The sequence below is a fragment of the Scatophagus argus genome, chromosome 13 (assembly GCF_020382885.2).
Source record: "Scatophagus argus isolate fScaArg1 chromosome 13, fScaArg1.pri, whole genome shotgun sequence".
NCBI lineage: Eukaryota > Metazoa > Chordata > Actinopteri > Scatophagidae > Scatophagus > Scatophagus argus.
The window spans coordinates 11,690,813-11,808,898 of NC_058505.1; the positions used below are offsets into that span (position 1 = coordinate 11,690,813).

At 39.4% G+C, this 118,086-nt stretch overlaps 4 protein-coding genes across 7 annotated transcripts; 3 read left to right on the forward strand and 1 right to left on the reverse strand.

The window, feature by feature from the left end:
• Positions 1-845: 845 nt before the first annotated feature.
• Positions 846-48,803, reverse strand: tnn (tenascin N). 4 transcript variants are annotated; one of them, XM_046407523.1, is made up of 23 exons: positions 48,674-48,803; positions 44,230-44,313; positions 29,590-29,784; positions 29,115-29,306; positions 28,651-29,025; positions 24,314-24,447; positions 24,066-24,195; positions 21,937-22,119; positions 21,611-21,700; positions 15,390-15,653; positions 13,507-13,770; positions 12,871-13,134; positions 12,234-12,497; positions 11,595-11,858; positions 10,953-11,216; positions 9,279-9,542; positions 6,959-7,089; positions 6,022-6,160; positions 5,734-5,885; positions 4,601-4,697; positions 4,328-4,492; positions 3,378-3,541; positions 847-2,199 (listed from the first exon to the last, which is right to left on the reverse strand). In XM_046407523.1, the coding sequence occupies exons 2-23, from the start codon at positions 44,246-44,248 to the stop codon at positions 2,050-2,052; spliced, it is 4,164 nt and encodes a 1,387-aa protein (XP_046263479.1). In that variant the 5' UTR covers positions 44,249-44,313; positions 48,674-48,803; the 3' UTR covers positions 847-2,049. The 4 variants fall into 4 exon arrangements, with proteins under 4 accessions (XP_046263483.1, XP_046263479.1, XP_046263482.1 ...); XM_046407526.1 differs by lacking the exons at positions 44,230-44,313; positions 48,674-48,803 and adding exons at positions 38,908-39,000; positions 40,815-40,850; XM_046407524.1 differs by lacking the exons at positions 44,230-44,313; positions 48,674-48,803 and adding an exon at positions 36,348-36,573.
• mrps14 (mitochondrial ribosomal protein S14) lies at positions 48,050-49,772 on the forward strand. The gene is made up of 3 exons (XM_046407529.1): positions 48,050-48,201; positions 48,704-48,868; positions 49,232-49,772. Exons 1-3 carry the CDS (start codon positions 48,133-48,135, stop codon positions 49,412-49,414), a joined length of 417 nt encoding a protein of 138 aa, XP_046263485.1. The 5' UTR covers positions 48,050-48,132; the 3' UTR covers positions 49,415-49,772.
• Positions 49,773-51,051: 1,279 nt separating this feature from the next.
• LOC124068934 (calcyclin binding protein) lies at positions 51,052-55,226 on the forward strand. The gene is made up of 6 exons (XM_046407528.1): positions 51,052-51,205; positions 52,234-52,441; positions 52,542-52,638; positions 52,725-52,824; positions 53,609-53,703; positions 54,220-55,226. The coding sequence occupies exons 1-6, from the start codon at positions 51,188-51,190 to the stop codon at positions 54,380-54,382; spliced, it is 681 nt and encodes a 226-aa protein (XP_046263484.1). The 5' UTR covers positions 51,052-51,187; the 3' UTR covers positions 54,383-55,226.
• Positions 55,227-56,480: 1,254 nt separating this feature from the next.
• On the forward strand, positions 56,481-65,452 carry plk3 (polo-like kinase 3 (Drosophila)). The gene is made up of 15 exons (XM_046407881.1): positions 56,481-56,835; positions 57,821-57,928; positions 58,065-58,181; positions 58,479-58,608; positions 58,737-58,824; positions 59,348-59,443; positions 59,672-59,870; positions 60,109-60,235; positions 60,510-60,625; positions 61,923-62,043; positions 62,137-62,220; positions 62,414-62,576; positions 62,844-62,973; positions 63,141-63,251; positions 63,417-65,452. Exons 1-15 carry the CDS (start codon positions 56,620-56,622, stop codon positions 63,609-63,611), a joined length of 2,001 nt encoding a protein of 666 aa, XP_046263837.1. The 5' UTR covers positions 56,481-56,619; the 3' UTR covers positions 63,612-65,452.
• Positions 65,453-118,086: the final 52,634 nt, after the last annotated feature.

The following is a 118,086-nucleotide window of genomic DNA, read 5'->3' on the forward strand; positions in this document are numbered from 1 at the left end:
ACAACTTTTAATCGCACCAAGTCAAAATGTGAGGCTAACACACAAAGATGGTGAAGATGGTGAACATCACCTGCAAAAAACCTCAGCATGATGAGGTTATCACTGACAGACATGAAGGCATTACTGTAAAGGACAGGCTTCAAAACGTGAAGCTATGTTTAAATATCACTGACAGGACTATATGTACATTGAAGGAGCTGTCGCTTGCTGTAATTGTTGTTCCTGTTTATACTGACTGTGAAGACATTCCCTCTTAAAACAATTTTAATGTAAGGTGAAAGGGGACAAATTTATTGTGTATAAACATGCACTCTGGGCTTCAGCTGAAGCTCCAGTGAGGCCCAGCTGTCTGTATTTACACTGAAAGTGTAATAGGAAGGAAGTTGTTCTTTAAGAGAGCTCTCTAATGCACGTTGTTGTTAGCACAATGTTAGCTGAACGCTCCATAGCATGGCTGTAGTCCAGTTAATTGTAGACATATCAACACAGTGATGCAGTAAATTAGCACCACAGTAGTAGTTAAAACATATAAAACCTCTTCTGACACTGCCATCCCCACAGAGACATGAAACTACTCAATCACAGTGGCGGACTCAGTATGTAATGTATAGCACTACATCACATTTTGTCCACTGGAAGGGAACCCCAGAGGACACTGTATCATGTCTCCTCTATCACAGAAGTGTCTCAGAGGGCGCTTTTGGAGAGTTTTGTCAAACATATGTGCACCCGGGGAAGGCGGAATCAATTTTATATTTCAACTCTAATTCCTTTAAGTCTGAGCTATACTTGGATGAGAAAAATGACAATATCTTCTTGGGACAAAACCTCTATTCATCTATCTATCGATTTATTGTGTGAATGAACATAAAACCTTGTGGGCCGTAAAGGCATTAAAAGACATTTTACTGAATGCAAAATTTATGAAGAGCAGCGACTACAAATCAATTCTGGCAGACTAACAGAAAAGTTGATTGATGTGCTGTCACATAAACCAACACAGTTTGTAATAAAATTGTAAAAAATAAATGTCATTATGTAATAAAGTCAAAGTCAAAGCAGTATTAATAATCTTTGTCAGCTTTTGAGATTGAAAACAAGAGTCTGGTCATTAAAGTTCCTGAAGATGCAGCAAACAAACCTCATTTCTATTGGACTTTGATATGAGCACATCACTGATTGATATGCACTGTCTCTGTTGTATAAATGTAAAGCAGGAGCAATATGGTCATTCAAGACAGCCGTCCATTCTTATTCTCTGGCTTGTCCTACACAGACTAATGTGATGTGACAGTGTTTGGGACACAGAGACAGCTTAATGTGACACCAAGCCAGCTGGATTCATAATCAGTAAACTCAGGGAACTAACTAATCACACAACAAAACACACAAGCCACAGTTCTTTTTTTTTTTTTTTTTTTTTTTTTTACATTCATCTAATAATGACAATGCTACACAAAAAGGTTGCTACTCAAATTCTTCAAGGGACATAAAATAAACAAATATAATACAAATAACCTCAACTGCTGCCCTAAGGTTAAAAAAAAAAAAGTTAAAATGAATGCAGTAATAGGAGAAAAATTGGATTTCAAAATTGGATTTGTTCTCAATTTAACTTAAATCTGCTGTTTCCTGATTTACAATTGAGGTTACTACGACAATCAGCGAAACAGGAGTTGTTAAAATTACAATTGCATCATAACTTGACAATGTTCAACAACTTCAGTTCAAAACAAACTCCAAAACAACTCCAAGGCAATTTTCTCTCCGACTCTTGACAATGACACTAAACCTAGGAATTTCTAATGAATGTCACTGTATACAAGCACATAATAAGTTACTGTTGCATAGCATTTCCCTCTTTGCTCCAAAAGTGTACATACTGTCCAATAGTTGGGGCACATACAGGTATATAAACCAGTGGGAACCCTTTGTGGTCAAAGCACCAAGACATATGTATGTACATATGTACAGAAACACCCAAATCTAGCATGATGATAGTTTAATGGAACAGATGACAATGTTGTGGTTTTAGTGGGAGGGGCTTTGTTACTTCTTCTGGAGATTTTTGGTTCTGTTCTTCTCTCTGGCCATCAACGATCGCCTCTTCCTGCTGGACAAGGCACCCACGGGTCGGATCTTCATCTCGGTGAAGTCCAGGGACGTCAGGTGGCCCTTCCACGGCTTCCAGTTCACTCCCTGACAGCAAGACAGCAGGTTGAGCGAGACAGATAGAGAGGCAAGAGAAACAGGGGCAGAAGCGAAGCACGGTTAGAGGGACAAGTTGGGATTGACGAAAGAGAAGGACGAAGGGGAAATCAGAGAGAGATGGAGACACAGAATGATTTTCTGGCATGACACCCAAGCAGAATGACAAACACTAATAAATACCAGCCTCTGGCTTCATTTCATGTGAGTACAAACTTGTTTTGACTGTTATTGCATTTCAAGACATCTGCAGCTGCAATATTATGGATGAAATCTCGACAAGAGCAGAAATCTCCCCTGGCATTTCCTTCAGTATCAGTCTCTCTTAGACATAATAACTGTTGTTGTTACCCTCTCAGCCTCGTAAAAAACACTTATGGTTTATAGCTGGTGTGAGAAATGTGTTTTCTTATCACTGCTGATGGATTCAGGCCATTTCTGCTTCACCTGAACAATCCAAAACAAAACAACTAGAAGTGGCCTCAAGTGAAGCTGATTGCTGACCAGGGAACAGCCTATGCGTGTGTGTGTAGAATGAAAACCAAACAATGTGTTACGATGAGTTATTCAACCATTATTTGTTGTATTCAAATCGTGACAGAAGAGTCAGTTTGTTGTCAGTAGTCATTACTGTATTTGTTATAAAGAGAAAACTCAGCAAATTTCTTCATGACTTTGTAACTAAACATGAGTGTTGAAACTTCCAATAACTGCTGAATTAATCACGAACAGCACTGACATTTTGAAGCAAGGGGGGATTCAGACTGGCAAACACAGAGACTAAAACAGCTTTGGAACCACTTGTTTTGATGGGTATGAAAGATCACAAGTCTACAGCATATCTTAATTTAGCAGATTTAAGTGCTAAAACTTCACAAAGCTAAGGTGAATTAAATCATTTACTGTGAAAAATGACAGCCTCATTTCAAGAATCCAAAGCGTATTCACTGGTAATTTAGGTTAGTGTAAATCTGCAGTCACATTATACTGTTAGTGCCACCTGTTGGTGTGAAGACACACTACACCAAAAGAGTTAACTTGACTGCTTTGTCTTTGACTAATTTCTTTGTCCTTGATTACATTGACCTTTATCAAGATATAACAGATCCTCTATAAAGACATACAATACATACACCACACAATGCAGGCCTTCCTCCCTGCTCACTCACCATACTGTGCCTGCTGTCTCCCCAGTTTCCATTGAGGTTGGCCAAGTGACAGTTTTTGTACCACCAGGCACCACGGTGGGTCAGGGCACAGTTACTGAGAGCGATGTCATTGTCTGAGTCAATAGTAGTCCAAGGCCGGCCTTGATGGTAGGTCATAGCATCACCTAAGGATCATCAACAATAATTAACAGTAAGACATTTATGTGTATTTTGGACACCAATATGTATATATATATATATATATATATGGCAGATACTGTGCGTCTGTCTGTCCTCATAGAGGGGACCCTCTACAAATCAAGGGTCTGGTGACAGAGGATGTCTCATGCTGTAGAGATTATCCAGTCCCTTCAGGGAAATTATTATTTGGGATTATATAAATAGAATTGACTTATTAATTAATAAGTTTAAATGTGACAAACTGTAAAGAATGGGCTGTGTGCAGTTCAGCCTGTATTCATACACAATCCATTCACACAGACTTTTGCTGCTCACTCCTTTTTCTTCCATGTGATCCCTGATGGAAGAAATTTAATAAAATGCCAAATATAGAGTGATACAGCATATGATGTTTCTGTACTCTGTGGTAGCACTCACTGTGCGTCTGTATCTGTTTGGGTTCAAAGGTCTCTAAAACCCAGCCTCCTTCAGATATAGCCTTCCCTACATAGCTACTGTCTATAACTCACTGAATATAAGTTTCTGTAACAAATATCCCACCTGCTGTTGGTGCGTATTTGTTTTCTCAGCATCCCACACAGTAATAGGTGGGGTGCCAACTGCTTGAAACCCCCACATTCCCACCCCTGTCTCATTGCCATCCTTGCCCTCTCCTCTTCTCTAGAACTCCTTCTATTTGAGCAAAATGTCAGAGAGAAAATGTAGGCTGCTCATGATGTCTTCTCAGTGTCAGATTTTTTGTATTGCTGGTTTGGAAGCAAAAAGCCCACCTGCTGTTCCCCTGTATGTGCCAATGGTGAGTTTGAACTTCTGCTTGACCGGTGCAATCTTAAAGTTGTCATATACGGCATAGACTCTCTCTGAGCCCAGGCCCAAGTCAAACCTCAGCTCATACTGAGTAGGTGTGTTGGTGAGCTCGTATATCTTATCCAGACCTGAGGGAACATCAGACAGAAAATGTGAAAGCAACAAGAAATACACTTTTTTCTATTCATATGTATATGCTGCAATGTCTGCAGAAAACAGGACATCGAAGCGCTCACCAATCCAGAACTCCTCTGTCATGTTGCCAAAACCTGCTATGTACTGTCTCCAGCGTTTCAGAAAGTCCTGCTTGCCAATGTTACGTCGCTGGAGGACCTGAAAGCAGCGAGTGAGCAAATGTTTCACGGACAGCTGTTATGCAAATGTTTCAAACAATTTGCTTTGGGTTGTTGGTAACCTTTCCTACTAATAAATTCCAGTAGCAATAATTGGAAACTTGCATCATTAAAGGAAAATAATACAGCATTTCCATAAAGCTGGGGGAGACCACAGCTTCTGCAGAGCAGAGTCAGGTATTTTGAGAAGGAGGAAGAAGAAGAAGAGAAGGAGGACAAATGAGAAATACGGGAGAGTTCATCAGCAGAACAGACCAAGGTTTTCATTAATTAATGCAACACTGTGATCATGTTGAGCCACGCAGAGAAGCACTTAAAACTGACAGTAATTATGATGTAGCTTTACACATGGTTATGACAAATACATGAGGGTCTGACAGCAGAATATCTTAGACTATAATTATTTAAAACTCATCAATTTAAAAATTTCTTTGAAATCATGTCTCTAATCTACTTTCTCAGTACTGGGGCATTCTGTTGTGCATATTTTAGGTGTTTCCCTGCTCCAACACACCTGATTCAAGTGAACTGGTTGTTATCAGGCTTAAGCAAAGCTTGATAACGTGTTGAATCCAGTGAGAAACCATTGATGGCTTCACACTATGACACACTATTTTAAACCCTGGCGTCAATCGCCTAAAGGCAGATTTGAAACTAGTGTGAAGAATTCAGACGTTAAGAAAAAAAAATGAACTATGCACTTGAGAACTGCTTCAGTCCCTAAAAATCAGCAAAACATTGGTCAAAATTGAAGCACTGGAGACTGAGATATGTTCACTTTTAGTTCTTAGCCCCCCAGAAAAGGCAACCAATCAGCATGTGGACATCATCAGGATAATTATTTTTTCCTAAAGCCACAAAACATTAGAGAACTGAGTTAATGAGTCACATCAGTGGAGCTCTTTAATATTTACTGGTATATATTCTGTAAACTTTTCTTTCTTGGCTAAAAATAAGTATTATTAATATCCTGGAACCAGATTCAAAATGATGTACAGTTTTTCAATAATTCATACCAGCCAGCCGCCTCCATCAGTGTCCATGTCGCAGTAAACCTCCACTGGTTTGGAGCGGTCATTGCTAATATAGATGGTGTAGATACCGCTTTTCATATTGCCATTCTTCATGATCTGAAGACAGTCCATGGGGAAGGGGTACAGGAGACCAACTGGGGAAGAAGATGTGACGATATTATTGATGTTTTTTTAGACTAATGATGTGACATGTTGCAAAAGAAAGGAAAGGAAAGAGTCTATTGAACCTGCAGAAGGCAAAAGTGACTCTGTAGACAGTAGAGTACAAACCTGTTTTGAAGATTGTCTGTACTGCCTTGCTCCTCTTATTGCCCCTGTAGGCAATGATGGTGACAATATATCTCTTCCCCATCTCCAAAGTGGACACAGAAAAACTGCTCTCCCCAGCTCTGAGCTGCTTTTCGACAGTCTGACCACAATAAAAAACAACAGTGGTAAATTTTGTTGAACAGAAGTTGTTATGTAATGTAGCTGTCTAATTTATTGTGCAGTATAACACGCTGTGTTTGACCAAGTTCACTGTATGAGGGAGGATACTATCTTGAACTTAAAGACAGGCATTAAATGGGCTCATAAATCCTTATAATCTGAAGTTAAATTTAACTTTAAAGTACCACTGAAAATATCAATCAACGCATTCATGTGATTAAAATCGCTTTGAGAAGATACATTTTATTTTTGACCACAAGAGGTCAGCGTTCTACACGCTTCATCTTCAAGTGAACATCCGTTTTTTGTTTGTTGTTGTCAAGCAGTGTAAAAACTGTTTTCCAAATAACATTCGCATTCTTCTAATAACAAAAACAGTCCAACATTGAGTATGTTGGTTTTTGACCAGTTTTTGGATGGTAACTGCATCTCTGCTTTTAGCCATTACAGAACAATATATATTTTTTTGCATCCTCATACACAAACAAACTCAGTTTTTTATATGACAATGTACCATATAGAAACTTATCTCTGTGTCTAGAAATAGCGAGACAAAGAGTTTAGTATCTCAGTTGTGACATTATTAAACTGCCTGGACAAAGTCTTGTTTTTTGGGGGGCATCACTTTCTCAGTGCACATACACCACTCGAGTATGCACACCTTTTCTTAGTACATCAGAATGTATAGAACTGCTAGTAAAATACATTGGAGTTAAGCTTACGGTGTCTGTCTGTTTGGGTGAGGAAAATGTGTGCGTCAGACCTCATGGCTAAGTACCTCCATGTTGCCATCCTCATCTCTGTAGGTGAGGATGTAGCCCTCGATGTCGGCGAGAGGAGGAACCCAGGTCAAAACAGCCGAGTCCAGCGTCACATCTGTCGCTTTAAGGTCCGCAGGGGCATCAATGTCTGTGGGTGGGAGCATAAACCAGAGTGGACTACAGCACAAGAATATGTTATCTATTGTGTGTCCATTAATACCTATTATAAACTCAGGTCTGGACTGGGTAAACAGAGGTTTCAGGTGAAGTTTCTCTTGAGTATGTTCACTGAACCTGGGAAAACTGATCACTTGAATAATAAATATAAATAAAATTATGTGTTTGTCAAACACAAACACATCATTTTATTGTACAGTATGTATCTTTTATTCCCTTTCCCCCAGTGATAAGTGCAGGATTAATGTATCCAACACTGGAGCCTCTCTCCACCTTAAAGCACAACACCAGAAATGAGTTCTGCCTGCCCGCAGAGTCACAATTTTCCTCTGCTGATAAACTGACACTTATCCTCTGCCTTATTTAAATGCTTTAGCGGTTTGACCTGAAACGGGTGCTGAAATGATTTATTTGACATGAAGATACCTGCTGTAACAGTAGGAGCCTGAGCCTCCCATGGCTCAAGAAATTGGAGGAAGCATATATCACCATGAAGTACAAAATCAGCCCAAATAATCTCCTATGTTTTTCTAGCCAAGATCCATATTTTTAGTCCTCTTCTAGTTAAAAAACCCTTCTGTGTATATAAAGGAATCATCTAGGTTTCAGTTTTGCTGCAGTTTTACTATCACTGAAAACATTAAGAGGATTTTCTGGTAATTGAATTGTAACAGGAGAAGATACAACCTAAATTTTTTTCTGTGAAATGTAGTGATGCTGACAGTTTTAACTGACATATTAATGGTGCTTATTACAAGATTCCATAAAGTCACAAATGTAATAACACAGGCTTTTATGTATCCCAGATGACATCTTTTGACACAATGGCTTTCCTATCTGAAGTGAGCACAATACTGGTCTGTAGCCACTGATGGTTTCTAATAAGTTACGACCAGACAAGTTTATATTCCAAAACTTGGCCATTTGCTGCCTAATTGAAAAAGATCCAGCTTTCACTTAGAGGTCCTCTGTGATTTTACAGATCATCTGGCTCACACAAAGACACCCCTGTTGTAATGCATTCACCATGTGCTGCCACTGCTATTTTTACCCCATGCTAAGTAACGAGACATACCCAGTGACCTGGCTCAGCCTGTGGGAGGCTTTTCCGGCAAGAGAAGGAGTTTTGGTGCTTCCTGGTAGTTTTGAAATATAGAATAAACAAATTTAAACTTTAAAAGAAATTTAGATTTTAATAAATCAAAGGCCACTTTGTGCATAAATTGATGGATTGCTGTTTTGTGTGTGCATAAATCAAAATGATCATTATTATTAGTAAATGAATAAATAAAGCAATTTCAAAGTTTCAGGTTGGCTTGTAGGGATTTACCAAATATGATTATTATATTGTTATATTATTGTTTATATATTATTATTATTATAGTTCAATTGAATTAAAGTTTTTGAAACTATCAGCAATTTTTAAGGTTATACTGATATATTAAAATCTCACACGTGATGCAACGTCAAAAATTCTCAACTTAACAACCCAAATGTATCCAATACTGTCACATAAAACATTATTTAAGAAGAAAAATACACACACATTTGCAAGGATCCAAAACCCCTCAATGCTGTTGTTCAGCATGAATTAAAATCATAAGATTTCTTGTCAACTTTATGAAGTTACTGTAGTTTTTGTTGTCCTCATCTGAAATATACTACTTCAAGTTACTGCTAAAACCAATTATCCCCCAAACTGGGGCCACATGTAGCAGACTCTGACTGACTGCAAATTCAGCAATCTGGGCCTGAGGTCTTTGTTTTGTAACAGCAATAGAGGAGTAACCTGTTTAAACCTTTTGTTTGTTGCCCGATTGTTTCTAACTCAGTTTACAGCTCTGTTATAGACAGTATCTTAAAAGTCACACAAATTTCATCCAGCTTTGTTTTAGTGTGTTTCTGCCTATTTTAAAATTAAATTGGTTGATTTTAGCATTACCTGGGTGGAAATTCTCACAGTTGTCTCACAAAGATATCAGCATACGGCCTCTGATTAGAGAAAATTTGTTTCAGATAACATCAATGAACAAATGTTTCCATATGTTGCTGCTCTTTCCAACTCTTACTTTGATTGTGGGTGAATTTGAAAAGAGAAGTCTAGACTGACAAAATTACCCATAACAAAGAGATAACCCTGCCTATTTGTAGCATATTAACCTGTCTCAGCTTTTGTTGAAATCTTCCTGGTGACTTTGCTCCCCTTGATGGCCCAGATGTAGACAGTGTAGAGGACCCCAGGCCTCAGCCCAGTCAGCCTGTAAGAGGTGGTGTCAGACCCGACTGGGATTTCCTCACTTGAGCCCTCAGAAGAGCTGTAAGTTAGGATGTAGCCATCAATGTCTGCCAGGACTGGATCCCATGACACGCTGAAGCTGGACTCTGTTTCATCTCGGGCTAAGAGGTTAGCAGGAGCATCCATTTCTAGAGAAAGATGTTAGTGGAAGTGGTTAATATACTACTGATGCAAACTACAAGATGTATTGTTTCATTTCTCACTTGAAGGTGAACAACTCCTTTGGCATGCATTTGCTAAAAATATTAATGATATAATGGCATATATTGTATATGGTTTTGTCTGTCGTGTGATGAGATTGAGAGAAACTCGCAAAGTAAAGTGCTTCCTCGGGTTTTGATTGTTCTGACTTTAATCTCAGAGACATAATAAAGTTCTTCTCACAAGTAAGGAATATCTCAAGGACCATAACAACAGCCTGCAGACTCCCCAGATCCCAACCTGATCAACAATCCATGGGATCCAATGTTTGCAATGGTTTCAATGTTATGATGATAGGTGTATACATCCCATTCCATTCTCTTTCCCCTGGGAGCCTGGCACACCTGCATGTTGCAGGAAGGACATATTTCAGAACATTTGCCCTTCTGGGTTTGCTGTCATGTCCTCAACTTTCATCTCAGCTGGAATTTTTCTGTATCCATTCATATATTCTGCATAGAATGGACTTTATCAAGGAAGTAACTGCATGAAGCTTTGTTCAGAAGGTGAAGAGTGCTTGTCATGGTGACACCTGAAGAACCTGGTGATGGAGAGCAGGAGTGAAGAAAGCTCTCAGACTGAGGTTCACTTCAAGGCCCTCAAGTATCCTCTTCTGGTCTTCTCTGATTCAGATATAAGTATGAAGCTGTACCAAGGATCCAGTTCAGTTGGGATTTTACACGCAAGTTAGAACGTTTTATCAGTTTGCGCTAGTGTACAGACAGCCGATACAAAGCAATGAAGTTCCCAAGCCAGTCTTCAATCCACCCTTCATCTGTGATCACAAACACAACATGTAACTGAAATGGTGAAAGGAACTACGAATAGAGCTGCAGGCACAGATGTTCTGGTCACTTGGAAAAATGGGCCTGAATTCTTCCGTAAACCCCATGCATGACTGACTGAGAGGAGACAGCAGGGTAGTTCCAGGACATTCTGGATGGAGTGTACCTCTGAGCTGGCATGGGACTGCTCAGGAAGAGCTGGAGTAAGTTATTGGGGGAAAGGATGTCTGGGCTGCTATGCTAGCCATGACCCGCATAAGAAGTTGGCAAGTAGATGGATGAACTGATGGATGAATACATTGGAAAACTCTTTTAAGCAAACAGGCCGATTCTGATTAGTTTAACATGTGAGACAAACATTTTTCTCTGAGGGTTTAGAGGGGAGTTGTCCTGTCAGTATGGGGTGCTTGACGATATGGTGCATAAAACATAAACATGGCCCCGCAAATGTCAACTTGAGCTGAGTATTTCGACAGAGGCATCGACGTTAATTGCTTGGGTAATTGGATTTAACACAAAATAGAATAATAAAACAGATTCGAGATTTGAGACCTGTCTCAGCTTGTGTTGAGATCTTCCTGCTGGCTTTGCTCCCCTTGATGGCCCAGACGTAGACAGTGTAGAGGACCCCAGGCCTCAGACCAGTCAGTGTGTAAGAGGTGGTGTCAGACCGGATTGGGATCTCCCCACTAGAGCCCTCAGAGGAGCTGTAGGTTAGGACATAACCATCTATTTCGGCCTGGACTGGATCCCATGATATGCTGAAGCTGGACTCTGTCACATCTCGAGCTGAGAGGTTAGCAGGAGCATCCAGCTCTACAGGGAGATGTTAGTAGAAGATATCAATAAACTACTGAGGCAAACTATAAACTACAGACGAGCTGTGGCTCATCCTAAAGCATTTCTATCAACCTAATGCTAGACCAGGCCTCATGATAAATTGAGAATAGAATAAGCAGCATCCAGTTCTACATGTCAAGTCGGGGTTTCTAACTGAGTTAATAACCAGATGCTAGTCAGGTTACCATCTAGGGGAAAAAAAAACCCAACTTATTTTTCTTTAAATTGTCAAAATGTTTCAAAGTGCCTTAATAAACTAGTGCATGTAGATATGCATTCAATCCCCAATTTGGCCTTAGTTGATAAGCTCATTTAAGAGCTTTGAATTTGAACACGAAATTGTAGATTTAGGACCTGTCTCAGCTTGCGTTGAGATCTTCCTGCTGGCTCTGCTTCCCTTGATGGCCCAGACGTAGACAGTGTAAAGGACTCCAGGCCTCAGACCAGTCAGTGTGTAAGAGGTGGTGTCAGACCGGATTGGGATCTCCCCACTAGAGTCCTCAGAAGAGCTGTAGGTTAGGACATAACCATCTATTTCGGCCTGGACTGGATCCCATGATATGCTGAAGCTGGACTCTGTCACATCTCGAGCTGAGAGGTTAGCAGGAGCATCCAGCTCTACAGGGAGATGTTAGTAGAAGATATCAATGAACTACTGAGGCAAACTACAAACTACAGACGAGCTGTGGCTCATCCTAAATTATATCTATCAACCTAATGTTAGACCTGGCCTCATTATAAACTGAGAATGAGCAGCATCCAGTTCTACATATCAAGTCGGGGTTTCTGATTGAGTTAATAACTAGATACTAGTCAGGTTACCATCTAGGAAAAACAAAAACAATTTATTTTTCTTTAAACTGTCAAAATGTTTTAAAATGCCTTAATATACTAGTGCATGTAGATGTGCATTCAACCACCAATTTGGCCTTAGTTGATAAGCTCAGATGTTTAAGAGCTTCGAATTTGAACATGAAATTGTAGATTTAGGACCTGTCTCAGCTTGTGTTGAGATCTTCCTGCTGGCTCTGCTTCCCTTGATGGCCCAGATGTAGACAGTGTAGAGGATCCCAGGCCTCAGACCAGTCAATGTGTAAGAGGTGGTGTCAGATTTGATTGGGATCTCCCCACTAGAGCCCTCAGAGGAGCTGTAGGTTAGGACATAACCATCTATTTCGGCCTGGACTGGATCCCATGATATGCTGAAGCTGGACTCTGTCACATCTCGAGCTGAGAGGTTAGCAGGCGCATCCAACTCTACAGGGAGATGTTAGTAGAAGATATCAATGAACTACTGAGGCAAACTACAAACTACAGATGAGCTGTGGCTCATTCTAAATTATATCTATCAACCTAATGTTAGACCAGGCCTCATTATAAACTGAGAATGAGCAGCATCCAGTTCTACACATCAAGTCGGGGTTTCTGACTGAGCTAATAACCAGATGCTAGTCAGGTTACCATCTAGGGGAAAACTAAACTTATTTTTCTTTAAAATTGTCAAAATGTTTTAAGGTGCCTTAATATACTAGTGCATGTAGATATGCATTCGATCCCCAATTTGGCCTTAGTTGATAAGCTCAGATAATTAAGAGCTTCAAATTTGAACATGAAATTGTAGATTTAGGACCTGTCTCAGCTTGCGTTGAGATCTTCCTGGTGGCTCTGCTCCCCTTGATGGCCCAGACGTAGACAGTGTAAAGGACCCCAGGCCTCAGACCAGTCAGTGTGTAAGAGGTGGTGTCAGACCGGATTGGGATCTCCCCACTAGAGCCCTCAGAGGAGCTGTAGGTTAGGACATAACCATCTATTTCGGCCTGGACTGGATCCCATGATATGCTGAAGCTGGACTCTGTCACATCTTGAGCTGAGAGGTTAGCAGGCGCATCCAACTCTACAGGGAGATGTTAGTAGAAGATATCAATGAACTACTGAAGCAAACTACAAACTACAGATGAGCTGTGGCTCATTCTAAATTATATCTATCAACCTAATGTAATACCAGGCCTCATTATAAACTGAGAATGAGCAGCATCCAGTTCTACACATCAAGTCGGGGTTTCTGATTGAGTTAATAACCAGATGCTAGTCAGGTTACCATCTAGGGGAAAACTAAACTTATTTTTCTTTAAATTGTCAAAATGTTTTAAGGTGCCTTAATATACTAGTGCATGTAGATATGCATTCAACCCCCAATTTGGCCTTAGTTGATAAGCTCAGATAATTAAGAGCTTCAAATTTGAACATGAAATGGTAGATTTAGGACCTGTCTCAGCTTGTGTTGAGATCTTCCTGCTGGCTCTGCTTCCCTTGATGGCCCAGACGTAGACAGTGTAAAGGACCCCAGGCCTCAGACCAGTCAGTGTGTATGACGAACTGTCAGGTCCAATTGGGATTTCCTCACTAGAGCCCTCAGAAGAGGTGTACATTAGGACGTAGCCATCTATTTCTGCCCGGGTGTGATCCCAGGACACCTTGAAGCTGGACTCTGTTTCATCCTGGGCCAAGACGTTAGTAGGAGCATCCAGCTCTGCATGGGGAGTTATGGTTAGTAGAGACTACTCAAAGACATTGTTACAAACATAACAACAACTATGCACAACTGATCCACATCAGTATAGTATAGTTACCTCTTACAAATTACCTTCGGTTATTGTGTAAGAGATAAGACACGTCAAACTTGGATGTCTTTGTAGGAGTGATGACTGATGTTTTTTTTTTATTTTTTTTGTTCTTTTAAACTTTTTTTTAAGGAGCAAGAAATAACTGCTGTGTTACAAATGTTTAAATTTAGTTATTGTTCAAAAAATGTGACATTGTACTCTGCTGAGGTCTTGAATCCAAGTTTGATGTCATATCAGATTGTTATGTAAGCAGATGTGCTATAAGTACACTATGAGCTATGTTAATTGAAGAACATGCAAACTACTATTGCAAATAACTGAGCGTGGGTGAAAACTATTATGGTTAAGAAAATTCTAAACCAGTGATACTGTTCATACAATATCACTGGTTTGGCTTCCAGATGAATTACATATATTGTCTTGTTTCTTTGCTGCTTTATATCCCTCTCAGTGATTGAATTCTCCAAAACAACAACAACAAAAAAAAACTGGTGATTTTAAAACTGAAGATGAAACTCCACAAGTTCTTAATGATAAATTATTAATTAGAGTAAGTACAGGCTATTTGTGAACTTATCAAACATTTACACTGTCGGTATTTAGGAGTTTCATCATTATAAAGGTGGGAGCTCTTTGTTCCTTCACTACTGAGTAAAGCCCTCGCACTTTTTTGGTCCCCATGTTCCACTGAATTTTTAAAGCATTTTGGATATACGCCAGTCAGCAGTCAAAACCATTCTTCTGCCGCCTTTCTTCTGTGACATAAAAGCAAGCAGACAGCAACAGCTGCTCAGCTTCACAGCAGCCAAGATTAAGAGAGAGGAGAACATAGCAGAAACAAAATAGCTGGCTTTATTGACTAAGCAAAATTGGCTCTCCTCAAACTTCTTACAGACATTCAGCCCCAGGCTACACTAAACCACCTTTCAGTGAGGTGTCCGGCCTAATTATGTTAAATAGCCTTTTTTCAGTGAGAGTTCAAGTTTCCATCTTGGCACTTAGGCAAAGAGGGGTTAGTGTGGTAAGTGCAAAATGTCAACTTCGATGCTTTTTACTTTATGCCAACAATAAAGGAAATTGTCCAGAAAGCCAGCACACAGAAGACCAGAAGGAAACGATTGAGGCATTGCACACAAAGGCTATTTGAGGTAAGAGCATCTTACAGAAAGTAGTTTAAGAAATAGAAACACTTAAAACATCTTTCCTTCTGTTCACAGGCTGTAACAAAGGAAGAAAACACAAACACTACCTGAGAGATCTGAGTTTGGCAAGTCATTGTGTGGACCCTCAGCCATTAAAAAATGTAAAGAGAATTAAACCTTTTGTTTCTATATCGGAGGTACTGTGTTACAACAGAAATGCTCTAACGTTATGTCTAGCCTTCTTGTTGACTTCATATCACTTACCACACCCTTTCAACTTATTTCTCCCACATTTAAGTAAAGGCCATCTTTGAAGCTCTTTTGCTGTTGTGGCACAAAAGATTGATTATTTCTGGTGAACCGGGGTCCCATTCAAAGTTTACCTGTTTCAGCTTCTGTTGAACTCTTCCTGCTAACTTTGTCTCCTTTGAAGGCCCAGATGTAGATGGTATGGAGAACTCCAGGCCTCAAGCCAATGAGCCGGTATGAGGTACTGTCACGTCCTACAGGGATCTCACCACTTGAGCCCTCAGCAGAAGTGTAGCTCAACATATAGCCCTCTATTTCTGCCTGGACTTGATCCCATGAAACTATGGCAGTGTCCTCTGTTACTTCAGTGGTGACAAAGTTGATAGGGGCATCAATGTCTGAAGAGGAAGAGATAAAAAAAAAAAAATAAGAAACAAGCACACAAATAAAAAATGAAGAGTTCACCTTCCAGTTCCTCCACATTGGAGGAAGTACAAATATCTGCAACAGTCAGATGACAGCACACGGGTTCAAAAATTGTGGTTGTGGAAAGAAAGCAGGAACAAACAAACATTAAACACTGTCACAAACCCTACAACTGACGACCTGTACTAACAGGTACAATAGGAGTAAGCAGCACAAGCTGTTAAAAACTAGTGGAAAGAATGACGAGTTGACAAAGAGAAGACAGATCCTCGGACCAAAATGACAAAGCTTGTTCTGTAGTGCCTTCTATAGTGATCAGTGATCAGTATAACGGTTACAAAAATGACTCGCGCAAGTGTAGGAAAAGACCATTGTGATGGTTAAATAAGACAATGTTGATTGTTGTTGTGAATGGCTGTCCCAGGTGACCCAACCTATCCCCTAAGAAGTCTTTCTATAGGCTACTTATACATTACTTCTTTGTCACCCGCTGAAAGGGCTGGTGTTTTTTTCTTGGAAAGAAACAGGCATGAGTTTTTCTTATCAAAGTAGAAGCGGTGGGTTTGGACTTTCACCAAAACAGCATTAAATTTGCAGGTGTGGGAGAAGTAAGTGAGGAGTCGAAAGCAGAACAGCAGCATGTGGCTGGTAAGATTTTGGGGAGTTAAGAGTCTGGCAAGAAGGAACTGTGGATCACTTATAAGAAATGTCACCGATTGTCTTTCCTTTTCAGTCAGCTCACAGAGTGTATGTGACATGTAAAGCTTTTCTAAACACCATATTTTGGTTTGCATGGACACTGATGATGTACCAAAGGAGAATTTGTATTCTGGTTCAAAGGAAGGGCTCTGTGAAGTTCTAGCACATAACCACTGTCTGTCTTCACTGAACTACACAGGATGAGCTGCAGTTGGAAGTGGACATGGCAGAACACAACGCCTCTGTTTGTAAAGTCAGCGGACTTGAGGAATCACAGGAGACATGTGGACGATTCAGACAGAACAGTTGGTGTGTGGTTGGGTGTTCAGTCTCTGTCGAGGGAATCTTGATGAAAGCCAAAAGAGAGGGAGCGACCAAGAGAAAGGGAGACATAAGATAAAAGTCACAGAGGCGTAGTAAGAGAGATACAGAGGAAGTGAAGGGAAATGTAAAAGCAATCATCATTTAGGATTATTCCTCTGTGGCAGCAACTCAGTCGAGGTCAGTCTCATGTCAGTGCACAGTTTGCATCATGAAAACTGATTGATGATGCATCCAAGAGAAGAAAGGCACTATGGCAACTGTCTGACAATATATAACCTCTTTTCTCTTCTCCTCTCCTGTTGTCACTTCTCTGAGCTTGTGGCTGCGCTGCTTTGACAGTTTGTCAAGAGCTAAACCACAGCAGGAATTTATAATAGCTCCACTTTATTAGGATTGAGTGTTTCCCTCAAGGCCAAAAAATGAGGGGTCATTCAGTAGTCTAAGTGCCTCAAGTGATCTAGGATCTAAGGGAGCCAAGAAAGCGTCTATCCACTCCTTTGGTTGGAAAACACATTTATGTACACATATTTTCATGAGTTTGTATATCCACATTGACATAGAATGTTGGCAACCATCTCTCAATATTTTGATATCACACATGTATTAAAATATAAATCTAACATCATTGTGTGTGTTAACGGATTGATTGGTCTGTTCTTAACACATGACATGTTTTGTAAGTTAACCTTTACTTTAAAATATATGTGGCATGGTGAATATTTTATATAGACAGTGTACTTGTTACTATTACACCTAATAATTTCCCATCTGGACCAGGCTGCATGGGCCCCTCGGCACACTATATTTCTATCTTGAATTATGGCATCACCTTGGAAGTGGTTGTCTTACATACTAGAAGTAATTTCATTTTAGTGACACTAGCAGTGGCTTTTATTTTATATAATGTATTTAAAAATTGTAGATGTAATAATCAAAAAGCTATTTGCCAACATAGCCAAAGCAAAACCTCTGGCTGTGCAGTCAGTTTGACAAAGATGAACCTTTTCTTAAAATTAATTATTACACACTTAAGGTTTGTGATGCATAAACTAAAGTAACGGTGGCGACAGATGCCTTCTAAATTCAACAAAGTTAAATTAAACAAATGGGTTTCAGATTGGTTAAAAAGTTAAAACTAAAAGTTAAAAAGTTATCTTAAAGTGTTATTTGGTTTGTAACCATTTGAATGAAGGTTGTAATCAAGGAGGCCTTGTTCTCCTTCAAAACAAAGGTTTCTTTCTACCTCTTTTGGTACAGCCCCTTTTGCTCTTATAGGGAGTATCGTTGCTGTTATGGCTACCTGATGTATTCTAGACGTTATAAGATCTTTTTCCAAGCACAACTTTCCAAGGGGGCCTTGCATTTGCTCTGAGGTTTCAGTCTATAATGGATTGAGTTTCTCCAGACGTTCTACCCCACTAGCTGTGTAGCTAGTGGCTACCGGGCTACAGAACACGAGCTGTGGTTTCGCGCCGCTTGGAAAACAGCTTATCCATTATGGCTGGCATGTACACCATAGGCTGCGACCACAAGGCGCACAGCAACAGGCTGTCTTTCATCATTTACAGCAACACAGCTTCACAGCCTGACTGCAGTGGAAGCCATACAGTACGTCTGCGGATGGAGCAGAGGGAAAATATGCGTAAATAGGTGCCACTGTTTTACAGACTACAGTACGTCAGGTGTGACATATGTTTTGTTGCAGAGTCCCTTGGCTACCATAGTTTTTTCTTCGTGTTTGTTCAACAATCTCTTTGTACCATGAGCAGCTCATAATTCTTTACGGTAGAACTTACTTACTGTTCTGACACTTCTCAAAGTATATGTGTGATGTGGATCACATGAAAGGCGCCTTTTGACATCATAAATCATCAAATCATTATCAGTATGCCAGTTCACCAGCTGGAATAAAAATTTCAATTTTAGAAACATCCTTGGCCCTTTAAACCTTGACTTGTACTATCAAATCAACACAAATAATCAATATATTATTACTCATCAAGCAGGAAACCTTTATACCTCTTGTTTTCTTTCTTTTTTTCCCTCTTCTTTAAATGTTCTTGTTTTCATGTGGTAGTAATGTTATGATGTGTGTGTGTGTGTGTATAATTTGATATTTTGTACTTAAAATAAAAAAGAAAAGCCCTACCTCAGTACAGATCTACACGTTATGATATGCAGCCACAACTACGGGCATTAATGGAAGATCCCCCTCCATGCAGTATCTTTTTTTATATCCTTTTGCCACAGAGACTTGCCTGTACATACTGCATGTATTCATGCACATGCTCAGCATGTTCTCTTACTACACCAATATACTGGAATTACAAGACAAATGTCACATTTTCACTTGTTTTTTTTCTGTCATCGACTGTACAGAGTTGGTTTAGAAAACAGTGATGGACAAGTCTGAGCAGGCAGGGTACTCCCACTGGGGACACACAAGGTGCTATAGTGTGTCCAGATAACATGAAGACTAAACATTCAAGTCCTCCATCAAGAGGCCAAGACCATCTGCTTTTGGTTATACAGGCCTCGGTGGTGACTTTATTGAATCTAAATCAGCAGCAGCAGCCGTGGTATGTTGTGTTTATATGCCTTATAATCTTTTGGCAGGTTAGTGACTGTGAAATGTCTGTTCCAAGCAGAAATCCTTTTGGTTCTGGTGTTTTCTGAAATGTTAGCTGTCATTAAATTATTTCAGTCTGGAACTGATTGGCAGTTAAAGGATGTCATACAGCCATCCAGAGAATCTCACACGTACACACACGTGCACACACACACAATTTTACATTTACTGCAAGACAGCATAATTTCAGCGTATCGCAGGCTGAGAGAGGATGATCAACAGAGCCACACAAAGCCACACTGGATGCACATGTGACACCCTAGTCATGAATATTAAATTAAAAAGTGTAATTCAATAACTAGATACATTATACTGTCCACTCCTGTCTTCACATTTAACAAAGTACAAAGCCATAGCAGATACTAACGCCATGTTCAGCACAGTTCACAGCAATGTGAAAAAAAAACAGCTTAGTTGATGAAGAAACAACTTAAACTGAACTAATCCGAGTTTCGATTTTTAATGGGAGCAAGTCAAGAGGGACTGTAAAAGTGTGAACAAAATATTATAAGAAAAATTTAAAGAGAATTGAGGCAGAGAAAAGTGAGAAAGAGAAAAGAAGATGGATGATAAAAATGTGGAGGAAGTGTAATAGCTTCTATGATGTAGGGAGTCATACAGTCGCTATACAGTAACGCATTGCATACTGCTACACAATGTCGCTGAAATTGTCTCTTTGTGGCCCATTATTTTAATATCCCACCTTATTCTCGCTCTTGATATTCCTATAAATGTCTTCATTTCTCAGTGTATCTTTATTGTTCCTGTGTTCTCCTATTATACCTCACTTTTACTTATTTCTTGCTTTAAGCGTAGCATTTACTGTCCTTTTCTTCTTTATTGTTATTGCAATGTCTACATTCAGTCCTCATATTCTTTTTATCTCATGCTGCATATAACCGAACATGCTGTTTGCATTGGAACCAGCATGTTCGGTGAGATAATAGGTAAATGTGCTCTATGTTGCCCCATGCCAGTCATCATGAAACCGCTGCATTCTTGCTGGCAAACGGAGCTGGGGACTATCCTCCTCAGTCACCTCTAAGCCTTTTTTTTTTGAAACACCTAAAATGAAGGATTGTAGCTACTGGAGTGGAGACAAGCCACTGTCTGTCTGGTGTAGATTAGTACACATACTCATACAGACACACACACACACACACACATGCAATTACTACATGAGTAGGTGACGCACTCACACACAGAAAAAAGGATTAGCAGTGACAGGGGCCCTTGAGCACCTGAGTGCTGAAAGTACCTAGCTACCACTGATGACTAAAAACCATTAAATTGGCTGCCTGAGGGTCTAAGAAACAAAGCGCCATCAACCTTGAGACTGCTTTTGAACCGAGTGAGCTCTGGGGGTGGAGTAGAGCAAAGGTGAAGGAGGAAATAAAGGAAGGGAAATTAAAAAAGACAGAAAAGTAGAAAAATAACAAAGCACAAACGAGCAGAATAATGGCAGCAACTGAAGATCTGCCAAGCCATTGTGGACCATTTGTCAGTCACTTCAATAATAACTTCAAAGCCACTGAATGCCAGGGCTAAAGTGAAACTGTAAAATGAATTCCTCCTCACGTCCTTAAAGTCCAGTCCAGAACATAGTCAGACCAAATGCATGCAACTCAATGCCACAACATTCAAATCCAACATATGGACTCTGAATTATGGCCCATCTCACCTCAACAATCAGGGAGCTTTTACACCACTCATATCGTGTTTCTTTTTGTTGACCAGGCTCACCACAGCCATTAGGACCTGTCCAGGTTATTAGCCTGTAAATTCCAGTCGTCCATCATTAACCCATAATCGTGCCCATTGACTGTATTCATCATGCGATTACCTCTGGCTGTGTATGGACATTGCATCGCATAGCAAGTCAGTGTTGTGTATGGCGCATAATACAAAAAAAAATTTTCTATTAGGTCCTGACCGCTGGTGAATTATAGGTGGATTGACAAAAGCTAAGAGTTGTCTTTGATTCAAAACTAAGTGGAATATGGATTTTCGTCACTGTTTATTTAATGTGTTTCACTTCCACATGTGGCTGATCTATCATCTTGAGTGTCATCCAACTGAGACAGTCAATGGCAGCACAAACGCATATTCTTTGCAATTTCCATCCAGCAGTTGTCCATTTGAGGGAAATTGGGCCCATTTTGTGCATGCCAATAATTTGCTAAAGCACTGTTCCCTGAGTAACACATTAAATGATTTGCACAATTAACACAGTTAAAATGTTAAGTGGATGGTGAAGACTTATGTGTTAACACTGACCTGTGGCACCAGAGACAGAGGAAGATTTTCCCTCAGTCGTTCCTTTGATGGCCTGCACTGAGATCTGGTACTCTGTTCCTGGGAACAGACCTGCACAAACACCACATTTTCTAAACTTTTAAATGGGAACATTTTAATGGAATGCAGTTTGTACTGCTATGATATTCAATGCTACTGTTACAACACATGGCAAGGAGAATAAATAATAAAGATTAAGATTTAAAAGATTTAATATTGAGAGGTAAATTATGACAACATTTAGGGAATACTGTAATGTATTTGTAATACATATTACAGGCACATCTTCTGGCTGTTCCAACACTTACCCACAATGGTGTGTTTGGTGCGTGCCTCCTGGCTCCTCTGTACGTTCAGCTCCTCCTCCTGTCCTGCGGGGTCAGTGTGTGTGAGCCTGAAGTGATCCACCTCAGCTTGTGGGTTCTTCCAGTCCACATGGATAGTAACTTCTGTCTGGCCAAGAACTCGGATCTCATCAATAGCTGAGACATCTGGGAAGGATCCAAGTGTTGAAAGACAAGATGGAACTCGGTATACAGAGGTGACCCTGCATTAAAGCCCCTTTAATCACAAGCATCTGCCCCGCTCTGCTCCCATGCCCTTGAGCTAGACAATGGATTATACCTCCCTGAAATGTAACCCTCTTGGTGAGGGAGGCCACACAGGAATTTACCTGTTGGCCATTAAGAAATATAATCAAAATATCAACAAGTTAGTCCTTTTCCTACCACATACTGTAGATAGTATCTTCACTGAAATGTCAAACAAAAAGTTAAATTCATAAGCAATAAAACACAACCTTGCTAAAGTCAGTAGATTTTAGAGATTGAAACAACCTTAGTCTGGTATGAGCAACTTATAATGACCAATGTAGGCTAATGTTAGCAATCATTATAACGCTGTGTTGCACTAGTGAGTCATTTTGCTGACTTGACTTTACTCTGAACTACCTGATGATAGAGAGTTGTGGCCACAGTTGTCTATTGTTCAGTCAAAGTTACATAGTATGGCTTTAATTGTGAAAACACATACCACCACACTCAACTAAATTAATAAACTACTAAATTAATATTTCGTTAAGGTATGCAGAAATTGTGAATTATATAAAATAGCAATGTAACTATTGAATGATTGCTTATTGCTTAATACTCCATCTCATTTAATGCATTTCATTAATAAAGTACTGGCTGAACCTACCTCTGTGATCCTGTGAGTCAGAGGTATTAAAGGTGGGTAATTGCCAAGGACTAGAGGGATTACGTCTTTTTCCACACATATGTCACTACATAAATATATGAAATACATGTAACATGCATGCATGTGCAGATATAGGTACCATTTAGAATATTAGCCTAACCATGAGGGTTTTCTGAATTTGCAGCATATGGTGGAAAGAAACAGATCTAAACCATCAAACAAAACAAATGGTACTAAATAAAAAGGGTTGGCATTTTTTTTATGCTGACTTGTGTGTTTTTGCATGGGAAAAAAAAAACCATTCTCTTAAGGCCTTTTGAAGTAGGCTGTTGTTTGAAGTTGAAAACTATGTAACCAGTGAAATGTCTGCCTCATGCTGCATACACACTACCATAAGCCAGATGATGGCGTGTTTTCTCATGTCCATGTGGGAATGCCATGCTCTGTGAGGTTTTCCATGACTAACCAGGCTAACCACACATTAGAGTCTTACTCAATCTCTGTCCGTCTTACTTGCGCCCACCAGCCTGGTCTAGTAATCTCCTTCTCTTCACATCTGTCTCTACCACACATCTGCAAGCAAGTCCTCTTTCCCTTAAACACATCCGTGGAGTCATTTCCTTGTAATTATCTTTAGATTTGATGGGTAACAAACCAGTGCTTAATGAAACACTTAGTAATGACAGGCCTCAGTTTGTTCGTTGCTTTCTTAGCATAGCATTTGTGTAAAAACACACACAGTAGATTTAAACAGAGGAAAAAGTTCTCCTTATCTTACACAATTCACTGAAAGTAATTTAAGTGATATCAAATAGTGTTGTTGTTCACAGTCTGCAACACTTGAAATATATCCTTCTGCCATGTACTTGCCTCTTTCCTAAGTTTCTTAAACACCTCCTTCCTCTAATCATTTACGGGTCTAACATATTGTTTTCATGCCTAATCAGACTTGTGCCTATGTTTGACCTCAAATGTGACCATTTAATCCACAGAAAATTTAAGTAAATCCCCCAGACCTGCAGGCCATACCTGGTCTCCCTGCCACATGAGTCTTTAATAGGTCACATGTGCCTTTGCCCCGAACCACCAACACATTTAAGAGCAACATGCTGCATTCAGCTCCATTCCACTTCACCAGAAATAGATCTTATTCTGCTTTGTGCTCATTTAGTCAGAAGAAGCACTCATTTCGAGTCCCCACTCATATTTTTCAATACTGATCACAGTGGTCTGTACTTACCTGTGGTAGCTTCAATCTTGTCTGCTTCACTTTGTATTTCTTTGATGACAGCATATACTTGGACGATGTAGGTGACCCCAGGGGACAGTCCTGTGATGAGGTAGGAGTTCTCTGTGTTGGGAACCTTAACCTAGGATACAGCATGTTGCAACAAAGGTGCTTTAGACATGTAGGTCTCTTTTATTCGGTGTAATTACTAATTTTCCCCAAAAAAGTAAAAAAAAAAACAAACAAAAAAAAAAACCTACTTGCTGCAAGGCGCTTTCATCGTCTTTGGGATGATATGTTAAAATGTAATACTCTGCTCCACGAACTGACTCCCACTCAACCAGGAGAGAGACGTCAGTCAACTGGACCAACCGCAGACCCTGAGGGCCAAGGACTGAGAGAGAGGGAGACAGGGGGACAAAGTTTAATAGAGGTTATTGTACATTTTAATACAATGTTCTATTACTTTAATTGCTTTCTTGACTGAGACCCTTTGTCATTTTCTTTCTGTTTTCATTATGCCTTTCACCCTGGTGGACATTTCATCACAATTCAATAAAAAATCACCTTGCACAGACTTGAAATGTGCTTGAAATACTGTGAGCAAAACATCTTAATAAAAAGACTTTCAGAGTTTCTGGTCACAGTTGAATTAATTCTGTTGTTTGGCAGTGCAGACTTATTAAACTAAATAAATATTCACAAAATGATAATTAAATTTGTAAGGTAAGTTTATGCTGATCTATTAAAATAACAAATAAAAATCTGACTGCAACCCTCTTCTCTTGTTTGTCATTTCCTTGGCCAAAACACGCCACATTTCCATACTAACATTGTTACATAGAACACATGAACTGCTCATTATTGTTCAATGCAGATTTTCAAAACTTTCTTTTTCTAAATAAATCAAACCCCAATGTTAAAAACAGACACACAATGGCTTCCTGTAAGGTGAAAAGACGTCTAACACTGTCACGTCATAATGTTTTCATAATTTCTTTCTTTAATGGTGCCAATCTGTCCCTCTAATGCTGTGTAAGAGGATCCTGAACCAGTCAAGAGTAATGCACTATTCTGAACTCTGAGGTTTGTGCCCAAACCTGAGATGGAAATTGGAGAAAAAAAAAAATTCAGTGGTTGTACAAAGGCTTCAATGGAGATGATGGAAAAATATGGCAGGGAGTGAATAAGAAGGTATATAACTACGGGGAAGTACAATAACAAAACAGTAGCCAAAAGACAGGAGACGGCAAGTCAGCAGTGTGGGGGAACAAGGCTTTCCAGAGAAATAAATGGTAGGAGGTGGTACGTTTGGAGAAGCACAGCAGTATACACAAACGTAAGCATATTTCAAGGGGAAAAAGTGAAGGAGTAAGAGTGGTGAAAGAGCCTGCCATAACTATGTCAGTGCAGGAATTCATATCAGGTTCAGATGCTGTTCCACAAGGTAAAGTCAGGAAGCTTAAATGTGTTTTTTTCCTAGGTTGTAGCAATCCTTTTCCATCCAGCAGCAGTTAATGTCCCCCTGTTGCTATTCTAAGCACGACTGTCAACAATCTTTACCCTCAAACGATATTTCAGAACAGCTGGGTGAATAAATTAACATAGTAAGATGTGAGAATGTGAAAACTAAGAGTGATTTGTTTCTTCTCCGATTCACAAAATGAAATGGGAACTCAATAAACTTCTTTTTTGTTCTTCTTCTGAGTCCTATCATCTTTTATAAGTTGCCCATCTGCTTATAGAAATTTCAAGTGAGAATTAGGAATCTGGAAGTCTCTGAGCTCATTCACCTACACATTTGAGGACAAAAAAATTCAAAGTTACATTACATTGAACATTATCTCTTTAAATACATGCATAAAAGAAAAGGAATATTTCTGAGACAAGAAGCCATGATAAGAATAGTAAATCCAAAACATCTACATTGTGTTGATATAACTAAGTTACTATGCTCACTTTTAATAATCTCACCCATATTATACCAAGATTACCTTCTTAGATGTGACTGTTAAACTTTTTTTTTTCCTGTAATCTAATGGATTGACAAGAGTTCAGGATACAAAAATATTTTCACATTTAAAGCACCATTGCTTCTCTAGACCACATGGCAACATCAATGGGAAGGAATGAAAGTGCACTATAGTGGATGTTCAGCAAACCTAAACCCGTACTTTGAGAGTCATGTTGCCGCCCTCACCCACAGAGCAGATTGACATCCATCAGCCAGGTGCTGAAATGGCAAGTAGCCAGATAAAACAAAGACTGTCTCAATGGTTTTGCTTTTTTGCTCTTTTTCTCCTAGCGCTTATTATCACTATTATTACTAACACCTAAAATCAACACAATGTGTTTTTTTTTCTTACCTCCCACTTTCCCTTCCTCACTGACTTTTCCTCTGACACGGTGCCACTATTGATGTTGGGCTCCATTCAACAGCACCTACACACAAAGCTGCAGATCTGTCTCAAGCTATTCTCTGCCTCTACAGAGCGAAACACAGCTTGAAGAAACGAAATCACCATCAAGGCTTTGACACAGCTGACCTGCTACTGTGAAGAATGAACCGTTTACACTCTTAGTCTAGTTTCTACTGTGATTCAGGACCTGAAACCGGTTGTAGAGCTTCTTTTGGTGGAGTCACTCAATCCATGCTGCCATAGAATAAACTTCTTTTGCGGTCCAAAAGACAAGCGTTGAAAATGCAGAGTTTTGTATCTTTCACCTGCAGCGCAATTTTCAAAATCTCTTCAGAAATGAGTGTCACAGTATGAACTTTGTGAATTATGACTTGCTGTTGCTGCTCTCCTTTCTGCTTGCCCGGCCTTAAATTGCCATAAAATGCAATTTTGTACTCTGCACCTGAGGCAGTACAGTAATAGTGGTTTGGTGAGCAGTACATTTAGCAAAGAAGGTGATGGTTCTTCTGTTTGGTAAAAACTACATGGAGCCCCAAAGACTGATGGTTGTTCTTGTGTATATTCCTGTGGAATCACATTATGTGACCCGATGTCATCCGCAGGCCATAGCTGTCAGCACTTACAGGGTCAGCAGACTGAAAGGGCACCATCAGCTGCTATATCTGAAATAACTGTTGGAGACATGCTTTAAATACCACTGAAGTAGGTCACTATGGCCATCATGATAACCGCCATAACTTTAGGTCACTCAGAGACTCTGCAGTCAGGACATTGACCATTTATTGCAAATAGTTAGGAATTAAATTTGACAGAAAAGACGACAAGCTTTTTGAGGGAGCAGTCATAATCTCCTAATTATAGTCATTATATGTTAGAAAAGATTAAAAGATTTTTTTTTTTTTTTTTTTTGCCACCCTTGATTACAATCACACTTCACCAGAGGCAGATTATATTAGCTGTTGCTAATTACCTTTAAGTCCTTATTTAAATATTTCACTGTGGATAGCACTCTACACACTGGTGTCTGTAACATCAGCCTACGACTATGATGTGTATATGTTTTTGTAGTTCAACAACAGAAACAGATCAGTGACACTTCTCAAGAGAAATTATTTAGCTGATTGACTCTCCCAGTTTAGTTTATCATCTCATTTAATTTTAATTGAATCTGTATTGAATGTGCAGCTCTTAGTGTTGTAGTTATTAATTACTTTATTTTATTTGCTTGCAAATGTTAAAAGGTAAACCTAATTGAATTTAATAAGGGATTTGAAAGTATTCAAATACTGGATTCAAGAATGCATAATAACACATAAATTTAGTTAAAGTCCTGCATGAATATTCTGGGTGTTACCTGTAAGGTGACCTGTTTCACTGACATGCCACAATAGAAAAAGCTGAGGTGTAAATAATACGATTAATGATGGCTGAATTCCATTTAGCTGCTTCAGTTAGGATCCTGGTTTTGTGGATACTAGCTCTCTGTCATGCTGTCATTGTCCCCTGGGACACACAGAGCAGAGACATGGTTGATGTTATTGGTAACATTTGTGCTTTTCCTGAAAGACTGAAATATCTGCTCTTAAAAAAGGCCCATTGCCATTAAGTTGATAATACAAGGATGACGTATCATTAATCAAACAGATGTCAGCTCATAAGCTGGTACAAGCACAACTACACTGCTACAAGTACTAAGAATTCATCCAGTTAGATCCAAAAAATGTTTACTAAATGATACAGAAAGGAAATTTATATGATGGTGACCTGAGCGTTGGGGGCAAGTGTTATATTTTAATGGTCCCAGAGCTCCTTTGTAGCATCTGTGTTTTCCATGAGACAGTAGTTAATATTCACAGCTTAAATGTCAGAAGAGTCATAGAGGTGACTAATAAAAATGTGAAATGTGAATGCTAATTCTCATGAGAAACACAGATCAAACTAAATGCAAGCTTGGGTCATAAAATCTTATTATGCTGCACCCCAGATATATCACTTATCCATAAAAAATACCATAATGGAATATGCTTACTCAGACACCATTAATCTCTGCGGGACATGTCGAAAATGTTGCTGGTATCTTGTTTAAGAACTGCCCACAGCAAGAAAAACCTGCATAAATGCTCTGTATGTATGCAGGAATCAAACATATAAAATTAAGTAAGCACTGTACAGCTTACCTAATGAACAGTCTTCCCCATAGAAGCCTTCATCACAGATGCACTTGCCATCCACACACCGGCCGTTACCGATGCAGTCGTTGGGACACTTCTGGACACTGCAGTCCTCACCAGTGAAGTGAGGGAAACACACACATTTTCCATCCACGCAGTGTCCCTTGTCATTGCAGTTGTCTGGACACATGAGCTGGCTGCAGTCTTCTCCCATGTAGCCCTGATGGCACACACACTTCCCATCCACACATCGGCCGTTGTCATTGCACTCGTCGGGGCAGGAGGACACGGAGCAATCTGGGCCTTCCCATCCCGGGTTACAGAGACAGCTGCAGGTGTCGTGTTGGTAGGTACCATGGCCACTACAGCCTGTGTCCACCCCTGAGAAGGAAGGTTGAAAAGCTGTTATTGTATGGCTGGATGGATATAGTGGGTGTGGTATAGTTATATCAAGTTGTGACACAGCTTACCTCCTCTTCCACAACATCCCTGAGTGCACTGGGTCTTCAGGTAGTTGACTTCTTCCTCCAGCCCGTTGACTCTGTATAAGAGCGACTTGAAACTTTCTGACTCCTCACAGTCACACTTTGGCGTCTGCAGCCTGATGTTGTGTCTGAAGATGATATCGTTGTCACCAGTCGTAGTGGTTTCCGTCTGCAATCCTACAATATGTGACAGTAATTCAGCTTGTGAATTTCTTAGCGTACTGTGATGGGTCACCAAGCTCACGCAAAATGACACAGTACATTTAGTATCATACATATCATATAAATCATATAAATCATACAGTGACATGCAAGATATTTAATTGTATATCTGTTACAATGGTTTTCATCTGTTTCTGAGCTTTCTGAATAAACATACTCCTACCCCACTCACTTATCTTTTCTGTAATTATTCTCAGTTGCTTTCTCTCTCACTCAGATTTTCATATTTGTTTGTAACCTGTTTCGTCCTGGGTTGGCAGGCGCTCGAGTTTACAGCTGGAACTCCCTGGGATGTCAATTTTATAAACGTGGCTGAAAGTGACTCCCTGCTCTGGGGCTGAGGGGTCCAGGTTGTTGGCAAAGCTGAAGGGTGACATGGTGCAGAGTAGGGCCAGCAGGCACAGGGCCCTCCACAGGAGTCTGTTGGTCATGGCTAAGAGACAGGAGAAGAGCAAAATACTGTTAGTGTTACTGTTTGACTGTCAGAAAGCCTGAGGCTGGTTTTTTTGTTTTTAAATTTTAATATCATCTGTGTACATGCAGAAAAGTGAACGAAAGGTACCAGTAATTCAGTTTAAACTTCTGTTTAACTTCAGTTTAAACTGAATTACTGGTACCTTTCTGAACTCAAACTACTAACCCCTTTCAACCCCAAAGCCTATCCTGAATGTATTATTTCCATTGAATAGTGAAAAAGGAAAGAAAGGTAGTTTGAGGTATGCATAGAAATTATTGTTCCAGGAAAGAAAGCAAAAACACCAAAGTAGTCACTAATTTTATACTCATAAAAATTACCAGCACACTATGGTACATCATTGAAGGAATAGTTTAAGAAACACACTTCTTCATTTATGCTTTGAACATTACAGTTGTGGAAGGTTGACGCATCTGCCTTATCTGAGTAGAATCAAGCTAAGGCAAGGAGACAATTAGCTTAGCTTATCATAAATTCAGGAAGTAGCAGTGTTTCCTGTCACCATTGTGATGGCAAGAATCCAGGAAGTCCCTGTGCCTAGTCAAAATTGTTAGAGCATATAACATCTCATGAAACCATCATCATCATCATTTTGATATTTCTGTGTGACTGAAGAGTTAAAAAGTAAGATATAGCATATTAATAATTCAGTCATTAACTTGGTACTGATTGTGTACTTTTTAAATTGTGACAGAGCCAGGTGAACTGTGTCCTGCTGTCTCCAGTCTTTATGCTAAGACAGATTAACAGCCTCCTGTGTCCAGCTCTGTACCTAATGCATAGACCAGAGAGTGGTACAAATCTTCATGTCCAACCGTCCAGAAGATTGGCTCCCTGATTAATTTATCTTCAGAAAAAAACAATATGAGGCTGGAAGGTAAATTACACTTGGCAAAAAAAAAAAAAAAAAAAAAAGCATACCCCATGAAAACATTTCTCAAAAGGTATGAATTTTCAATTAAACAAAATAAACAAACTAAACTCCTCACTGCTGACTGTCAGACACATTAAATTAATTTTCAAGATCACAGTGGCTTGAACCAATGCTTCATATGGAGATTAAATATATAATCCATCTGTTACTTTAGTATGATTTTATACATTTTATAGAGACTGTATCTTTGGCATGAACTAACAGACTATTGAAACTGTAGATGTTTGTCGTCATGGCTGACTGGTCCTGCGTCTCCGGTTTGAAAGAGGGTCACGTTTGTTCTTTCTAGTTAGGGTTTTATGGCTAGAAAAAATATCTGGATAAAGCATAAGTTACATTATATCCAATGGAGCCTGCTGCTGTACATTTAAGGTCAGGAAACCTGGACTATTATGTCACTTTGTTGTGTGTGTGTGTGTGTGTGTGTGTTGGGCTCACATTCCACAGTATGGTAGCAGAAAGTGAGCACTCATCACTTTGCCAGAGATCCTTTTGCTTTAAACCATAAATTGTGCTCAGTCAGGCGTTTCAAAGCTTCAGCGAGTGCAGAAACTTGTCCTCAATGATGATGTCATTGTGTATAATAACAGTGATGTCATGTGAACTTAAAACCTTGCAGTGGCTTCCCCGGGAAGCCAAATTACATGCTTTCAAAATAGTGTGCTTGGTTTAACCTTCAGAAAGTCTTTTTTCAGACTTTGGTCTGAATTTAACATTCTGGTGTGGAAGTTTGAATTGCAACAGAAGGATCCTCTGATCTAACTGAGCTGAGCTTAGGCCATAGACCACCTATGGAAACATAAAATCACTTAAAGCTCTAGGTGGTGTTAGGGGTACTGTAACGCTTGACAACAGCAAAACTTCATCACATCATATAGTAGCATTTGTATTTTTTGGATTTGTATGAAATAATACAGGGTTGTTCAATAGAATATGTATGCACTGCAATTAAAGGAGGGCATTAGGAAAGAGACAGAAAAGTGTTATCTCAGAATTTATGAGCACAACAATGTAATGGAAGACAAAATTCTTTCCTTGTCTTTCTTATTCTGAGCCAAGAATGTTTCAGTGAGACCTATAAAAGTTAAATAAATATTTGTGTTTTTGTTATTTTATGAATTTATTCTGATGATATTCTGATATGTTTAACCAAAACATTTGCTCGTTGAGCATCAAATGCTAAAACAGATGGAAAAGAAGCATAAAGAGAAACAGAATCTAAAAATCCCTCTAGACTGTTGGCCAGAACGTTAAAATGTCAACAAATTGGATCTAAAAACTGCCAATCCTCCAGCTACCATAATGGCACCATTATCAGGTCACCAGAGACTCTGAGCAGGCAGAATACTGGACTCTTTGAATGATATGTGAAGGTTTGATATTTTTTTCAGTCGCTGAGGTGGAAAGCTACTTCTCTTGTTTTTTTCTTTGTTAAATAAATTTCACTTTATAAATCTTATAAATCTTCCCTGTAATGATTTACTAAGGATGTAACTCAAGTAGCTGTGTGACTCAATTCTCCAGCCCTTTTTTAGGAAGACAAATAGACGTGTAATTACTATGACCTGTTCTTGTAGTCCAAACTCAATGAGGCTGACCTTGTTTGGTTATTTTAGCTGTCGATTTGACTGCTGCTGGTCAAAAGCTTGAGGTCTATGACATCAATGGGAAATTGCTTTTTTGACCCTATGTGGTGGCCAAAACCTTGACGGGTGTTTTATCACTGGCCAGGACCAGAGATGAGGTAAAAGAAACATCAAGAGAAGGAGATGGAGAGAGACTGGAAAGTAAGGGAAAATGGAGCTGAGAAAGCTGAAGACTGAGAGATGATTAAGTGAGTGAGAGAGAATGAATAGGTGACAGAGGGTAAAATGAAGAGACCCTACAGGAGTCAGTGACAGCCTAGCAGTTAGCCACATTATAGACAGTGTCCTATAGCTGTGTGGGATAGCACTGAGATACTTAACAAGTATGTTTATAGCTTCCTGTCAAGGTTTTATTTGACGCTCTCAGTTTTCAGGCCTTTTTCTTATTTCTCTTGGAGGAGAGAGAACTGTGACCCTCCAAGCATAGCAAAGGGCTGCTACTGATTGCTAAAAATGTTCCAATGTGGAAATTAAAAAGACAGATGGAGGGGTTAATGGAGAGAGGAAATGGGGAGTAGAGAGGCAAGTGGGGAGAAACATTTTGGAATTACCGGATGGGTGGATGGATGGATGGATGGATGGATGGGTAGAGGAATGGTTAGATGGATAAATGGTTGCATGAATAAATAGAGAAATGGAAGGATTTTGATCGCAAATGGATGGATTGACAGATGAATGACATGTAGATAAATGATTGAAAGGAGGGCTAAAAAATTAATGAATTAGTGGAGGGATGAATGGGAAAATGAATCAATTAAATGAATTTCTAAATGAGTCAATGAAATTACTACATTAATGGATCAGTGCATGAATAAATCAGTTGATGAATGAATATATGGACAGATACATGGGTTGATGGGTGGATGGAGGACTGAATAGAAATATGATGGATGGATGAATTGATGGATGGGTTAAGGATTAATGGATAGATGGATGGATGGATGGATATCTTCTAGCATATCTTCTTTAGCTTCCTGTTTAGTCTATTAAAAAATGAATGGAGCAGATGGTGCTTGGACAGTGAAATGACAGGGAAGATTATACCTTTGAATGAAATACTAGATGCGTGCAGTGTCTGTCATGAGGAAAAACAGGAAAGATTGTGAGTTTTGAGAAAGCAGAATGGATTTAGTAGCTGTTCCCCCAGGGTAATATGAATATGTTTAACATCATGCTTGGCATCAGTATCCAGCACATTCATAATCTAAAGACAGCTGACTGTCATAAGTTAATACTGCAGGATAAAGCACGAAAACAGAATGGCTTCAGACCAGTGGACCCTGTCATTTTAGCATTTTGTAGAGATTGTATAGCATACCCCATCCAGATAGCATTTCAACCTGGCTTTCAAACCTCTTCAAGTAAAATTCAACATGTCCATAAACACAGTTAAAAATTCCTTCCTGACAATAACTTCTCTGTGTCAGAGCAGAGCTATGTCAATGGGCCTGTAAAATGTTTGTTGACTATCTGGTGATGTGTGTTCACTCTTTTATACTGGAGAAAGAAGCACATGGGACTCTGCCCATGTGTGTACAGTATGTGTGTGAAACTCATTTATAGTTCACGGCGACCAGGGGGAATTCCCTTCAAAGGTAACAACAGCAATTTAATTACCGAGAGACAATACTGTCTGGATCCACAGACACCTTTCACCGAAGGCTTCTTTATAAGCTGCACGGCTGCTAGTGTGTGTGTTCCTAAAAATCTCTATATGCCGTCAGAGCTTTGGAAACAGTGGATGCACTAAACATTGAGATGAGCAGAGAAAGGGAGGGAAAACCACCAGTGAAACAAAGTCGGACAGCTGTAGAGCAAACTTGAATACAGATCCACACAGAGGGATAGGATTTAGAAAGAGACTTGGTCCGTCTGTGCACATTTGCTCTGTCCTCTCTAGAGAGCCGTAAAGCCTCAGACAAAAAGGCCAACTGTTTCACCAGGTTTCAACTCAAGACAAATCCCACTGAATCAAACCTACAAGCCTGTGGATGGCAAGAAGAGAGGTTTTAAAAGGAAGATTGGCCCTTTATATGCGGTAGCAAACTTGTGGACCTTCCTTTCCCTTCCTCTTTCACTTCCTTCGCAGCAGCTTGCAGACAGAGCTGGAAAACTAAAATGAATAAAACAAAGCTGAAAGCAATTATCGTGTGAGAGCAGAGCTCATATCTTCATGATTCTGTCTGCCTCCTGCTGCTGTACAGACCACAAGTAGACCTCGATAAGGGCCTCGCTTCATCAGAATAGAGAGGCTCCATTCCCCTTAGTGGGGCTGTCAGATGAAGACCTAACCGACTGAAAAGATAGAAAAAAGAACACAACCCAAGCATTATTAAAACAGCCCAAGTTCTAGACAGAGATACGTTTTTGAAATAATAAAAATGTGTTTTGAGTAGCTTTCATGTGCCCAGAGGTCATTTTCAATCAGTGAAAGTAAATGAAAAAACTCAACTGGAGTCATGAGGTTTCCATGAAAGGACTCATGCAATCTGAACACTTTTTATAAGCCACCCACTCAGGGTTCTCTCTCTTCCTCTCTCTCGTTCTCTCTTTCTCTCCCTCTCCTCCTCTCTCTGTCTGCCTCTCTCTATCATTTTACATGGCTGATGGCCCACATCTGTAGCTCATTTTGTGAGGGCTTCTGTGTATTCCCTGAGCCAGCACAGTAGCATTAAAGGTAAATCTACTGGATCGACAGCCCTGTGAGAATAGCTATCGCCCTTGCACATAGTTAGTATAAATATTTATGTTGTTATCATGAAGAAAAATTAGTTCTGACAGCTTTGTCGACAGATATTATAGGATTATCTGGAAGACGATGTGGATATTAACTGAATATGCAAATCATAAATTATAGCTTAAATAGACATTGTGACAGCCAAAAGACTGTCACAATGTCACAACTGTTCCAAAAGGAAAATAACTATAGATGGTTTATGCAATCTTGTCCATTTAGCTTTAACCTGATCCACATGTTTTTATAGAATATTTAACTGAAACAATAACTATTGAAACCATTTTTTATTGCACAACATGATGCGTTCAGCCAATCACCAAAAAGAGGAAGTATTCAGATAATTTAAGTTAAAGTAGCAATAACACACTAAAAAATGACCAAATTGCAAGTGACAGTTGTGCATTCACAATGTTAGTGAAATAAAAGTACTAACTGTGGAGAAGTGCCCCGTTCAATGTAATGTTATTATTTTATTGGATCATTTATTGAATTCTGAAAAATGGGACACAAGCAGAAAGGAGCATAAAATACTAAAATAAGAAGTACTTAGTTACTTTCCACCACTGAACAACATAAATCACTTTCAGTGGTTTTAATGAATCCAAAAAAAGATGCCAAACTTTGCTCTGCAGTGAGCATCAACAGTCTACAAACGCTCACATAATTTCATTCTGTCCATATTATATTCTGTAACCCGTCCAGTATCTCTTTATCACTGAACAAGATCTTCACAACCTTTTTTTTTTCAGTTACACAAAGTACACAAATTCCAGGTGTCAAGTTAAACCGAGAGAAGTTTGGATGGATGGAAAGAAAGAAAGGGAGATGGGACAGAAAGACAGACAGAGAAAGCTGAGACAGAAATTGTATTGGGAAAAGATTGATAGAGGGGAAAAGTGCCAAAATGGAAGAAAACACATAATTGGTCCCCTTGAGATTTTATAGAAATAAACAAAAGTACAGCACAATTATCATCTTTAAAGTAACAACCATCATCAAAGTTTTTTTTTCTCTTGATGATTACTTACACTGAACTTTGCAAAACCTACAAATAATCTTCTGAAATTGTCTCACATCTACCAGTTAATTGGAATAGTAATGGCCAGTAAACTAAACCCTTCAATAAGAAACACATATTAAGGACAGCGCAAAGTTCCAGTTTAAATCACTGAGGAAAAATTGCAAGATTTAAGCTTTGCCTTACCCTTGAGGGTTTTCATTAACTTTCGTCTCTTCTTCTCTCCGTCCTTCTCTCTTTTCGTCACCAAGCCTCTCCCTGTGCCACCTGTTGACAGGCCTGGGCCAGTGTGTCAAAGACTTCTACTCTGCCCCTGACTTTTGCTCTCTCCCTCCCTCTTCAATTGTTAAAATCTCTCCCCAAAATGCCTGTAGGCCAATGGGCAGTTAGTTTGGGAGTGTCTCCTCTCCTTCTCTGCTCAAGTGATTGAATGAAAAGGGAGTGGGAGAAGAGGAGGAGAGAGATAATGAGCAGCATTTACTACTCTTTTCCCCCCAGCAAATCACTCTCTACATAAACATTCCTCTTACCTTTCTTTTTCATTGTCTCAACACTTTCTCTCTTTTTTTAAGCAGTTTTCCCCTTCTCTCTATGTGTTTGGTTACAGTAGCAGAGGAGGTTTAGATTAATCTCTTTAGCAGAGGGAGTAGGGCCCTAAACACCACAGTAAATGGATAAAGGTTGGTTTCAATGGGGGTACGATCGCAGCCAAGAAAAACGTAGAGTCGGCTTACGACTTAAGGAACCACTGGGGAAGGGTTATATTTGACAAAATATGTTTTTAAAAGTCAAACGTGTACACAAGAATACACAAGAAGACTTAAAAGAAAGGATGACTTTGGACTGAAATGACATGGATACAACAGTGGCATACAAATCATATGAAAGACACAGATGAAAACAGAGCTCTGTGAGCACTTATTGAATTAAAACCTTATGTGGGGAGTATATATTCTCGAAAATGGTGATTGTTGGTCGAATGACTGGCAGTGACACCAAAGAAATCTTGATTCAATTGGACATTTACATAAAATTCCCTCTGACATGTTTCTTGGGTTATTTGTGTTAAACCCGGATGCTGCTAAGCATGCTGTGAAGACACAAAGCAGACTAACTGCCTCAATCTGCCAGAAAAACCGAGTGCATCAAAAATGTAGGTCCTCAGACTGCATTATAACCACTTTAAAGCATGCAAAGCACAAAGAATTAATATCCTGTTTCACTCTGTCTATGCTTAGAGACAGGGACAAAAAGCACATCAGCATCTACCACCATGACCATTACCAAAGACCCCAGGTGTCAAGGTTGGCAATACTTTACGCTGACAGCAGCCATTTGTCTCTAAATATATAAGTAAGGTTTCAAATTTCTGTGGGAACACCAAGGATGGTGGGATTGTTCATGTGAAACTGGAGCTGAAGCTGGTGGGCAGGTGTGGTTGTTTGTACAGAACAAATGCTGCTTGAACATTTTTGGACAACTATAGGATTTTGCTCCATCTGTCTACCAGGAAGACAGAGATGTAGCATTGAGCCTGTACAGTATAGCTGAAAGGCTGTGATATAGTAGATTATAACAGATAATAAAGACAGAAAACAGTAGACACATAATAAAGATAAGAACCTATGGGTCATAAATACAAATGAATGCAAACTAGTTTAATTACAAGAACACTTCAAACACTGCCTGTGTTGAAAGACTGATCATTTCTAATGGCAGTACTTAGTTATAATAATTTAAACCTGCATTTGTTGGGGTTTGGCCACATGGGGGCAGCATATCAAACTGTAATATTATTGACATATTTTCGCCTCACATGAATAAGTTCACATGGATAACACAGAGCGATGTTACCATTCATCTGAGTGTTTGTTTCTGTCCATCTAGTGAATATTCACTCACTTTTTGCTCTGTTTTGCTCTCCACTGACTCCTGAGAGATATATTTTTCTTGTAGCAGCTAAATGCTCCACTATGTTGTCTGGTTAGCTGTTAAGTTACTTTCATGCTAGATAGGTAGTGTACAGTGGGTTTATCATTGCTTTGATGAACATTTTCAGAGCTTTTGTAACAATGGAATGACACCTACCACATCACACATGGCTATTTAATCAATTGTTAATATGGAAATATTTATGCAAGCTGTAGCATACCAATATTATATGCCAATATTTAGAAGAGAGCACAAAAAACAAGGGTTATCCTGTTGTCCCTGAGAGCCTCTTGAAAGATAACATCAGTCATTCTGCAGCTGTGTCTGCAGTGCTTTTAGAAGCAAGCTGCTCCTTGGACCAGGCCCAGAGATGAATGAATCACCAGATTCTCCATAATGACACTGTCATTACAGACACTTCCTCATGGATGTTAGCGTGTAACCTTGGAACATGAGCTTGTGTAATGTTCAGCCTCAGATTTGCTCCTACAACTGAGCTACCCCACCCATCCTAGTCATTTCATTATCGGAGAGCTATGAAACTTGGACACCTTCAGTTACACTAAGCTGAGAGAACAAAGACTACAAAGATTAGTTAAGTTGCCTTTAATTTCATTTTATCGTGTTGAAAGAGACCTTTTTAGCAAGTACAAAGCTCTCCAGTCTTTGTTATCGAAAGGAGGAATTTGGAGATTTAAATCTGCAGTTGTATTAATTAACTTTGACAGAGTGGAGGGTAAAAACACCTAGAATCAAATTTTAATGGAAAAGAAAGAAAAGAGGAAAGGGAGAGTAGTAACAAAACATATTTTACCTTATCATATTGGTTATACTTCTTTACTAACTGACTGGAGTTTACTCTCATATGGCACTGCTTTTCTCTGGTCCATGGACCTCCTACAGAGTCCTGGAATGAGAGCAAAATACACAACTGTAGTATGCAGTATTTCTCATGAAATCTGCCAATATTACTACAGCTACTATATAAATACTTCTACAAGTAATAGGATGAGGTGTGCTGGCAGGCAGCAAAAGTGTGCATGCGCAGTATGTGTGTCCTGGTATGTACACAGGCAGCATTCATACTAAATTACACCATCTCACTATCCCTACGGCATCTATCAATCAGTTCATCTTTCCTTCCTGTTTTGAAGTCAACAAAATGTGTTGGTGATTCCTAACAAAGTAAGAGGAATCTGCAGCTTCAATGAATATGGTGGATACACAGAATGTTAGTTCAGCACATTGAACTTCATTCATGCACTCGTCTGCTGCTTGGACGTGCTGTGTGGGAGATGATGACATTTACAGAACTTCATGGGACAATGAGAGAACATTTCATGCATGTCACTACATTTTTAGGAAAATGTGACTGTTTCTCATTGTAACTACTTATTGGTTTCAGCCAAACTCTAGGAAACATACAACACACCAGCAGCAGATGTAACACAACCTCTTCACAGCAGGGTGAGTTTTGTACCGTGTTGTCTTTAATGTGATGCATGTCTATATTTTATTTCCATCCTCTGGGACAAAGTCTCTTATGAGAGGTGCCAACACACACACACACACACACACACCTCTGAATTTCACTTCAGCTGATCACATCTTTTTCTACAGGACCAGAAGTTGCTGAATGAAAGTGTGTTTGACATCAAAATGCAAACGGTCACAAGTTAAAAGGTCAGGGACAGTTGCTGTATATCTGGCCTAATCCCACCAATCTGGCCTGTAATTAAAAAGCAGATTCCAGTCAGTTTATTTTACTGTCATTTGTTGCCTCCAGGTCAGCATATGGGACAGAGGTGGATCCCATTCCTGTGAGGGAGTCTTCCTTTCCCCTGTGATGCTTTTTTCTAAATTTAAACACATTAGCCTTTGACTGTGTATCAACAGCCTCTATTTTATTATTATTATTCTTACTAGACACTTGTTGTGTTGGATGGAGAAATGTCCAAAAACTTAAAAACCAATAAAACTGGTAATAGATACTATCAGATTTACAATGGACTTTTTTTTAATGTCTGAAAATTCCTGGCAGGCTGCACAGTAACAACAACATTTTATTTTCTTTTTTCATGTTTTTTTTTTTGCTGACAGTGGAAAATATTGACCTAAACACCACTTCGGTATGTTGTGTTGGTTAGTAAGCTTGGCATGTGGCTTGGTTTACTTTTTTCTTCTGCTCTTTTTTGTCGCTTGTTTCACATTAAGCCATAACACAAGCACAAGGGCAGCAATGTTTGTTGTCAGTGTAGGGATGTCCTGTTTTTATACTGTGACCAGTGACATCAGTAAATATAAAACTAACCTGGATGTACACCAAAACCTTCCAGTACCCTGAAAAAAAATGCATTTAAGATTTCTGCTATTATATTACATAATATGCCAACTTTTTAATTTGTTTAGATTAGATTAGAATCAGACTCCAGATCAGCTAAGTCATTTTTGTCCATTGTTGCTAGTTGGTTGCCGTGTTGCGTTTTCAAAAAGCTGAACTGAGTTGAGACATGGTGGTCAGGCAACAACAGTCTCACATCTGTTCATTTAAGCTGAAAAAAAAATGGTTAAAATCCTCAGGATGTCACATCCTTTTTATCAGAGGTTCATCATAATGAGCCCTAATGAGACCGAGTCTTAGGTTACATCTGTTAATATTCTTGAATCCTGCAGTGTTTCTCATTCTTTTTGGTTATTTCATGGTAAGCATTGCTGACATACCTTGATCTTGCTCTATCCCCTCCTGACATGTTCTCCTCACAACTTTTGGATTTGAATGCTTGCTAAATAGAGGAAGCAATTTATTATCTGCTCCTCATCTTGTTCTTCCTTCCAGTCGAGATAGATAGCAGCCCTCCTGATGCTCATATGTTGCATGTATAGTTACAACAACAATGTGAGACTTTGCTAGCATTGTTTATTCACAGAATTACCAAATGTCTTGCCATAATCTGAACACTGGGAACAACCCCCAGTATCAGATGGACAGTCCACTTAGAAATGTCTGACCACATTATAGTGTAATATGTGATAGTAATGTACATACTGTACATCGTGGTGGCATTATGCTATTTATAATACTGCATGTCAGATATCAGTGCTTAAGCAATCACTTTCAGCAGACCTGAGCCCTCACTGGATCCTTTCAAGTAAATGCACAAAAAGCACATTAAAGCTTGTCTTTGAACCTTATGGAAGGCAATATATAAAATCACACACAGGGTAACTGTGGCAAGGGGCACTGAAACACCACTGATTGCATGTCTCCTCGCAGGCCTGGAAACTGTTGATTGAGAGGGCTGATTTGATCTGAAGGAGAGCTGCACCATGAGGGTCTATGTGCGAAATGAGAAGTGACAGACGGGTCCAAATAGCAGCCACAGATATCTAACACATGAAATATGTCTGAAGACTGACTAAATGTCTGGGGGTTATTAGGGTAGATTAATGTAGCATGCTCAAAACTGACAATTTCGCGCGATTATGGTAAAAAGTTTTCAAAAATAGGGACAAAATGTTTTCTCTTTGTTTACATGGAGATGACAAGATCAGATTAGAGGAAGTTTGGGCCGAAGCTGGTATCAATACCACATTCTGCATGTTTACTCTGAAATGACTCAGGGGCTGTTTTTATTTTTTGTGAACTGAATGTGTGTGACTCTGGTGGAAAGCAGATCAGATTAGACAATGCAGTGCAGCTAAATCTGAAATCATTTAAGGAAAAGCAAACTAGTGCCATATGGAGGTTTGCTGAATGCGTTCCTTTCATAGCCCTTGTTGTGTGTTCAGCTGTCTTTGATGCCCACCACATTGCTCGCATAGAAACAAACTTGTGGGCATAAACAATGTTCATATGTTCATAAACTATAAGCTGTTTCTCTGACTCCACAGTTAGGTTTACCACACATTATAATAAAGAAAACATAAGAGCAGAAATAGCTCATCTCCGGCCAACTCACTCGGCTTTCAGATTGTTTTCAAACATTATTTTTAAAGTGGTTTCTGTTTTGTTAGATGGCATATGGTACAGACCAACAAAAATTAGGTGACATGATATGTAAAAATGGCCGTGGTCTGAATTCAGCCTTGTGACATTATAAAGTACTCATGTGCTTCAGATCACAACTTAAACTGGGAGTTGTTTGCAATGACACGTCTGTTGCCTCAGTTAAAACAAAAAAAAAAGTATAGTAGAAAATAACTGACTTAAATTGGCACTTACTTTATGTACAGCACAATCACAAAATAAGATGAACCTGCCACCAGAATGATAATTAGTGAGTCCTTAATCATGTGCATGGAGTAAGTGAAGCCCATTTTTGAGTGACTTAATTGGAACTGACAGGGCAAGTCAAGCAGCAGTCTGACTGATGAGCTGGTGTCAACAGCTGTTACAGAGCTTCCTGCATGGGTTGATGTGGATACCAGTCCTCAGGGTCTGGTCATCCTGTCATGAGACCCCGTGTGGGGAACGTGACCCTCAGGTCCACTGGCTGACAAAAGCCCTGCTCGTACTTTTTGATCTCAGGGACTCACTGATGGTTTCTTTTTGCCTCAGAGAGGAGAAACAAGGTGAGAATTAAAAGTGAGACAAGCTTGAGCAAGTAAAGTTGTGTCACTTCCCACCAGCATCTGTGGCTGAAGCTCGTTTCACAGTGTTAGTGGAATGTTAGTTGATTGTGCAGCGAAGATGTGGGGAGTTTCATGAAAGTGATAGCCATGGACTTTGGGAGGATTTGTACAAGAATAAAAATAAATAAGAAACAAAATCCTAATAACTCACAAAGCTTATGTGACAAATCTGTATACAGAAATGTATTTTTTTTTTTTTACCAACTTTACCAACAGATTTCAGCTGACAGACAGCATGACAGTGACAAATAACACATTGTTCTTAAGATCTTGTTCTTTCATATATAGTTGTAAACAACCCACTTCCTATCAGACAAGCGTGGAAAAAGTGGCCATATGAATAACTCTGACAACAAGGAAATTACTTCAGCTTTGTAAAACGGCACCAGGAGTTACCCTTCACCTGAGTCTCTTGGGTCAAGAAAGATTTGTTTTCAAAGCTTGCGGACTACACTTCCTTGAGCATTGGTGGTCCCTTAAGTAAGTATAATCACAGATGTGTGTGTATCCCCCTCTCTCCTTGTTTTTTTTCTTTTTGTCTCTACCCTCCAAAGTAACTGGATTCTGACATAACACTTCCTGTTTTCTTTTTTTATTGACGTTATGCATCAAAAATGTGTTCACACAAAATGTGGAACATCTTTTGATTCTGAAAGGAAGAATCGGTCTCATAAAATCCTCCCCTCAGCAGAACACAAGTAAATGCAATATAACTGCAGATGGGACTCATCATTTTTACTTGACCCCAAAAACTCAGTTCCAAATCTTACAATATTGTGATTGATAATATTAAGTGGGTAATCTATCTGCTGGGACAAAAAAATGATAAAACAGATGCTATGAGACAATCACGCATACAATTGCCCACCGATGTCTCGCTCTAAAAACTGAACGTGTTTGATGGGCACAATTTTCCAGATATTTAAAAAGAGAGACTTTGTAATTGTGAGTTTTTGAAATATATATATATATATATGTCATTACAAAGGAAAGGCAAACAAATTTAGCATATAGTTTCTTTATCTCAGTCTGGGAAAAGAGGACATGTAAAGAGCAGAGAGTTACAGATGTATGCAAATACTGTGATAATGTGTTCTTTGGTTCATACAACCCCAGCGAGTTTTGCTGTGATCAAGCCATTAAAATCACAGTAGAAACTTGTGATTGTGACATTTACGTTAGATTTCAGACATTATTAATAAAAACATATTAGTTATGATTAAGAACAAAGTGTCAGCAGACATGGTGATAATATTTAATAATATTTTCCCAACAGTGTTCATTACTTCAATTAGTACCTAAAGTCCAAATAGCACTCAGATTAACAATGATATTTCCAGGAAAGAGCCTCTCTTTTCCATTCCTAGATAAACACGCCTTTGGTTAAATTTACTGAAGTATGGAGGGTTTTATTTGAAACTTGTGGTAGCTCTGGGTTTGTGTGTGATAAACTGCCTTCAGATGTGTGTATGAACTTATTCATTAAGGATGTGAGTGTGCTTACCTGCTTGCATGCATGCCATAAATCCGACTGCGCTCTCTCATTCTCTTTCTGCATCTCTCTCTCCAGGGGGAATGCTAGACATTCCTGGGGTTTGGAAAGCAGAGACCTCTGAGTCAGTCGGGTCATGGCCTCTCACTAAATGAGCTGTATCTGCTTCAAATGGACAGTGATTACTAAGAGGAGAAGGAGTTCTCATGCTTACGTGTCAGTGAAGGTATCATGACGGCTAAAGACTGCTGATTCTCTGCTGTTCAGATACCTCACGTCCATGTGTTCACACCAGACTGCTGGAGGTAAAGCCAAATGAAGTTATAGTATTATGTAGTTCTAAAAGTCTAACTAGAAACATGAATTAATAACAAAGCTTTAAATGTAAAATAAAAACAAACCCTGCAGAGCTACATTGTTACTGCATTTGTTTCAGTGGTACATTTAGTTGTAAAGTGCTAGAAGGACTAAAAGCTCATTTTCTCCCAATTTTGCTGCTTCATTTTCTCCTAAGGTGCACTTATAGTATTTAAACATACTTGTATGCATACTGCATGTGTTTTCCATGATCAAAAATCTAGTCTGAATGGTTTGCTGTGTCACTGATTTATTAAAGCACCTTTAAATACTGTAACATGTGCCCATTTGGCAAAAAGGTTCGCCAGGGACGCCCTGGATAAAATAATGGTCCAGTTGAAGACTTAAAAACTGTGGCTCCACTTGTGAAGTTTACAACATCTCAAGGAGCGAGAGTTTTTTTTTTTTTTTTTTACCCAGAAAGCGAAATACAGGAAATGTCTCACAGTTACATTTTTCCTCTTTGCACCAGGTACCGTATGCATTTGATTATGGTCTCATAGAAGCAGCGGAATATTTAAAATGAACTATAATCACTTCACCACATTTGTACAGACTAGTCTTTCAAGACATAACACATTCTTGACATGTGACAAGGTGTAGATAAAAATGGACACACGCCAAACTTAAGGAAAGAAATATATACCTCTAAATATATACAAGAATAACACTTTTTGTAGACTGATGCAACATGAAAAGAATCTCTTCGTCCACTTTAAATTGGCTTATTCACAGTATTTAATAGTTCATCTGTCGGTGAGGCGCCCCAGTTCTTTTTTTTTTTTTTTAATTATTTCTTAGAAAGAACACTTTAAACAATAGCCAGTTGAATTTGTTCCAAACAGCAGATAAAAAATGTTTCAAAAAAAAAAAAAAGTAGCTTACATGGATAATATCTGGATAGTCATTAATTTACATTCGATCACATCATAGGACCATATAATATTATGTTATGATACAGAAATATAAGGAACATTTTCTTTTGACAGCTGGTTGTGACTGTACTCACAGCTTGTTTGAAATATCTTACCTACCAGAGGACTGATTTACGTTCACAGCTGTAGAAGGAACGTGGGGAAGCCCACCCACTTGGAGACACAACAGCTTGTTTATTGTTTACAAGCTGAATTGCATCTATAAAGATGTCAACCTGGTCAGTGGTGACAGACAAGACCATTTTGACCTTGGAGTTTAGACTTGCTTCTCTTTACACCTCTGTGTGTAAAAATAAATAAATAAATAAATAAATATAAATGCTGCTGCTGTATATCAGTCTAATGTTTTATCAGCCAGAAGATCCTTGTTCACCATAACTGCCTTGTTTAGGATGGTGTGAAAAAGGTCCAAACTACTTCAGAAGAAGACTTAATGAACACCAGAAAGTTCAGCATGGCAATGGTTGTCTGTCTGGTACCCTTTAGAGGAAACAGGGGGCTTCCCTTCAGTGTCAGTGTGCCACATGCAGGGTGCCTAATGAGCTTTGTAAGGACTCTACATGTTTCTTTTATGTGGTCTCAAGTTCTGCATGGTGCTTCAATACTAAACTGGAACCAATGCATCTAACAGTTTCAGCCCTAAGTTACATTATGTTGACCCTGTTCATAGCACTGGTGTTGCTTTTTATGGATGAAGACTCTTGGATGGATACTGTGTGGCTTTGTTCCTAAATCTCTCAAGTCTTTGATATGATCCAGCCTGAGGTCTTGATCCCCCTGTAAGGTGCACCAATGGCCCTGCCGTTAGGACACCTGTCTATATGACACCTTTGTATTCAAGGGGTCCTCTGATGTCAGCTAACAAAGATAGTGCATTGTTATTCAACTGTCACTTTCCTTACTAACTGTTTAAAAGTCCAGGAATTAGAGACCCATTCTCACCGTTGGCCCCTTAACAGAAAACACAGACACAGCAGCTCACATTTTTCTGACTGTCATGGTTTCTGAATTTGGTATGAGCCACAATAAGTCTCATAAATCCATTCTATTGGAAGTTCTGCACATGTCTTCAGATTTTACAGAAGCCTGCTGTTGTTGAATGTTTGTTATTGTTTCGGACTCCAAAAAGCAATACAGTTTACAATATTTTTCAGCATTTTTGGGAGACGGGACATTACTGGTAGAGTTTGGCTGTATTTTTACAACAACTTACTGCTGCATGAGCCTCAGCCTTACATCATTTAATGAGAAAAAGCCTCTTTGTTTACTCCTATCAGCTTAATCAAGCTCTGATGAAAGTATGTATAAACCCCTCCAGCACAAATTTTTGGGGGGTTGTTTTTTCTTTTTAAACCAACTAACCAAAAAAAAAAAACCTATATTCCTATAGGGAAAATCTGGAAGCCTGGTTTTAATCATAAATTTGTGGAATTTGTGAAAAAACAGAATGCCATCTTTTATATCTTTTTAAACCATGACATGTCTGTGTCTGTCTCCCTTGTGAACCGGGTCCTGCTCAAGGTTTCTTCCTGTTAAAAGGGAGTTTTTCCTTGCCACTGTCTCCTTGCTCTGGGGTTCAGGCTCTGGGTTTCTGTAAAGTATTGTATTGGTACTATATAAGGTACTATATAAATAAATTGAATTCAAAAATAGATACGTCAATATTCCATTATAGTTTCTGTTGAGCTGCTCAAATGACTTCCTATACATTCAGCACTGGGTTTAAAAATACCACATAAGCTAGACTGATACACTTCATCTTTTGTCATGTTTCATTTCATTCAATTCTCAGAGGCCTGTACAAATTTACAAACCTGCTTCATGATGTCCCTCTTTATAGAGGAAGCACTGTCTGAAGTTTGTCATGTGTTAATATTTATCCAAGAACGCACCCCCTCAAGGCTCCAAACCGGTGGGCATTGCCTAAGAAATCTGTGATGGAATCTGTGGCTATTGTTAATTTTGTTCTATAAAAAGTCTTTAAGACTGTGCCCCACTGAGCCAAAGAAGACCATACAGCATGTGTACTTCCTTACAACACAAGAGTTTCATTGTTAGTGGTGTCAAGGGATTTCAGAAGATTTAATAATAGGATTTCAGTCAGACGTAAGAAAGAAAGGGGACCACACTCCTACAGTGAGTGGTAAAGAGGAAAGTAGCTTATACTCATAGAGCAACACTGCCACCTATTGGTATTTAAGTAGTACTGCAAAAGTCCAAATAATCAAGTCTCGACCTTGGATTGAAAAAAGGATGTAAACTGGTGTTGAACTTCCACACAAGTATGCCATCACTGCTGTTGCAACTAAATGAGCAAACATGTCAGACAGTAAGTTTGTCATTCAGTAAGTATTAGGAATCTCTGCAATGAGGATATCTGTCCTCTTGGTTGTTCATTGTCTGAAATTAAACTTTTGCAAAGCAAAATAATCACACCCTTTGCACTGTTTTTAGCTAAAGAGAACTTAGTTTCAGAGACAAACTTTTATTGGCGAAGATGGCTAGGATAGGCAAATTTGATTTTAGCAGCTTTACTTACCATTTCACACTCCTGGTCGGTAGGTGGTGATATTTTCAGTGTTATTATTCTCCCTCGGTGCTTTTGCACAACATATTATTCAATATGGCGGCCCCCAGGATAGCATGTTTGGGGTTAAATGTCCTCTATTCTACTCTGTACGCTCCAAAGCAGGTAACTTGATTATCATGATGTTGTGCTTTGTTGTTTAAGCCTTATCATTAAAAGTACACTGCATATCTATGACCGAACGACAGAGAAAGCTACGCTTTCGGTCCTACTAGCTTTCGGCGGTTAGCTTCGTAGCTAATGTTAGTTAGCTTGCAAGGTGACAAATTCCCTTTACATTGTAGCCAATGAATTGCCTGTCTGGTAGATAACAGGGAATTGCCTTAGTGGCTCGGGTTAAAATTGAAATGTTTCTTCTGAATTTGTAGGTGGCAGCTGTTTCAAGGTTTTAAATTATTTTTGAAGCTAACGGTCTGAAAAGCTAACGGTGTTACACCTGGACTTCTGCGCTGTATAAATCCATGTCTGTGTGTGACCAGTGTTTCACTGGCTCCAAAATCAGTTGTCCAGTTTGGCTCAGAATTTGGAAGAAAGTCCTTTTATTCTTTGTGTGGAAGACGAGCACAATATTACTTACGATTGGTAACAGCTTGAACGCTGTACGCAGGCGCTGAGGAGCTGCTGGGTGGCGGTGGAGCAGGTGAGGGGCTACTACGTTGACTGGAGGATGCTGAGGGACGTCAAGAGACGACAGATGGCCTTTGATTATGCTGATGACAGGCTTCGGATCAATGCACTGAGGAAGAACACCATCCTGCCCAAAGAACTTAAGGTATAATGCAGTGTCTCTGCTTGTTAGGGTGTTGTTGAACACACATATTTAGAGGTATATATTTCTTTCTCTCTAAATTTATTTTGACTTAATTAATGAACAAAATTGGATTTCAAGGTTACATGTGTGAAGAGCTTGGTCACAGTAACGTACACCAGTGGAGCTCAGTTCATTGTTTTGAACACGATTTTGTTTACTCTGTGATGTCATTTTTGAGATTCTTTTCATGTTGTGAATGCAGCCAACTCCAGACATTCACAGTATACATCGTGATGGGAAATGATTCATAACATCCAAAGTGATTCCAAATTATTTCAAATACAAATAAATGCTGAATGTCTAAACAGTTTCATATTTTTGCAGGATGAGGCAGATAAAGAAATTGCAACATTACCCAGGGACAGCTGCCCTGTGAGAATACGCAACAGGTGTGTGATGACTTCTAGACCTCGGGGAGTGAAGCGGAGGTGGAGACTGAGCCGGATAATGCTCCGTCATTTAGCTGACCACAACCAGATGTCTGGGATTCTGAGGGCAAGGTGGTGACCATCGGTCCATTGGACATTGCAGTTGGATTGAACCATGAAAAGATCAGAAGAGCAGGACATTTACATTTGTTACAGATCTGTTTTGGCTATTTGGTGTCCAGTAGTTTTGACTGTAATGAAAGAGTTAAACAACTACTCAAGCTTGGAAAATATTAACGTTTAACATCCTGAAAATATAAATATGTCTTCTGTCAATTATGTTTATCTGCATCAGTTAGTTGCTTTTCTTTTCCTATGAAAAACAACAAAATGCGCAATGTTTCAAGAGAAAATGGTAATGTGACTCTTCATTTGAGAAAATGTCCATGTAAATTGCTGTGCTCAGAAATGGATGAATAAATATTGTACATTATGAATCTTTTTTCAGAAGTAATGTAATAGTTCATACAGAGAGTGGTAATATTTTACTATAAATATGGTCAAGAAGAACCAGATTATCCTGTGCTACCAAGTGTTGCTTGGCCAAGGAGCTACCTATATGAAACCCTGTTGGCCAGTGGTATGGAAAAAGAGTCTATCATTTTATTTAAATGACTTCTCTTTCAGATGTATTGTGTGGTTGTACAGTATGGTTGTATCAAAAGTATGTTTATGCCCCCCTGCTGCCGTTAGCTGTGGCTGGAGGTCTTGAGGGAATTTCTTCAAACTGGACACATACATCCACTTTGATTTGAGAATTTGGTGGTCAAGGTCATTGTAACCTCACTCTCTTTTGGCCATAATTCAAGAATTCATATGCTAATTATGACAAATTTATAACCAGAGTCAAAGGACAGCTTCACTATAATTTGTTATGTTCTACAAAACACTTTGGGTGCCCGCTTTGAAACTGTGCTGACTATCCAGATCTTTTGTGCTGCTGGATTGAAGATGTGTGTGAAGCGTCCAGGTTTTAGAGTTTGTAGCTTCTTTGTGTTTCTGTAAGAATCAGCTTTATTGATCCAAGCATGTCAAAATATACAAGGAATTTGACTTTGGATTTAATTTCTCTCCGTGAACACTAATTGACATACAGCAATGGTCTACTACAAGTTCATTTGTTTTACTGAAATGTGAGATTCAGGTGTTAAAAAATGTGACAGATTTTTATCTCTGTCTGTACACCCCTGTAAAAAAATAGTATCTAAAAATAACTTGTTTCTCACTGGAAATTTTCACTGGAATATATATAACAATATAATGGCCATGAACTATACTTGCACTACGTTTTAGCAAATTCCTTCAAAGTTTTCCCTGAATACCTTATGTGAGTCTTGACATACATGGATGTAAACTGCAGTGTAATGACTGGTGCTACTAGTAGTATTAATTCTACTTAGTAGTCCCTAATACTACTTAGTACTAATTCAAAATGTGGCAGAGCCCAGTGACTTAAAGAATTGCATGTATTAATCGAGTAGACATGTTGCCTACATTCTAGGATACAGGAAGGGGCTTTAATGTTAAATTCAACCTCTAATCTTACTATTATTTTATCAATTTATACATTCAGTATATTTGATCATACTCCATACACAATATGTAAATAAAATCCAAAATTATTGCACACACACATATGTATATATACACATATATATGGATGCTAACACTTCTGTCCAATAGGTGGCAGTAGGCTGCCTTGACCATCTTTAACTAATCAAAACGAAGAAGAAAGCGCTATTCTATTGCTGGGTGAAAATACTGCACAATCAGAGCCAGAGTTTCTTCAGAGGAGTGAAGAGTACCTCAGCATATTTCTGAACTTAGCTTGCCTAAGTAACTCAAAGCCTGAATGGATTTAACCGAGCAGGTAACCACCACGCTTCTATTCAGCTAAACGTACGTTGGTGATGCAAAACTCGTTTATATGCCATTAGGTGCCTGAGGTGGGCGAGTTTAACTATACATGATACCTCCGAAAACAGTGCTACGTTAGCTGACGTTAGTTAACTTAGCAAGTTGGCAAGCCACCGTGAACAGGAGTTCACAGTAGTGTCTGCTATTTCATCTGTAGTTTCAAGAAGTAACTTGCTACATTTTTAACCTAACATAAAGAGGCATATTTACAGCAGTGCCTAGTACTGGCCCCATGTGTCAGTGATGTTAGCTAGCCAGCTAGCTAGAACGCACCAGAACATTCTAGCATCGTGTAATATTAACTTAACTCACGTTAGCTAACGTTAATAGCGAGATTCATTATATGTCATCATGGCATCTAGATGAAAGTGGAGAGGACTAAATTAATGTATGATTTTCTAAATTCAAGGCAGCCGGGTAAGCATTGGACACAATGTCCGATCCACCTTTAAGTTAGCTGTCAGTTTGTGACTTGAAGTGACCTTCGCGTCCCTCTTGTTTAGTGGTGGAGTAATTCATCTATATTACGCGAAGGAATCAGTAAACTGACTTCTCAAGGCAAAACTAAAAATATTTTCACAAAGAGCTATGTTTTTTTTTGTTACTTTGATAGATGTAGCGCCAGACACACAGACTACACAGTGTATGATCTTACATTTACAATTACAAAAGTGTTAGTGGAACTAAGAGTTGTTTACGGAGATTATGTAATTAATGCCCCCCCCAAACTGATAGGGACAGCTGACTGAAAATGCCTGAAGTAGTCTAGATTCAGCAAAGTCAAATTCAAGCAACACAGTGTGAAAGAAATTACTGATTATATTTTAACTTGTGACATGCCAGTAATGAAAATTGGTTTTCTGTCGTCCAGCTAATGGAGAAATAATTTCATCTCTTGTAGACTGAGGTAAAATGAGCTGTTTGGGTTTAGCCATATTATTCAGTAATGATGTTTAAATTTAAATTCTTTCCCCTACACAGATCAACCAGCTGGAGGCGGATTTGCTGGAGCTGGGCTCACTCTTGGAGAAGGCAGAAAGGAAACGAGTGCAGGAGCTGCTGAAGCAGGAGCAGAAAAAGGTGGAGAAGGAGCTTGCAGTCAAACAACAACAGAAGGCACAACAGGCCAGGAGAGAGGCAGATCCAACTGCCCCTAAAACAACATACACAGTGAAGATCACCAACTATGGTATTGTGCCATTGTTTAATAAGACTACCAGTGATTTGTGAGAGAGTGCACAAGGTAACGTGTGGAAAAGGTTTCTTACACTTTTGCATTTTCTATGCAGCGTGGGACCAGTCGGAGAAATTTGTCAAAATTTACCTTACGTTGAAGGATGTGCACAAAATACCATCCGAAAACGTGGAGGTCAACTTTACAGAAGGGTAAGGTGATACTAGGAACACACACAGTCAATTATTAATTCCATGAATAACCATAATATTGTGTTTGCCTACTCTCTCTTTTACAGGTCATTTTCTGTGATGGTAAAAGATCTAAATGGGAAAAACCATCAGATGACAGTCCTGAACCTGTTGCATCCAATTGATGTAAATGACAGCTATAAAAAGGTGAATAAAATCTCTTCGTTGGTTAAGATTTCAACTTTGTTTTTGATAAAAGTATTCTTGGGTAATATACTGGTATGGCATAGATAAAGTGAGTGAGTTGAACTTATTGAAGTTGGAAATGGGGCTAATTACTTCAGATATTTAAAGGTGGGGTTAAGTGTAAACAGGCAACTGTCTGACTATAAGCAAATAGCCATGCAAACGTACCACACAAACCTGCTGCTGCTACCTGGCTTGGTGGTTGCTACTCATTGCTCTGATTTATGTGCTTAGTGATAACTGGGTTGACTGCTGCAGCACTCGTTCTTTGGCTCAGGGGGTTACGGCTCACTTCTGTGGACGTGTGCTTTAATCGACTCTAAGCTGCTGAACGAGTCTGTTGTTACTGCTGCAGTAACACTCATTCTACTTCAGCACCGAGTGGTCGAACACTGCAGTGAAGTACATTTTAGGTTGGATTTCCGACCAACGTTTGCGCCAGAGTGAAGCTAAGAAAACACCCAATGCGTAATGTTTTCAGTTATATATGGTTGAATTACACAAAGCAGTATAACAATTTTTGATTTACTAGATTTATTTATAAAGCGCTCATAGCTAAGGTTCTGTTTAGCAATTTCTTGAAGATCCAGCAGCAACAGAGAAACAAGGACACCTACCAGTAGCGGTCCTTTGCTGAGTTTAGGCGCAGTGTTACTTTTAGATCAATCTGCAAACCTCTGTGGGGAAAAACGAGCAGCAGATTCTTGTTGCTTTTTTTTGTAACCATCTCCACTCCCTTCAACAGGTAAAGACAGACATGGTCCTGGTCATGTGCAAGAAGCAGACAACAAAGAAGTGGGATTGCTTAACAAAGGTGGAGAAGCAGTCTAAAGAGAAAGAGTAAGTCCCAAGAAATATTGATTCATTTAATTTGCAAAGCATGGATTTTAAGGGATGGAAAGCCAGTGCATCAAATTAGTCCTTCCTACAGGCTGTTGTGCTATGTAGATGTTGATGCATATGGTTGGTACCACTACTTTAATGTAGTTTAATGTATATGTTTTAAGCGTGTTGATGTGTGTGGACTGTGATGTGTAATGTATGCTTTTATATGTAGACCCCAGGATGACTAGCTGTGCTTTAGAGTGTACAGCCAGTGGGGATCCAAATAAACAAATACTGATGCAGACAGGCTGTCAGTAGCTTATGACACAATGGCTTAATTTTTTAACAATTTAACTTTTTTTTTTTTTAACTATGTGCGCCCTGAGCAGCCTGCACTTTGAAGTACAGTCCTAAATCTGTCTGTCAGCCGTCATATACAGTGCAGCCTGTGTGCATGCATACAGGATGGGAAGGAGAATCCCATTATCCTGATAAACTCATACAGACTGTTATCCTACTATCCCTCAACAGAAAACCCAACATGGATGACAGCACAGACCCCAGTGATGGTCTGATGAACATGCTGAAGAAGATTTACTCAGAGGGAGATGACGAGATGAAGAGAACCATCAACAAAGCCTGGACAGAGTCCCAAGAGAAGAAAATGCGAGGAGAAGACATGATGGACTTCTGAACCACACTTGCTGCTTTACCACAGCAGGACAAAGTGAGAGCAGCCAGGGATACAGCTGACATGACTTGAATATTAAATGCTAGGGGTTGAAACTAAAGTTGAATAAATATAAATATTTTTTTTCCACAAAACCTAGACATTCAATATACAGTGCATAAAAAAGTTGTAATGATTAATGTCTAAGGTCTGGATGGCCTTGTTTTGTTCTGTGGTGCAATGTAGAAACCCCTCAATAAATTACACAGAAAATACTTGTTCAAATATAAGTGCACTGACCAGCAGATGGCAACCATAACGTAGCAAGAAAATGCAACACTTTTTTTTTTTTTTTTTAATTAAGTAAATTGGACCAAGCTAAATGAAATATGTAAGACATGTTCTGTTAAGTCACATTTTAATATTGTTCCTGTGCACTTTAACTGTGCAGCTGATATTTAACGTTTTCAAAGTACATTTGCCATCGTCATGCTCAGTAACTTAGTGGAGATGAACACAGGGCTCCTCTGACTTCTTTTACAGTCTTCATATCAGCCTTTTATTTTTTTAAAATAATTATATATAAAGCTGCAAAGACAGTACTGCTTATGCATCAGTCAAGTGTGATTATTTGCAATTCTGTTTGGGCGTGTGTTTCATCATTCCTGTTACCTGTTGTAATGCTCTAAAAGACGTTCTTTGTAATTCGTTACTGTGACAGTTTCCCACTATAATCTGTTGACAGATTCACTATTAAGAGGATGTGCTCGTGATGTGTTATCATTTTACTGTGGCTTTTGTCAACATGCATTATTTCCAAATGTCAGGTTGTTCATGAAGTTTTCACAAATACAGATCTTGGACTGACTCTTCTTTGCCTTTCTTTTGTCTTCTGTTTTTGTAAGATCAGATAGCTTTTATTCAGCATGTTAAACAACGATTGATTCTGCTCAGGTGACAGCACAATGCATGCAGCTCTTATGTCTTGAAAACTTTGCATTTTGTGATGTCATGGCTTCACGTGGACAATTCAGTGTTTTATTTCAAGACAGAAACTACTTAAACAATCTGAACTAAGGATTGTATAATAAAAAGAACAACTTACATCTGCTCTTACAAATTATACAAACTTTTCTGTTTGACTGGAGCGTGTGCTTGTCACCGAGAGTGTTGTCTGTAATGCATCAAAACTTTTAATAATTCGTGCTCTGCCTTGCTGATAGCGGCACGTCAAACGTGAATTAAGGGGGTTTTAGATCATTTAAGTCCTGTCGCTTCCGAGCTGCACGTTTTGTCCACCAGGTGGCAGCTGCGATCAGCAGTTGACACGAGTTTCTCTTAGGGCTCTCTCTCTCTCTCTCTCTCTCTCTCTCTCTCTCTCTCTCTCTCTCTCTCTCTCACACACACACACACGCACGGGGAAATCTAAACCTATAAACACATTTCTACCCCTACAGTTTTGCTAAATTAATTATAAGACTCATTGCTCATATTTTATGATTTGTTGGCTCAGGATAATTTATGACTCGTACTTTTGGACAAAAAATGGAAGGGGTCATTATTATACTTCCATTTATTTACTTCCATGGAAATATGCCGGCATGGCATGAAATGCAATTTCCATGTTACATCTGTTCGATTACTATGTTAATTCATTTGCAACATGTGTTTACACTGAGCCAGTGTGGTAAACTGTAAATCATCTTTGGTCATATGCCACTTTATAGAGCAGCTGAATCACTAAGATATTAATTAATGAAGATTTTTCTCATTACTCTCTAAAGGTTGGACCACATAAGAACACAAAAGATCCCAGATTATGTTAAGCAGTCAGACAGACAGGCAGGCTCACACCGAGTCTGTAGATTAGACATGATAAACAATGGAAACCCCCGTGTCTTTCTGTGCAGCACTGATTACACGAGCTACACAACGTGAGTTGCACCAGTCTTTTTTTTTCATGAACACTTTCATTCATGTTTTTTTTTTTTGTTCTCATAATCCACATCATTTTTTGACTGAGACTGCGTCTGCCCAAATCGTCTGGACTTTCTCCACCAGTGCGCCACCTCCCCCGCCCACTGCTCCGTGACGTCGGCGCCCGCCTATAAAGCCTCAGAGAGCTGTGCCCAGACACGCCAGATGGAGACAGTTGGAAGAGGTGGACGCATCGACACTCCTCTGATTGACTATTGAGAGTATAAGCGAAGGGATTACATTTATTTATTCACACGAACTGGTCGTTGACACCACTTTGTTAAATGGATTCCGGTTGTTTCACCGCGGCGCAGCGTATTTCTTGCCACACCATGAATGCGGATTTATTTAAGCCTGTTTCGGAGCGTGGACCTCAACAGTCCTCTGCCCCGGTGAAAACCAGCAGGAATAAACCCGAACAAACCAAACCAGAACTGGCCCAGGTGGTGACAGACTCCAAGACGGGCAGATCCTACAGTAAAGGAAAGCTTCTGGGGAAGGTAAGACGATTTTAATTTGACATGTGCTTGTCTGGCCTCATCACAAGCAATTTTTGTCTGAGGCGCAAGTAATGGACATTGATTTATGATTTTGTATGATAAGGACTCGCTATTTTAGGTTGATCCGGAAGCTGTCAATGATTAAAATTCACCACTAGCTGTTTTCCAGGTGTGTTGGTAATGTGAGAGTAGGGAATGACCTCGTGGTGGCCAATCTCTCCCTGCTGTGCGCGTCATTGCTGAATGAATCAGGCGCAAGGTGTGCCCAGCTCCTGTGCGCACACATGATTGGCAACACCTTTCATAAAAGCCGAAGAATTAGTATTTACAAGAATCATCGCGTTTTGATGGCATCTCTGACGCCATCTGAACCAAAGAAATACTGCCGCGATTCTCGCCCATTACCATGTCTCCGCTGTAATGATTTTCACACAGTATGTGCTACGTATGAATGGAGCGACTGTGTCAACATGTTGCTCGTCATGGATACGCTGCGTCGGGCATCCAGCCAAGTCTTTTTTTTTTCCCCTCTCTGCTGCCTGCCGCAGAGCTGGAAACGTCTCCGTCAGTTTTACGGTTAATGAATGCAGCAGCTCGGTCTGCCTCATCCCTCATGCTCACAAGCCTGTTTAGTGTCGACTGCATAAAGACATATGTATGAATAAGCAGCAGTGCATATGAGGGGGGTCATAGAGACATATGGGAATATCCAAGGCAGCAAAAGATGCTGATCAATTCGTTATCTTGATTTATAAAATCTGGATTGATTCATGTGAGGTTGTGTCCTCTTAAAATGATTGCCTTTGCCTTTGCTTCTATGCCAATTTTTTACAATTGGCTAAATCATCCTGAATCATATTGATTGCTGTGCAGCTATTGATCCTCAGACCAGAGACTTAGTCATTCAGGGCAGAATGTTTATGGCCATTGCAGGTTTTCAACCTGCTGCTTCTGTTAACTGATCGCCCTCTTTGTCTCCCCCAAGGGTGGCTTTGCTCGATGCTATGAGATGACGGACCTCTCCAACAACAAAATGTATGCGGTGAAGGTGATTCCACAGAGCAGGGTGTCCAAACCACACCAGAGGGACAAGGTAATGCGGCCATGCTTGTTTATATCTCAGTATATCTTGCAGAGAGGCCCAAGCGTAACCTGAATTCATTATCTGGATTGTGTTTTTAGGAATCAAAATATGTACAGAAACTGATGGTTACATTTTTTTTTAACAGATTACCAATGAGATCGAGCTTCACAAAACCCTGTCACACAAGCATATAGTGAAATTCTCTCATCATTTTGAAGACCAAGAAAACATCTACATATTCCTCGAGCTCTGCAGTCGGAAGGTGAGAAATCTCCAGAAGAGTCTGCACCGTATGCATTTGTTTTGCTTGCTTTGCTTCCCAGCTGCATGTTAAGACTTTACACGATTTAAGTATGCATACCCAACAGCCTATTTAGTCACTGATGTAGAGTTCTAGACACTCAGCTGAATCACAGCAGCATCCGACTTTAAATGCCACTGCGTGTTTGTGTGTGTGTGTGTGTGTGCAGCAGTGTTGTATAGTCCACCACTGACTGATGCTGGGTTAACACTTCACTCATTGCTCTCCCTCTCTCTCTCTCTCTCTCTCTCTCTGCAGTCCCTGGCACACATTTGGAAGGCGAGACACACGCTCACGGAGCCAGAAGTGCGGTATTACCTCAAGCAGATCATATCTGGTCTCAAGTATCTCCACAGCCGAGGGATTCTGCACAGGGATCTCAAACTAGGTGTGTGAGTGTATGACTCTAACATGGTGTTCACGTACACAAGCATCCCAGGAATCTGCTGTGACTTTAGGCAGGCACATACTATCTGTGGAATGCTGAATGGACAAATGTTTTTTTGTCTCTTTCAGGCAACTTCTTTGTCAATGAGAACATGGATCTGCGGCTGGGAGACTTTGGCCTCGCTGCCAAGCTGGAGACAGCCGAGCAGAGGAAAAAGTAACTACTTTTGTCAGCAGTTTTCTAATAGAGGTAGCCACAGAGGCTCACATTGAAGCGAGGAGCAGTATTTGGATATTTTAGAGTGAGCCTTACTTATGTAACCTTATCTAACTTCTAAAGTTGCTGAATGCTGAAGCTATTGATTTATCAATATATTCAAACAACAATCGTCCATAAACATAACAGCCAAGAATCTGAACATTTCAGTATTTGCCATGTTCTATGCTTGAATATTTTACATTAACCTAAAACCATTACGTCACAGAGCACATACTTCCTCCCACTACTTTCCTTCACTAAGTACCTCATTAAACCGGTTTCCAAGTGACAGTTGAATGTAAAGCTCAGAGCAGAGTTTCACTACCTGTTTGGCATCTTCCTGTGGAATACCAGAAGAACGTGTGTAACAGAAATGAAGTGCTTCAGCCTCTGCGTTCTTGTTTACGTGATGCATCTCCAGATCAAGTATTTAGAAGTATTACATCTGTTCTGAACTTTTCTTTTTCTTTTTTTTCCTCAGAACAATCTGTGGGACTCCCAATTACCTGGCCCCTGAGGTGCTAAACAGACAGGGCCACAGCACAGAGTCTGACGTGTGGTCCCTCGGCTGTGTCATGTGAGTTGTTTGTTTTGTTTTTTAAGTTACTTGCTTTGCCCAATCTTGGGTAAAATAACATTTGTGGAATGTGTAGGTGTGAGTGTTGGCTTTTTCTTGGCTTCATTTTATCTTGTATCTACTCAGTGTGTTAAATGAGGACGTTGTACTTAACCATAATATTTTCAGGATGAATCATTATTTTGTATATGGAGTTGATGAAGTTTGCCTCTGGTTTATCCCATTCAGGTACACACTGATGTGCGGCAACCCTCCTTTCGAGACGCTTGACCTGAAGGAGACCTACAAGTGTATAAAAGAAGTTCGATACCACTTGCCGTCCACGCTTTCCCCTTCTGCACAGAAACTCATCTCAGGCATCCTGCAGAAAAACCCCAATGACAGACTCTCACTGGATCAAATTCTCAACCACGAATTCTTCACCAAAGTATGCAAAAGTCACACTCATTTTGTCAGATTAAAGAGACAATGATGGGCACTTTGCCTTTAGCTAAAATGGCTTTTTGGGTGTGAAAATGCTTGAAACCAGAGCAGGATATTGTCATGTCAACTCTCGACACATCATCCTTTTTTTTTTTTTCTCTCTCGAAATGAGCGGTGTGTGTCTCCTTCCTGCTTGCCTCTTCCTCACCCCCTGTCTTTTTTTCTTTCTTCTTCTCCTCTAGGGTTTCACCCCTGATAAGCTTCCCCCCAGCAGCTGTGTGATGGTGCCAGAGCTCCATCCCCCCAGCCCTGCCAAGAAATTCCTCACTAAAATGGCCAAGAGCCTCTTTGGCAAAAAGAAGCCTAAAGGTAAGAAGCAGCAGCACAACAGTCAAGTGACTGAAACTGTAGAATAGTAGGTTATGCGTTTCATTGGTTACATATTTGCCTTTTCTCTGATGTCATCTTCTTGTTCATCTGGTTTTGTCTCATGAGAGCTGATGTTTAAAAATATTTGAACTGAACGCCTGAACTGCATTTCCTTCTAGTTTCATTTCAAGAATTTAACCAAGCGCTACTGTGTGTACATAATGCTCCTAAACATTTTTGATGTGACTACAATGTAAGACTCTTGTATTTGCAGTGGAGAAGATTCCATGCGAGGAAAAAGATGACAAAGACATTTCCAAGTTGGTATCGGGCATTGTTAAATGTTCCATCAACCGGCAGATCAGCTACAAGACTGTGGGACCAAATGAGGTGTGTGTGCGTGCATGCGTGTCCTACTTCAACAGTGGAAAGAAATGTTGGCCTTGTGTACTTCAAAGTAGGGTAATTCCAACCACTAATACATTAACAAAGTCCCAAAAGTAGTACAGGAGTCCATATTTTCATGGCTTGAGACCTCTGTTATGACTGATAATGGCTTTGTGTCCAGTGTTGGTCCTGGATGCAAAATGGTTCTACATTTGCAACCCATTTTAAATAAACAGTAAAACAGTCTTTTAAATATAATTATGAAGCAGAGTTTTTTTCCCCTCTCAGAATAGCATTGCAAAAGCCAGCTTGGAAGACCCTCTTAGACTGACTGAATATGGAGTAGTCATACAACGATGGATCATGTTCTTTATTATGCAAAGGAATCGTTCTTCATAAAGGGATTTAGAAATATGTTGGCTAATTTACCTTTATTTCACTGAGACTGCAGTATAAAATGCTATATTGTCCCAGATGTCCTTCGGCTTGTCAAGACAAGTGAAATTCAGAGGGGAAAATGTTGTGCAGACTATGTTGGTATTTAGAGAGAAACTGAAGTACATCAGACTTATTTAGGCCAGTTTTCTCAGAGGAAACTGCTACTGCATACCTGGCATAATCCATCCTTTCTGGTTTCTCAACTACATAATTTTAATCCAGACTCATTAAAAAAAAAACTAAGGGAGATTATAACCAGAGCTGTGAATAAATACAACAACAACAACAACAGGAAGCTCAGCTGGCCAATTTCTAACCAGACTGGTCTAGTTGCTATTTATAGAGCCGAACAGGAACTACCGTACATTGTTCGTTCTTTGGTGTGAATATTTCTTTGTCAGCTTCATAATGAGCTTGTGCTGAGAAACCAGGTTGCAGTCAGGAAGCATAAACTAGATTTTTTTTTTTCCTTACTGCAGAAGTAGTCACCAAAAGTACCAAAGGTTTTTTTTTTTTTTTTTTTGGCTTGTTTGGTTTTTTTCATGTTTGCAAAAAAACACGGCAAACAGGTCACCACCAGATCTTTGCCTGAGTTCAGTGGCATTAAGATGCATGATTAAAACATCCGAAACTAGTTAAGCAACAACGGTTGAAGCTGCAGCAAAATAAACATTGCTGGCTTTTTTTTTTCCCAACCACAGTATCTCAGCAAGTGTGCAAACAATAATAGAACAGTTTCACAGAACGTCCTACAGTTCTCTATAATTCTGTGGTTACTTTCTTTTGTTTTTTTTGATATGGGGCTGGTGTTCTTGCTGTCACTTTCATTTCAACCTTATTTGTCTTGTCTGCTGCTGCTCAGGTGCCCTCTCCCACCAGTCAGCTGGTCAACTCTGTGCCTCTGGAACAGACTCCAGCTGAGGAGGAATCCAGGAAGTCCATTTCCCGCTCCTTCAAGGGCACCATGGCCAGCAGCTCTGAACGTAGGATCCCCACACTTTTCTCTCAGTACATATATTTAATTCCTTTTTGTGATCAACCTTTTAATTCTTTTTGGGTTTTTTTTTTTCCTCCAGCATGTGAGGACGCCCTGACCCCTGCAGCTGTTGCTGAAGCGGCTGTGAAAGTGCTCAACAGCTGCCTGGCATCCATGCCTACAGGTAGGAGAACACAAATTAGACGTAACTATAAATACTGCAAGAGCACTTTTGGCCCGTGACAAAATAATGTCTGATGGACAAACATTATTGGGGTGGGGGGGTGCTGACTCATAAAAATTAGTCTACCAAAGTTGACGTTGTGTTCCTTGAAATTGTTCTCTAATCCTTAATGGGTTTTTTTCCCCCCCTTCAGTCACTAGAAACCCGCCCTGTTTGTCGAGGCCACAGTCCTTCCCGTGGGTGACTAAATGGGTCGACTACTCAAACAAATATGGTTTTGGCTACCAGCTCTCAAACCAAAGCATCGGTGTGCTCTTCAATGAGGGAACGCATCTCAGCCTTTGCAACCAACGCAAGTAAGTGTTTTAAGAGCTACACAATTAACTTAAGTTGTCATGTAAAGATTTGCATTGTGCTTGGAACTTCTTGCTGTGTTCCAACTATGCTCACCAGCTTCCATGTAGCTGAGCTAGCTAGACCTGTCAAAATTTCTGATGATTAATTAAAATTGTTATTTTTTGTTTTTTTTAATTAAAATTAAATCAAGCAGTGTATCACTTTAACACTCTAAAATGTGTTTTTTCTTTTCCTTTTTTTAATGGTTTTTCTTTCTCTCCAAACAGCACAGTCCATTACTGCTTGACCAACAACAAACACTTCACTTTCCCTGCCAACTCTCTACCTGAGCAGCTTCACAGCCAGAAACAAATAGTGGATCTCATGGCCAACTACATGGAGCAGAACCTTATGGAGGTATGAGCAAAGATGTTTATTACCTAGAGCACTGCAACCATTATAAGTGATTTTTTTTTTCTGACTTTTTTTTTTTAAACAAATAATAAATGACTATGGAATTGCATTGAATTTCAAACAAAATTCAAAAATTCAACAAACAAATACATTTTCTGTCTTTTTCTCAGGGTGGAGATCTGCTTTGTGAGGAGCAAGTCTCAGGTCCTCCTCCTCTGCTGCTCCAGTGGGTGAAGACTGACCATGCTCTCGTCATGCTCTTCAACAACGGCACTCTGCAGGTTCGAAAAAGCTCTTACATTCCATAATTAGAAATAAATTACACAACATAAACAAAGTTTTGCAAGGAAAAAAGTTGCATACTGTTTTACCCGTTTTGGCAATGCTTGTACTGAATTACCTCCCCTCGTTTTTTACATTAGTCTTCTGTTTTGAATCCCTTCCAGGTTAACTTCTACACGGACCACACCAAGATCATCCTGTGCAAGTCGTCTGATGATTCCTATCTGCTCACCTACATCAGCCGGGAACGCGTCTCATACACTTACCTCCTCAGCATGCTGATTGAGATGGGCTGCACCTCTGAGCTAAGACACCGACTGCGATACGTGGTCCAGCTGCTCCAACATCATGATGCCTGAGAGCACAGCTCAGTGCCTCCCAGGCTGCCTGACTGGCTAATGCCTTGGAGGCAACTTGACTGGTTAACACCTCTTAGACAGTCTGACTGGTTGATTTTGATTTCTCAAGGCAGTGCCAGGAGGAGTCAACCTGTTCAGCTGTTAGAAGGCAGCTCAGAGGAGTTGAGAAAATATTCTTCTCTGGACTGGTGCAGAGGCAACTGATTATCAAATTTATTGACCTTGATGAACATCAAGCAATCAGGAAGTTGCCCAATGCAGCATCTGCCTCGAGGGTTTGTGCCTGTCCAGCTTTATGTCTGAAATGTATTCACCTGGAAGGTATTAATACATAAAATAAGAGACTCCTACCTGGCCTGAAATGATGTATCCCTCACTGGCAGATGTCTAAATGAACACCCAAACTTCCAAATACCTTCCCTAGCTCGCTGAAAACCATTGCTTCTTGGCTGGATCTTTCAAAGCAACCAACCTTGCAGCTTTCAGCTAGCAGATAACCCAGGCATGATTTCTCAAAGCTATCCAAACACTAAAATTGTCCTATTTGTGTACAATGGATCAAGGATAATCTTGCAGCTGGAATGCTTTTAGGCTCAATTTTTCCAAAAGTATTTTGGCAGCAAGGTCATGATGTTGACTTGCCCTGGATCTGTGATTTTTACAAGCAGAGATGCTTTGGGAAGAACTGGTTTCATCAGAGAGTGAGAGAGAGAGAGAGAGAGAGAGAGAGAGCGAGACCCTCCTACCCTCGGTTGGTTTCTGGCCTCTTTGGATGATGGTGCACACCTTATTTTTTTTCTTATTTTTTTTAAGAAAAAAAAAATAGCCAGCCATAGGATCACACTACGATCTTGACCTCACATGCACAATAACATTCCTGGCCTTATTTGATGATGGTGATGCTACAGTTTGGAGAAAGTTATCTCTGCTTCTGCTCCAACATCACTTTTTTTTGTTTTGTTTTATAGTGATTTGAAATGAATTTCACATATGTGGTGCACAACAGACTAAAGGGGCTATGGGAGCAACACAATTTTGCACTTTTTTTTTTTTTTGTTTTTTTTTTTTTTTTTGGAAATTCATCTTGAAAGTGAATCCTTTTACCACCACTTGTTATATTTTAGTTGTTTTTAACTAGATACCAAAAGGCATTTTCTCTGTTGGTTTTAAAATAATTCAGTTTTAAATTCACATGCAGTAGGTGAAAGTGTGTGTGCCACATGTGCTGGTAAACAAAACTGTTGGTTTGAAAATGAGCGTGGGGAGGGGGGGGATAAAAGTGCCTTCTGAGGGATGTCTGTATAGTGCAATAATAACTTTGTGAATGTCAAGCTGGATACACACACGATCCGAAGTGGGTTTCACAGGTGGGATTTACTTTTGTACTTTGAGCCAAGTTTAAAAGTAAGTCCAATAGCACTACACTCTCACTACCTGTTATAAGCTTTTAGAACAACTGGTATCATAAGTATATATCCCAGTAATATCTACTATGGAAAAAAATATTGTACTCTGTTGTACTGTACTGTAATCCTTATTGGTTTACATTGCTTTTCTCAATCCAGAGTTGTATCCTAAAAACTGTGACCTGGAATGCAAGTATTACATACATGTGTTTTCAAAAAACCCAACATTGTGAAAGCCATCTGCCAATTCAGAAGAGCCTTTATTTTTTGGCACATAATGTCCTGTTTATTTATTTTTTATTTATACATGTTTTTTATTTATTGTTGTGTAATGTTAACGGTCTTGACACAAGGAAATGTTCAATTCCGATCACCTTTTGTATGTAACATTTTTTGGGGGAAAATGGGACAAAAATAAAGTTTATTGAAAATGAACTTCTTTTGTGCTTGGTGTTCTGCATTACGTTTATGGCCTATACCTGATGAGCATCGCATTCACACCCAGTGCTTTATCACACTGCCTTTTTGGAAATTCAGTATTTAAAGCAGAATTCTCTTGAAACAAGTTAGTTGTCATCCACATCTGTCTAGCAGTAACTGTAAAGCTCTACAGCCATATTACAAATGATAGATATGGCCTTTATGCAGATGATATTCTTCTATTTTCAAAAGGCTGGCATGATCTGATCATGATTTCATTGGCATAATCATATTGATTAAAAGTGTCCCCTGACTTAATCCTCTACTAGTCTACTGCAAGGAATGGAAGTCTAGTAGGCTTAGGTCTGCTGGGCTTATTCAGCAGAGTAGGTAGTCTTAGAAAAAGTGTGAAAAAAATTACGCCGCCAATTCACAAGGGCAGACTTGGTATGCCTAACAAAGTCTTTTAATAGAAGATTGTTCAGTCTGGGGTTGACTCACATTGACTCAGTTTTTATGATGGACTCATGGGCCTAATTCTCATCTTATTGTGAAGCTTACTGAGCACTTGTGAGCACATTAACGAGAAAGCCAGAAAAAAGTTTTCTCACGTCACCGTAGCAGACAACAATGCACACAGCTAGCTGGCCAAAATAGTGGAGACTGGCAAGACATTTATGTGTTATTTGCACTAAATTAAGGTAGATTGTATTTTTGAAACTGCAAAGTCAGAAATCAAAGAATTAAAATGTATGCTCATCCCACTTTTTTTATCAGATGTGGAAGACTTTCCACTACTCCTCACCTAATGAGAGTGTGTTGTCACTGTAAAATGCTGTATTCCTTTAAGATGCATCAATTTAGTGTGCAAGAACAGAAAAAGCTTCAAGGAATCCAATGACAAGCACAAAATGACAGGGTGTGTCTTGCTGTGTATCTTAAGGAACTTGTCATTTCCTTCTTTGGAAAAAAACAACATGCAGGAACTACAGTCATGGCCTAGGTAACCATTGTCAGCCTGTGTGATCATGTTTCATGTGACACAATTGAGTTGTAAACCTGCTCTACTGCTTGGCTCTGAGAAACTAGCTGTATTTTACAAAGAGAAGCTTCTAATCCTTGTTTTTTTTTTGGGGGGGGGGGGGGGTTTGCCCTCCAGCCTGTGCGAAAACATCAGTGACACTTTCAAGTCAGTTTGTCATCAAAGCATCGATATACATCGATATATGCTATATAGTCTGTACTGTAAGATGTAGCACAGCAGGTTACTGCAGTCAGCACGTTCTAGTGTGACTTCAGCCAATAAACAGTTTGTCTATCTTTCGAAATCTGGATACCATATCAGCTGAGAAACTACATCTTCAGATAAAGAGAAAATAGTCATAATACATGACGTTAATAAGAGACTCACACTGTTTCAGACGTGTCAGACTAGTTCCATTATCTGTGTAAGAAAGGCACATATTTTTCTAGTATGTTCTTGGTAATGTTTTCCATTGCTAAGAAGACCTTGAGGTGCAGACAGATCATAAGTAAAAACTTAAAAATCTTACAACACTGCTCTGCCATATGCTAAAAGGATAAGTCAGTAGGGCTATCTATCACCGGTTTTATTAGCAGGCAGAATTCTGGGGCAAAGGCTGAAATATGAGAAAACAAGGACATAACACATGGAATACATATGGACATGAACATAGACATGTGAATTCACATATGTGCATATACACACATATAAGTAAATAAAACTGTCAAATTTAAATATCAATAACTGGCGGACAACACTGATTTTCAGGCAGATGCACTCACAAACATCCCAACCACTTACAGTATACAGTCTGGCACCCTGCCACACTCTCAGCTGTTGTGATGCAGCAGTGCTCTTTTCAGCCATGTGAGCAAAGGCAGGGAGGTAATGAGAGCTAGAGCAGGCTCGTTAGTGGTTTGTTGTGTGTTGTGCCAGTGTATTTGTGTGTACACAAAAGAAAGCAGTGTACAGACAGACAGGACTCACTTGGCAGCTACTCTGTGAAACCCCATGGAGACGGAGAGATACAGTAGAGAGGGAGAGAGTGAAATATCATCAAACTTCTGTGTCGATTGCATGCTGGAAACTGGGGCAGCAGCAAGAGATCACAAGGCTGCTTTGTGACTCTGAGGCCAAAATGTGCTGATTTCACATCTTTAATTGCAGCATGAGATGCTCACTGCTCACTACTGACAACTTCTCTCTGAATTCTACACTACTCCTTCTGCATTGTAAATCCAGTACGTAAGAATTGCACTCCTGATAAGTAAGACACTCATATCACATACTTGCGTTGCATGTAAATGTTTGTCCTCTTCTGGTTGAATGTTGAAAATGAAGTTAACTGTTTAACGATTTGTTTTGATTGAGTCTTGCCCAGTGGTTGGGTATAACATAATCATGTAGGTCATAATAACAAAATCTGGGATTTATTATTTGAGGAAAACTGTCATGAATTTAGCGATATCTTTGTAGGAATGAGCAGGTAGGTATGAAATGTCATTATCAGTTACAAATTATGCTGATGATGTGTGTTTTGTGTAACAAAACCGGATTCAGAAAAAGATGAACACTGCAGAACACTGATGCCCGTATTCTGCTCATGTCTACACATTAACTACTGCTGTTTTTTGAAGAGTCTTGAAGCTGAGGAAACCAACAAGAGCAAGCTAGACTATACAGAGAAAAGTACTGGGACACCTGACCACTGGACCAACAGGGACTTTAATGAGATCACATTCTGAATATATAGACGACTTTGCGTCTGTAGCAGCTTCTGGGAAGGCTTTTCTGTGGGAATTTTTGCCCATTCATGCAGTAGAGCTATTTGTGAGGTCAGGCACTGATGTTGGACAAAAAGGCCTCACTTGCAATCTTTGTTCCAGTTCATCCCAAAGGTGTTTGATGGGGTTGAAGTCAGGGCTCTGTGAAGGCCAGTCAAGTTCTTCCACACCAAACTCATCCAGCCATGTCCTTATGGACTTTGCTTTGTGCACTGGGACACAGACAAACTGTTGCCACAGTTGGAAGCATAACATTGACCAACATGTCTTGGTATGCTGAAGCATTAAGATTCCCCTTCACTGGAAGTAAGGAGCCGAATCCAACCCCTGAAAAACAGAGCCATCCCAATACTTTTGTCTGAAAATCAATTCTGAGGCTGTTCTGTATATAGCTAACAAACAATAATTATAGCAACTTCAACACAAGTTTGGCTACATTCTCCAAACTCAACCAACAGACTTGCTGATGCCTTTTCTCTTTCTGTTGTACTATTATGTTTGTGTCTGTTTCTTCCAGTCCCCATTACATCCTTTATAACTCTCCACTTATTATCCAGCTGCTCTAATCAAAAACTTGTGCCAAAAACTACATGATAGTTTTGTAGGAGGGCTGCCACCTGTCTCCTATGAGTGGGTAAGTATGCATTAGCAGTGTGCATCTTAAAAGTTAAAAATAGCAGTTGTTCAAGGAAATTTTGATGTTTCTGTTCCTGAAGATTGCTCACTTTATGGCATTGTTTTTTCCCTCATATTTGTAGGAGAAAAAAAAAACACTCATTACCGCAGTGATCCATAAAGTCTTTTAAGTTGGGAATGTGAGGCAAGGCCAAGTGGGTGGCATGAAAAGTCAAAGGAGGGGACGTCCTTCCCTTTCTCCGTTACAGTTCCAGTGACCCTTAGCCACATCTTTTCCCGGCTCTGATGTGTGTGAGTGTGTGTTTATGTTGGCTGCGGCTTATCCTCCATGCGGGATCCTGCTGCTGATGTCACATTCCTGCCTGTTAAGGCTACAACGAGACACACACTTACTTACGTCACACACCAGTCCTACAGGAAATTTGTGTTTCCTTTTACGACTCTCCCTCTGTTTCCTATTAAAAACACAAAGAGGGAATGTCATCCACTCTAGTGCTGCCAGTATTTTCTCTCCACGTTTCAATGAATCAGCTAGCACCATTGTTATTCAGAAACTGAGAGGACCTTGTTTCAGGACATTTCAGGACATAACATAATCCTGGGCCATTTGTCGAATAGTTTATCAAAAAAGCCAAAAATCTACTCAGAATAATCAAGATTTAAATAAAGCTTGCAGTGACTTTAACAATGTCTTACTTCACAAATCTGGACAGGTTACTGGTCTCAGCATTAACAGAGGTGATCACCCCACAGTATTGTTTAGTCTATTTTTTCTCCTAAAATAGTTTTTAAAATAAAGAGTTTATTAAACGAGGGGCAGGCCAGCAGGGCCACACATGCATAAACTTCAACTGACCATAGGCTAAAACCCCTTGGTTATTGTTGCTACACCTGTCAAGCTTTCCATTCTAGCACAGCATGTGTGAAGTTTCCATAAGCAGCAGTGGCAGACTCACACCAATATTGGGTCTTTTCCCTCAAAAGTACCTTGTTCAGGGTAGAGCACCTTCGCCCATTACAACAGATAGATGCACTTTTGTTACACTTTTGTTTTTGTAATTTGGACTTTTGAAAGCTTAAAAAAATACACCATTATACTAAAGTATCACATTTACTAGCAATCTGCTGTGCACTATTTCAGCACGTGGAAAACTCTTGGCCTGATGTGCTGAGTTAAGGTTGCTAAGCAATGATTGGATAATTCATTATATGGGGCGGAGCTTAGCACATCGTCAGCTGAAGTCTTGGCTTATTAAAGAATCAATTTTACGGTAATTCTGTTCTCATGTAGACTTTCTATTCCTTTTCAAGACATTCCATATACAGATGGAGACCTTTGAAATTTCTTAAAACATGTGTCCTGTATCTCATGTCTTGTGCTGAATGTTGTGCTGTTTTTCTACCGTGCTTTTCTTCTTACTCTTTGGTGTTTCAGCTGGGCTCATTATTCATCCCCACTAATGATCGGCCACAATATCTCCTGCTGTGACAACAGAACATGAAACAGCACTAAAACCAAAGTCAGTGCATCAGGAAGTCAAACATCTGGAGGGAGACAGATGAAGGAAGAGAGGGGAAGAATTCTGCCAGACATCTAACTGCTGTGGGGCAATTTTACCTAATTAGTAACTTCTGTTTTCTCAAGAGTTTTCCCTCTCCCATGCCCCCGTCATTGTGTGTGCATGTGTGTGTGTGTGTGTGTGTGTGTGTGTGTGTGTGTGTATGAGAGAGGCTATTGTAATGGTCTTTCCTCCTGTGAATTCCAGCCCAGGCCACAAGCCAAGGCCTGTGTGAATGTGTGCAGAAAGATTTTTCGCTTTTGAAACACTCATTTCCTCTCAGGAGCAAATGTTTCTGAGACATTTGCATCACTTTCATCAGATGCTTCCCCTTCCTACTACTCAGTGTTCAGACCTGGTGCATCCTAATGCATTGTTCAGACCTGCACATTCATTTCCCTGTTAGATCCATCACGTTTATGGCTTTTCCATCCACCTCCTTAACAAAGAAAATTATGTCTCCCTCAGGAGGCATCATCTGTTCACACGAAAATAAAATTGGTTCTTTCACAGCATCTCAGGTATCACCTACAACCTGTATCCTGGTTTCATTCTGTTTTTCTCATTTAAGGTCTCTCTTTTTTATTATTGTCATAAACTTTTGTTTGGTGGTTTTAGCCTTAAGAAATTCTAAATTATCCTAAGACCCCCAAATTATACCCTGTAGTGTTTTGACGAGACACACACGTATTGTTCTATACATAAAGTACATGTATATACATATATATAGAGAGAGAGAGACAGAGAGAGACTTATTGACTTTTTAAAAAGTCAGTAAAGCATTTTGAACCAAACAGTCTTGTGGAAACAGACTGTAAACAGTAAACCTAAACAGAGGTGTAGCTCTTTGATATATGACACAAGTGTGCTGCTAATGACTGTAACTAACTGTCCAGATGGCTTTCATTCATTTGAACACAGAGGAAAGTCAAAACTGTGACTGTCCCTCACTTGTCCGCCCCTTGTGTGTTTGTGTGTGTGTGTGTGTGTGTGCGTGTGCGTGGGCATGCACTTTTAGACATACATACACATTTAGCCACGCATTAAACTCATGCATGCACGTGGAAACAGAAACAAAAACCTATTTATAGAATTGAAAAGTCATGGGGGTCTACAGTGGGTGTGTTGTACTTCGTGGAAAGATGAACTATGATTATCTGACATCCTGTGATGCATGCACACATGCACACGCCCACAGACATACATACACACACCTTCCTGTGTGTCAGGTGCAGAGGAAGCCATGCACACTGCCCACACAACAACAAAGTTGTGAGACAGAGCAAAATAAAAACACTTTGATCTTGCAGTGTGATTTTTCCATCCATCAAAGATGCAATCAGTAGCAGCTGGAGGATTTCAGTTTAATTCTGTTGGAATATCAGTATCACACAGGTGTGACTCCAACACCCGTTTTACCGCTGGTGCCCTCTGAGTAAACGTATCTTGCTGTATGTGGAAAGTATTGCAAACAGATGTATTCTCATTCAGAATCTCTATTCTTCCTTCAGTGAGTCAGTGAGGTGTGCCTGACTTCACTGGCTAGTGGGCTGCTACACCCCATTAAAAATGACTTTGTAAGATGTAAATAGTTTATGTTAGTTTTCTATGCAAATGTCTGCTGGAGGGTTATATTGTGATGTGGTTACTCTGGGAATCAGCAAGGATGCACTTTCTATATTGTACATATTGTCACTGGAGTACTGTTATTATTTCTGTTATAGTTTTTCTTTTTTCTGCTTCCTGTGAGACAACATTTATTCGTGCCTCCACACCCTTGAAGAATGTGGAGGCACCTTGTGTGAGAGACTGTTAATCCACTAATGTCTTTGCTAGGAACAGATTCTGCTGACATGACAGAAACGCACAGAGCCTGGAAACAGATGGCCAGAAGACAGTGATGCAGATGATGCACTGAGGCTCCAGATTAGGTTTTCTAAAGGGATTTCATAGGGTTTATACTGTGAATGAATGATTAGTTGTTTCTATATAAGCTATTTCAATTTATCATCTGGTGTGAGTCCACATGATGTAAGAATGATCCTTTTATCAAGCAATAGCAGCATCTTTTAGAAGCCATTTTTTACACATGTGCTTCATCTCAATAATTCTTGGTTTCTGTATATTTGCTCACATCAGGCGAAGCCATTACTGTCATCACCAAATTAACGAAAATGGATGAAAGTGAAGTCTAGCAAATAAGAAGGACAAGTGAGCGTTCAGACCACACTGTGGTCAGCAACATGTGATAAAAAGTATGACAGGACAGGCAACTCATCCCTGAATGAGATCATTGAAAATGGAAAACTCAGCAGCTCCTCCACTCATATGACAGCTGATTAAGGTCATTCAACTACTCACATGACAGACACCAAACCTCCAAACATGAATGAGCAAAGTAATATAAAGGACAAATGAGGGAACAATTTTGTCTGCATTGACCTGATTATCCACAGATATAATAATCATCACATCATTCAGGTCATCCCAGATTAAAATTTAATTTTGTTGATTTGATAATGACAGCACTTGACCTCCTTTGATACTATCTTGACCAAAAGCTGCTGTTCAGATTCCACATAATCTATTTTTTGCACCACCATACTTAGGAGTGATTGGTAATCTATCAAATATACAGGAGCTCAGTCAGTTGTTTCAGTCTGGTCTGTGACTGCGTAGTTCAGCTTTGTTGGGTTTTTTTTAACAAAGTAATCCCAAACAATTTTTTTTCATCAGCTGATGTTTTCATCAGTTCTGATCCATTGACATGTGATGTGATGATTTATTCAAAGAACTTTTAGGACTTATCATCTACTTATCATCAGGTCATACAGAATGAGAGTTTTTTTTTATTGATCTTGGAAACAGAAGACAATAAAAACCCAAGAAAAATCAGCCAACTCTATTGCTATTGTTTTGGTATACTGTAAATGAACTTTTCGTTTAGTTTAGCTCAGTATAGAAAATCCCACGTGATTCCTGGGTAAAAAATTCTACATTTGATGATCACATGGTTCAGTCTCATGAGAATTAAACAACATAAAATATGACAAAATGCTGTAACGGTGTGACACATAAAATCACATGGGAATTTTATGCCTGGAATTACCTAAAAATCTCAGATACGATCAGCCTCAGCGAGGGTGTAACTAGTCCTTTGATTTAGTGGCTCACAAGATCACAAAGTCAGACTTAGGCCCAGTTTCTTTCAGCTAAATGTTTCCCCTTTCCACTGAGAAGTGTTTCTGTAAGCCTCAAGCTCTTTCTCCTTTTCATCATACAATCTCTGAAGGCCACATTCTCTGTTTGACAATCAAGACATTGAAAAGCCTCCTACTTCAAGTATGTTTGAGCTCCAGTCCATCTGTTGTAAAATAAGAGCTTGTTGCAGCACAAGGAACCCCGGGCCCTTTCACACGTCTCAATGAAACGCTTTGTGCAGTGTCTGCTTCTATGAGGGAATCATTTGAACTCCCCAAGAGGCTTTATTAGCTCCTAATTCAGTCAAGAGTTGGAAGAAAAATACAACTGGAAAGTAGGACTGGTTGTCATTTGACAAATTATGATACCAGTAGCCTTAAAGTGATACCAACACCAGTAGAGTACTTAATTTGATATCTTGGCAGGCTGAACTGACAACTCTGTCAAACACACTTCACCACACCACAGACTGAATAGGCTGTAGCTGGTAGAGAGTCAAACACATGTCACAGATTGACGAACACTTGCAGTGCCTGACTACAAGCAAAACCATACAAATAGCCATTAGTTTTCAACATCAGAGTACAGAAGAAACAGAACGGAGTGCAGTAATGTTTCATTGGAGAAGTTTCAATACTGGTACTGGGTTTTCAGTTGATACACTGAAGGTAGCACCAATACTCAGGTCTACTGGCAAGAGAGGAAAATATTTCAAAGTTGTGAAATGATACTTCTAATTACAATTATTTGGACGCAGATATAAGAGAAATATATAAGAGAAAAGATCACAGATAACATGTCAAATGATGACATGCAGATGGTATTTTCATTCTCTGTCCTAGTTTTGCTTCCTCTCTTTCTTCTCTTTCACCATTTTTCCTTCTGCTCTGCGCACCCAAACAAACATTAAGCTGAAGAGAGATTCCAGTGCAGATCGACTGATAAGAGGGGAACTCCCACACTGTGGATCACACACGTGGTGTCTCTCTCTCTCTCTCACACACACACACACACACATACACACCACACTTGACACAAAGGTCAGCTCAGAAAAAAAGCTCATGTTAAGACTCTAAGTAAAGATTTACTTCTGCATCAGCTTTAATTTTTGGAAACATGGAGGGAAATGTTTGATTTACAAGATGGAAAGTACCTGCATTGTGATTCCCCTCCAAACTCAGGTAGTTAAAGAGGAGAAAAATTAGACTTTGTAATGAGATAGAAGTTCTGCTGAAGTTCTGCTGATAAAATCCCCATTTTCACTGAATTTACATTGAATCATACATGTGGCAACATTTCTTTTTTAGGTGAAGGTTAACCCACATGATTTATGTATATTAAGGCTCTGCAATGGACGTCAAGACATACAGTATAGCACAATTTACAACCAATTGTGACAGACTGTGTTAAAAGCCAAGCATATTGGGGGCAGACAGGACTGCATACTGTCTATATGAATAAAAGCCCTTGGGCAAGCTGACAACAATAGACATAAAGAGATAAGAAAAATTAAATCCAATCCAGGAGGAATGAGGGGAAAACCCACAATCTGACTGACTGGAAGCAAACTCAGTCAGCGAGTTGTGATAATGGGATTATTGTGCTATATTTCAAGCTGTCTTTTGCCGACAGCTAGATTAGCTGTAGGACTTTGTTTACAAGAGAAGAGGTCTTGGACCCCGTGAGCCCCTAGTGCTGAAACCATAGTTTGATTTATCTGTCCACCTCCCATTTTGGCATCCTTCCCAAGCTTGTCTGAGAAATATGATCCTATAGATGGTAGCGGTTAACAACTATAGGAACTATATGGTTTATTTTGTAAGTGCAAACAATTTATCTTTTCGGTGTAATAATTAACATATTTTATATATAATTAATTATATTTATTCAAGTGTTGAAGAGTTGGGTTGTCTTTCATGTTATTAGAATGAAATTGGCTGAGAATAAAATATGATTCCAATTAGCAATAATGAGCGACTGGAATTTTGCTGTCTCTTGCCCAACATTGTAGAGAGGAGTCGTGAAGTCAGCAAGTCACGTATTAACATCAGCAGTGTCTGTCAAATGTTTTCTAAAACTCTTTTACACGGCCTGTTCAAATCCTGTCCTGGAGTTCCTCACCCTTCCAGCAGTGGATAAGATCAACCATCACGTAGCAGAGATGATAAAAGATTGTTGTGGCCATGTTTTGACGTTGTTTAGAAAGGACAGCCTGATGCATATGTAAAACATCACACTAAATGCTGCTATGTTACACATCATGTCTCTTTTGCTTGCAGGATGCCGGCATGCTATAAAGTGAAAATCAAAAGTAATACACTAGGGCAGCACTATGCTGTTGTTTTGTTTAGTATAAAGAGACAAAGAAAGTGTAACAAAGGATCTTGGTTGCAGTGGTATTATGTGATCTGTGTGTATAAAGGGCTTAAGATCAGCTAACATTCACTGTATGCTACTGGTTAAACTGGGCCAAATAGGAGTGTAGCAACAAGCCTCGGGGTGCATATTTTTCTTCTTCCTCTTCTTCTTCTTATTATTTGTTTTATTTTTATCATTGTTGTTAACAAGAAGATAGATGAGTCTGGTTAAAGCAAGACCCAGTTATTAAGTATTCTTTGATCTTTACATGGATCAATATGCCATGACCACAGATGTAGCACTGGAACACTGGAACATATGGGTGTACAAACTAAACACTAAACACTAACTTTCTTAAAATGCACTTTGTCAAACAGCTGAAGGAATTTTCAGTTGTTTTAGCTTCTGTAACTTGGCTTTATTTTTTGAAAGTGTCAGTGAAACATGGAAATTCTCTGAGGAGGAACAAGATAATTCACTTTGTCATTTTAATATGGTAAACAGTAGTCACATAAAAAAGTGAGTGTGGAGGAGGGACAACAATAGTTCTTTTAGTCAGCAAAACACCCAGCTACCCATCTCTGGATCTCCCCATCACAGCCTCCACCGCTTTTCATAAAAACCTTTGATGCATTTCTATAAACTGTGGGGCTGTCCCACGGATGCCACCTTCATCAGAACAACCCACTGTGTGTATTCATAATCAATGTTTCAATACATGGATCCTAGAAAACCTCTGAACTGCGTGTGTCTGTTTGCGTGTTGACGTGTGGTTGAAATCAAAGTGGGAACTTTATCTTGAAAGACCCAAAGGTTTCTCTGCATGACGTCCTGGGGTTCACCTCTTTTCCTGTAATCTTTTAAGGGTTTACCAGTCTACATTTCCCCCTTCAAAAGCGAAAAAAAAAATTTGCAATATCATGGTAGGAAATAACGTTTAAATGATCATCACAACAATCATCAAAACAACTGTCTAAAGGTAATCAAAACAGTTCATAAGACAACACTAATCTGAGCAGCTGAGTGTAAATTGCTGAGGCTGGCAGGGCTGTCCTTTATGATGACAGATAAATGTGGTTTATTGCTAAGTTTATTGCTCTAAATCTCTGCTGATGTTGTTTTCTCATGAAACTTTATTAGCGCGTTTTCATCTACTCTGACATTTTCTGCCATGTGTTTAAACAACATCATATCAGAAGTGAAATGATTATTTCTATTTTTGTAGCTCTTTCACTCTCTTCACTTTATTTGTCAGACTGCAGAGATTCCAAAGAATGAGAAGAGGGAAGTGAAACAGCAAACGGTGACTAAAAGAAATATGAGGTGGTTACACAGTAAGACCATGAAAATTTTAAGGGGAGTTTGAATGTTTTCAGACAACCCCCCCCCCCCACACACACACACACACAAACACACACACACACCATATACATTCATAAAGAAATGTATTAATTTGTGGTTTATTTGGTTTATACACTTTCTTTTATTGTTGTGAATCAGAGCAACCTCTTTTGAACTTCCTGAGACTGACAAGAGGAAGAGAAGATTCTGACCATGAGAACAGTTTAATTTCGTCATCAGCAGTGACTGACTCCGTCTAAATCTCCACCAATCTAAAAATGGACAAACCAGTGGAGCTTGGATGGAGCTGTGGGAAACCAGATGAGGCCTGGTTCCACAAACATGCCCACCTAGCTCTAAACTACCAAGGCTAACAAACCACGATGTCACACAAAAAACGAGGCAACGTTTCACTGCAAATGTATTCACCTCAAAGAGACAGAATACTTCACTGTCAGCCTTTAGCTTAACTGAAGTCAGCGCTTTTTTTTTTTATTTTGCGGCTCGCTGCTGCAGAAGTTGAGGCGCAAGAGTGAAGTTAGATCCACTTTTTAATCCCAAAAGGTTGTAAAAAGAAATGAACCCTCTGCTTCTGCCTGTCTGCTTCCCAGCTGCCCAGCGTCTGCCCTCCCACACAATTAACAGCAAGCCATATTATTTGTTCAATATCTACACTAAAAGGTCAACAAAAGACACCAACATTAATTACAGCATGTGGATACACATGTGGTGGTTGGTATCACATTGTTGGTCACACACAACTGAAAGACAGAGAGTCATGGTAACTGCTTCGCTGAGATGAAAACAGAAAGGAACATCAGAATAATTTCCTCCTGCCTGTATTCATCATTCTTCAAGCAATCAGGTTAACTATTATTCTTTGTTGCTGATCCACAAAGCTTGGTATTTACAACCACACAGATATCTCTCTCTCTCTCTGTAAAAGGGTTGTAAAATTTACCGTGGAACTCTAGGTTTGGATAGAGTTCAGTTCAGGTCTGTCTCTGTGTCAAGCTCTAAAACGTTCTCCTGCCCTTTTCTTGTAAACAGTCAGCACTCCCACTCTGAGAGGCTGCAGAAACCCCAAGCTCATCTTTTCTGGGATGAAACTAAGTCCTCACTGAAAGATTTCCCCATTACACAGTTGCTAACTTTCTAACAGAATGAGGACATTTTGGTTGAAAGGTTAGGACTTGGATTGGTGGGGTTAGGAAATGCATTATGTCAAGGAGATTCCTCACAAAGACAGAAGTACAAACATGTGAGTTAATCTGTTCTCACAAGGGCAGTTTAAAGTGACTCTCGTGGGATTTATTGCTCCATATTACATATTAATCACATGTCACACTCTGTGTTTACAGTAGCTGTGTTCAAAGTGTTAGCCGGACTTCCAGACAGAGATCTCAGATAAAGACACTGACAGAGAACGTCCATTAGGTTTCTCCTATCAGTGCACAAGATTTGCATTGCGCTTACACGTTTAAATGACTCAGTTTTAATCTGTTTTAATCAGTTTTAATAAGACAAAATTGCATAGATTGTGGCTCAACAGCCCAGATATGCTGACACACTCATACATTTGCATGACAACTGGCATATCTTGTATACACCATCAGCCTGGATTCCATGCTGCAGTACATTGTGTTGCAGTTTTATCTTACTTTTGTCTTATCTTACGATGGCTGTTAGAGAAATAACTGACCAGTCAGAGTTTAGTAGATGGGTTTAAGAATGGGGCATCATCATCATAAAGTAGCTAGCTAGCAACCTAGCTTAGATTGACCCAAGTGTAAACACATTTGTAAGTCAATTTACAGACATAACAGCTCTCCCTCTATCTAAACTGACATCACTTTGATCAATGATTATCTTCAAATCAGATTTTTCTGATTTTTGCTAGAAATCTTGTAAAGTCAGTGTAAAACTTCAAAATTAGTAACACAGTGTAAGTGTCCAGTCATTTTAGGAAAGCTATTTCTTTCCAGTAAACCTCTCACTATGCAGCCCCCATGTCATAACACAAATATCTGTGCCATTTGACAATTAAGGGCAAGTGTGACATTGCTGCCACCTTCCACCCACTAGCACACAAACAAGCACACACAGAGAAATGAGCCATTGGTGCAGTACAGGATGTGTTGCTATGGTAACATGACAACCCATAATCACACTGAGTCTGTGTCTTGGTGAGTCACCCAGCATTAATCCATATTCACATCCACTGAGTGCTTAATTCTCCTACATTTGCCTTTGTGTGTAGTCAATCCATTTGTGTTTGTTAACACTGAGTTTCATCACAGCTTTGTATTGGTCGGTATATGGACACCAGATGACTGCAAATGTTGTGTTTCTTCCATTTGGCTCTGTCTTGGAGTGGCATTTGGGCATGTGATAGAGAGAGAACATGGGATAGTTAGAGCTAGATGGAGTTTGTTAAAAAAATGCCTAGAAGTCCCTAATACTTTCGCCAGTGACCACCTGCTTCTCTCTCACTTTCATTCTTGTTGTCTCTCTCTCTGATGTATTTTACAGAGATTAGGTCCCCACTATTTCATCCTGACCCCCCCCCCCCCCCCCCCCCCACACACACACACACACACACACTTTTGCTGAATCTGGTACAGTACCTAAAACACAAACCATGGAAAATCCAGTTTGTGTAAACTGCTCCTCCACCTTTATACGTGTACTGTGTTTTTTAAATATGTTGATAATTTTATGTGTTTCTCATAGTAAGGCCATTGACATATACAAAGATGAACAACAAGTCTCTACTTCCTCACACTGCAAAGGAAAAAAACAATGAAGCCAAAATATTCCAGATAGAAGCACTGCCAATTTGCGCAGTAACATGCAGTAATAGGGAATGGTGAGCTGTCTCACCTCACAACAATCAGTTACAATTTTGTAGTCTTTGAGATGCAGTGCTTGGTATACATTTGTCATTTTCCTGTCATCTATTGTGGCTAAATAACCTTAATAAACCAGGTGATACTGTGAATGAGTCAACCTAAAGGTGTCAAAGGAGGCACTTCTGAAGTCAGATCACTCCATAAGATTAGGTTTTCTTTCAGTTTTTTGCCCTCATGGTTAAACCAATTTGTTTCACACTTTAGGTGTCAAGTATTACACATGTGTAACGTGTGTAATCCAGTGGTTTTAATGTGGCCACTTTTAATGTTTCCATATAAATGTTCAGTATTTTTAATTATTTAAATGAGTAAATAATGTAATATTCAAAGTGTTTTTCCTTGAGACCAGACTGCCTGCAGCTTTCACAGTGGGAGGGAGTGTGTGGGTGTGTGTTGCTGGGGTTTGTGTTATCTGTGTGTTTGTATTTAACACTTTGTGGGTGAATCACAAGTCTGGCCTCACGTAGGGCAGATGATCTATGTCTGGCTGTTGTGAACTCTTCTCTCAGGCAGCTCTGCACATGTGATGTCGGGGGTCTGAGACGGAAATCTTACACGTAATAGTTGCACTTATAAAGGGCATATCTGGCTCAACTCCACTTTCAGCTAACTATTAAATGGAATTTCTTAGCTAAGTTTGGGAAAGGATTTCAGGCTCCGCTTGTGATTACTGTCAGTGTTGTCTTGTGAATGAATGACTTTGGAAAATGTCACTGCAGGTCTTTGTTTTCTACATTGTGAAGAATGTTTGCTTTCCCTCTGAAGCAACACAGTGGTGAATCTCTAACACATTATTCTCACTTGAAAGTAAAAATACCTCTGTTCTCGTAACTAAATCATAAAAGTCTTTATGTTTTGTAAATATAGTCAAATTAGATGTAGATTTGTCATATACATATGGAAGTTATTTTCGTTTTGTAACATTGATCATGCTTGAGTCACTGACACTCAAGATTTGAGGTTTTCAGTTTAATGTCAAAGAAAATATTATTTAGTCAAAATACTAGTCTCATTATACTGTGGATATTGCAAAGTAATTGCAAAGGACGTCTGCACAGTTCAAATAAATAATAAAAAATCAATGCAACCAGGCAAATAAGTGGAATTATTTCATCATGTCTAACAGCATTGGCAAACACTACCAAAGAAAAATACATAATATTCATCAATTCTCTTTACTCACTTATCCTGTTCACAGTCTGGAGTCCATCCCAGCATACTTGAGTGGGCAGGTGGCAGCTTGACAATCAGACAACCACAGGACAAGAAAAATGCAAGCATTCAAAAATATGGTAGAATCTCCATTTCTTTTCAATGTTTTACACAAAAACACCAATTTCACTTCCTAATAAAGTTCATACTCATTATCTTCAAGCGCTTCAAGGACAAAGATATATAATCCCAGAGATGGCAAGAACTTGTTTATATTTAAAGATTACATGAAGATGATGCTGTGGTGGTTAACACGGTCACCTCACAGCAAGAGAGTTGTGGCTTCGAGTCCAGGTCTGGGCCCTTCTGTGTGGAGTTTTCATGTTCTTCCTGTGCCTGTGTGGGTTTTCTCTGGCTCCCACAATGTCAAAAATATGCATTTTAGGTTACCTGGCTATTGCCCCTAGGTGTAAGTGTGTGTGATTGCCTGCCTTTGTGTGTCGGCCCTGCCATTGACTGGTGACCAATCCAGAGTGTACCCTTCCTCATCCCTGTTGTCAGCTGGGATATCAACCCTGTACAGAAAAACTACGTTTAGAAAATGGATGGATGGATTACATAATGACGATTAAACAAACAGAGACATGTATTTTCTTGATAATAATCATTTTTTGTTATCACCAGAGGAGACTGAAGTAATCTGTTTATGATCTGGTACTGTCACTATGGCTGTGACAACAACTGACAACGGTGAAACATTAATTTGAAGTGCTGTAAGTAATGGGTCATTAATAAAGGCATTATGAGTTACAAAAAACTGTCCACTGAGAAAAAGACATTCCGCTTGATAAACACCCACGACATCTAGAAGTGCTGCAGCAACTTGTCAGTGTGCTGTGACACTATGAAAGTCACTGTGTTGGTCCAAGAGAGGGGGAGGGGAAGAACAACATGTACAGATCAAAGTAAAGTACCATATGTGTCAGTTATTTGTGCTGAGAGTGAATATATAATTTGCAGAAAAAACATACTGTGCATATAACAAAATTACAGTTAGTCAGTGTTAAGTAATGAGACATGTGCTTGTTATGTGACTGGCCAAGTAAAACTTCAACAAACTGAATTTATGAAATATCTCTGACAAGTAGAATCATTCAGATTGCACTATCAATAGCTGTGTTGGATTTCTGGGTAAATTACGTCGCTTTTGTCTCTCTCACAATGAGGAAAATAGACTAAACCTCTGACCACGCAACTGGCAAAACCAAATCAGGTAAAGGTGTTTTCAGAAGAAAGAAAGCCTTGTATGAAAATAGGAAAGCAAAACAACGAACTCACTGGAAAAGAGATATGAAAGTTAAAAAAATATATCTGAACATCTGCTGCTTCAGTTCTCCACATCCATAGCTTATTCATAGAAAAGACAACAGGAAAAGGAGAATTAAGATCCAGTTGCCATAGCAGCTGTAAGTTGGTTGTTTGAATGTGAGTGTTTGCGGCATGACTCTACATAAAGCATCTAGACCCAACTGACGTAGGTATTGTACGCAATTGTTGCCTTGCTTAATCATCATATATATATAGTTTGACCACTGAACCACGGTACACTAAACCAAAAAAAGTACATTTATGAGGTACTTTGTGGATGACACACATGACTTATATTGATCAATACCTTTGCTACTTTAGCATCAAATGAACAGGAGGGTCAAACACAACCACATTTAGCATTAACAGTGTTCTGCACTGTTTGTATGGGAATACAAAGACATTTGGGTTGAAGCATGATTTGCAGAGAAATGAGGCAGTTGCTGGGTTGTTTCTCTACAGCCTCTGTGCTTACATTCCTCAAATGAAAACTGAGAAAGAATATTAGAACAGAGCCCACTGTTATTAAATAATACATGTATTTTAAATTCAGAGAACAAAAGGGGGTAGCCACCACACTATGAGGCTCAGCTAAAGCCAGTGCCTTTGAGGAATGCCTAATTAATCTAAAACCTTGTGTGGCATTAGTAAAGGTTAATTCCTGATGAATTGCCTGTTATGAATTGAACTGTTGAGATAATTGACTGCTTATAGGAATTCACTGTAAGAAATTCATTTTAGTTTTACAGCAGAAAGAACAGCTTTCCAACATTTTCTTTGTATTTAATAAAAGTCTTGAGGGTGGTCATCTATAATGTCTCTGAATGGAAATTTACACCAACCCCCCCTTGTTATCGCTAGTGTCTGTAATGTTGTACTAAACACAAAACAGTTTTCTGGCACTGCATAAGGTAAGAACAACAGTGATATGTTATTAAGTTATATGGCAAACCTGTGAGCTGGTAGTTTCTTATTTACACACGCAGCAACATTAACCCTAACCCTAACCCTAACCCATTTAAAACTGTTTCCATGTCCACCTGAAAAATGTCAAATAGTCACACTCCATTAGCTCTGTTTTTGGTCTCCACCAATTCCTAAAAATAGAAATATGTGTGTGGTTGGGGCTTGGGGTTTATCTAGCTTTTTTGTTGTGTTGAAAGAAGCTGTGTCAGATGGTAATTCTCTGTTTGTTCATTGTTCAAACAGCTCTTTTGCATAATTTATCCTTTCAGTGAAAGTAGTGCATATGCTTTAAGCAATTGTACACCAAATGTTAAAAAATACATGTTAATTGGCTAGCTAAGTTATGAGATACCCCACAAACAGATCAATACTACGGAAGAGTCACAGACATGTAATCAATGCAATCTCCAGATGAAATGCGTCATGCATCTGTTGCAATCCAAAAAAATATACCATGCAATTTATGTTGTGAACTGAAGTTTGAATACGTTTCTTCACACTGAGGTCAATGAAAACTGAATATTTGTGGCAGTCCTTTTATGAGCCCACATTCGATGTACAGTGCTGAAAAGGCTAAAAGGGGAGAGAGCAAGAAGGGATGCATGAATGATGGAGGAGGACAGTATGACAGTGTGCGTCATGCCTCTTTCAGCACAGAGGATCAGCTGTGCCAACCAGTGAGAGCTAGAGAGGAAGGTGCCAGAAAGAGAGTAGAGACACATAATAGTTTCCTTTACACACAGGCAGCTGACCATCCATGCATTCAGGCATAGACAGGCAGGTCCCAAAGGTACTTCTTTGGTGAATGAAAGCCAGAAACCAGGGTGCATGGTTTTCTCTTTCTCTCTTCTCCCTCCTCTCTCCTTTTTGATTCTTGTCTCGCCTTTCCTCTATCCATCTCTGTCTGCCTGTCTCACTCGATCTTCTGCCTCCATCATCATTGCTTCATTTTCCCCATTTTTCTGTCTTACATTCTTACACTGACCTTTACTCAACCCCCAAATTTTCTTTCATCCTTGCACATCCACTCTCTCTCTCTCTCTCTTTGTCGCTTCCTTGTTCCTATTTAAAACCAGGCTGGAAATAGAGTGGTGTCTCTTAAAGCAGATGCAGTAGCAGAATACCAAATAGAGGGCAAGACATGGAGACAGAAAAAGAGAGGAAGGGGGGAGAGAGAGACAGAGCAACACAATGACGTCACGGCTCAGACGTGATCTGCCTACATAACAGGGTTACCACCACACCTGTCATCCTCGCTATCATCACCCCCTGGTTAATGGATCAGTGTATTCTTAATGGGTTTAACTCATTCATGCTTGCATGATTCATGAAATACGTAAAGTGAAAGCTTGCAGAAAATAAACATGAATGGAAAAATGATAAGCTTAGGGAAATTATACTCAACAATTGCTGTACATTCAGCAGTCAGTGGATTTAGAGTGAACTCTAATGCATTTCAAAGCCTCAAGGTCTAAATATAATTCCTGTTACCTCAGTTAATGGTTGATACAGACATTAGTTAACCATTAACAGTCTTATCTTGCTTTCTCTCTCATCTCAAAAGCCTCTGGACTGTCTGTCCATACATTCTACATTCTTTTACATATCAACAGACACAGAGGAAGATGACTGCCTTGTTGTCAAGTGGCTTCCCTTGTTCTCTAGACTAACCGGAATGTATTCTTCAGTGAACCTCGCTCAGTATGCCAGCTCTTACACAATCACACTTACAGGGAGTCTAAATATTTCATATCTTTGATAAAACAAACTCTACTATGTGAGACCGCTGCAGCTGGTGTGTCTCATGCCTTTTAGTCACTCTTTGCAAGAACAGTGACTCATCAAAGTCTGTGTGAGATACTGTGAATTCCTGTACTCAAATTATATCTAAAATGTGGTTACAGTCATTACATCAGGTCTTTATTTAATTATTCTTCACTCTTGTATTACATTTAAATAAATCATTATAAAACTAAATCCATGGGACATTTTAACTCTCATTACTCACAAGACGTAAGGTCAAGTAGTGCTAGTGCTACTGCTAACAGGCTTATTGCCAATCCTTGAGCTAAAGCTAACTTGAGTGGCTGCAACATAAGCAATAGCACAGTAGCATTAGCATTATGGGCATATCTCTCCAGAAAATACAATCTTTCTCCAAACAGAGTTTACCATAAGCTTCATGAAGGCTAACTAACTGTGCCTAAAAATTAGCTAGGCTAGGGTGGAAGTTAAACTAACAAGGCAGCAACAACAACTTCTAATATAAAAGGCAGCAAAGATAATATGAGGTAGACTAAGCACAGACAGAATAACAGACAAAAATAAAGTTAAAATTAAGGGAGACTATTCATTTTACAGATATCACAATATGAAATGTAAGATTACATATCTAAATACAAGGTGGTGTTGTATAGCCTACATGTGTGGCAACATTATCTCATGTAAGATTCTCTCAGACACTGGCAACTACTGAGTCTGTAGTGATTTTACTAGACTGACCTTTTAACTAGATACATATCTGTGCTTCAAGCTGCGAAGGATTTTGAAAAACAGACTAAACTTTGTGAAGGAGAAAGCACTGGAGGAGTTCAAGCAACTGCAATTGTGTGTGCCATGTATTAATATTCATATGACCCCTGGCAGATTGGGTGTAGAGATCCTTTTAGACTGGTCCAAGTGTTTATTATGGTCACAGCCCAATGAGCAGAAACAGGCTTCAAGGCAGCAGCAGGGGCAGCAGCATTGGAGCATTGTAGCAAGTCAACACTGCAAAGCTTTGTATGGTCCTCAGCAGGTGGAACCAACCAGCATCTCGCCCCCCTGTCACACACACACACACACACACACACGCGCAAACACATATACACTAGTACATATATGCATAAATATTGTAATGGATCCCGGCAAACAAGCTTATTTTAAACAAGTGGATGCACAGCAGGGACAGACAATAAGTTGAACGAACAGGGGCACACAAAAACTCCATCTGCTGTAAGACAGCAGCGAACGCTGACTTGACACATGACCTTAAGCCTCGACGGCTGCCACTATTTCAGCCCTGCAAAACCGTAACCGCCAATGCTCCTCCTTCTTTCCCTCCTCCTCCTCCTGTCTATACTAAGTGATCCAGACTCTGGTGATTGCCACTGCTAAAACCCCTCATAAACCCACCAACGGTCTCCTCCTCCTCTGAGTGATCTGGGGCCCCTCTGCTCAGCACAAAGACACGGCTGCTTGTCTGTCAACCAGAGGCACAGGACAGAGCGGGGCCCCTACTGACTCCTATTCAGCTCCTCTGAATGACATTATTGAAATCCCAGTCCCGCTGTGTGCATGTGCAGGGGCAATAGGCTCACACCTGTCCTCTTAGCATGCCTGCCAGAGAAGACAAGATAGGGGGGCAGTGGAATGTGTTACTACTAAACCAGCTGTTTTCACAGAACAGAATTTCACAGAACACAGAATAGCTCATGTGCATTTGTGTCAAGTGTGGTGCTTTTGCTCGTGTTGCAATGCAATTTTTAATTTAACACACCAAATTACATACTGTTTTATGTAATTGATCATGTAAATTACCAACAACAGAACAACAACAAAATTTTGGCCTCAGCTGAATCTAAAATCTCGCTTGTGGTGTGTAAATCTACCAAGAAGCAGCTTTAGACTTGAACTAAATGGTAACATTTTATAATTTACTTGAAACTGACCAACTTGAAAGTGTAAAAGCTTTTATTCTGTCTTTAAGATTTAGAGCGCAGAGATGACTTTTTAGCTGCAAACCAGCTTAAAAGCCACCTGTTCTTTGGCTGCTACTTGTGAGAAGGTGAAGAATGTGAAAAACTGCCTTGTGCTCTTGGTCCAATAAATAGTTTGAGAGGTCATGTGTGAATTTCTATCAATAGCTGCAGGGTCATCTTCCATACCCAGAGATCGAATGTGTGATTATTGTCTCTCAGTGTTGTGTGTTTATGTGAATCCCCGTCCCACATACCAGACTTTAAAGAGCCAGTTTCTTCAGGACTGTGGATAAGAAATCACCTGTTTAAATAAAAAGCATTCCAGAGTGTTTTTTGCTTTGAGTGTTGACAGATTCTTCAAAGATCACATGAATAATGATAGACATATCTCATTTATCTTATATATGTGCTCCACTGGTACACTGGGACTCATATTGATTTCCGGGTTGGGACAAGCCTCAAGGGGTTCACACAGCATCAAGGCCACTCAATTGTGGCTTAGTACTGTCTGATAGAAACCCACATCAGACAATGGAACTGTCAAAAACATGTCTGCTTATCAGAATCAAATGAAGGAAAAGTGGCATGTTACCACACACAATAACACAAATATCAAATTAATTATGTGCATGTATATGTATCTGCATGTGTGCATGTATATTTATTTCTCAAATCTTGCAAATAAAAGAGCTGCCGAGACATCAGTAATCAAAATTAAAAAAAAAACAAAACAAAACAAAAAAAAAACAAGATGGCAAGATTCAACAGTTTTTTATCATTGTTAGCAAGGCATGGTGCTTAACTGAGTGACTCCCATTCAGAGCAGGACATCAGTTGGATTGTTTTTTAAGAAATAAATTGATTTAGCATACAATATTAGAATGAAAACATCGTAACAATTCACGTCAATGGAGCCAGTAAACAAATATACAAATTGGAATCACTGAACAGAAACCTTTTTTCTTGCTTTTTACATTCCTGTTTGCAATCACTAACTTTCACCTGAATTTTCAGGTGTGGAAACCTCAGCTTTTCCCGAAATGTTGATGTCCCGTTGTCATCATGTTCCTTCTTCTCTTAGAGCCTTTGTCGATTTCGCTTTTGCCAATGTTCCACTTATCAACCTTGTGTAAAAAGAATTTCAGCTGCAAACTTGTTTGACCTCCTCGGTCTGTTCTGTCTTTGGTTTTTTGTTGTTACATAACTTTGCTGTTTTATGATGTGCCCTTGAATTAAAATCCAGTTCTGTGGGAAAAAAGACACACTTTCCCTCACACCCACAAAACACACAGACACACACCTCCAGGACACAGCCATATACTGCACAGACACATGCACAATACACACAATGTATTACATAATTATTGTTAAACAATGTCTGAAGGACATAATGTGATATAATATGAAGCTCTGCCGAAACTCCCGCAGGTGCTGTTATGTGAATCCGTTAATGACTTTTTCTCAGTTCTGTTGATGCATTGTTGAATGTGTTAAAAATCATAATCATATTCATACCAATAATATATCAGTCACAGGGGTCATTTTGCTGTACAACCACCTCTACTTTTGGTACTTTAAGTAGTATTTGCACTTTTGCCCAAGTAGTATAAGTATGAATGCAGGACTTTTCCTTGTAATGGAGTATTTTTGCATTGTTGTAATGGCATTTCTACTTCATTAATAATTACTTTACCCATCAGACATAAAAATAGACACAGGTCTTTATATTTCATGCTTACACATCCCCTGCTTCGTTAAACTGATGCCATTTATCATTTTTTTATAAGATTGAATCAGCTGAGGAAGGGTAGTTGTGATATTATGACTTTTTAAGGGCAGTGTTTTCACCAGCTGCTGATGCCCAACACACTCTTGATCCTCTGGCTTCTGCCAAGTTCCACCTTTCAAGTCATTTGATTCATTTTTGATAGTTGACAGTAGCCAGCTTATGGCAACATAAGATTAAAACTTAAACAGGTATATTCTTTGTTGCTTGGTGAATTTGAAGTAGCCAGACATTGGTGTGGACTGAGCTGTATTTAGAAAAGTGAAAACAAATATGATGATGAGGGCACAAGATTTAAATGTGTTTTATTTTTATTCCTGAGAAGCAGTGTTGAAAACACACTGCATTCGGGTCATTGGAGGCACTCAGCTGGTCCCTGCACTTCAGCAGAAATATATTTGTGTGGTTTTCCATTAGCTAGTGGGAGAAGTTTTGGACTACTTAAATAGTTTCTTAAAAATAACTTAAAAAAAAATACAGAAATGCATAAAATGATTCAGCTTGGGGGAGGGTGCAAGAGGATTAAGTGCAGCTATATATAGTCAGGGTCATGCTAAAAACCTACCTACTTAAACTACAGTTTTATACAGTTTATACAGCCAACATTTACAGTATGAAGGCAGAATTTAAGGAACAGGAACTAAACCAACTATAATTTTTCTGTCTGAGTATCAGTCCAGGTTTCCCCTAAATTCCCATGCACTGACTTGTATTTACAGTCTGAAGTATTCAACATAAAACGATGTAAAATTTGGTAGCATGAACACTAGGACCTTTTCTTAATTATTTCCTAACTGCAAGTTCGGCTGAAGGAAAGCTGCTTATTCAGAAGCTTAAACTTATTTCTCAAATGTACAAATCCACATAACAGAGTGTGAACACTGGCATTAATAGCAAACCGCAGAACGGTCCAAAAACAACTTTACTGTAATGAATACAGTTTGGCTGCGGTGTGATGTTAAAAAGGCTTACATTCCTCCCTCTTTGATCTCCCTCTCTCTCGATCTGTCTCACTCTCCTTCTCTTTCATACATGTACAGACATGTCCAGGCTAGGGAGAAGGGAAATCCCTGCATGTGATGGGGAAAGCTGGGCGTCCAGAATTTCAAGACTTTTTACAAGACCAACCTACATCAAAGCTGCACTTTTGATTTGGTTTATTGGAGCTCCAGGGTTTATGTCTGGGTTGTGTCCTGCTTTTTTTTTTCTGAGGGGAAGCCCAGACTAATCAGGACAAAACAATAGCCTGATTAGAGAGAGAGTGAAAGAGAAAGGATGATGGGTCAGGGAGGCAGGCAGATGGACAGACAAACAGAGCGGCAAACAGAAGCAGACAGAAACATTTATGAATATGGATGTGGCTACATGAATACAAGATTAGGCTGGAGCTCCTGCCTGCCTGCACGTGTGGCGCTTTGAACATGTCCATATAAATCTGCATGTGCTTGAATTCTTTCTTCCAGTGAATGTTTGACCTCTGACCATCTCCTTGCACCCCCACTTCCCAACCTCAGCACACACACACACACACACACACACGCACCCCACCTCACCTCCCTATATCCTGGACAGCTGTCAGCATGGACCTGGCCAAAGAAAAAGACCCATCTGTCGCCTTCCTTCAAAGGTCAGGGCTTGGTGTGTGTGTGTGAAGGGAGGAGGGAAGCTTCTTTTCACTCGGTTAATCCCTGCTGTTGTTCCCTCTCGCGCTCTCTGGCACACTTCTGACGACTATGGTTGTTTTAAATGCAGACACCTCTCACGTGCATGTCTGGTGTGTCTGGTGTGTTTAGTCTGTGTGTATGCATGTCTTTGCCTTTCTGAAGATGAAATTTCTGTTATGTGTGTGTGTGTGTGTGTGTGCGTCATGTTGCTGCTATACTGCTACATCACTGATATTAAGAACAATGCGGTGCTGGTACATATCCAGCACTTATTCACTTATTCTGCTGGCTTTTCTGTCTGCCACAGAAGGCTGCATAAATGTTACATGACTAATTCAGACTCCTATTTTCTTCTGTTGTGAGCCTTAAATGTTGTGCATCCTTGTCTTTGATCACACTAATAAGATGCATCACATTTGAAAATCAAGCCACTTATATTGTATGCGAGAGTCAACTAATAATTGATGATAGAAATAAATTTAAATATATAATGGAATCTAATAGAATACAATTTATTTAAAACTTGTTGGTTTGAACCTCTAAATTTAGTTTAAAGTTATCTCAATTTTAACTGACAATGTAAAAAAAAAAAAAAAATACAGTTTTGAATGAAACGATGTGTACTTCCAGGCTGTTGCATACTGTATTTTGTGTTTTATGTTTTAGGTTCTGTGACTCTGTTGGTGAGAAGAGACTTCATTGCCAAAACTTAAAACCAACAGAGGCCTGACTCCTCATTTGACGCTGCTCCCCCTTTTGGTCTATGTTGAAATGACAGTCAGATTCACTGTGTGTTGTTATTGGTCAGGGTGGGCCATACTGGATGAACAAAATGAACTAATTTCACTGTTAACCTGGCATAATATTTGGTTTTCAAGGATGTCCACTATGAATTGATATAACAGAGGGGTTGTTTGTTCAGAGCCAGCTTCACATGGCGTTTGCCCGTTCTGCTGTTTAAATAACTTATTAACGATTTGTTTTACACAACATAAACAAAATCTGCAGTATAGGATCTTTCTAAACCATCCCCCAGTTTCACTTTAAATTAGCATGAACTGCTCAGGCTGAAAACCTGGTGCACCTTGAAAAAAAATTTTTTGTTAAGATCAGTCTATTCTTCAAATTGTAAATTCCTTTTTGATATCCTAATCTCTGTTTCTTTTAAGAGGGGATATTTAGTTGGAAATCCCCTCCTTGTTCGTGCTATTTTACAACATAAATGTCCAAACATTCCTCTGGAATTACAGTATGGGCAAAAATACAACTTTAAAGTAGATGATTTATAGAGTTCAGATCTTATCAAGGCCGCAGAGTACTCATTGAATTAATTCCAAGTTGTGCTGTAGAGAGCAGCCAGCAGGCCAATAAAACGATTTGACAGGTAGGAACTAGTTTACAGTGAGATAAAGGGAGCATGAGAGAGAGAGAGATTTAGACTAAAGCGTTAATGTTGTATAAAGAGATTTAGTGAGAAAACAAAGGCGTTCTCTGGGTGATTACTGAGGATCATACGTAAACACGTAATCTACTGTGCCTAGCCCTAATAGAATACAGTGTAAGAAATAAAGACAGGAGATTAGAGGCATGGGGATTAACAGGTAAACAGTGGTACATCAGGTCAGCACAGACCAATCATTATTATTTAATCGTAAGTGCAACAGTTTGTGGGCTACATGTACCTCATTTTAGTTCAGTGCAGAGGGCCTGAATCATATCCTTTACTCCAACTCCGATCTTTAAATTAAAGAAGGAATCTGAAAATAAGTTGCCATCTGTTTAGGAAAATGCGTGTTTGAAGTGGATTGAAGAAATATTATATTGTACTTGTATACAATGCAACCATTTGTTTTGATGTTGCTAAAAGTTTGTCTGATGACCACTGAGCTAATTGACAATTGAACAAACTCTATATGATAGCTAATGCGGCTTCAGTGTATATTATATTGAATGAATGCCTTAATTGTCATTTCTTTTCAACATCCTTGTATGTGTTTTTAATTGTTTCTTCCTATTCAGTATTATACCAAACTTTTATACAAATGTAGCTTTTAGTAACAAATACAGGGAATGCTGACCTGGTTTTGAATAGTGCTTTTTATACAGTATGCCCTAAACTTTCTGGTCATTTAGATGTTTGCTGAAGGTCACTGAAATGGAAACCTCACATTTGTATTACATATTGAAAGAAGGGCTCCATAATAAATGTGATGAACAAGAATATGAGGCATACCACAAAAGCCATTCATCAATGACACACCCAAAACAGCACCAGGACACACTGTGTGGTAACGCTGCCTTGTTGCGACATAACAAACACACATTTATAAGAACCCTTATCTTTGCCATCATCACACATCCACAGTGTCTGTCACTCCCTGTCACCTCAAAACGTTCCAGACTGTCCCTGATGTTTTACCATTCATCAGTCTTGGTGATATCAAACCGACTCACCTACCTGGTAGCACAGACAAGCATACAAATCAGCCCAAACCCTTTATGTCAATATCCATTCGAGTACCTGATCTGATAAATATGAATTAAAGCTGATGTGTGTTGACATAAACAGGTGATTAATATTTGCTCACTGCAAATCCTTGCCACCCAGTATGTCAAACAGAGACAAAATAATCAGTGAAACCCAGCAGTAAACTTCTCCACTGTGGTTGTTGTGGATGGCAGTTAGAGCTAATTTTAAAACAATGCATTTCTAATAAATGTTATAGTTGTGATTCTTGGCATGGACAGCCTAATTTTTGTGTGCTTGGCTATCCTGTCTTGGAAAAGAAATTTGACTGAGGTTGCCGCAATGTAAACATAAGGGCCGTATCCTAAACTCTCATAAGGTAGCTTTTGTGACTATGCAGTACAGTATACATAGTAATACACAACAAGTGGATAAATTATTGTAGATTTTCTCTTATATAACCCGAAACCCCACAAAATTAATTTAGTTAATGAAGCGCTAGCACCTTTTAGCCTCCTAAGTAACACTGTTTACTGCTGCAGACATTAAGCTAGTCAACTGACCATGCCAACATTTGCATCTTAGAGCAGATCAACATGATGTAAAAGCATTCTTTGCACATTTGTTCCTTGTGTCGCTTTCACTAGGGTTGAGCGCACTGTGTCGTTATGTTGACATATCCAAAGCTTGATAGGCCTGAAGTAACAATTTACAGATCCTTAATTATAAATGGACAGTTGCTGTTCCAGGGAAGGGTTTAATGAACGGCTAATTGTCAGCAACGTTTGAAGGAATCAGTTTCTAGCAAATGCTTTGTAGTCAAGGATGGTGTACATGTCTACAAACACAAATGTGCACGACAACACACATGCTACCAAGAATCTTAGATGATTGTTCATCTGCAGTGAATATCTTTCAGCTGAGAACAAAAAGGATTTATAGTGCTTAAGCATTAAGTAAACACAATACACACACGCACAGTCCATTTACCGGACATGGTTTTGTCGAGGGCTGAGCTGATAAAAGATAAATGAATGTTATGATTGAAAGAGATGGAAGGAACAGAAGAGACACAAGACTGGTAGAAAGAGGGAGAGAAGAAAAGAGAGGGAAAGACAGGGAATGGGTGAGACAGAGAGGTAGAGAGATGTGAGGGAACTTGCCCAGAGAGAAGGAGAAAGCGGAGGAGAGAGTGATGCAGTCGAGCAGCCGTGGGCGGTTTGCGAAATGCTGGACGATGTTTAGGGCAATTACAATGCGCTGTGTGTGTGTGTCTGTATGAATATGTGTGTAGTATCATCTCCTGTGCCTGCGTCATTACCTTGATTAGCCTACAGAAGGGAGAGGCAAGGAAACCCCAGCCCTTTCTTTTCCCTCCCTCTCTTCCTCTCCCTCCTCCACTTTGTCTTCATTTGTGTCTCTTTTCTCTCTTTGTTTTTCTCTTAGTGCCCCCCCCCCCCACATATTTCACATCATCTTAAGTGATTCTTGTAAATGCTCTGTTTTACTCTTTTTTGTCGATCTTCTCGGTTTCTCTTTCGTAAAATACACTCATGTCATACTGTCAGCACTCAAATATGCAAAACACACCCCCATCACTAAATATGAGACAACATGAGCACCTTGATGTACTGCTGGTGTTCGCAGTCTGCTGTTAACAGCACAGAGGAAGTCAGACTGTGCACTGTTTGACACTCCTGTGGTCGGATTTGGTAAGCGTGCATTGGTGCAAGTGAGTGTGTTTGTGTTAGTCAGTGTGTCTGTTGCTGTCTCAACCCAACACATGTGTCATACAAATATTACCCTGTAAAAACTCCCTTGAAGTCTGACCTTTGAACGCCTTCCTAGCTATTATTAAACAGATAAGATTGTCAGACTACTTTTATTACAGGTGCCTGAGATAAGCTGATCATTATTACTGTCAGTGAAAGGATGTTTACTAAAATGTTGGCAAAAGTTAGTTAGTCAAAGTCCAAAAAATTTTTTCCATGTCTCTATCATTTTTATCCCTTTTAACACATAAATTAGGGTGTAACATGAGGTAGTTTTGATTTTAAAAGTCTTTTAAATGTGTAAATATTTTGTAGAAAATTAAGAAGTTAAATATGTGCAGTTCAGACTTAGATATCTTTTTTCCTTGCTTTACTACATTTGTCTGGAGCCGCATTAACAAGGAAGGCCTAATGACCACCTTATCTTTAGATAAAGATGGATCTACACTAGCATTTATTTGAAAATGTACTTTGACCAATATTCACTTTAAGGTTGCTGAAAATGAACCAAAATAGTTAGATTGTGGACTGTAAAACTTAAAAATATGAGCTTAAAGATGCTAAAATGTGCCTCAAAGGCAGCATGATCAGACTGAAAACTTTGTTGTTTTAGTTAAAAACTGTATTATTATATTGTGAAATGCTGAAATGTGTGTAGGGATTCAGAAGTCTAAATCTGTACTAATCAACATTTTAATATTAACAAATACACAAATGAGCAGTCTAAACTATTTCAGTTTTTTTTTTATTTTTTGGTTTTTTTTATTTTTATTTTTTTTTGGTGAATATTTTTGGGAATTAAACTCTTCTCCACACAGCTAACAAACTCCTGATGTAAGAAAACATGAAAGAAAGTGAGAGAAAACAGTCATGGGGTGAGATTGTGAAGATGACAGAACCACTGTATGACCTTCTAACATCCTGTCTTAACCACAATTCATTTCACCTTTAACAAACCAGAGGAAACAAACATAACCCTCCTCTATGGAAAATGTCTGATGTTACACCAGCATTTTATTGCTCACTGCTCCTTTATCAGTGTTAATTTGACTGGCTGTGACCCATTAAAAGTTATATTCAACTATTGGTTGCCCTCTCCAGCTTCAAACGCCCTCCCACAGACTCTCACTTTCATATTAATATTGTGTTTAATGAAACATTTTCCCTTTGTGACTGTTGCACAGTGCATCTTTCGCTGAAAGCAGGCGAAATAAATGTCCAGTGTGACGTGTAATCATGCCCTCCGTATGATTGTTCATCACTTTCTGTGGTTCTCACATCACGTAATAGAATGTGTTGATTAAACAGTGTTTTTTGTAAAAGCTGTTGCACTGACATTAAGGGTGAGTTTGAACACTTTCTTTCTTTCTTTTTGACTGAGGTGACAGACAGAAATAAAAGCCGAGGTTGCTCGCAGTCTGTTTAGTTTAGTGCTGCTGGGTGCTGCCCGGCAAATGACAGACCAGCAGATGGCTGGAATGTCAAAAATGCCAGAGATCAGAGGCCAGCAGAGACACAATGAGATTAGAAGGAAACAGAGAGCAACCTCCCAAAACTGAGCAGTAAACATCCTTGTGAGCTTTGAAGAGTGTTTGTGTGTGTTTGTTAGAAAAAGGCCATTTTAAGAGATGTTGCGTGCTGTGAGATTTTGTGTTGTTGACATGTTAAAATATGTGACATATGTAAAAATAAAGTGTCATTACAAACAACCCCAGTACTTTAAGAAGGTTTATGTGGCAGTCAGAACATATTGTTATAATGTGCCAGTGTATATTTGTATAAAGGTTTTATAAAGCCTTTGCGGCTGTGGATGCAAACTGCCTCAAGGGATGTCACTTGAGTCAGTGTCAGTTCAGAAGTGGAAGTGAAGTAAATGTGGGATTGTGGGGTTAAAAAGAAGTGACTTAGCCAGACCTTTGTAGCCTCCTCATGAAGTTAGCGTCTCTAGGCTACATTTAGTCGCTATTAGCATAACACTGAACCTGAGAACAAACTGTCTGCAGATTAGTCGCACTGAGGGCAAAAAGGGTGGCAGTTTTTGACCTGTTTGAATGGAGAAGGATAAAAAAAGCAATATCTCTGATTCTGCTGCTTCGATTTTGATCCTTTTTTTAAAAACTGCCCAGTACAAGTGCAATATTATAGAGGTGCAATACTAGAGCTGTAGTTTTCCCTTGTTAATTACCTCAACAGACAGACCTATTGTGGGAAAAAAAATGGCAAGTGGTTTGTGTCTCTTTCTAGTCTCTCCTTTATGTGTTGACAAAAATCTAAAAAAAAAACCCTTAACCTTACCTTAACACAAGAAGAAAACTCTGAAGATGCAAGTTATTCATCTGAGAGCAGTTACATAATTTTCACCCTCCAAATCAAGAGTGATGCACAGTCTAAATCCACTCCAGGTTTATTTCAGTAAATTGCTATAATTACACGAACAGATGCACTGCAGAATCACAGGAACACAAGAGCTGAATCTGTAATCGAGAAATAGCAGCATTACTTTTGAGCTAGTTTGTAAAAAGTTTCAGAGCTTGTTTGTTTTCAAGAAGCCCTGCATTTCAAAAGACAAAAAAAAGGAGCTATGTGCTAGGTAGATTATACCCGAAATGAATGTAACAATATAAACAAGCAAAATGTAATTGTTGTTGGCTCTTATTATAGGTCTGACTATGTAACTAAAACTATATTCTGCAGCTGAGTGTGTGTACAAAGGCCAGTAAAACAGGTACATAATTGGGTGTTGTGCAGATGCAGTAATACGTACATGCATGGTGTATAATTCGTGGTTTGAAGGCTGCTGTCCTTTCTCTTTATTCATAGTGTTTTTTTCTTTTATTGTTGAGACAACGGCAGCAGCACAGAAGAGGACCTTTGAAAGATAATGAAATTTTGCATCACATCAGGACAATTAACTCAAAAAATGCGAAACTGAAAATGTTTCATCACTTAACTTGCCAAAGTGTTACAACAGACTGAACATCAGGCATTCAAACATCAGGTTGTGTACTGCATCAACACACTCATGCTTGTGCACACTTGTAGACAGAGCGTGGTGTTAAAGCTGATGTGTGAGCGTGCGCTGAGGTGACAACTCTCTGCTTTCATTACAGAGCTGATGGAAAGGCTTTCACAGTTTTTATTATTTCTCTTTGTATTGCTGCAACTGGACCAGAAAACGGAGCACAAAAGACACTTTCATGTCTTACCTAACATTCACAGGAAGATCTGAAAAAACTTGCGATTTTATACAATAGCCACAAAAGGAAAATGTTACTGTAGATGTGTTGTATATACAATCTTCAAAATCAAACAATCTTTTGAAGCAGAAGTATAACTGACAATTGTTCATTCAACAAACTTTGGGATCACATTTTCAGTTTTTATTCTCACCATTCGCACAAAGGGAAAACTTCATATGGCCAGTAGTGCCTTGATGGAGAGATGGAAGATTGAAGAAAGTTAAAAAATAAATAAAATAAACTGAAAAGGGGGGTGTTCCTGCATACTGTAGCTCATTAGTTCAAACAATGTGCTGGTACTGTGAGGATTACTTTCCCTATACAGTAATTCTCATGCTCAGTAAGTAGAATTAACATGACCATGACAGGTTCAGTGCTATTTGCAGTAAATGCTCTAAGATGAATTAAATTATCTAAAAACATGTAAAAGTTATTGAAAATATGAACAGAACTGATGTAACCAACAACAGAAAATGACAACAGATGGTGCATTGTTAAGCAGTACTTTCTGACTTGCACAATTCTGGCACAGTGGCAGACTTAACTCTCCCCAGAGAATTGTAAAAAGGCCTTTAATGCAATTGTGTAAAGGCATCTGATCTGCATGCTGAATTATATAATCACAGTTAAGAGGAAAAATGAGTCAACATGAAGTGGATTTAGGTGAAGACAAGCACGAGTGCATTGTAGCCTCTTCTTTTATTTAACCCCAGCAAAAATCCTATTGTCACGGTTTTCCAGAAATCTACAAATGTTATTCAACACGGATTTGGGATTTGGCAGTATTCAGGCACCAGTTTTCAGATGTTGTAACCTCGCAATAAGCAAGTACAGCTCTGACGTCGTTGGACCAAGTCTGCAGCTTTTCATAAGGCAGTCGGTGTGGTGATATTTTGCGATGGAACTGAAGGGGGACATCACAACCTTATATTGTTCCAGGTAGATGCACACATACAAACAGTTCACTCACACGTACAGTCTGTATCCCATTTCACACTGCTGCAGTCATGGAATAATAGAAGAGAGGGCAAGCTGGAGCACAGCCAGCTGAGTGATCAATCTCACACAACTGCAGCTCGACTGCAGTGTGTTACACAGACAGTGTGAGATAGGGCCTACAAGCACCTCTGTGTTTATTGTGGAACTGTGTACAATGAATGCAGTTTTTTGCTGTATTGCAGAGATAAGTTAATCCATTTAATATGTCCAAAACAGCTAAAACTAATTACCAATCTGTGATATTAAGTCCCAGAGAGTGAAAAGTTAGAAAAAGAAATGTGTGATATGTGACTGCAAATGAGGACTGAGCTGACTGACAGAAGATAAAGCTGACGACAGCCGTGGTGAAAACCATAAAGCAGTGAAATTCTCTGAAATTTCCAGACAGTACTGCGCTCACTTCCTCTTTGCTTTTGTACCTTTGCAGCAGCATCCTGTTTATACAGACCAAACAGAGATTGATCTTGATCTTATGTTATTTTTTAAATCAGTATTCAACAATGTGTGCTTACTGTGTATTGGTTGTTGTTTGTATCTGTTTCTTGTAAAATATAAGTGTGCTGTACAAAAGTGAAACTATGGGGTACCAAAAACAAAATATGAAATATAGCAAAATATCTGAGAACGCAAATTAGCAAACCAAGCTGACTGAAATTTAATATTAGAGCAATAATGCTTTATTGTTGTCAAGCAAAAGCCCTCTGCTTATATCATAGAACCAAACATGCAATCATTTGGGCACATAGAATGGATGATTATGTTCCTGAACTTTCAGTTTTGGCATGGCAATATAGTAAGTATAGATGATATTTCATAGTAATAAAAATTATAATATCAGTTTATAACCTAAAGCCAGCTTCAGGTGAAAATATTCACATCACCAATGTGAACCACCATAGTTGTTTTGTGAACTGGTCCTGCTTCTGGATGCTTCAGAGACTTGGAGGTTCATGTTTTCCAGAGCAGATACATTTAGACTGGAAGTCAGGAATGGTGACTTGGATTACAAGATAAGTAAAAAGTTGCCTTCTCTCAAGCAGATAGTAACAGCAGGTGTTATATTGTATTTTGGTTCAAACATGCAGTTGTGGACACTACACATAATGACACTGATTTGATTTGACTGGATTGCCTGTGTTTTTCAATGTGACAGATTGTGGGGGAAAAAAACAGAGCAAATCTTCATCACTTTGTCCTTTCACAAGCTTACAGTGCCATGAATGTGTCATGCCATTTCCCATACACCTGTATCTTTGCATCTTTATTTGTATCTTATAATATAGAGCTAAAAGATGTTGATTGGCCTCTGCGCTGACGAATCTACCAAATCTTGCTGATGTATTTATAGCTTCCCCTTCATTAAGAGACCTTGCACAGCTCTGAGCGTGACTCCATACAATTATACTCTTTCACAGAGTTGAAGGTGGAGGTGGGGGGCATTGGATTGGAACTGGGTTAAGTCTAGCTATGACTGTACTTGCTGTAATAATGTCTTTGCAAGACACAGACTCCTGTACCAGCAACTGAAATAAATGATATCAGTTTAAAGACCAGTACTGAATGCATTCATTCTATGAGCAATTGTGACTACTTGGTTCTATAGCCTAAGGAACTAGGAAGTTAATAAGCCTTCATTATTGCGATTCTGCAATAGACTTGGATTAAATCTGTGGTGCAGGATTGTTGTGATTAGTCAGTGAAATTTTCCATAAACCAAATAGCTAAATCAAGCTTAAAACAGTGAACCTTGTTACTTAACAGGTGGCTTATCACCTGTAACTCACTCTGTCTGTCACACTCTGTGCCTACTCCTTCCATCCTCTTTCACATAACCATAGCGCCTATCGGTCAGTCACTTGTATATCATGAAGCACTCTGTCCTCACCTCATGAACCCATCTCTGTCAGGCTATCTGTGTTGTTCACACAACACAGCAAACTAGGAAAAACACTATAAGACTGTCTTTTTACTTAGATGAACAAGAAGCCTTGTTCTGGTTTGGTCACCTGGAAACAAACTGCACATGGTTGTGTGAGCACTTGTGAAGAAATTGTTTGTGTTCTTCTCCCTCTTTTATTATCTTTGTCTGAAACATCTGCTGCACTTAATCTCTGCTACCACTGAGAGAGTCTCTGTGAGTGTGTTTTGTTGCTGGCCTGTGCATGAATCCTTTGCCTGCTGTGTACGATACTGGAGTAGCACAATGCATAACTCAGACTCGGGCACTGATGCAGAGGAAAAGGCAAATTTAGCACACAAATGTTTAGATTTAAAGAGTCCGAAACAGAGAAACGCATCACTGATTTCATAACCACATGGTAAATAAGTAAGTAAGTCTGCAGACTGATAGAATAACACATCTGGATGTTCCAAACTGCTGTTATACCAAAAATAGAAATGCTTCTAACTTGAGGCACTTTCTTGTCTTCCAAAACAGCAGAATTGTGTATGTTTGTGCAGCAATAAGTTGAGGCTTTGTTTGCATTTGTAAAAGAGTGAGAGGAGCGGTTTGCACATTGCACATCAGCTGAGAGAGAGAGAGAGAGAGAGAGAAAGTGAGTGTGTGTGTGTGTCTGTGTGTGTGTGTGTGGGTGTGTGTGTAGGTGTCCATGTGTTGTCTGCTTCTGCCTTGTCCTGCGGGCCAACAGTCACATAATCTCCAGAGTGGGTGACTGACTAGTTTAGCTGTGCACTGTGCGCATCTATGAATCACTCTGCAGGTTCAGAGTAAAGCGAAGGCGAGGAGTTATTACCGTAAGGGCACAAAGAAAAAACTTAAAGTGTTCTGCTTTTACTTTTTTCTGTGTGTGTTTGTCCAAATGTTCAACAGCCTGTAACTATAAGGAAGAGAGAACATGCAGCTGTAGTAACTGGATCACGATGAAGGGACAAGAGCGGACGGTGATGTTACTGTGATAACCTCCTATACTATAACTATAAACATTACATACATAAACACATCAAGAGTTTGCATATCCCTCTCCTCCTGCTTTGCTTTATTCTGTGCTTTTATGATTGTATTTGATACAAGTCTCCATACAGCAAGACCTTTAGAGTGGAGATTTTTTTCATCTGAAATATCATGGAAAATCATCCAATATTGTTTTCATATTTTATAATTTATAAGGAATAAGCTTTATCGGTATCTGTATTTACTGCTGTTTGTCAGTGAGCTGTTGAATATTCATTTCCTGGGAGTGATTAAGGATGGGAGGCAAACTTCGTATGTAGGCCAGTTTCACCAGCAACATTTATTAGACTCTCGTTAAAACACATGAGGAGAAATCTTTGAGTGCTGGCTGATCAGTCAAATCAAAAACATCTCAGAGTAGGTGGTCACAGCTGGTCACAGCTGTCATTGTTTAGGCCGTTCAGGTTCTGGATCACTGGAGCAAATAAAACACATTTTTTGGGGGCAAGAGCTGCAGAGGAGCAGAGGATGTAAGTCAGCCAGAAAAGTCAGGTTTGGTCACATATTCAGCATTGTATTGTCATTTGGAAAGCTTATGAACACAGCTGAATAGATGAAGGAGAGAGACAGGCGGGACAAGATGGATGGTGAGGGTCAAGCAGTGTAGCTGCACTCACGAAAGACTCCAGGACACACAGGGCGATAATTTGCTCAATGCTTCCCCCTCATGGATGAAAACAGCATGTTAGTCTAAGGTCCATGGGTAGGCAGCAGTTACAGGATGAACAGAAAAAAGCCTGAAGCACTTCTTTTGAAAATCAAACAAATACAAAGTGCATGTTAGCTTCCTCTGTGCCTTCCTGCTGTGCAGCATTTTACAGCTTGGGATCTACATCAGTCCTTAATATTAAAGCCATGTATTGAATATAAAATATACTGGGTTTTCTCTTCACCTTTAAGTTCATGTAACATTCGTCACAGATTTTTGGATATGTCAGACAGCTACAGGATGTACAATTCCAGCAAAGAGATGTAGAAGCTAACACATCTTCAAATCTGCAGGTACAGAACAAGCAGACTGAGCCTGACTGTTGGAGATTAGGATTTGTATTATCACATAGAAACACATAGAAAACTCACTCTTCCTCGAGCTTTAATAAGAATGAATCTAATTTAGATGCTGTGAAGGAATCTTAAAACATTTAAACAATTCTGACTGTTGTATCTCAAAATGTGGCTTGTTGGCATTCATGTTTTCAGAATGATTTGACTGTATTGGTGACTGTGAGGTAATGTTTGACATTTCTTCATTGGTGTGTGCTGACATCTACTGGACAGAATTGAAACACTCCCTCTAAAATTATTATAGTTTAAGTAGATTATAGTTTATCTAAAATTTGTTTGAGGTTGCATATAAGTGAAAGATGAGTGTTGCTTCGTGAGGTTACCCTTAAGTTAGTAACTTCTTACTTTTACTTAAGCTAGTCAATGAATTGATTTAGTGTGGTTACCATGGTTTTAATGTTTATGTATATTTTTCATTTAGAAATGAAAAGTTTCCTTCTTTGTCACTAACCATTTCCTGTGACGCTTTAAATGCTGCAGATGCAGCAGAAGGCATATGCTGTCATGGTATCGATGACAACCCTCCCACAGCTGAGCTTATTACAGGAAGTGACAGCTCAACAGGTTTATGACACGTGTCTATTTGCATTATATTTTGAAATGATACAATCCCATTAACAAACCAGCCTCCAGGCAACAGGATACAAAATGAGTCACAGAACTCATGAACATTTCACTTCTCATAATTCACTTCTATCTGAGTAGTTTCTTCTTTTTAATGTGTCAGTCGTAATTTTTTATTCATTTTGCTGTATCTTCTTTTATCACCTTGCTTTGACTCTTGAGTTTTATATACGTGAAATGCCATCACAAATTCTAAGAGCTCAATTCAGCAAATCAACACATTTGACAAGTTGGGAGCTGGAAGTTAAATTTATAACAAACAAATCTTATTTTTAAGCTCGCCATTTGTTATGTATTCAAAAATGTTCATTTCTAATGTAAGTAGTTGCTAGAGTTGCCAAATGAAGGTACTAAAGTAAAAAGTACAATATGTATCTCTGAAATGTCATGAGTACAGGGAGACAGTAAGGTACAAGTACCTCAGATGTGTACTTAGGCACAGTACTTGAGTAAATGTAGTTACATTTCACCATTGCTATTGCCTCAGTCAAAGCTTGATCATCCTGGCCCTGCTTCACCCCTGAGTCCCGTGTCACAGAGAGGGAAGGTAATGGCTGCTAAACATAGATCTGAGCATGAGACACGAGGGTTTCCCTGACTGCTGAGAAATTTCCTGCACGTCAGCTGATGCGCGCAACCAAGATGTAAACCTCATGGCACCCTGCTCACATGTCACAACTAGTAATTTATCATTTTTATAGTATTATTATTTTTTTTAAATAAAGGAAGGCATCATCAGTGGGGAACTTAAATCATAAGTAAAATTGAACATTTGAATAAAAACCTCCGACATGCTTTCTAGGTATGGAATTACAATAAGAGGAAAAAATTACTGCAGAAGTGGGAGGCTTTTGAATGCCAACATCGTAACGTCATGGTGTGTAAGATTTGAAACTTTGACGCCCCCTAGTGACAGTTTGAACATAAGACACTGAGGCAGACAGCAACGTTCATACTGACGTTAGAAACTGGTTACTGGTACACATTGCTGTATTTTGACTCCCCTGCAAAAAAAAAAAAAAAAAAAAAAAAATCTGTAATGGGTAAGTAAACCATAATGAATCATCCCAGATATTTTAAAGTACCTTTCACTACCTCCAGAACCATATTTATTTTACTTATTTTATTCGATTTTATTTTATTCTACTATTATATGTTACTCTTTCTTAAGTTCTATGTATGCACCAATCACCAAGACAAATTCCTAGTAATGTGAAACCTCTTCACTTACAATGGCACTAAAGACGATTCTGACTCTGATTCTGATTCAACAACTTTAGTTTGATATATGAAAAAAATAGAATTACAGACTACGTAAAGTTATACCAGTCAATTTAAACTTCAGGAAGAATCTATCCCAGTAAACACTGGATGAAATAGGGGCAGCACCCTGGAAATGTCTATGTGCACATACTCTGTCTGTCCACATGCACGCCCACACACACTCACACAGGCCAATACAACGGCCGTTAGGGTCTTTTGCAGCTGAATGGCATGTCCTTTACAGAAGGTAAGTGCTTTACATGCTGCCTCAAAAAGTTTTGTGCCACCAACAAAAACTTTGTATGGTCTATTCAAACAAGAGCTCCCACACACGCATGCACAAACACACACAACTTCGTAAAGAGACACATAGACACACATGTACAGACAGGCACACACATACACATGCATCTCCCATAAACTGAAAGCCCATGGCTTCTCTCCTTAGAGGGGCAATAAATGCTTTGTAGCTGTGCCAGCAGACAGTCCCACTTTCACAGTGTCAGCCAGGGTCTAAAAGAAACCACAACAATGACTTAAGGAAAACATCAGCTCATCAAGTAGTCACATTAAAATCTTCCTTTGAAAAGAATCTACATATTTTCAGTACTGAATACGGACTCATCAAGAACTAAAAGATGTCATTTTAATTTTACAGTAACACCGTCAAATACAGGCTGTCTGCGGTTGTGCAATTCCATATGGGATTTTTTATTGTAGGCTGGCATAAGTAATGTTACAGTCACAAACAAACAAAAGTCAGAACTAAAATCTTGTAATGATTGTAATGAAAAGTGTTTTCGGTCATACAGACACTTGACAACACATCTGCATTCGTTGGTAGAAAAATGAAAGAAGATCCTCTTTTTGCTTCTCAGCTTATTTGTCATGAAGCATTTACAATCCAGATGGAAACACACACACACACGCACGCACACAAACAAACACACACAAGGCACACACACAAAGAAGGAAGTGAATGCCTGTTGAAAGCTAAATTGAAACATCTTGCAGTCATGATGCCATGACTCGCTATTGTTTCCGAGCCCAAAGAGTTGTAGCAGGAGAATAGGAGAAGCGAGAGGAGATGAAGGAACAAGGGAGGGAGAAAAGAGGACCTTGCCACCCATTGGCAGGAGAAAGCGAGGGGAGACTGATATTAGGCGGTCTGTTTTGAAAACTGGTAGACACCCCTTTGTATATACTCTCGCTCTCGCTCTGTGTGCCTCGTTCTCTCTTGCTTGCTCGCCCTCCTTCCACCCCCGCCAACCACGTCCCCCCACCTCCTTCCTCCTGCATCCCCCCTCCCTGGGAAAACAGGGACAACAAATTAGCCTTCTTTTCTCGGCAAGGCCTGGGGAGGAGGACACTTGGACAGCCCTCAGAGTGTCCGCCTGGAGTTCCCATGGACCCCTCTTGCCCCTTCCCCTTTCAGCCGGCAAGGAAGCAGTCATTGTGCCAGCACCTGTCTCTGAGGAAATTGGTAAAAGTGATGGCTTTGTTAGGTGTCTCCATGACTACCAGGAGAAAAGAGCGGGGCCAGTTAGCAGGGATTGGGGTGTAGGAGAAAGAGAGGGAGAGGGAGGGAGGGAGTTAAGGGGTTTGACAATGGAGTAGCAGTTGCATCACTTTGGTTTTGCCAGGGATCTATGTGAGTGAGGATGCTGTGACTTTGTGTGTGTGTGTGTGTGTGAGAGAGAGAGAGTGTGTGTGTGTGTGCAGAACTTGCAAACAGCATCCACTGTTGGAATGTCTACCGACCATCTCTCTCTTTCTACCTCTCACTCATCCCTGCGGGTGACTCTGTGACATCCACCAGTGAAGCAAGGAAGGACTGTGAAAGGGAAGAAAGCAACAAGGTCAGTCACATCATGTCCAGAGAATATCCCCCTCGGAGCAGACAGCGTACACGTTTAATAATTGCTTTCCTTGCTGTAGCCCTGCTCAAGCATTCATGTTAGAAGTAAATGAGACATGCAATCTAATTTTGATTTATGGGTCCATTTGAAGTTTGGGAATTATGAGAAAAACCTGGTGCTGTGCAGAAGGGCAACCGAAAGATTTTGTTGCTTTATGTTCTAAAATAAAAACATCTGCCTCTTTGTATTTTATCATTTCTTTAAACTGTGCACAATGAAAGCTAGAAATGCAAAAAAGAGAATGAAATTCATTCATCATTTTCAAATCATCTTGACTCATGACTTCAACTAAAGAAATGAACTTAAACATTCTGTGAAAAGTCTGAATTACAATATTTAAAAGACGCTGTACTGCAATGTCTGCAAGAAGGATGAAATGCCCTGACAGAAAAGTAGTTGATACAAAGAAAAGGTAAGAGCACAATCACTTACACCCACCTGTCTCCACTCTGAAAGCAGAGCTAATGGCAATACTTCCTTCAGACCAGCAGATGATGCTCATTCACTGGCTCTATAGAAGCAGAACATCCTCTTAGACCAGCAACAGAGTTTTATGTCCACATTTTTAACAGTATGAACAAAAGAGTTACCTGTTACTTATTTCAGACAATGTTCCGTGACGTTTTATATCGATATGATTGAAGACATCCTAAACAAATAATTCCTTGACAGAAAGAAATTGCAGCCTTCAATCCATTCCAGTTTAGTATGGATAAAACGTTTAAACAGCAATACTTTAGCTGATAAGTGATCTCCTCAGTTTACCAAGTGTTTAGAGTTAACACATAACTGCATTCATTTATCTTCTATTTCTTTACAGCATACTGAAATGGGCACAAAAGTGAAGGATTTCTTTCAATCTTTTTATTTCATTTTACTTTTCAGACCACATAGGAGGCTTGTGTGTCCATGGGTGTCTGTATGTGTGAGAGACTGACCACATCTGAATATATGATTGATGACACCTCCTCTGTTCAAAAAGGCTGCGTGAGATGAGATGAAAGCAGGAACAACTATTTTAGTGGTCAAGGCCAGGAAGCTGCTGTCACTCACATAACCACACAGACGATTTGGAATCCCCCACACGAATGAAGGTCTGCTACTCCACAACTGCCTCATACAGGCTAATAACCAATGAAGGGAGTCGTATTTTAGCTCTCCGTGGGTCGTCTGCATGTTGGGTGGAACAGAAGAGTAATAGCACATTCAGAGGTGCAGCCATTTCTTTTGATCATGTGATAAAATTCGATTTTGTAGACATGAATGTAAGGTCCCATGTTTCTGATGCATGTGGCCTGTTGTGCATCGGAATTTTTGAGTCATTTTTAAAATAACCTTGACAAGCGTGTATGACCTCCATCTATCTCATTTCTTTAACATTTTGTACTTTTTATTAAGTACGTGTACAGTATTTAACACTCACATATTCATTTATGGCAACAATCAACTTCGGCTTTTTTTTTTTATTTAACCTTTAATCTCATATATAGTTTCCCTAGTCCACCTACAGGATTAGATACAAGTTCCACACTACAAATCTAAAAATATCATATGACTTTACAGTTTTTAGTAGATTACATTTCACCAATGTATATCTTTTCTATTTCCCAGTCAATTTTAGGAGGAACTCATCTAGCTACATACTCATGTAGTGGTAAAGCCTGTGTTGGAATACTTCATAAATGTGTGGGACATACATACTGTTGAAGTGCAGCATTTTATAAAAAGAACTGCTTCACTGTCACATGCATTATTATCATGTAGATACAGTTACAGTCAAACCCAATATTGAGCCTTCATGCCTCAAATCTAATATCTTTGAAATTTAAAACAGGATGTAATATTCCAAACCAGTGGTTCCCAGCTTGGAGGTTGGGACCCCCCAGATGTTCAAAAGATTAGTCTTGATTCATGAAAGAAGGGACACAGAAAAAAAATGCTACACAATATTATTATTATTTCATTTATTTTTCCTTAATGTTTGATTTTTTTTTTTTGTCAATTATAGGACATATTTAGCTCACAGGGCTTCTAAAAAAGTCCATGAAAGAAAATCATGAACATGAACTGCTCACAATTCATGTTTGTATTGAAGGCCAAAAGCTGTGATTAGGGGTAACAGATACACATGGCTTCATTTTGAACGGTCACAAGTTAAAAGGGTAGGGAATCACTGTGCTGTGCTATGTATGACTTTTACAAACAGCCTGAGCATCTTGGGGTTTTTTTAATATATTACAACATACCCATTTCATCTCCTCCAGAGCGGAAAATAAAATTTGATGAGTAGCACTGAAAATAATTGGCCCTGTGTACTCCGCTCCTGCCCTTCTCCTCTCTGTACACGAGTGCCATTCCAAACAGCATCTGTGAATATTGCCATATGGGAACAGAATGAATGTGGTGGGTTTATGAATGCCTCTAAAAGTGTCTTCACAGCTGTCCAGGGGCTGTGATTTATCCCCTCTCCGACGTGAGGCGGCACTACCTTTGCTGAAACAAAATACTCTCAACATCTGGAGCATACACGTATATCTGTGTGTCTTACGTGTGCGTGTGCAAGCATATGCTCCCATCTTCTTTTGATACAGAAACCCTTGAAGTGATACTCAGCCTCCCCACACAGAACGATGATATATTATACAAGAAGCTGTTTAGATGTTGTTCTCTGCTCCCTATGGATCTCACTCACTGTAAAACACACATAGTTACACATACTGCTGTGCATCACTGTGAGTTAGATGTTGGCTGATACATACACCCCTCAGCACATACACACTTTGGTCAAACCCCCATCCACTTACTAATGCCTGCCAACATACATAATAACTTGTTTGCGCACACTATTTGTCCTTACACTTACAGATATACAAATAGCTTACATACAAAATCTTTCCCATCTGAAAGCTGCAATGCGGTTAACCCCCATCATTCTTAGTTTCTTGGCTTTTAATAAGAAAAGATATTGACCATAACTAACCTGGAAAAAATTTTTTTGGGGGGGTTTTTTTTGTACGATCTGCGTTGTCATAACAGTTAAACATGATAAGAGTTTACAGTCACGCTAGCAGGTTGCTGAGGCTGCATTTAAGGTTCTTTGAGCTAAATGTTAGCACCTCACAGTGATAATGCTAATATGCTGATGTGGAGCAGTTAGTAATAGTAATAGTAATGTTTACTATGTTCCCATCTTAGTTTAGTTTGTTAGCATACTGGCATTTGTTAATAAGCATTTGATTATGAATTAAAATTGTTCTTAATTAATTAATTTTTAAGGTATTTGGCCATGAACCATGAGCTGCTAAGGGCAAGTGAGTAAAGACCAACTGGAAGAATACATCCTCATTGGAGATCATGAATGTCTGTACAAAATTTCATGGATCGATCAGCTGACAGACCGACCAACAAAGAGTCATCCACAGAACCATGCAGTTAACGTAGTCAAAAGACAAAAAGAGTTTAGAAACACTTAAATAAATATAAAGTGAAAGAACGGACACACAATTCTCTATTGGCACAGACAACGAACATTGCTGAGAAAAGAAAAACTCCACCATAATACTCTAATATTAACCAATCAGAAACAGCACTTCCTGAGTCAGCACTGGTTATCCTAAGCTGAGTAGTACTAGCTGTATCATCCTTGCATCAAGAATTATGTGGGTGTGGTCATGTCTATGGGTAATTATGTCCACATGATTGTGTTTGTGTTGTGCTACTTACTTGTGTAATGGTCTCTAAATGCAAACAACTGTTTGCATGTATTTTATAGGGTCTGGTGTTATAGTCCTTTGGGGAAATAACACAGAGATTTGTAAAATGCTGGGGAGGTGAGCTGTGCTGTTTGTTTCTGAATAGCTTTACTGTTGCTGTTGCATGAGTCTGTATTTATTTGCAAATAAAAATATGGCCAGTGTCTTATTCTTATTGTTTATGCTTGGTGTATTGAATGTATTTATTGCTTTAAGTTATTTCAACATGTTGGATTATAAATGATAGGGAGTCTTTAGTTCATTACAGGGACATTCAGTACATAATCACAAAAAAACACATTCACACCTACAGACTACTGAATTAGTAGTCAATGTGAATGTCCATAGATTATGGGAGGAACCTGGAGAACCTGGAGGGAACCCACAGAGATATGGAGATTCATACAAACAGAAAACCAGCAGACTTAAATCACTCATCATCATCACTGAGTCATTGTGCTGGTCTGCAAAGCTACTGGGACTTATGACACATGCAGATATTCAATGTTCACTAAGTGTGACTACAAATTTAATGCTGACAACTGGCTGTATGTGCATTTAATCAGTAGTGAATGTGTGTTTATGTCCATCCATCCATGAGTACCAACACTGGGGTACTCATTATTGCTCCAGCTGTATGTTTTGTTTAAGTATTAAGTGCTCCAGTGTATATATTTTTCAAATCTCATCACATTTCTACACTAATTTCAGGGCACTTGTAAATGATCAACCAGCCATAGACTTGTGATGTGATCCACTACAAGTTCGTCATGTTTTGAAGTCCCATGGTTAGATTAATTATTCAAAAACTCAACATTAGCTAATCGAGTTTCAGTATTCCTGTAAAATTTTTGTGTATAAGACTAATTTTAGTCATTTTGACACCTTCAGTATTTGCCAGCACTGCCTACATACCAGCCTGCTTGTTACCCTTTTCACATATAGTATAGAGTGTTAAGTGTGTGTTAGTTCTTCAACCATTGAGTGCAGAATATCTTCTTTTGAAAGCAAATTGCAATACTGTTCCTTTTTTGTTGTTGTTGTAGTTTTGTGTTTACACATTTGTTTATTTCTCTCATCATTTTGTGCCATCTCCAACAGTCCATTTGACTTCTCTGCAGTCTTTTACTTTTCTTCTCTAAAATATTCATCATAACTTCTTTGACTTTATTCATCAAACACTGCATCCCCCAAACTTCTTCAGCCTTTTGAGTTGCCAGTCCTCAGCATTTGTCTGTCACAATGTTGTCAAACAGCTTGAATCACCCCCAGACTGTGTATTTTTCTTATTTCTCTCTTTTTTCTTCCTTTAACAAACCTTCTGGAATAAAACATGGGTGTTTCTCAGTTCATCGTTCTCTCTCTCTCTCAAACACACACACACACACCTTCACACCCTCACATCACTGACATGCACACACACCAGCAGACAAACACCTTAACCTCAAACCTCATGCTAGGTACAGACAGGACCACACATACTGTCTCACGCACAAAATGTTTGGAATGCTATAAACATTTATTTCGGTTGAAAAGAAGATTTTTGTGTGTGTGTGTGTGTGTGCGTGTGTGTGTGTGCACTTTGATTTTGCTGAAAGAGAAGGAAAGTTTAACTACACACGTAGCCCACCAGATAGAAAGAGATCAAACATGACCAAATATTTTGGGTGTGTTGTTCATAAAATGGGACAGGTTTATATCTGAAAAGAGCTAAACCCATTGCTGAGTCATTGTTTACCCATGAAACATTTCAGAAGGAGGGAGAAGTGATTTACCAAAGCATCCTAAAACATTTGTGCTTTCAGTCCCTTTGCTATTTACAGTTTAGTTGGGGTTAGTTCTGAAGGTATTCCTTACTTCAGGATTTATAGATGGGGGTTTCTCTCTGAATTTATAGTATTAAAAGACTAACCCTAACCATTAGTTTGTTACATTTTTAAAAATATTATATTATATTAAATTCTATAATGTTTCTAGTCGTTTTGTTTAAAACTACCATTTCCTATGTACAGGAAGACTTGACCTGAAAAAAGTTTTCATTAACATGGAGTGATATTGGGTTGTTCCAGTGGCTCGTACAGTAGAGGACATACCATCTACGAAGTCTTTCCTGCAGCACTCAGGTTCGATTCCAGCCTGGGCCCTTTGCTGCATGTCATCTGGTCTGTCTCTTCCCCGCTTTTCCCATTTCTGTCCAGCTGTCACTGTCTAAATAAAGCAGAAAAGCCTTAAAACAATCTTTAAAAATAAACAAGTAAATAAATAACATGGGAAAATATGAGTTATGATTGTGTTAAATCAACAGTGGCTAAACAGACTCGACAAAACCACAGGCCGTTCCTACTGGGTAATTTTATCACAAAGCAAAGTTTGACATAAAGGTTATCTATCGCAATATAGAAAAACTTTTTGAGTGTGTGTGTGTGTGTGTGTGTATGTCTTTGTGTGTGTGTGTGCCTGTGTGTCTTTCTGTGGCCACATTCATGGACTGTCCACTGACTGGGAGGTCCCTCAACCACACAGGGCAAACATGTAGACACACACACATTGACACACACACACTGAAGACAGTGAATCCACTGTTTGAACTGGGTGATCAAAACGAGGTGGGATTTCGTTCTCTTTCTTCCTTCTATCCATCACCTCGTATTGTTCCCGAGATTCTTTATTCTTTACATTTTTGTCTTCACCACCTACTTCATTCATTTTTTGAAGTGTATCAGCAGTAAAGCTGTAGCGCTTAAAGCATTACACACACATACCCAAACGCAAGGAAAGCCTACTCATAAGATGACGACCCTTTTTGCAACACCTAATCCATTACTACTCCATTCACACTTCCTTTTCACTCTATATGTAAATGTGCAGTGCTGGAATATAAGATGATCCCAACATGAAAGTACAGTACAGATGAGGAACACAGAAATAAATTGCAGTGAGACAGACAAAGCCCGTCACCAATGAAAGCAAACAGAGAGGTGGTTATGTTAAAACAGGGAAATGGACAACACACACAGTTAAAAAGCCAGTCAGACACACAGACAGACAAGCAGCATACAGAGAAAAGTGCCAGCGCCTTGCGGCAGGGAGTCGCCCAGCTTTTCCCACTCAAAACCCAGCCCAAATATTTCCTGGTTCTGACACCAGTTTGGCTCTCGGATCGTTCCTGTATGTGGATAGAAACAAGAGAAGAATTGCTCCAACTGTGCTCGAGTGAAAAAGAATGAATTTCAAGGTCTGGTGATGCAGACTGTTGACCTTTTGGAAGGAAAAAAAAAGCATTTATTTGTGAAAGTCCTTGGAAAACATGCTTCATATCCCAGTTGTTTGGGTCGATGACACTTAACGTTTTGCAGCTGGTTTTTAGAAGTGACCGTTTGGGGGGTTTTGCTCTGACAAGATGATCATCTCTGTCTTGCAAAACTTTACAAAACAAGCCTGTGCATATCTGAGTGAACAATGAGGAAAATACATTCACTGTTTCCTTTAGTTATGAATGTGCATTTCTCACATTGCAGTAGTTGTATTTGACTTGGCTTTTTCAGTATCTCTAAGATAAGGCAAACAGCATTGGAGTTTTACAGTTAAGGGTTCTGATAATCTGACTCAAATGATTGTTTATGGTGATCAGTAAAGCACAAATGAATGTGAATGTTTGAAGAGGAATGAAGAATAATTTCTGTTGCAAAAGAATATCTGCTGCATTGTTAAAAAATGCAGTGCAATGAGACGTCTTTATCTGTGGCTTGTCTGTGTATTTGTGTGTTAATCTCTGACATTAGGTGACTGGGCCTGTTTTGGGCTCCACGGTGCACTGGCCCTGGAAGTGGGGCAAACACAAACCACAATATAAGTATGCCTGGGTGTGTGTGTGTGTGTGTGTGTGTGTGCATGCTGTAGTGCCCACCTCTAAACTCAGAGGGAGGCTTCACACACACACACACAAGTCCATGCAATGCACCCTCTCACACATGCACACATACACAAACACACACACACACACACACACACACACACACATTCGTCTTGGCTCTGCTGTCTCCCTGGGTGGTCTGTGCTGCAAATGTTTATGATCTAAACCAAGCTAATCCAACTGGCTTGTTTCAGTGAATTGAGAATGATTTACAAGACGCAGCCACAGGGCCAAGGAGGGAGGAGAAAATCAGAGGAAATCTTAGGGCTCCATTTGAAGTCACTCTGTGACTAGACCTGAACACTTGTCTCTTGTCTGTTCCCATGCCTATCTCCATCTGTTTCTCCCTCAGAGCTGTGGTACTCTGTGTTTGTGTCTTTTTAATTCACTCGTCGCTCAGACAGATGTCTTTATTTGACAAATTATTCGGGCTTTGACGACATGCAAAACACAAGGAATCAGTGGGTTTTCCTGTGAATGTTCTCACCCTCATTCCCAGCTTTTTTTTTTTAGTTCTTAATAACTTCCAATAGAAAAAGAAGAAGGAAAGTCTTGATAAAACACCATGGAAGTCTTTCACACATGCTTCTCCTCTGACAATGAACATGCCATATGAAAAACAAGATGATGCAATAGCAATGTCTTTCCGAGTGAAAACAGCATATGCCTACAGCAGCATGTGCTGGCACGGCCTCTTCTTACGTCGGGAAAGAAACATTCATCCACCTTCTGTGTCTTTCACAGACACATTTGCGTCTTGTCATGTGAGTTTTCAGTGACACCAGTAAACTGCAGCCCAGTTGTCCAGTTTAGTTGAATGAGGAATGTCTTGTACACATCAGCACTCTGTGGTACATCAGCCAAGCAGTAATCTCTGTGAGTGTTAGTAGTTTGGGTTGACTTTTATTGCAGCTTTGCTTTTTTGCCAGATCCCCCATTTTATGAAGAGAGAAGGATCTCACCTGTGCACTGACAACACCTTATAAACTGGCGGATGAAGAAGAGAAACAGAAAAACATAAAGGACCTTTTATAGCTTGAACACAAGCAGGAAAGTACAAATGGTTACACAGAAATGTGTTGTGAGTTCATTTAAAAATGTTGATATTTTTGAGATAAATTACTCAATTTGGATTTTGCTATGAATGTATATTTTTCCCAAATTTGTCCAAATTGTTTTCACCTTGCCTGCAAAGTTATATTTTTCGTATAACAATCAATGTATCGGGAGATGACTTGTACTCAGTCTCCTGGTAAGGCAAAATGCATTGCAGTTTTACATTAGAGGGTTTGATTTACGCTTAACAGTAAGTTAGTATGTTTGATCCTTGTGACAAAAGGCTTCACAATCCTAACACTACAAATAACTGAATGAATAATATGTGTTAAATTTACCAAAATATTCCAGAGAGTTTGGTGATTTGAGCGTGTTATTTCAGATTAGACTTAGAGACTATGAATCTAGAAATCTTATGTTACAAACTGGGTGAGTGAGTTTTGAGAGACTCTGTGAGGCAGGGAGGGTCTAATGAAACACTAGTACTGGTTGCATTGTGGGAAATATGTCAAGAAACCGTGGCATCTGCTGCTTTGATTATGACCATCTTTTTTAACGTCTTTTGAAAGTCCCACAATACTTACTGAAGTGGTGGAGTGCCGTTTTAAATGTAACAATCATGCAGCCTTCAATGCTTAGAGTGGGATCTGCAAACCGATTCCATTATCTAACCAGCATCTTTATTTTGTCTACAAAGCACTGCACAATACCAGCCAGGGCATATGATTATTGGGGGATTATTTAAGCACATTAGAAATAAATGTATTTTAACAAATGAAAGCAAATTCTTAACTTTCAGCAGTGAGAGATGGATGAGCTTTTTCCTAAAATCATTTTAATTTGAGACACTGTTAATTATGTTAGATCCTTTGTAGCAATGCATGTTTTCTTTCCTTGTGTTTATCTTGTTCAACAGTCTTTATTTTACAGATTTACGAAAAATCAAATAGAAAACAACAGAAAAGAGGATGTATTACCACCACTATGCTAAAGGCATTGCAGGCCCCTTCAGGCATAACGAGCAAAAAGTTTCCTGAATGTTTCACTCCTAAATGAATTCAACTCAAGAATTCCCAACTTTCTCTCTCTCTACTCTTCGATCACTCTTCTCCAGCTGTTTACCTCTTCTTCAGCTCTTCCTTCTCACCTCTACTTTTTTCTCTTCGTAACCTAAGGATCCATTCCCAGGAAACTGTCTCTCTAATTTTGGCTTCCTCTCTCTTCCTCCTCCAGCATTTCAACCCACGAGGCTTCCTGCCTCCATTATTACTTTATCTCATTATTCTGGCATTCAGGCAACAACAGACTGACAAGGCTGTTTGTCTCTTTTTCTTGTCTCTCCTTCTTCCCTCCTTTCTCTCACTCTTCTGGGTTCGAGCAAGCAGCAATGAGCAGTCAAGCTCATCTCCTGGCCAGAGCAAACAAAACCAAAGCCACATTCCCCAAGCTCAATTTGCTGTTACGTCTCAGCTCTGTGAATTGGGAGTTTTCAACCTTGAAGTCTGGAGGAGTAGCTGGGTGGCTTTTGGCTGTTAATCGGCTCACACCACTTTGTGTGTGTGAACACGAGGAATTATTTGTACCATCGTCATAAGGAAAAAATAAAAACTGCATGCATATTTCAACCAGTTTATTTTTTTTTTTCAAAGTACTGAATCCAAAATGTGACATATAAAAATGTATGTTAAAATGTTAACATCATCAAAGAAATATACAAGCTGAGTCAGTTGCTTTCTTTTGCCATCACACTGTTAAATGTGATGGTGAGTCCTCCATATAAGAGTATGATGACGCAGCCTATCCTTTCTTTATATCTATCTGTTTGACAAAGAGGGCGGCACGATGGTGCAGTGGTTAGCACTGTCGCCTCATAGCAAGAGGGTTCCAGGTTCGAATCCCGGTCTGGGCCCTTCTATGTGGAGTTTGCATGTTCTCCCTGTGCCTGCGTGGGTTTTCTCCGGGTTCTCCGGCTTCCTCCCACAATACCAAAAACATGCTCATTAGGTTAACTGGCTACTCTAAATTGCCCCTAGGTGTGAGTGTGAGAGTGTGTGGTTGTTTGTCTTTGTGTGTTGGCCCTGCGATTGACTGGCGACCAGTCCAGGGTGTACCCCGCCT

Bases quoted from the DNA above. Each gene is read 5' to 3' on its own strand.
- mrps14 (XM_046407529.1), top strand. From the start codon at position 48,133: ATGGCGGCCCCCAGGATAGCATGTTTGGGGTTAAATGTCCTCTATTCT. The intron at 48,202-48,703 runs GTAACTTGATTA...CGCTGTACGCAG, and splicing joins CTCTGTACGCTCCAAAGCAG to GCGCTGAGGAGCTGCTGGGT. The intron at 48,869-49,231 runs GTATAATGCAGT...ATATTTTTGCAG, and splicing joins TCCTGCCCAAAGAACTTAAG to GATGAGGCAGATAAAGAAAT.
- LOC124068934 (XM_046407528.1), top strand. The intron at 52,442-52,541 runs GTATTGTGCCAT...TTTTCTATGCAG, and splicing joins AGTGAAGATCACCAACTATG to CGTGGGACCAGTCGGAGAAA. The intron at 52,825-53,608 runs GTGAATAAAATC...TCCCTTCAACAG, and splicing joins TAAATGACAGCTATAAAAAG to GTAAAGACAGACATGGTCCT.
- plk3 (XM_046407881.1), top strand. From the start codon at position 56,620: ATGGATTCCGGTTGTTTCACCGCGGCGCAGCGTATTTCTTGCCACACC. The intron at 57,929-58,064 runs GTAATGCGGCCA...TTTTTTTAACAG, and splicing joins AACCACACCAGAGGGACAAG to ATTACCAATGAGATCGAGCT. The intron at 62,044-62,136 runs GTAGGATCCCCA...TTTTTCCTCCAG, and splicing joins CATGGCCAGCAGCTCTGAAC to CATGTGAGGACGCCCTGACC.
- tnn (XM_046407523.1), bottom strand. The intron at 29,307-29,589 runs GTTACAAACAAA...CACATATTGTAG, and splicing joins GCCAACCCAGGACGAAACAG to GATTGCAGACGGAAACCACT. The intron at 24,196-24,313 runs GTAGGTTTTTTT...GCTGTATCCTAG, and splicing joins ATGAAAGCGCCTTGCAGCAA to GTTAAGGTTCCCAACACAGA.